This window comes from Cupressus sempervirens, chromosome 9, assembly GCF_028749045.1.
Source record: "Cupressus sempervirens isolate cs-2001-9-10 chromosome 9, ASM2874904v1, whole genome shotgun sequence".
In the NCBI taxonomy this organism is placed as follows: Eukaryota; Viridiplantae; Streptophyta; class Pinopsida; order Cupressales; family Cupressaceae; genus Cupressus; species Cupressus sempervirens.
The window spans coordinates 62,032,647-62,176,825 of NC_143126.1; the positions used below are offsets into that span (position 1 = coordinate 62,032,647).

Below are 144,179 nucleotides of genomic sequence, written 5' to 3' on the forward strand. Positions count from 1 at the left end.
GGTGATGCAAGATTTCCCTTACACCCAAGATGCTCCTGCATTAGACACCCAGGGTAATTTGTGAAGTGATGCCATCATGTCTCAAGTGTTCAAAGGAAAGCCATGATGGCTAACCTCCTCCTTTGCTAGCCATGATGAATCCTCAACTAGTATCCCTTTCCATTTGACCAGATATTTCTCATAAGTTTTGTTTTTGGTACTTTTTCCAGTATGACTGTCTAGTATCTCCTCAATCTCCTTGGTAGCCGAACAAGCTATTGGAATGCTCTATTGCACTTTTGCAACTTCATCTCCATCACCTCCTTCATAATACATTGTCAAATCCAAACTATAAAATACTGGTGAAATATTCAATTCAACAGGAAACTCCACTTCATATGCATTTCCAGAATCATGCCTCTTCATCTTTAGCTTATTATATGTACCTACTAGAAAATGCTCCTTTCTCAAATGAACCATGACTTTATCTCCAATATGAAATTCCTTATATCTCATTTTCACATTTTCCTTAGCCTTGTACTATGTATTCATCTTTATGATGTGCTTCCTCACCTCCTCATGGATTTTCTTCAAATGTTCAACAAAATTCTCTGCTTTAGCACTACTTATCTCTCCCTTATCCAACTTCCTCAAATCAGAAACATTTTTGGGACTAATCCCATATACAATCTGGAATGGTGATTTACTAGTACTCCTATTGATAGAATTATTATATGTAAATTCTGCCTATGGTAAAATCATATCCCATCCTTTTGGTTTATCTCCAACAAAGCATTTCAGCAAGTTTCCCAAATTGTGATTCACAACTTCTATCTGTCCATCAGTTTGTGGATGATGTGATGAATTGATCTTCAAATATGTCTTCAACTTCTTCCATTATGTACGCTAGAAATACCCAACAAATTTAGTATGTTGATCTGAAACTATACTCTTTGGTAGACCATGTAATCTCACCACTTCTCTAAAAAAACTCTACTACATGAACAACATCACTAGTCTTCTTGCAAGAAACAAAATGTGCCATCTTTGAAAACCTATCAACCACCATAGAAATAGAATCATGCTTGCACTGTGTCGTCAATAATCCAAGAAAAAAATCCATACCGACATCCTCCCATGACTTCTCTGGTATAGGTAATGGTAGATACAACCCTATATTCTACTTCACTCCTTTTTCCATCTGACACACTTGGTAGCTTTGTATAAAATTCATCACATATTTTTTTAATTGTGGCCAGTAATAATTTTCAGCAACCAACACTATAGTTTTATCTTTGCCAAAATGTCAAGCCAATCCTCTACTATGCTTCTCCTTGATGAGGCTCTCTCTCATTGAACTTCTTGGAATGCACAATTGGCTTCGTTTGAACAACATATTATCTTGGATCATAAAATCCAACCACTTTTCCCTATCAAGCATAACAAGTTTTGTACAAACCTTCCATGCTTTACCAAAATCAAGATCATCTAGATACAATGTACTAAGTTCCTTTAACCCAACCACCTGTATCTACATTTTTGTCAAAAAAAGTTGTCTTCTACTAAGAGCATCTACAACTTTCTTAGACTTCCCACTTTTGTGTTTCAAAAAAAATGTATAACTTTGTAAAAACTCAAACCACTTTAAATGCCTTTAGTTCAATTTTCCTTGACTATTCAAATATTGCAAAGCTTGATAATTAGTATACAAAACAAGCTCCTTAGGAAGAAGATAGTGTCTCCACTTCTTCAATGCTTAAACTATAGTATAAAATTCTTGATCATAAACAAAATATTTTCTCTTTGCATCATTCAACTTCTCATTGAAATAAGAAATTGGTCTACCCTTATGGATCAAAATAGCTCCTATTGTAGTACCACTAGCATTACAGTCTACTTGAAACACCTTGTTAAAATCATGAAGTGCTAAAACAAGTTGCTTCTGTAACTTTCTACTTCAATAGATTTAAACTCTTATATACTCCTACAGTCTACTTAAACTCTTTCTTATCTCCTCTCATTTCTTTAGTCAAGGGTCCACAAATACTACTAAAACTTCTTATGAACTTTCTGTAAAATGTAGCTAGTCCATGAAAAGATCTTACCTTCTCCTAAGACTACAAATCCTAAGTAGACCAACTCATTTACAAAACTGCACTTCTTTAGGTTTATGAATAACTTTTCTTCCCTTAACTTTTCAAACACCTTGTGAATATGAATCAAATGCTCCTCCAATGTCTTACTAAAGATCAATATATCATCTAGATAAACAATGAAAAACTTACCTAGAAATTCCTTTATTACCTCATTCATGAGCCTCATGAAAGTGCTTGCTCCATTGGTTAGTCCAAAAAGTATGACTAACCACTCATATAGTTCTTCCCTTGTCTTGAAAGCAGTCTTCCACTCATCACCTTCCCTAATATGAATTTGATCGTACCCACTCTTCAGATCTATCTTTGTGAAATACTGAGCTCTAGTCAAACAGTCCATAATACCATCCATCCTTGGAAAAGGAAATCTATACTTGATGGTGATCTTGTTGATAGCAGGAGAATCTGTGCACATCCTCCATTCTCCATTCTTCTTTGGTGCTAATACTACTAGTACAACACATGGACTCATACTCTCTCAAATCAACCCCTTTAGCAACAAATCATGGACTTGGCTCTTCACTTTTTGTTGGTGTCATTCTTTGCACTACCTTGTTTGGAAAACTAGCTCCTAGAGCCAAATCCATCTGGTGACTGATCTTCCTCACTGGGGGCAATCCATTAGGTACATTATCTAATAAAATATTAGAAAAATCTTCCAACATATATGCAACTTCTATGGGTACCTCTTCTATTTCTTCTTTGCTATCTTTAGGAATTATAGCAAAACACATATGCTCATTTTCCATACCTTTAAGAAACTCTTTCCCACCAACGAAACATATTTTGGTAAGACTACATACCTGTTCTTCTTTATCCTTCAATGGCTTCAACTTATGTTTCACTCCATCCTTAGTTAGAGTGTAGTTATTTGCTTTCCCATCATGTACAACATGACTATCAAACTACCACGGCCTACCCAACAACATATGACATATGTCCATAAGTATGATATCACATACTACCTATTCCTGGTAGTTCCCAATCTTAAACTTCACTAAGCACTGTGCATTGACCATAACCTTGTGGTCACCTTTCACCCAAGCAATATAGTATGGATGCGGGTGTTTTTGCCTCTTCAGTTTCAACTTAGTGACCATTGTTTCTAACACTAGATTGTCAGTACTTCTACCATCAATGATCACATCACAACACTTGTCTTCACATTTGCACCATGTATGAAAAAAGCTCCTTCTTTGTTCAGGTTCATTTCACCACTCAACAAGAATCTTTGATTAACTAGGACTTCACCACTTTTAGCATCTTTAGAATGTGAGGATCTAGCATCTTCACCAACATGTGCAACTCTCACCTACCCTTCTATTCTTCAATCTTCCCTTCCTTGGTGGTGGGTACATTTAAATTCTCTACGCCCTTCTTCTCCATAGTAGAAACATTTTCCATGGAAGCCTCCTCTTCTAGATCCTTTTCCTCTACTTCTTCCTCTCTGATCTCTATTGTTTTGATCATGTAAATGATTGTAATTGATTCCCCTTTGATTTTGGTTGCTACTTCCAGCCTCATCCTTATTCTTCTGATCATCATTATGGCCTCCATAAGATCGTCCACCATGGCCTCTTCCACTATTCTTATTGTCAAACTTCTTGCTTAATTTCTCCTCAACTCTTAGGGAGAACTGGTATGCCTCCTAAATACTACTCATTTGAACCAGACTTAGCACATCCTGAATGCTTGGCCTTAACCTATTAAGATAACAAGCAACTTTCTCCTTATCAGCTTCTATGTGGCCAGTTCTAATGAGAACTCAGTAGAACTCTTTGGTATACTCTTGAATAGATTTTCTTGCTTGCTTCATTCTTTGCATCTTCTTTTACAAATCAAGCTCATAATCCCTAGGAATGAATTGTCACTTCATTCTAGTTATCATTTGATCCCATTTTGGTGATTTTGTCTTTTCCCTTTCTATTTCACTCCAACTGAACCTCTTACCACTAGATCTTTGCATGTCCCTTCAGTTTTGCCTTCTCAAACTTGACCCAATCTGGATCCTCAATATCTTCATAATCAAAGTACTCCTCTAGTTCATTGGATCTAATCAATCAACTTTTTTGGGTTAAGATTTCTTAAAAATGTGGGAGCCTCAAACTTAGGTCTCTTTCCAATCTTGGAGATGGCCCTAAAAAGCCTCTCTTCCTCTAGATTTAGAACTACCTCTTCTTCAACATTTTCTTCTACTTTATCCTCATCCTTGCTTTCATCTCTTATAGGAAGATTTATTCATCTTCACATTTTCTCTTCCAATGCTTGCATTTTCCTTTGGAGGGCTCAAAAACCCTTAGGTGTAACACCTACACCTCTTCTACAATGCTTTCTTCGTGGAGACATTTTCGTGCTTCTGCTGAAACCTTACTACAAACTACCTCACAATTGGCAATCTATCTACATGCTCAGCCAAAACCATGGTCCTGGTGCAAACTGCCTCACAATCAGTGATTTGTTCACACACTCAAGAACTCTAGCTCTAATACCACTTGATGTAGGGGACTCCCCTTAATACCATAAACTCATAACAGATACAAAGAAACAAGAAAAAATAGAAGAACATAATATGAACTTCTTCTTATTGGTGCAAATGTGAAATTATAGAGTTCTCAATTACAATATGCTAACCAAAATTGGCACTTTCATTATAGTAATTTGCAAGACAGTGTTGTGAACTATCACCCAAAGCTATCCTAGACAATGTTCAGGCCTTTCTTAAATAGGTAGTTTTATGCTACCTAGGAAGGTTCTAGATGCTCAATCTTAATACCTAGGGCTGACAAACCCTAACGATACATATAGAGTTGGCCTAATATATCTTTGACAAATTATTTTTGAAATTTTGGTAGCCCAACTTCCAAAGGCTATAACTCACGAACCATTGCTCTGATTGGCTATTATAACCACATTTTGGAAATGCTAGCTCCTAATTTATAGGCTTTAGATCGAGCTAGCTCCCTTCCATCAAGTTTTTGCACCTCATCTAGGCACTCTAAGGCCTCCAACGGTGAGCCTAAAGATCTTTCTATAAATATTTCCACCGAAAATCTACAATAACTTCTCTAATACGTAAGTTGGAGCAATGTGATTTTTATAGTAGGCTTATACGTCTAAAATGAACCTTTCTATAAAAAATGAGAACATTTTGAGCTCATATGTCAAACTTACTAAAAATAGCAAGTTCCCATAAATAGTAACCACCCTGTCTACTAGTCCTTATTAAAATAGAAAAGACTGAAAATAAAATATTTTTGGGTGATGCAAGATTGCCCTTACACCCAGGATGCTCCTTCATCAAATTCTTTCTTAAATTATGCATTCTAATAGAGGATTTGAATTTCATAATGTGCATATTTAGCATATCATTTTCACTAGCCTATTACTACTTCTCCAATCAACAATACTACTCTAGTAAACTCTACCAAGAAAGTGTGTTAATTTTTAAGGGTCATCTTGTCCCTTTAGTTTCAATAAAAATTATTGATCCTTAGTCTCAAAGTGATTGGTATAGCTCGTATATTTTAAATTAGGATATGTGAAACCACACTAATCATTTGTTTGTGTGTGTTTTTCTTTGGTTGGGGGGGGAGCGCATGAGATTGTCCATAGGGATCCTACCATATCATGGAATGCACTATAGAGAAAGCTCATTAAGAACAAGAAAACACATGTAATAATCTAATACCAAGGTGAATCTTGTCCACTAGGTCATACACCTTTGAATCTTTGTTAACACTACAAGTGAAAGTGCAGAACTTGAAAGAAGGAAAAAAATGCATACAATATAGATCTCTTAAGAGTTCCAAATACATAACATGCTTGAATAATGTATCACTTTAGCTGTAACTAGAAACTAGGATTAATACATTAGAAATGAATAAACTTCATTATTGATTAGCAATTACGTCATAAATTTTAACAAAAGATCATTAGTATTAACGATTTTTTCTTCAAGGTCATTATCGAAATGAATCACAATAGAATATTTAATTTGCAAAAAATGGAAACACATTTTACATCAATATTTAACTTCTCAGCTTGCTGATCAAGATGATATTCGTCCTTTCTGCAATGTAAGGATTGGTCAAATAGTATCAAGTCAACCGAAACTTTTTTATCTCATACGGTTAAAAAGACGTTTCAATAACAATATCGTGAGGCTTGACATGCTACCTGTTCTCTCGTTTTTGTCATCTATATAATTGTGATTTATCATCATGGATAATGGCTCATTAATAATATAAGCATTTATTGTCGGTATTGTTTTTTTTATAGCCTGTAAAATCACTCTACCCTATAAAGTGACATACTAATGCAGCCATTGCCGTTTAAACTTGCCATAAGAAGTAGTGAAATTTAATTGTAAGTATTAGTAATATTTTAAATGGCCGCTACAGAGTACGATGCCGGTTAAGATTGATCAAAGGAACCTTTCAAGCGATATGAGCCTTTTGAAGCTTACTGATTCCCCAGTCTGGCAAGCTGGAAATATGAGAAACAAACTTGTAAGAAAATATACGATTCATGGAGATTTGTATTGTTATCAAAGGAATATACCTTTGGAGTACCTTGGATTGAAGAAAATGGTTGTCTGCAGCTAAAATTTGCTCCTGAACAACATTCGAATCAAAAGATTGTGTGAGAAGAAAATAATTCTTGTCCAACATAAGAATCTTAGTAGTCCAAGCGGCCACCATCATAAAGCATAGAAAATACGAAAGCATTCCAACCAGTAACACTATGCCAACCGCAACCATCCACATCACAAATTGTTAATGTTTCAATGTTTCACATGACAAATTGTAGAAATCAATAATTTTTTTCAAGAGTTTATGGTTTAATGTGTAAACGTGCACATACCCGTTGTTGGAGGCTATCAATCTCATGAATAAGCAATTCTTCCTTCAGAAACAAAATTCAGATTAGTACAGTAATGAAAAGAAAACAAACAAAAATTCACCAAAATTAGGTATGTGCCAAGATTAAATATAAAAGCCTTCACTTTCTGTTTTACCTTCTTTGACCGCACCATAGCGACGGTTCGTTCTAGAAATATCTCAAGTTGTTTGAGTTCCTTTATCTCTAAACCTGAGATGTTTTCGCCTTCCAACATTCTATTTAAATTTATCATTCAGTATGTTTTACTAAATTAGAAAGCTATTCAACAAAGTATAAGCTGTAACTACTCTAAGAGCCTGTTTCATTTAAAAATATTACACAGCGTAGCATACCTCCTTTCATTCGTCAAACTCTCAACTTGTTGCTTCAATCTTTTAACTTCTTGTTTCCAATACTGAATAAATTGAAATGGAAAATAATCAAATCCAGCTCAGAAACATACCAAATACAAGCATTTTCACATTGCTGTGTTCATTTCGACAACGGACATGCATTCTTTGTAAGAAAAAGAATGACATAGATGCATTGAACGTATTGAAGGACAATTGTTTACAATGTGCTTTACTATTTTGTCACATCAGAGCTTGAAATTACTTTACCTCTTTGTTTGAATATGGGGATACTTCAGATACTAATTCCTTCCCACGCATCCTCCTATATCTCTCAATTGATCTCATGACGCTACTCGCTCATCAACAATATTACCAAAATTAGGTTGAATATTAGTACAGTTATATATATATTTTTATACAAATATAACTGAATATTAAATTTTGTACAAATAGAAGGGGCACGTCTAAGTATTAAAACAAAACGAATCGGGAAGAACAGATGGTACCAGCGATTAATAATTAGTAAAAGAATGGATAAATTATTTCAAACAAAAGTTTTGAATGACGTCTGAAAACATAAAAATAATATTTTAAAGTATTGAAATTATATTGTAAAATTTTAGTGATACTAAATAAAGTATTTCATATGTTAAATTGACTGACATATATCTAATGTATGGGTGCATGTAAATTTCTATAATTAGTTTTTTAATGTGTATGGTCAGAAGTATTTAACAATGAAAATAAGAAATGAAGTCTCATAATGGTCTATATAAGAACTAATATATTTTAACCATATATTTGAAATTACAAAATTTAAGTATAACAAACATAATTTATTGTTTTATTATTTCTAGGCAAATTGTGTGACAATTTTTTGTATCAACGTTTTGGATCACACTCTGTGATCCATCATCAATTCTCCTTTAGCTCTTTCGTCTTAAAGATGGATCACAAAGTGTGATCTGAAACGTTGATACAAAAATTAGCACCAATCTGACCAGAAATAATACGTCAAAGATTTCTAATGGATTGTGAAAAACTAATATCTACAAACATAATTTAATTGAAATATAAATCATTTATATGCATATGCATATGTAAATACATACATGCACACATACGCGTATACCATACATCATACACATACACATACACATACACATACACATACACATACACATATACATATATAGATAGTCTCCACCATTTTAAAAATCCATTATATTTGTTCAATTTTTCATTTAGTATAATTGCCAACTACACACATCAAAATTGCAAATGGCTAATAGCAAAGCCATCCCTTTTAAACATACATTTATAAGACAACCTAAGTTAAAATGATTATTAATCAAGACATACATTCCTAAGGTGATTTATTTGTTGACTTAACCAAGAACTCAAACACAACTCCAAAGAAAATTAATGTTGTGGGTAACAAAAAGATGAGCTTGAAATAGAATACAACATACACATGGTATTGTAATAAGGGTATTTGTATATAGAGCATCATCCCCTACATCAAAATCTTTAAGATGTTATCCCAAATATTGATAATAAGAAGTACAAATATTGATAATGTTGACTACATATAAATTCTTGAACTAAAATAAACCTAAAAGAATTACAATACTCACATGATTCATACAAATGATCTCATAACTCCACAAGTTTGGAACTTAGAACAACTATAAAGTTAATTTTGTGAAAAATATCTCATCTCATTATTGTCAAATTTAAACTATATTTTCCTTCAAAATACACTAAATGAAAATAATATAAATAACTTCTCATAATATTAGAAAGAAAGAAAAAATCTAACTCACAACTTTCATTACACATAACTTGATTTAATATGTATCCAAAATCTTCCATGATCTCCATCTAACCACAATACATACTCAAAATCATTATCTTTCAAAGAAAATTAGATTATATGCATACTTAAATAATTATCTTTGAAATAATAATATCTTTATAAACTAAAAAAAAAATTGTTGGAGATCATATAGTATTTCATTTTTTACATAGAAAGAAATCATCCCATCAATTTTTTTTTAACAAAGGGGATTTGTAGACTACCCATCTAGTATCCCATTATGGGGCTAACCTAGAAAAGCTAGCCCCTCCAGGGGCACAAGTGCACGTTTGTAGCATATGTGTATCATTCTATCCAAATGTCTTTTCCAAACAAAAACCAAAAGGGTAACCTAAAACCTCAAACTCAAGCACAATGCTAATAATCCCATCAATATAAAAAACACTCGAATTTCTTGAGGAGGTGCATCACCATTGGTGTCCTATTATAGCGTGTAAAGCTCAATAGTAATGTCTATAGTAGAATTCATATTGTACCACTTTGATTTGGGAGATTCAATTATACAATGTATCTATAGTTATGCTTAGGAATTTACATATCCATATTTAGTACAACCTAGCTTAAAGAGTAGTGTGAGCCCCTTCAATCTGTCCATTAGCCATTTCTTATTTTAAAAGAAATTTCTTCACCCATAGTATTAGTACATAAACAAATAGATTTCAAATGCAAGTAAATTTATTTGTATTGTATTATAAAATGGGACTTTTGGAACATACTATGGAAATCCCTAAGAGAGTAGAGGCATGCAAAATTTTATAGAATACACATTAAACCTGCACTATTAGATAGTATGCCTACAAATGACGTCTCATTGTATTTCTATAAATAAAGTCTCATCTCTATTTTTTTTTCTATGTATAATTTTACACTTAGTATCTTTTAAGATTCATATTAATCATGTATAGATGTGTAGATATATTTTCTTCTTTTTAATAGTAATAGTATTAAAAATGGGGTGTCTGGTCCAATAGAAACAACCATAGTGAAAGAAGCAATATAAACTAATAGAGAACTCATTGAATAGGATCATAAACAATACACTATCCACCCATTAACATAAAAAAATAAGTGTAATTATTTGAACAAACATAATTTGCAATTTTTTATCTAGATCCTCTACAACTTTCTGTCTCTACCACTTGTAACTGTGATGCCATCTCCTGTTCCGCTTCCATGCCCTCTCTATCTTGGAAGGGATGGATCCCCCCACCACCCCCCTTGTGAATCTAGCCCCTGAGTGTCTAGATTTGGAACTAGTGGTGAGATCTGTAAATAGTCATTATCCTCTATAGGAGGGTATTGCTATTTGGCAGATTCAAGCTCCATCCCTGACAATTGCACTTGCTTGGGTCCCAAAACCTTGACTATCCCCTTGAATGAGGCCACTTCATTAGAATTCCCTAAAACAAATGGCTTGGGCCTATTTTTGGTTCAAATATGCCTATGTAATCTAACATAAAACCCACATTCTCCTTGGGTCCCACTAGACCCCAGATTTCACTCCCAAATTTAGTGGAGGATTTGGTCTCATTGAGTTTTACCCTTAGCCTAGTTGGAAAGTTTTTCTTTTTCTCACCAACAATGGACATGGTTCAAAAATGGTGCTCTACTAAATAGAAACTAATGGGTTCTATTTCCATCTTTGTGATGGTGAGTGCCCTTTTCCTATTTAGGTTCATGGCTAAGTTGGATTGGGATTTGATCTTGGCTAGGTCCTGGAACTTTGGTAAACACCATCTGATGATGTCTAAGTGGAAAGTAGGATTCAACCCATAATGCAATCTATTCTAGATCCACCCTAGTCTGGGTACACCTCCCTGGGCTTCCCTTGGAGTATTCAGATGACTATATTTTTAGGTGGATTGGTAACTCCTTTAGGTAGATCATAAAAGATGACTTGATGACTTACTCAAAGATTAAGCTTAGATTTGTTAGGATTTGTGTTAGTTTGGGAATGAATAAAATCATTCCCACCATAGTGGGAATAAGATCTAAGTGGGGTACTTGGTTGCAATCTATAGCTTATGAGAATGTTTCCCCCTTCTATTGGAAGTGTAGTAGCATTGGACATATTTTTGTTCACTACCCAATAGGTGAGAAAATAGAAAAATGAGGTCTCAACCCTAGGTGTTGAGGTGGTTGAAATATCAAAAACTACTAAGGAAAAAAGCTATCCTCAAAACCCTAAAAAGCACAGAATGACTTGTTTATAGGGATGCCTAGATAAATGAAACTTCCAATATTGAGAAGAAAACTAGTACTCTTGTGAAAGCCTAGGTTGAGAGGCAAGGGGAGGATAATATAGGTAAGTTGTTCAACTCTTTGGAGATGATTATGCACAAAGAGAGGGAAATTTTTGATATCTAGACCCTGGAGATTTTGTAACCAAATTAGGGATTGTTGGGCAAGGATATGGCTTCAAGAGGAAATGGGAATTCTTTCAACCCAATCCTAGATGTGGGAGCTAGGTCACTATTCAAAAATGGAACCCTTGTGGTTTCTCTACTATGCATTATTGAAGTTCTTTCACCCACTTCAAGAGACCCAAAGCTTTCTAACAAGGATTTTGAATGAACAGTCTCAAAGAGGAAGAATAGATGAGGGAATAAAGTCGATGTTAGATCTGATGAAAGGGTTGGTTAATCTCTAACCAAGATCATTTTTCAAAAGGATACCAAAAAGGAGATTGCTCAAGAAAAATAGAGAACCCTAAAGGAAACCCATTGCAGTAAAAAATGAAGGTCATATCCTGGGATGTTAGAGGGTTAAATAGCCCTAAGAAAAAGTATGAAATCAAGAAAAAGATCATTGAACATATGGCTGATTTGATTCTTTTGTAGGAAGTTTTAAAATGACTATGCAGGTCTTTTCAAGAGTAGATAGTTATGTCTGGTCAGGTGCTAGCTACACTTATTGTGAGGCTAATGGTTCTTCTAGAGGGATTTCCACAATGTGGAATCTTGATAAACTATTGGAAGTGGATAGTTCTACCAGCACCCATTATTTTTCCCCCAAATTCACCAATCAATCTAGATGTTGGTATGTTTTCAATTTTTATGCCCCTGATATCCATAATGGTAGGCTTGCTATTTGGAATGAGGTGACCTCTATAGTTAATTCCATAAGACTAGGAAATATCTCATGTATGGGGGAATTCAACAGCCCTTTGTTCCCCTCAAAAAGGATGGGGGGAATTAAGGAGTTTTTGGATAGTATGTAGGATATGGAGGATTTCCTAAGAAGAAATAATTTGATTGATATTGACTTCTAGGGCTTAGCCTTCACCTAGTATAACAATAGACTTGGGGAAAATATGATCTAGGTAAGGCTTGATAGGGTTGTCATCTCTACTAGATAGAACACTCTTCAATATACTAATCTAAAGGCTTACCCTAGGACCATCTTTGATCATTCTATTCTTTTGTTCTCCTAGACACAAAGTCTATCCAGATGGCAATCTTCTAAATATGAGATTATGTGGCACTTGCATAAGGATTTTAGGAACAATATTTCTCACTAGTGGAAGGGCCTAGTGCAAGGTATGGCCATGTTTTGAATTGCCTAAAAGCTAGAGAGAAACCATAAGGAGGTTAAGGTTTGGTGCAAATCATCATTTGAGAGTTTAGCCAAAGAAAATAAGGACACTGAAAAAGAAATTTGTTGACTTTCAAAATCAAATCACCCAAAGTGGAGCCCAGGTGGTACAACACTATGAGGAGAGGGAGTGCCAACATAAATGGAACTCCCTCCTTAATCAGGAGGAAGTCTTTTCGAAATAGAGTTCTAGTGTCCAATGGTTGGAGGAGGGGGACAAAGCACAACATTCTTCTATAGATTGGCCTCAAGGAGAAAAAAGAAAAATAGTATAAGTTTGTTAGAGAATGATAATAAATAGGAGGTAACTAATTTAGACCAAATAAAAGAAAGAGTCAACACCTATTTCTAGAAAATATATAATACCCCACTAGCCTAGATTAATAGTAATTTAAAGAGTGATATCCTACGAACTTTCCAACCTATGATTGATGACCAAATGAATGAGGGGATCATGTATAAGGTTAAAGGGGAAGAAATCAGAGTGGCCATTTTCAATATGAATCAGTATAAAACACCAAACCTTGATGGGTTGCCCCTTTCCTTCTTCTAGGTTTTCTAGGACATTGTTAAGTATGATGTCATTCATGCTATAGGGGACTTCTTTAAAATTGGGAAGCTACTAAGGGAACTCAATGAAACCTTCATTTTTCTCATTCTTAAGTCTAAGGACACCCAAGGGATGGAAGACTTTAGACCCATCAAACTTTGTAATACTATCTACACGATCTTTTCTCAAGTTATGGTGAATCGCCTCAAGCCCATCTTGGAAAAATTTATTAGCCCTCATTAGAATGGCTTTGTGCCTAGAAGATAGATTCTTAATGTAGTCATAAGTACTCATGACATGATAAACTCAATGGAAAAATTTAAAAACCAAGGTATGGCCCTTAAATTTGATATTTCTAAAGCTTATGATAAGGTCAAGCATGGATTTTTGTTTGCCATTCTTGCCAAACGTGGCTTGAATTAGAGGTTTCTAAGAATAATTAAGAATGATATGGCTTCTATTACCTTTTTAGATTATTAATGGTTCCCTAAGTAACTCCTTCTCTTCCTCTCAAGGTCTTCATAAAGGTGACCCCCTATCCCCTTATCTCTTTATTTTTATTGTGAAAGTTTTAAGAAAAAATCTTCTCTCTTTATCTAACTCTGGCATAATTATGGATATCAAGCCTACTTCATAATTCCTCCCCAAAGTCTTATAATAGCTATTGGATGATACTTTTATATTTGGCATCTCCTTCATCCATGAAGCTAGAGAGTGGAAAGACACCCTGACTCTATATGCTCTAGTCTCTAGCCAATGCACAAACCACCACAAAAGTAAAAGTTTATTTTTTCAACACTTATACTAGTCTACAAGAAAAGGTTATTGGTATCCTTGGGTGCTACAAGGTGATGCTTGCTAACACCTATCTTGGTCTTCTACTCACTACTAAGGAGATCTCAAACCATTTCTAGAATGGCCATGTGGAATGTTTTCAAAGAAAGCTAGTGGGTTGGAAAGGGAAAATGTTAAGTAATGCTAGAAAACTTCAACTCCTCTCAACCTCCCTCCAAGGCATCCCAATGTATTTCCTATCTATTTTCAAACTCTTAGGTAGATTTAGACATATTATTGATAAAATTTAGCATAATTTCCAATGATTCAAAATTGATGAAATTGCAAGAAAGAGCTTGGTTAGATAGGAGAAAGTTTGCAAACCTAAAGCTCAAGGAGATTTGAGTGTAAGAAGAATTGGACAATGGAATAAAGCTCTATTAACCAAAATTGGTAAGGAGTTGGTGAATTCCCAAGATAGCTAAAGTAGCATCATGATGACCAAATACTTTTGGGGATTGTTTTTCGAATAATTTATAGGGGCATAGACTCTTCCTCAAGGCTCTAAGGTGTGGAATAATATTGTTAACACTTGAAAGATGCTAAGAAAGGGTTGTCACTAGATTATGGGGAATGGTAGTTCAATAGAGTTCTGGGAAAATTGGTGGATTCACGAGGACCCCCTTAAGAAAACTAAGTTTTCCCCTCTGTGTAGGATGTGCACTAGAATGTATGGACCTTGAACTTGGGAATTTATCACCCCTAAAAAGAAATGGATCATTTTTTTGAATCTCTAGACAAGATAATTGAGTTTAGCTTGGTAACTATAGGATCTCTTGAACACCTATAGGATTCCCCTCATTCTGATTGAGGACTCCTTGGTTTGGAATATCAAACCCTCGAGGGAGTTTACTATTAAGTTTTCTTATCATAGGAGGTTGGCAGGGGAAGGGACACATGACAATTGGTGAAAATTTTGGCACCCTTGGATACTAACTTAAATAAACTTCTTTTGGTGGTTGGCTCTACATGGGTCGATCCTCACTATTAACAACCTTTGGCAGCATGGTTACCAATGTGGTAACTCTTTCATTTTATGCCTCAAAGATGATGAATCCATTTCACACCTGCTTATCCACTATCCCTTTCCCATGGATTTCTAAAGGGGGGTTCACACTTTATGGGGAGTTAGTTGGTGTATGGGTAATGAGTTGAAGTAATTTTTCCACTAGAAGGGCCCAAATACTCACCCTTATCTGAAAAAACATTAGTCAATTCTCCCACCTTATGTCTCATGGAAAATATGGAGGGAAAGAAATGATAGGATTTTCAAGTGGCCTTGAAACTTATCAGGCTCCTAAAGGAAAGCAGGGAGATTTGGAAATAGAACACCCACACCCCCCCAACCCCCCCCCCACACTACCTCATCCCCCAAGTGAAACTAATAGAAACTGGGCTTTGGCTTGGGACATAGGACCAATGGTGACACAGTTTGACAATTCCAAAATCTAGGTGAGAAAGGAGATGGTTTGGTATCCACCCCCCCCTCTCCCCCTAAAGTCCTAGATAAAGTTAAATTTTAATGGGTTGGCCATGATGGGAAGCACTTTTTTGAGGGGTATCCATTGAAACAACATGGGGAAATTGGTGGCTGCTTATTCAAGTAACTATGGTGAAGGTTCTAATAATAAAGCTAAGGTGATTGCAATTCTCTAGGGTGTGAGAATGGTGGGAACTTGGGGAGTTAGTAACCTAATCATAGAGGGGGACTCTATGCTTATCATCAAAGCCACTAAGGGAGAGGGAGAATGTAATTGGTTGATTAAAATCATTATTGATGAAATATGAAGGATGATGAAAGATTATCAAAATATTTGTGTGGAAAATATATATCAGGAAGAAAATATTGTGGTGCATGACCTTGCCAAAGTAGGCCATGGTATCATGTGGTTAGTGGAATAGGATGAGGCCAGTTTATTGCCATTATCAACTCAAATGGTGATGGAAAGGGAGCATACCTCCAATCATGACACATGAAATATTGAATTAGGTGGCAGGTCTCCTTGTATATACGTGGCCATAGGAATGTGGTGCTCAAATTTTTTTTTTTTGCATGTTTAGATGTTGATTAATATTTATGTTTTGATTACTATGAACAGTGATGACTATAATAAAAGAACATCAAGGGGAGATTCTGAAAGATTTAAAGATTGATTTTGTAATTATTATAAAGGAAGGTTTCTTAATTCCCATAATTGGTACAACTAGTGATGACTATTTGTGGATGGAAACAATCTACCGACACATATTGTTTTAGGAGATTTTTGGATTTTTAGGAAACCTTTTGGATTCATGATGACTATGCAATTCCATTTCATTTTCTCCATTATGGCTTGGCATTTTGTATTTTGAAACTCCAAAACCTGGTGTAAGGCTATATCCTTGGGAGAGTTTGTTGTAGACTTGGGCAACGATATAGGCACTAGCGACCATATTGAACTAGTGGGTGTGGAGGAATGTATTAGTATTAGTGAGGTGACAATGGTCTACCTATAGGAGGGGGGCCTTATACCTTATATGGAGGGCATGATTAAATACAATGAGATCATCTTGATGCAGTTCTATCAAACTTGGAAGGATAGAAATGTTATAGTTAATGGGATGAGCTTTAAGATTTCTAAAAAACCATTGTGAGCGATGGGGCTTTTCTACTAGATGACACTAAATGGTGAGTTTGTAGAATTTCTTCAAATCCAAGGAGGATCCAACAAGATTGCATGGTGGGTTTGCACAAGTTTCCCTCGTTAATCCTTGGGATACCATTTGCTATGTGATTATCAAATGCATTACCTTGGAGGACCACCATCAAGTAATATATTATTATAATTTTCCTATCTTGAATGATTTTAGAAATCTTGACCTTATCTCCTTTCTATTTTTGTTATTGCATTTGCTAGACGATAGTATCTTTAAGGCTAGAAGGAAATATGAGGAGGGGAAACTCTTCTACCTTATCCACCAAGGCCTAATTAATAAAAATTTCATCCAACACCTAGCTTAGAATCCACTTCTCCTACCCAACCCCCTAGCTTCTATCATCCCTTAGACCTCCTTGGACCCTAGTCCTAGGTCTTCTCTTAAGAGGCCCAAGAAAGGTCATGCCATTGAGGTCAAAATTAACCCTGAGCTTAAACTTAGCATTATTGAGTTAGTCACACTCAAATTCCAAGAATGGAAGGTAGTGTGCTAGGAGAACCAATAATTGTCTCTAGATGGAGAAATTCAAGACCCACTTGAAGTATGAATCTAGCTCTAGCTCCTCCAATATTGAGGAGAAACCTACTAAAAAAAAGACACCACTAGGGTATCAAAACTAGCCCCATATCTATCATCCCTTCCCATGTCTTTGAGACCTTGCAAGCTACCCTGGGTTGTATTGGGGGGGGGAGACATCACTTCTCCTAGGAAAGCTAACCCTAAAGTTATTCGGAAGGAAGGAAAACATAGTCACACCAAGATGAGGTTGGAGAGGATTAAGATGGCTATGAGGGACCTGACAGATAACCATACCACTATATGCCAATGATTTGAAACCATAGTGGAATTCTCCACCAAGCTGATGCACTGTACAACCACAACCCTCTACTTCCTATAGGCTAAGAAAAATGAATAGGATTTTGGTAAGACTATTGAGACAACCCAATCCATTTATGAGTTCTCAGGAGAGGATTAGTTGAAAACTATCCTAGACAAACTAGTGAAAGTGGGAGAGCAGGATTCAACAAGGGAAGCTTTTGAGGAAAAGAAGAATGGTAACTATGAGAAGGAGGAGGGCATATAACCTAGGTTCTATTATGTTTTGCTTTTGTTTTTATGATTATGGCTCTAAACCTTACAACCTGCAAATTTTTTTCAACAATGTCAATTAAGTGGACCAATATAAATGATGTTTTTAAATGTTGGTGGTTTATTATTCACTTTCTTATGCATAGTAGTTTAAGGATTGTGGTTAATGACAATTCGACTCTTAAAGTTTTATGGTTTTTGATGTTTAAAGTTTGTATAGGATAGACTTCTGGGAGGTAACCTCTAGCTGGTCCTCAACCTTATTTGTACTTCAGGGTCAACCCCCCATCTTATTGGCTACTATCACCTACTTCAAAAACATTAAAAAAAGTAGCTAAGAGTGCTTTCCAAACTACTATCAAAATTATTAAAATTGATAGCAACATAGTAATAATAAGTAAAAAAAAATTTAAAAACAAACTAAAACTACTAGAGTCCATAAAATAAGTTTTCATGTAGTGCTCACATAGTCCCAAAGCTTAACCATCATAAACAAAATAAAGAAATTAACACAAAGTAAGAATAAGACATCATTCGTTGTTTTCATCACAGGGAGTTGGTTTTCAAAGAAAAAATGTCCAACCAATCATTTGAAAGAAACCTATAAAGTCTTTTGGCACTCTCATCATCCTTCTCCATCTTTTGAGCCATCTTCTCTTAATGAAGAATCTTGAGTGATTGTTATAGAATACATGAGCTTTATAGAAAACATGGGCCAAGTGGTGAACCTTAGGTTCAAATCTATCAACAAGTTCCTATATTTTTTTGGATCATAAAATAGATTCTTTAGGTGATCTTTAACCTCTTTGAAAGTTTTTTTATTAAAATTGATTCGTGCGAGGGGGTACATGGGAGGAGAAAAAGGCCTGGGATATAAACACATCATTTCTCTAGGGGAGGGAAAATAAGGGGATATGGAATAGTTATCATTGGTACCAACATTATCATCCTTAGATATGAGATCAGTCATGCCCATCTACAAAAGTAAGCCAAAAAGTGGGTGTCTTTTTCCTATGAGGCTTCTTTAGTTTCTTGGGGCTTATCATCCTAATCTTCACTGTAAAGATTACTCCTAGCTTTCAGCATTTTCCTAGCATGGGTTATTTTTTCTTAACTCCTCTTTGATTAATAATGTGAATCAATATCTTCTAGGCTATCTTGTATTTCTATTTTTTTTTTTGTCTTCATTTGGTTATTGCAAATTCTAGGAGATCTTTGAATCCCCCTAGTAGACTCACTTCTTATCTCATCAAGACCAATAAAAAGCTCCACCATAGTTTTTTGTTGGGATAAAGATACTATGTGGGGTTATTATGTTTCTTACCACTAGATGAAGAGGAAACTTGGGAATCAATAGGGGAAGTAGGAATTTAGGTAGCAATATCCATGCATGTGAGGTATCGGGGGCCAAGAGATGTAGTAGGACAATATTTTGGGGATGAGGGGTTGGGGGAGCACATAGCACAATTCAAATTATAAAGCCCTAACTCAAGCCATTAATCTAGAATGGTATAGTTTTTCCTTCTTTCATAAAATTTCTAACATCTATTATAGAAAATTCTAAATCATGTTGTAAAAAGTACAAAAAAAATATTTCTTCATAATAGCGAAAGTGGTTCAAAGGTGAAAAGTAATAATAGTAACTCACTTTGTATTGGCCTTGTAGGGTGAAGTATTTCATTATTAAGTAGAAAATTTAATTCCATAAGCCCAGAAGCTTCTCCCTATTAAAGTCACTTCTCAACTAAACTAAATTTTCAATCATCTTGCATAAGTGACTCATATTTCTCTTGTCAAAAACTTTGGTTGCCACTTTCTAAATTTTTCCCTCCAATGAGAGTCTAGTAGCTTGAGCAATAACTTACTCATTAATCTTTATGGTAATAACTTTTTTGGTCAATGCTTGGACCTTCCATGAGTTAATAAGTATGTAAACACAAGTTTAGTGTAGCCTTCCATGGAATTCAAGAATTTAAGAAAAGCACCCTTAGTGATATACATCTATGTGCATTATTTCTTTTGCCATTCATTTTCAATTTGTCCAAGTTTGATTCTATCTCTATTTGCACCTATATCAACAAGAAATATCGGTTCTTGTATTTCTAGAATGAAAACCTTTAGGGGACTATAGAACTTAATTTTATCTTTATAAAATAGAACTTTTTAAAAGTTCAATTTGAGTAAATGGGTTAAAATGGTAATCCTTATAAATATGTATGTCACCATAATTATTATTTTGAGTGCCTTCATCTAAAATATCCTATGACCACTTCCTTGGAATATAAGGAATGTCATTTTAAAAGCTCCTTCATCAAAGTTATGAATTTGGGGATTGTAAATATAATAAAAATGAGGCCTTTTAGGAATATCAATAATGCTCTATCCCTAGGTATACTTGATAATATAACCCAAAATGTTACCAAAATCTACCATAAAATAATTTCATAGTGAAGTGTGGATGGTTTTTCTTTTTTTAGCATGATAACATAACACTCAATGTCATCACCCTTAAAGTAGATTCCAAAGGTCTAATAAAAAGATCTATGCCACATTTCTAGTTTTCTACATGTTACTAATGAATTGTACCTTCACTCTTGAATAGTGTTTGAATCTCATGTGGGAAGTGTACCAGTTTTTACCAATATCATAGTCTAGTAACCTCAAATTTCAAACTTGCTACTCTATCATCCACTTTGTTCTTCTCCTAGAATGTCTATTGAACTTCTATCTCATTATTTTTTTCTAGGAACAACCAAACCTTTAAATACACACTTACCAATGTTGATCCAAATTTTGACTATTTATTGATAGAATAATCAATCAACTTAGAGTCTTATTTAACTAAAATATTATGATTTCCCATATGGGTCATAAATTTAATGCCCCATAGCAACACCAAAGCTTCTACCATATTTGAAGAGTTAGCTTCAAAATTACCAATATAGGCCAATATGAATTCCCCTCCCTAATCTTTGATAATTCCACTACCTACAGCTAAACCATTTTTCTTAGCCCCATTGAATTTGAGCTTCAGTCAACCACATACGGGGTGAGGAAGGGGGTTCCAATGAGTGTTGTACTAGGTCATCCTCCTCAAGCTATCAAAGGAATTAAAATTTGTAGGTAGATGTCATCTAATATCCATCTAATAATCCCTAGAAGAGGTGTCTCTCAGGCATCTTCCATTTAGCCATAGTGATTTTTCATATAGTTGTTGAATGGTTATTATTGTAATTCCCTTTTCAGTCATCTCAACCTCCCTAAATATCCTATTATTCTTTTAATTTAAGTAATTACCCATTATTAGCAAATTGATGAATGATTTTATTGAAGACCCAATTGATGTTGAACGTGTTCAATAAGGAATCCCAAATCCACAAAAAAGGGCAAGAGAACAAGAGGTGGAAAATGTCCTTCTCTACCTATCAATGGAGAATAGATATGTTGCAAAACTAAAGTTTAGATCATTTTAGATTTTTGATAGTCAATAAGATTTTGTGGATAGAGGCCCACTTGACAAAAATTAATTTTGGGGTGAGATGTTTAAAAATAGTCCACTAAGATGGTTGAGAGGGCTGGGGTGAATTGGTTATTCAATTAAAACAACTCTCAATATCTTTATTAATTCCAAAACATGTAAATAGTAGAGACAAAAACTATATAAAGATAATGATACACAATAATGCCATATTTTTTAACTAGGGAAACCCTTGATTAGAGAGAAAACCTAGACGGGAATGTTACCCACAAAATGATGTATTAATATATAAGTTTCTTGGAAGATGATGGAACTTATTAGGATTCAATGAAATACATTCAATATATCAGTCCCTATTATGAGACTTTAAATCCCTGTTAGGAGTCTTTGAATCCATATTAGAAATTGTGGAAGGATAAAGGATTGACTACCCATAGAGCTTCAAGGAAAGACCACTAAACTTACTATCCAACTAATCTTGGTACTATCCTTTTTATAATAATACAAGTATACAAGTTCTATCCATAATTGTTATAATATATAGTCCACCAATATAATTGAGAGGGGGGGGGGGCATTGGGGTCAATCAATTATCCAACCAATATCACAATTATCAAGCATATTAAACCTTAATCATATGAGTAATATAATCAACAACCATAACAACATGTGCATACATAATAACACTAGATATGTTAACTAGGAAAACCCTTCATCAGAGGGAAAACCTTGGTGGGGATCATACCAACAAGATGATGCACTAATATAAATATTTTATGCTAGAGGATGGACCCTGTTAGGAGTCTATGAAAACATTTAGTACATCGTAGTCACCATTAGGAGACTTTAAATTCCTATTAGGAGATTCCAAACTTGTTATGAGTTGTGCTAACACTATTAGGAGTTGTAGAAGGTAGATGGACCAATTATAAACACCTTCAGGGGTAAGACCAATGAACCCACTATCCAAATGATCTCTGTGCTATTCCTTGTTGAATTGTACTTCTCCTTCCTCTTCCTTTTTCCTATCAACTAGACTTCTTCTCCTCTTGATCTTGATACCAGATCACAAAAAATACTTCTAATAATCCCTTGGATTGCTTACTTGCATTTACCAAAAACTCTACTTATTGTTCACACACTTCACACTTGATTCAAATAATAATCACACTTTACAATCAAGAAATGTTATTTCCTTTATAGTAAGTCCTCAAAAAAAATCGTTGAGTTTCCCTTGAGCCTTTTCCAATTAATTATAATAGGACCATATTAAGATAATTAAATATTTCACAATCTCATAACACTATCGACTTGTAGTCTATACAACTTCTCACATGCGTGACTCCAAGACTTGTGAACCCACAAAAATCATCATCAAGGTATCCTCTATCTTTGAGTAACTTTAAATATCTTCATTTTATCACTATTCGGAGATACACTGGACTCATCAGAAACTACTTCTTAGGTACTCTCTTTGCATTGCCTCTATAAATCTCACATATCTTTAGTATTTATTTGACTTATGTTACTCACACTTAACATCATCATTAGGGCATAGTATGGAAAATTTCCTTACAAACATGTCACCTAAAAATAAAAACTTTGTCAATACAACCATCATCTATGTCTGTTACTCTATCAATCTTCATAGAAACTATACTATATCGTTATCAATGACAAACACAATTATTAATGTAACATTTTAATTATGCCTAATGCTCTCTAATGCTTAGGATACTCCCCCAAATTTATAACATCAAAATTCATGCTAATAATATCCCCCTTTAGAATGTATGGGAACATAAGTGAAATACATATAGGTTCCAAAAATACCAAACAAAGCTCTATTGCTACTACTATTGTTCTCATCTTTTCAAATTATCCTCATCAGTCAAATCTAGAATCTTCTAGAACATTACTCTATTTTACATGTTTTAGGATTGGTATTAGTTGTCCCATACATGATAACTCTTCATGCTATATATCTCTTCCATAGAGATATTCCTTCTCCTTACTTGCATAAATAATTTTAAATCCCGTTGATAAGTAGAGATGTTTTTCATGTACACATCACCCCATTGACATCAATGAAAAAAGCCTCATTATTTCAATCATTTGCTTCATCTCTTGAATCAACTCAACTATCCAAAGACACTTTTCAAGAGAAATTACCAACGTTCCTTAATGAATCTACTCATCATAGATACTCCCCCATATAGGAAGCATTAGCATTCAGTCCAGCGAAATAATAGTTGTATGTACCACTAGACTAATGAAATCTCTACATCATCTACTCTTAAGTAGGTAGGGGCATAAGCCCAAGCATACCTCCCATATACTCAAATGTATTTTTGAAAATGGGTTTCGTAAAGATATTTGCAATCTGATATTTAGTAATGACATACTCCAATATGATTTCTTTTTCTTTAACCTTTTCTCTCAAAATATGATACTTAATAGATATATGCTTAGTCTAAGGATGCACTATAGGATTAGAGATACTTACAATACTTGTATTATCATAATATATGATAACAAGTTCTAAAAATACTATACTAATGTCCTTTAGAATCTGCTTCTTCCAAACAACCTAATTACAAAAAATTAATGTTGCTACATACTCTGCTTCAGGAGTACTCTATGAAATACAATCTTGTTTCTAGCTTAGCCAAGAAACTAATCTTCCCTTAAGAAAAAATTCTCCACAACTGTTTCCTTTTTTTTCATCTATACTGTCAGCCCCAATTAACATCACTATAAGCACATAAAGTGAAATCACTTGATCTATCATACCATATACCATAATTAGATGTTCCCTTCAAATATTTAAATATCCTCTTTATTGCTGCATAATTATACTCCTTATGATCAGCTTGATGTCTAACTATAATTCCAATTTCATTTTCTATATCTGATCTAAATAGATTCAAATAATACAAACCTCCAATCATGGATCTATATTTATTCTTCTGAATCATAGGTGTCTCATGCTTGCTAGATAACTTATGAACAATTATCATTGGTTTACCAATAGGTTAAAACTTTCCCAACCAAATATTTTTAACAATTCTTTCAAATACTTAGCTTGTTAAACAAAAAATCCATCACTGTTTTGCACAATCTACAAATGTAAAAAGAACTTCATCTCTCCTATAATACCCATTTCGAACTTATTCTTCATTTCTTCAGCAAACTTATGACTTGCTTCATTATTGCCTCTAAAAATTATGTCATCAAAAAAGATCACTATTATCAGCAAATAATCCCAATTCCTTTCAAGTATAAGTTACTATTTGACATACCTTAAGCAAATCCAATCTTTTCCAAATACTAGTCCAACATTGCATACTAGGTTGTAGGTGCTTGTTTTAGACAATATAGAGATTTCTTCAATCTGCATAGCATATCCTTGTCCTCTATCAAAGGAAATACTTTAGGCTACTCAATGTGTACCTCTTCTTCATGTTATCTATTTAGAAAGGCTTATTTGACATTCATCTAATACACTTTGAACTTATTATTTTCTCCATAAGTAAAAAAAATTCTCATTACTTCCATTATGGATACAAGGGCATATGTTTCCTCATAATTTATTCATTCTTAATGTGAATAACCTTTCATACATATCTATCTTTGTTTCTTACAACTTCACCTTATTAATTCATCTTGTTTCTAACAACCCATTTAGTTCCTATAACATTTTTTTGTTTGGGCCTATGAATTGATTCCCATGTATCATTCTTTATGTTCTAATCTAGTAGTTCCTTCTTACCTTGAATCCAATGATCATCTTTTTAGGCCTCATCTTCACTTTTAGGTTATACTTGAGAAATCAAATAAAAGTCCTCATTCACTTTGTTTCTTGTCATTAGTCCTTTGTTTTTGCTTCCAATTATCTACTCTGGAGGGTGATTCTTTGTTAGGTTCTTGTTTGAGGCAATAATTGCCAACTCAACTCTGATCTCATCTCTTGGTTTAGATGTATGTTCTCCTCTTTTCTCAATAATTTGCACATAATTCTTAGTCTCAAAGTGAACTTTCCACATTCTCATGGTTAGCCTTTGGATCAACAATAGTCACCAAAGCTATATCTTCTATTACTTTATTTCTTAACCAAATTAAGCTCACTGTCTCTATCCTCTTAGTCATTGAGGAATTTTTCCATACTTGATTTAAATTCTTCAACTTATAGAAAATTCTTTCTAGATTTTCTTGTTCTCTTAGGATATCTACATGAAAAATGACCAAACTCTTTACAAGTCAAGAAAATTGATTTTTTCATACCTTTTGGCTCTCTTTTCATAAGAAAATTAATACCTTCTTTGATCCTCTTATCTTCTTCAGATTTGAATTTATCTTTACTAGTACTTCTATTCCTTTGTATTCAATATAAATATTATTGATTGAGAAACTCAATATTCTTTTCTTTACACAATTGTGATAACTCACTAAGAAGATCTATCTTCTAAGTGCCAAAATTTCATCTATCTGAATAAGGACTTTCTTTTAAAGTGACTTTCCATAGAGCTCCCAAATCTGCTAAGCTTTCTCTTCAAGGACATGAAGCTCTAATACAAATTATTAGAATATATACCCACCAATGTAACTAAGAGAGGAGGCGGTGAATCAGTTGTCCAACTATTATCACATTTATCAACCTTATTAAACCTTAACCATATGAGCAATATAATTAGAAACCACAACAACATAATTATACACAATAAGACCTTACATGTTAGCTTGGGAAATTCTTGATTAGAGGGAAAACCCTGGTGGGGATGACACCACAAGATGATGTCCTAATATAAATATTTCTTTTTAGACAATGGACCCTATTAGGATTGTATGAAAACATTTAGTAAATTTTAGTCCATGTTAGTTGACTTTGAATCCCTATTAGGATATTCCAACCATGTTAGAATTTGTGCAAACCAGATTAGGAGTTGTGCCAACCCTGCTAGGAATTATAGAAGGTAGATGGACCCACTATCTAAATAGGTTCAAGGGAAAGACCAATAAACCCACTGTCCAAATGATCTCTGTATTATTCCTTATAGAATAATAGAATTCAACTATACTTTTCCTTCCTCTTCCCTTGTCCTATCAACTAGACTTTTTCTCCTTATCTTTTTACTAGATCACAAAGTTCAGATCCAATAATCCCTCGTATTGGTTACTCACATTTTCTAAATAGTCTACTTCGTTTTCACACACTTTCACTTTATTCACATCACAATCACACTTTCTAATCAAGGAAAATAATTCCCTTTATACCAAGTTCTCAAAAGAATTCCTTGAGTTGGCCTTAAGGATTTCCCAACTAATTATAATAGGACCATATTAAGATAATTAAATATTTTGAAATCTCATAACACTTTTGGCTCATAGTGTATACAACTTCTCACATGTGTGACTGTAGGACTTGTGCACTCAAAGACATCATCATCAAACTGTCCTCTATCTCTATGTAACTTTGCATATCATGATTGTATCTTTGTTAGGAGATACAATCCACTCATTAGAAACTACTTCTTAGGTACTTTGTCTCTATACTACTCTCTATAAATCTTAGGTATCTTTTGTATTTCTTTGCTTTATGTTACTTGTACTTAACCATATTATCAGGACATAGTGTAAAATATGTCTTTAACCACACATCACCCAAAGATAAAAACTCTATCCATATGACCATGATCTTTGTCTGCTACTATGTTTTTGTTAATGAAAAACATAGTCATGAATAGAACATGTCAATTATGCTACATGCTCTCCAATTCTTAGGATACTCACCCAAAGGAACACCATGAACATTCATGGCAACAACAATAACTTCTTTTCCAAATATAGTCACTTTATGTAGTCACCATGTCTAAACTACACAAAAGACTTCTATGATAAAAAAAATTCAACATCAAGTTAAGTGGATCTTACATACAAGTTCACATGCTCACATTACACTAAAAGAACATTCTACAACATGTAAAACATCTTTCCTTTATACCGATTCCTAGAATAAGTTATTGATTAGTCCTTGGGGCTTTATCAATTTAGAATAATAATATAGTAATATCTTAAGATATTACATTTACATGTTACAACTTTTCAGAATTACTAACAAACTACCAACACACTGTGTTAAAAAATAAATTCACAAATATAACATTGGACTTCTCTCTCTTAACCACATAATCTTCAATATTTCTTCTACCTTTTTAAAAGCTTGCATAAGTAGATTCGATCATTCCTAGGAGTATAATCAACATATCAATGATAACATAATCGATAACTCTATTTGAATGATGTCTTCAATAAATCTCAAATAAATTTGACTATCTTCAAGTTTCTACACATCCACATAACCATAACATCAAAAGCCTCTTTAGAACACATCCTTAATCATGCATAAAATAATAATCAATTATCTCACCATACAAATCCAACCTATGTATGTTGCTCTATTAGTCCCATAAAATAATCACTAGAGTGAAATCAATGTCACACTCTATCATAATACAAAACCCAAGCTCCAAATCTTGTCTCTAGCAATGCTAGGATACTCCCCTATAGGAATACCATCACTCTTCATGTTAACAAGTTGATGCACACATACCATATTCTAACAAAGGCTAGGGACCTTTGAGTGCATTAGTTAATCAAAAGAAAATCTAACCAAGAAGTATACTCATTAATTTTTTTCTAAAATTATTTTGTCATGGGAGGGAGTATAAGGGACCATTATGTGGTTGGCTATCTCCTTTAATTCCTTAACAATCAATTGAGGTTGGAAAGTTTCTATTTGTGAGTGGTAGAGATGTAATTTGAATCTAAAAGGTCACTAAATTTATTTTCAATCTATTGTCACTTAGCATAAATTAGTTTATATTAGAGCCTTACATCCTATGTTATTGTCCTTGAAAAATATAATTTTATCTCCATAAGTTACCTGCCAAAGTAGGACATATTAGAGGCATTATGTGATTCCTAATCACATTATTCTAGATCGTGGCATCATATAGAGGATTTGTGTCAAATGTTCAGAAGGTTAAAGATGAGCCATTTAGATAATTTTATTTCATTATTTGTTTCCAACCTCCTAATTATTTTTCTACCTTTTAACCAACCTTAGTTAGAAGAGATTATTGAGATCACTAGCTTTTTGTACTTCTTATCCATCCATAGCTTTAGATTTACAAATAAAATCCCTTTTAAGTAGGTTGATCTTTTCTTTTTCCTCCAATATAGTCGATAAGAAGTTTCTTTGAATCATTTCTAGGATGTATACCATAGAACTAGATATTTTCAAAATGCATAGGAGGTAAATAGGAACTCCTTGCAAAGAAGCTAAGAGTAGTTGTATTTTTCATGCACTACTAAGAATCTTCATGTTTTTACTAGCTAATTTTTTTGAATCCATTTGAATATCTTTTTCCAAAATTGTTGACTAGCCTCATGGACTCTAAGAGAGAGTCCTAGGTAGGTAACTACAAGGGAGGGTGCCTAACAATCTAGAATAAAGGTTGCCCTATTATGCAAGGAAACCTCTATATTGAAGAAATGCACTTTTGTTTTATTAAATTTGATGTGTTTTCCAAAAAACATGGGCATATTGGTCCAAAAAGTTCCTCTATTATCTAACTTGGAGAATAGAAAAGAGACCAAAAGGGAATGTATCATCAACAAATTGTTGTATAGCCTCAAGGGGTCAAGTAACAACAAGTTTTATTCCTTAAAGGGACCCTTCCTCCATTTTGGTGATGAAGTTTCTTCCCAAAATATCTTCTACAATAATAAATGGAAATGGTGAGAGTGGGTTGTCTTGTTGTAAGCTCCTCCCAGAGGAAAAAGAGTGGTAAAATATTCTGTTAATAATACGTAGGAAATTTATTGAATAAATCATCACCTAAGTTAAATTAATAATCCTTTTGCTGATGCCAATCTTAGATGTGATGGAAAACAAAAAGTCCCAATTTACCTAATCATAAGCCTTAGAAATATCCATCTTAAGAACTATTCCTATATTTTTTCTTTTGTCCATAGAGTGCAATATCTCATGAGTTGAGATCATAGTGTTAAGGATTTGATAACTTAGGACAAATAGTTTCTCAATTGAATGTATAAAATTATCCAGTATAGGCTTGATTTGGTTAGTGATTACCATAGAGAATAATTTGAAGGCTATGTTACATAGATTCATGGGTGTAAAGTCAACAAGATATTTTTGGTCCTAAATTTTGGGCACCAAGAAAATAAACGTCTTGTTTAGGGTTACATAAATTTACCCATTGTGAGAAAATATTTCATAACTATGGTAAGGTGACCTTTAACAAGATTCCAAAAGAATTGGAAGAATACAAGCGGGAAGGCATTAGATCTTAGGGCCCTTTAAGAGTTCATGGAGAACACTACCACCTTGATTTCTTCCTTTCTCACTAAACAAAAAAAGTTGCTCATTGTTATTATTTTTCAATAGAGTTTGTATTGACCTAATAAAATTATCTATAATCCTTGGGTCAATGTTGACATTCTTGCTAGTCAGAGTATCCTTAATGTATTGGGCCACCCATCTACCCATTTCTTTAGGATTTGATAGGGGGTTGTTATCTCCATCTAGGAGAGAACTAATAGTATTTCTCTTTTTATGGGTGGAATTCAACCTATAGAAGAATGAAGTGTTCATGTCACCATCCATAAGCCATTTAATTCTACACCACTCTTTACAAAAATTTTCCTCTATTATAATATTATGCATACATTTATTCTACTAATTTTTATTTTTCAAATGATCTTTGGTAGATGCAGCTTGTGTTTTCATACTCCCCTATAGTGAATTTAGATTAATGTCAATAACCTAATTTTGTTTGAAGATATTCCCAAAGGACATATTAATCCATCATATTACCTTGTTTTAACATCATTTAGTTTCTTAGTTAGCGTGAACATGGTTTTTCTTGTCACCTTCATGTTCTACTACACATGAATCTTCTCATGTAATTCTAGATGAGAGTGCCATATTATTCCATAACAAAAAGATTGAGGTCCTTATCACGTACTTTCCTTCTAGATAGGAGAATATAAAAATGGTTGAAACCATTTCTAGGGATAACATGAACATTTAAGGAAGAGAAAATGTCCCAACTAGCATAGAAAATAAATATATCCAATCTAACTAAAATGAGGTCTTGTCCCTTTATTTTATATGATGAAGTGAACTTGGAGCCCAAGAGTTCAAGGTCCATTAAATTATTTCCAAATTAATGAATTTAGATAGGTCCAACATACTATCATTAATGTATATTGAAAGTTCCAAATTCTCTAAGGGGAAGAGGGATGTATTGAAATATCCCATACAAAGAGCCTTTGTGTTACCATTGGAGGTCAAAACCTTAGTGCTATCCTCCCAATTTGACAACCTACTAGGCTATGACTTATGAGAACAAACATTATAAACAAGCCAAGAACAATCTAGTTATGAAACATTATATCCAAAAGTATATGAGGGACGGAAATGATCTTTCATTCAAATTTTCTTGGATTACATAGTGTTTTTGTTCCTCTAAAAGAACCATCAGAGTCAACAAAGTGAAACTCAATGCCTATTGAGAGAATATTTACAATGTGAGAAAAGTTTTCATACTTCATCATAATTCTGTGAAGAAGTAGGAGATCAACTTTATTTGTAAGAAGAAATTATTTACCCATGAACAATTTTTCCTAACTATTCAAGGCCCTTATATTCATGGAGAGGGTCTTCCTTTATTCCATTTCCTTTGGGATATTTCCCATGCTTTTTGCATTTATCAAATACACTTCCAATTTAGCCTAGGTCCTCCTTTTCATCTCTTCTCACTTACATTTTTCACTCTCAATCTACTCCTTCAAAAGTCCTTCTATCAAAGTGTTTGTGTCTCTACACTTGATCAAGTCCTTTGAGTGGCTAGGCAAGTTAGAACATGGGCTATCGTAGAGTTGTTTAATGGATAAAATTGTGATGGAAAAGTTAGATGATATTTTCCTTCTCTATCATCAATGTCTAAAATGACTCCTAGGGTGTTTTAAGGATTTCCTCTTCTTCCAACCCTATTTCACATAGCTCTTGTCAGGTGGAGGTTTTAGGGAACATGGATATCATTAATATCTTTAGTGAAGCAGTAGCATTTTTATTTACTCCATAATGGTCTCAATAACATGTTAGCCACCACTTGGGAGTAGATGGGTGGGTTTCATGCTTCTCTTTTGACAATGATTTAGTCAAGGTGGTAGCCACCCCATTACCTCCAACCTTAGAGATATCAAGGGATAAAATTGTCACCTTGTCTTTTTGAGAGAGGGCTATGGAATAAAGATGAAGGTAAATTATTTTAGCACTATGGATAGAAGAGGGTAGAATTATTGTATATTTTCATCTAGATATTATTTGCCCATTTGGACGTGAGGGATATGGAGGTGGGTAGGATTTTATTAATGTCAATGTTGACTGAAACCCTATGAAAAATAAGCCTATACTGAAATCTTTTAATTTTTTCAAGAGTGATGAAGGGCCAAATGAGTTGGCAATCCCCTTTAGGACTTTTTCATTCAAGAATTCCAAGGGTATGAAGCTCAAGAATTTAGCAGTAAGATTTGTATGCTATTAGAACCCAAAACCACCTTTAGGAGGTCCCCAAATGTAAGGTTAGCCTTGGATCTTCTTACTCACAAATTACATATGAATATTAGCTTATATTTGTTTATAAAAATAATTATGCTTTTACTTGGACTGAAAAAAATTAATTGGTGTTAATTACTGAAATATGTATGCAAACTTTTCTAATTCAAGTTAAAAAACAATGTCCATACATGGTTGCATTATGTACATCATTGTTTAAAAGAATGACACTCAAAGAAAAATAACAAAAAATAATAATAATCTTATTCTATAAATATATTACTAACATTTTTACTAACCTAATTTAGAGTGAAGATTATTATTAGGCAATGCTTCAACTATTCCTGTAGTTTTTGAGTAAAAATATTAGTAATATGTTTCCTTTGTGGTTATTGTTTACTATGAGTAGTTCTTTATTAAACCAATATTAGTAACATTTTCATGCGTATTTGAGTAAATATCAACAATTAATTTTGTAAATAAATCTAAGCTAATATTCACATGTAATGTGCAAGTAAGAAGATCCAAGGCTATCCCTACATCTGGGGACCTCCCAAAGGTGGTTTTGGGTTCTGAAATATTACTAACATTTTGTACTAACATTTTAGAATGAATATTATTATTAGGAAATGCTTCAAGCATTCTAGTAGTTTTCAAGTATAAAATGTTAGTAATATATTTCCTTTGTAGGTATTTATTAGTGTGAGTAGTTCTTAAACTATAATAAGAATGACACTAAATAATACCCACAAAAGAAATATATTACTAACATTTTGTACTTGAAAACTGCTAGAATACTTGAAACATCACCTAATAATAATCTTTGCTCTAAATTTATCTCAGATGAAATGTTGTGCTCTCCGATAATTTTTAAAATCTAATACAAGTTGATGATTTTCAATATCTTTTATCAGAAAAAGGAGAAGGTATGCTATAAGGACTAAGGCCTATAGAATAAACAATTCTTTAATAGAAACTCATGGTTCATTAACCCTTTCAAAGAGCTCATGTACCCACATAAATACTCTTTCATTGCATGGAAGCAAACATTCATAAAAACCCAATAAAACAAGAAACTAAACAAAAAAGCTCTCTCAAGTAGAGTGCACATCTACTTTCCCCACATACTGCATACAATTTTACTTTAACCAACCAAAAAGAGTAGAAGAAAAATAAATTACAATATAGAAAACAACAAGACCAATTTTATTAGCAAGTAATGACCAACCCAAAACTAAATATGTGGAAATACATAGAAGTGAAACTTCATTACTAATTATTAAACACCTCTCCACAAAGAATTCACACACATGAAAGTAAGAAGAGCAATTGAAAAATGATATTGATCAATATTTATAGTAACCAAAAAATTAAGTGTCTATATGTGGCTTCTCATTTTATCCCATTTTGTGTATGTATGTATCCTCATATATAGAAAATGAATGTAAGAACTAGGTCAAAGAAACCTTGAGAACTAGAATTTAATAAGAGGCCCACTAGATGTAATGTTTTGGCAAAAAATATCAAACCTAACTTTATGATAAGTTTTCAAGCAGGAGTGAGAAACTATATGAACTTATTTGATTGATTATTATTGACTATTTTTTGATTAATCATATCAATTTTGAACAAGATTGTCCTTGTATTGGTCAAGAATGCATCCATCTTATATATAATTTTGAAAACCCATTTATATACTATGGGTTTCCTTTCTTTGGTAAGATACACAAGATTTCATGAATAATTTTTCATCCGAGACTTCATATTCTAAATTCATGAGTTTCATTTATTCAAGCTATATGAGAATGTCAAAAGGTTTATAAAGTTTAGTATTATATTCAAGTAAGAATATCAATGCTAGAATTACTTTATTTTTTAAATTTGTATTTTTTTAATTTCTTTTATTAATATGAGCAAAGAAAAAAGGGAAATGGCCCTTAGTAAATTACCATAGAATTTCCATTAACAACACATTAACAACCAAAACTTACCTATAACCTATTATAACATACCCATAAAAAGAAATAGCCTAAAAAGTAATGCCAGCCTAGATAATAACCACAAAAACATCTAGTCCTATAGCTAGGATCACCAATGAAACACATACACCACTCATAATTGATATAGCAATTAAGGAAAATTATACTGATAAACCACATCAAAAATCTAACAACCTATGTAATGTCATTCCTACTATAGAACTTAAAGGTTAAAATTAAAATGTTACTAAGGCCTACCAAGTTAAAATTAAAAGTTAATCTATAAGTCAGATAAGATGATAAGTATAGTTTCAAAAGAATAAAATATAAAAAAATACATACCTAAACATTGGCCTTCTCTTTTCCTTTCTTAGCCAACAAGATTTTGTTCGAGTCATCTACCAAGAAGCCTTAGACCTTGGTAGAGTCCTTCACTTCGAGGCTATTCCCTTCATTCTCATGTTGTAGCAACTACAAGGTAACAAAGGCAACATGAGTTACCTTGAGTGAGAACTTAGAGAGGGTAGTGAAACTCTCATCTAGGGAATCAAACCAATATTTAAGGGTCACCAACTCCTCCTTGATGTCTTTGAGATTACCAATCTAGTCTTTGCCACCAATATGATTTCCCTTCTCCTCATTCAAAAAATGAATTTGCATGAACATGGTGCTATTAGAAAAATTTTTAGTAATGTTTTTGTCTAGGTGAATAGGAGTGGTCATCATCATTACTGAATCATCTTTCCATTTCCCTAAGGAAGGGACCACTCTAGAGCTAAAATTTGGCATGCACATGGTAAAGCTATCCAAGAGATGGCTACTTTCTTGAATAGATTTCTTGTTCTTCTCTCTACTCCTAACCTCCTCTAACATTGAGCTAGTTTCTTTGATCCACATATCTTCTATCTCTTCCCTTTTCCCCATTCTCTTCTTCAAATTTTTCTCTTCCTTCTCACTAGTTTCATACTCTATTTCCTCAATATTTTTTTAGTTCCTAACAACTTTTTTCTTCATCCTAGGACAACTTTTGGAAATTCTCCTAGACCTCCTTCTCCTTGGTTCATTTTTTTCCTCTGAATCAATGAAATAAATTTCGTCACTCTTTTCAACTTTTAGTTTTTTTGGGTGTCTATCTTTTGAGGGTTTCTCAAGGGTGTATATTATGAAGAGGGTTTTGGAGTGGGAGTCGTAGAGAAACCCCCACTATTTCCAAGTGTAAAATGCGGGTTGTAATTTTTAATAACATAAAGGTGGAGCAAAAGAAAGGTAAAAATTGTGGAGACAAAAAATTAGGCTTTGATGCAGGATGGTACAACTCTTTCTTTTTATTTTTCTAACCTTCAATTTCTTCATATTGCCTAATGTGATTAAAAAATAATAAGTGATAAAAATAGCCAACTCAAAACCTACTCAAAAGAGTTCTATATTTAATTAGAATAAATCATACCAAATTCCATGGGGAATGAAAGTCTTTGTTACTAAATCCACCACAAAATCTCATAGGATTTTTGTTGTTCTTCAAAAATTTAGTTCAAACTCAACTTATCCTTGGCCTTAGTAAATTACTACTATTTTCGATCTATCTATAGAGAGACTGATCACCATGGAAATAATTTCATCATTAATATGGAAAAATTTATTTGTTAATGGTAACTCTCACGTCCACCCAAGAATTGACAAGTTAAGCTTAAATGTTGTCGTCATCCCAATCTGTAGCCTCCATGAAAGGAATAATCCCACCATCCCTTAAAGCCATCCAAGTGTAAGGTTTCCTAGCATAATCCTCAATTTTTTATTACTTAATATGAATCATCCCACCTGCCACCCCCATTTTTTATACTTGCTCAAAATTCACATAACTCTCCAAATTGCTAAATTTAGATTACCTTGAATTTTTCTTAATAGCCTTAAAGAAATTATGGCCTTAAAATTATTTTCTAGATAACTTGAAGTCTATCTATGATAATAATTATAAGATATGTCTTTAAAAAGCCCATCTCTTTATTATTTGAGAGTCACATTTGTACCTTTATCCTTTCCTTTCTTGAACAACCACCAAAGCTACTAACTATCATATTTCCAAAGGTAGTTAGAACATTTCATTACTACGAAATAAATAATCATGATTTTGTTTAAATATAACATAATTTTGCAATATCTTTGTTAGGCTACATCTAGTTCTCTTGAGAATGAACCCATCATACTCTTCCAGATTTCCATAATTGCTAATAAAATAATAGTAATTTTTTATTTATTCATGTGAATTCCAAGGGTTCATGTCCCACCCATATAAAGTTGTCACCAACCAAGATTAATATAAATATATTAATTCGAACTTACTAATCATGCACCAGGTATATAAGTTTGTTCCTTCCCATTTAGACTATGAATCTCACCCAAGATTCCTTAAATTTTCCTCTAGCATTGTAAGCCTTTAACATGTAAATACATGGTAGCCATAACATCTTCCACTTAGTTCCCCTCCCTGACATGCTTCCATCCAATATTGACCACCAACTTGAGACCCTAAAAAAGAGCCATAACTTTAGCCACACCATTCAATGTATTGCCCATGTTCTTGACATAGGGTAAGATTCATCTACTAGCAGAATCCCTAATGACACCCCAACCCACTACATTCCCATTTGTTATTGTTCCATCAAAAGTGAGCTTCACTTTAGGGTAGTCCAACAGTTTCCCTTTATCTTTTCTTCATTTTATTTTCTATGAATTATCAAACTTCTTAACAACCTCCTAGAGGTAGCACTAGATAGCTATATTCCTCTTAGCCAACCCTGGGGGTTCCTCTAGAATTTTCTACTTGTTGGTCTCCACATTCTCCCTCAATAATCTGATAATATTGTCCTTCATAATCTCATAATTCTTCTCCTCCCCCCTAAAGATCAAAATTTTCATTTCCCTCTAGATCCCACACTAGATGTGGGGAGGAACCATATATTCAATATGAGTCTAAGAAAGAGATCCATATAGGGCATTCCAAACTCAAGATGAACTATTGCATATCAAAATCAAAGATCCACTTGACTTGGAAATTATTTAAAATATGGTGGCATACACTCTTATGAAAGGGACAATTGATAAAGATATGATGTATGCTCTCTTCCTCAACTTTACATAAGTGGAATCTATTAGGGATTTGAAATCCTCATTCTCATGCTATCAATAGTTAGGATCTTCCAATGTAAAGTATTCCAACAAAAAATATTGGTTTTGGGTATCAATTGATCGTTTCACACTTTTTTCTAGATTGGTGGGGTGTTGTCATGATCAAATAAGGTGTTATAGGTCAATTTCCCTAATAAGGACCTATCCAAGGTTCAATCACAAATAAAGATATCCTTTTCAGGCCTTAAAATGATACCATTCAAATTTCTTTAGATACTATTCAAAATGTTCTTCTAGTTCCTTTGTGTTGAAAGACAGTCACTAAATATTTCCCGTATGTTTCATTTCAATACTCCCTTTAGCTAGTGGAATTTTCTATAGAAGAGAGGTTTTCCTTGTATCCACTTATCATCTGAAAATATAACTCTGTTACTCTTTCCTATAATCCATGTTCACCACTGCTTTAGTATTTTACTATTTTTCATCACATTATTTCAAATCCTAAAACCTTGTTGTCTACTAGTCTCCAGAACACAATAAACATATGGGGTACTGGCCAAGTACATGGCCTTGTTGATATTACTCTAGCTAGGACTATTTTTAGTGAGCCTTAAAACCATCTTAATAAGGAGAGCTTTTTTTAGGTCCATTATCTTTCTTACCCCTAACCCTCCTTTAGCCTTAGGTTTACAAATAGTTTTCTAGTTCAATGGACCAGGTTAGTTCAATTATTCAAACCCTATCAATCAAAAATTTCTTTGAAGTTTATTTAATTTCTCTACTATCATATGTGTCATTTTAAAAGGATTAAAAAAATATGCTATGACCCCTTTTAGAGAGGTAGTGAGTAGTTGAAGATTTCATGCACTTCTTAAAATCTTGCCCTTCTAGCTTGCGAGTTTTTAATACATTATTTATATGGTTGAGTTCTAGAATTGGTTACATACATCCTTCATCATCAACATGAGACCAAGGTAAGTACCTAGGACACTAGCTCATGGATAGCCTAAAATATTTTGTATCCACTACTGTAAATTTTGATCATTATTAAAGAAATAATACTACTTTTGTAAAAGTTTATATGTTCTCCTAGAACTTCATCATAATCATCCAACAAGTTCCTCAATATTTTGGCACAATAGAAGCATATCAAAATAAGGTCTCATCAACAAATTTCTAGATAACCTCTAGAGGAATGGTAGTGGCATCTTTAACACCAATGAGGGTTCCTAAAACTATAGGCTTATAGAATGATCTTCCTAAGATCTTAACATCCATGATAAATAGACAAGGGGAGACAATGGCACCTTGTCTAAGACCCCTCCTAGCCCTAAAAGACCCCAAAAAAGTACCATTAATGATAACTTCATAGATAATTGTTTCCACCATGACCTTTATCAAGTCTACTACTTTATGGTTAAAGCCAAATTTCCTCAAAATGATGTACATGAATTCTCAATCCACCTTATCATTGTCATTTTAGATATCTAGTTTAAGAGTCATACTAGGAGTTCTATATTTTTCCATAGAATGGATAACATCATGAGTAGTCACAAAAACATTTATATTATTCCTCCCTAGGACAAACCACTTATGGGGGGTGCCAATAAAACTCTCCATTAACTTAGCTTTTATTCTATTAACCAATATCTTATAGAAAATTTAATAGATCATATTAAATAGACTAATAGGTTTGAAACCTAAAATCCGTTTAGGACCTTGAATCTTAGGGACAAGAACAATAAAAGTTTTATTGAGTCTGCCAAGCATATTACTAGTTATGAAGAAGTCTCTAGTAGCCCTAGTAAGATCAACCTTGAAAACATCCCAGAAGTGCTGAAAGAATTTTGGGGACAACTCAACTAATCCTAGGGCTTTATAGCCTTTCATAGAGAAGACAACCTCTTTTACTTCATTTCCAAGCACTTAACCACTGATGACATCAATATCCTCCACACTCAATATGCTTGGGAGATTCTCTATGGGCTTATTCCTTGTGTTTGTGTCTACATTGCTATTTATCATCCTCTAAGTAGTAGTAAAATAAGTAATTTCCTATTTTCCCTTATCCTACTAATCTTCTAGATTATTTTTTGTTGTCATCTTGTAAGGAGTTGATAGATTTTCTTATTTTTTTGTGTTTAGAAGTAGATCTATAGAAAAAGTGGTATTTCTATCTCCATCCATTAACCATTGAATTTTTCATCTTTGCTTCCAATGTTTTTCCTCCTTTATAGTGATATCCTTCCATTAACTCCTACAAATTTCTTCTTCCTTAGTTGTTTCTTCACACAACACCACCCCCCCACCCCCCCACCCTACCCAACCATGGCCTTCTAAGGTTCCTTCACTTTTGATTCAACATTTTCCTCCTTCTTGAAGATATTCCCAAATTAAGATTTCCTCAATTGGTTCCTTTTCACCTAGGCTTCCTTACTTTAGCATAAATATTTTGAAGAGATCTTAGGAGGGAATCCATAATGATAATTTTAACCTATTTTAGACATTATTTTTGTTGCTTTTATAAATCAAAATTGTCCCAAATTCTCATATTAACAAATAATTCACCTTCTAAGTCACTCTCAACTTTTTCCTCACAATAACATTCAAGGGTGTCAATAAATTGTTAATGATATTTATGGGATGAAAGTTTATCACTTAATGCAATAAGGATTCATAATATGACTTGTTCAAAGTCATACCTTTCTTTACAAAAATCTTAAGTGTCTCAAGAACCACACAAAAAAAAAAAACATAGGGCGGAGCATAGCTCAATATAATAATATAAAGTGTCATTAAATTTATATTACTTCCATTCTAATATAGGGCATGTTTAGATGAGACATTAATGATTTGTGACCATTCCATAACTCTTCTAGTGTCATATTCTTGCAAAATTAGTAGGATCTCTACCTAGAAGATACATGGTAGCTATATTACTTCTTCCCAAAATATGTTCATCCAACATTTTTTTAGTAAGGATCTATTGATCTTTGTGCATGATAGTTTGATTTTTCTAAAATTCAATATCTTTCTGTTAATGTGCACAGAGGGTATTCAACTAATTTTTAGTACCATGGTCTTCTAAATGTCCAAGATCTCTATGAATGTAAATTCCCCTTCGATTTATGTACAAGTGATAAAAATAGAAGAAATCCTTGATCATTTATTTACATAAAATACAACTAATCCTTCTAAGAGAAGTCATCCCCCCAAAAAATTGAATTATTGAAAATATTTAAGTGAAGGTCCATAGAGACTATAATGTAGAATTGTAAAATTCTTTTAACCATGGGAAATTCTTCACTTGAAAGAATTCCTTTATTTATTTCCTACAAGATAGTTTGGTCAAACAAGAAACAAAGAAGAAAGACAAGGGATACATTTTCTAACATGCAGAAAACTAGTTGATATGAAAAGATACTAGGAAAAGACATGTAAATATATATAACACTAGACAAAATTATATTCAACTATAGAACCAAAGAGATAAACTCTATACAAGACAATATCAAGAGAAGAAAATGATGCTTACTGAAACCTCTCATAATGGTTAGTCTATTTTGGGAGATAAGGAATTATTTGACACTATCTATGACATAAAATTCTAACTTATTTTGGTTATTTAAAAGATGTCTAACTGACAAAATATTGGTAGTCAAACATGTAACACAAGGAATAAATAGTGAGAGAGTAAATTTGTATGGTAAGAGAGTTCTGGCTTCTACATTACACTAATTATTATCTGCAATATAGATCATATCATTACTAAGTGGACTAATTACACAAGAAGAAAATTCTTAAAGTATATCTTTAATTGAAGATCTATTCAAATAATTACAAATGGTTGAATATAAATAATTGATACCCACAAGGAATACCAAAAAAACCTAGAAACATGTATTCTAAACAAGTCTTATTTTCTAAAGAATAAAACTAAAAAAATTAGACTAAATCTTAAATATAAATATGCATATTTCAGCACATACTTTATTTTCATACAAAATTTTTAAAAAACTGAAATCTTCCTTAAAGTTTTTTTTTTTCAGCAACATCAATTATTCACATACTCCCCTTAATGTTGAGTGGGCTCACAATCTCTTATGTTCTTCTAATAGTATTACTCTTCATCAATAAAGTCTTATAGATTCACATGGTACTTCTAATTTAAGTCCAATTACTATTTATGAGTTTCTCTCTTTCATTCGACATCACAAGCCTCATTCTTCCCCTCCTTTTCCCGATTAAGAGAAGACTCATGAGACTTGTATGTGCTAATCAGAATAAGAAGTCATCAACTACTTTACTCAAACATCAAAACCTTGATCCACTATTGTAACTTTTTTACATTTTGAGGTTTGTATAATATTTTCAACATCTTTGTCACCCTCTACAAATATGATCCATCAATCCATTCATAATCAACTTGCATGCAATTTTTTGTAGGTTGTCTATTGCAATCTCTATTCAAACATGTCATTTCACTATGACTCTTCAACCCACAAATTGTACAAGAGTGGAGACCCCCAACATTTATCTACTTTATGTCCTCTATGAAAATGAGCACATGTAATGCATTCATTACTTTGAATTGATTTATTTGAACTTGCCACACTAGAAACATCAAATCTCACCATCTTACAAAATCTTATACCTTTAAATTTTGGAATCAAAATAGGCTAGACATGCTCTTTAATGCCTTTCTTAGGTTTTCCTAATTCAATGCCTTGAAATCCCATTTTTTGTGCAATCTTAAAAGCAATGTTATTTCTAAAAAAAATTGTTATCATCATGATGAAGTCCATCAATACCTACAAATACTTCTTTACCTTCATTTATGTACTCTTTCCCTCAAGAAACTTTGATATCTGTCACATTAAATTCACATGGAGCACTTGTATCATATGCATAATCATAAATTGATTTTGTCCACTTAAATTTTTCTCTATTCTTCTAATGTTTTTTCCATCTCTTCTAAATCTTCATTTATCTTCTTAACTTTATCCAATTCCTATTCAAGATTATCATTTTTATAAACTTTCTCATAATCATTTTCTTTCTCAACTCCTGGATAGTTTCCAGCAACTTTGGATTTGTTTTTTTCAATTCCACCAATTCATCTTTTAGACAATCCTTCTTGGAAATCAAAATTTCATCTTCTTTCTTTATGTGTTTGTTTTTCTTCCCTATTGAATTAACTAAAAAATTTACACAAACAAATAACCTCTATTGGTGGGCACAATTCTTGACCTGCATTAAAAGATCTCTTTCAATAGCTATTAATTTTTAGTCTTTCTTAGTCAAATAAAAAATAGTAATCTTCAACCTCAATGTTTTCCAAACTATCCATGATCTTTTGTCCTCCAAAACTTTTTTTAAAATTGTGAATCATTTTCAGCGCACTTATTTCTCTCATGATTTAAATTAGAACCTCACTTTTTCATTCTTTGATCCTTTCAAAAAAAAATAGTCCAAACAATTTCATCAGCACTCTTCACATTGAAGTGTCTTCATCTTCTCTGATACCAAATGTACATTTTACACAAGAACAAAATTCTGAAATATCTCTTATCATATATTTAGCTTAGAGACACCATGATCAATCAACCAAATATCTATTGAAGATTGAGAGGTTTACCAAATGAGAACAATTTTTTTTTGAAACCAGATTTTCTAATAGAAGCTATATCCTCACTTGAGACCTCATAAGAAGTCTCATCTTTATGTGAATTAAAATGCATTCTTTGTTGGTGTGTGATGTGGATGTCTGCATAATACAATGAGGATGAGTAGATGAGTTTTCTTGAATAGAAATGCCTTATGTGTTGGAATTTACAGAGATCATTTTAGTATATTATGCCTTACTATGTAAGACCTAGTGCAATTAGTTAGTAGTTAGAGGATTTTTTCCATTATAGTTGTTGTAGAAAGATCCGAAGAGTAACAATAGTACTCAAAAAAATACACTAATGCACAATAAAACAAAGGTATTTCAATCACACAAGAAATCTAAGAAAGAAAAGAATGATTCTAGTTTTTTTCATAGCAGAGAACTAAATTTGTATTGCACCTTTTTCCTTACTACATAAACATATTACAACATTCTATATTTATTAGTAAAAACTAGACATGCAAAGAGAATATCTCTTGGTGAAACCTACGATGGCTATCCTAGGCATAATTGCTTGTTACTATAGTTAGATGGCATATAATCTACACTTTATCAAATGCAAAAATCCTATTTAAAACCTATGCTAGAGATAGAATGTTTGTAACAAAACATTTGATTATATCTAACTTAAAGAAACACATGATCATAGGAAATTTATAATTTTTTTTCATGCCAAGGATCATGCATTGAACTTAATAGAAAAACTATATGCAATCTCAAAAAAATGGTGAAACTGGAGTGGATGAAAATGGCGAAGTTGAAGTTAATATCTTGAGAAGTCATGCATGCATCAATCTTTATACTTCCCCTTGATGTTGTGAGGACTCACAATCTGATCTCTGAGTGTGAGAAACTGATCCTTTGCAACTTCCTTTGTGAAGATGTTTGCGATTTTCTCCTTTCTGTTGATGTACTTCAACTCAACCACTTTATTTTGTACCAAATCTCTGATGAAATATTGTTTTAGATCAAAGTGTTTGGTCTTGTTGTGATGAACTAGATTCTTGGCCAATTTAATGGCACTTATATTGTCACAAAAAATTAAAAGGGGTTACATCTATATTTCTCCAATTTCTTCATGAAGTTTTCTGTGCCATAAAGCCTGTGTGCCAGCTGAAGTGACCACAACATATTCTACTTCTATATAAGAGAGAGAAACCATAATTTTCTTCTTTGTCCATGTAATTAAACTGAACCCAAAAGAAAAACAATTACCAGATATAGATTTTAGGTCATCCAAACTACCTCCCCAATCTGAATCACTAAAGCCAACAAGCTCAAACTTATTAGAAGAATAGTGAATGCCAAAATCTATTGTGCTTTTCACATACCTTAAAATTCTCTTGGCTGCCTTCATATGTTCTTCTGATGGATTTTTCATATACCTTGAAACTAATAAAACTAAATAAGCAATATCAAGCCTTGTGTGAGTTAAAAACATCAAACTCCCCACAATGCTCATGTATAATGTCTCATCAACAATTTCAACACCATCATCTTTACATAATGTAACTCCATTAGCAATTGGAGTGGAAAGAGGTTTACGATCAGCGATATCAAATTTGTTCAACATATCTTTTGCATACTTTTCTTGACAAATAAAAATTTCATCTTTACCTTGATAAACCTCCATGCCAAGAAAATACTTCATGAGACCTAAATCTTTCATCTCAAACTCATTCATCATAGCAACTTTAAATTCATCTTTCATCTTTGAAGTACTACCCATATATAACAAATCATCAACATATAAACTCACAATGAGAATATCATTACCTTCTTGTTTGTAGGAAAGGGTAGGTTCACTCTTACTTCTTTGAATGCCATTCTACTAAAAATATCCATCAATTCCTCCATACCATGCACATGGTGCTTTCTTGAGGCCATACAAAATCTTCTTCAACTTGTAGATATGATCTTCTTTGCCTTGAATCTGAAAAACTTGTGGCTGTCCCACATATATCTCTTCTTCTAAGTACCCATTCAAGAAGGCACTTTTAACATCCATGTGATGAATACTCCATTTCTTTTGAGCTGCAATAGAGATTAGCATCCTAATAGTTTCTTATCTTGCTACTAGTGCAAAAGTTTCTTCATAATCAATTCCATACCTTTGAGTGAAAGCTTTATCAACCAATCTTACCTTGTGTCTTTCAACACTCCCATCACTATTATACTCAGTCTTATAGACCCATTTTGTGTCAATCTTCTTCCTCTCATGTGGAAGATCTACAAGCTCCCATGTGTCATACCTATGAAGGGAATCCATCTCTTTATTCATTTCTTGCATCCAAACCTCATTAGCACATGCATCTTCCAAACATGATGGCTCAAAAATAGCTTTAGCAATTAATACAAAATTTATTGTCTCACCTATTGGATCTTCTTCATGTTCTTGATTTTGATACCTCTCATAGATATCACTCAATATTCTTACCTTTCTTGGAGGACTTCAGGATGGACTTGCTCTTGGGATTTGTGAGGAGTTTCTTGGTGGGCTTGGTCATCTTGAAATAGAATCATTAGCTAGCTGCTCATTATCATTATCAGCAATATCATCATCATGCAAAATTGATTCTATTGTTTCAACATGATTTTTTTGATTACCATAAACTCCCCCTTCATCAAAAAACACATCTCTTGAAACAAAAATCTTATTAGTAAGGATTGAATAATCTATAAGCCTTTCTTTCCTCACTATAACCCACAAAAATACATGACTCACTTTTAGCATCTAGCTTTTGCCTATTCTGATTAGGGATGCGAACATAAGCCAAAAAATCCAAAACTTTAAAATGATATACATTAGGCCTTTTCTCATACCATGCTTCATATGGGGTCATCTTGTGCAAGGCACTCGTAGGACTCCTATTGAGAATATATACGGTTGTAGCAACTGAATCAACCCAATTAGAATTGTTCAAACCCTTGGTTTGTAAAATGCTCGTTGCCATTTCTACCACAGTACGGTTCTTCCTTTCAACCACTCCATTCTATTAGGGTGTGTATGCAATTGTGAGGTTTCTTTTGATCCCATTCATCTCACAAAATTTTTGAAAATCTTTTGAACAAAACTCTCCTCCACAATCTGTTCTCAAACATCTGATAGTGTTCCCTTTCTCATTCTCTACATGAACTTTAAACCTCTTGAATGTATCAAAGGCTTCATCCTTAGTTTTCAAAAAATATACCCAATACATGTGTAAGGAATCATCAATAAAAATAATGAAATATGATGACTTACCCAAGCTTTGTGTCTACATTGGACCACAAATATCTAAATGAATAAGCTGAAGTGGTATTGGGCCCTCCATGCATTTCCTTTTGGAAATGATTCCCTTGCATGTTTATGTTTTGCACACCCTTCACAAATCTATTTATGCTCTTCAACCTTAGGCAATCCAAGAACCAATGCATTTGATGTTAGATTCTTCAAACTATTGAAATTCAATTGGCCATACTTGACATGCCATAGGAGCAACTATAATCACTTTATTTTTCTGATTCTTATCATAGATAGTACATTGCATGTTCTCAAATACCACTCTATAATTCTTCTCAAATAGCTGTCCAACACTCAATAAATTATGCTTCAACTTAGAAGTATAATAAATATCTTGAACACTTTTCATACCTTCCTTTATCTAAACATCCATGGCTCCTTTGGCTGCAACATCCACTGTATTGTTATTACCAAGGGTAATATTGGATCTGTAACTATTGTCAAGCTTTGAAAATATTTCTTTGTTACCAAACATATGGTTAGAGCATCCAGAATCCAAATACCAAACATCATTCACATTACTCTCATCTTTCCCATAACACAAAAAAAAATTACATGAGGAAGGATCCTCATCTTGTTGGACATAATTTGCATTATTGTTACCTGATTTCAGTCTACACTCTCTCTCAAAATTTCCATACTTATTGCAATGATATCATTGGATGTTTCTTTTATCAAATCTACCTCTACCTCTTCCCTCTTGAAATTTTTTGATTTTGGCCTCTTCCCAAGCCTTTGTTGTTGTTACTACTACTACTAGCACCATCATTCTTTGAAATTTGCAATTGGGAAGCCAAAGCTTTCTCATTAACACTAGTAGATGTGTCCCTTATTCTATCCTCATGTGATATGAGAGATCCAACCAATTCATCATAATACATGGTAGCTAAATTTTTTCTTTCTTCTATGACAATTGCTATAGTATTCCATCTTGGGGTTAGAGATTTTAATACCTTCTGTATTATTTTCTCTTGAGATATATATTCACCCAAAGTGGCCATTCTATTAGTCACATATTTCACTCTCACACAAAAATCTCCCACACTTTCTGTCTCCTTCATCTTCAAGTTCTCATATTCTCTTTTCAAGGATTGTAGCTTCACAACCTTGATCTGATCATTGCCACGCTAAGCATCTTTTAGAGTCTTCCAGGCCTCTTTTGTTGTCTGTGTATCAGCAATTAAAGGAAACAAGCTCTTATCAAGAGCCATATGAATGTGAAACAATGCCATTGCATTCTTCTTCTTACCTTCTTTCTTCAATGTCCTATCATTAGGTTGGAGACTATTCCAATCTACAAGCTCTTCATATCCAGATTCAACGATCTCCCAAAAATCTTTCCCAATCAAAAAAGTCATCATCTTGATTGACCAATATTGAAAATTGACTCCATCAAACTCTAGAATTTGCAAATTATTTGCCATGCTGCTATCTTCCAAACATCTTCAGCTGTGATACCAAATGTAGAAAGATCTGAAGAGTAACAGCAGTACTCAATCAAATACACTAATGCACAATAAAACAAAGATAGTTCAATCACACAAGAAATATAAAAAAAAAAAAAGAATAATTCTGGTTTTTTTCACAGTAGTGAACTAAATTTTTATTGCACTTTTTTCCTTATTACATAAACGTATTACAGCATTCTGTATTTATTAGTAAAAAATAGACATGCAAAGAGAATATCTCTTGGTGAAACCTACGATGGCTATCCTAGGCATAACTGCTTGTTACTGCAGTTAGATGGCACATAATCTGCACTTTATTAAATGCAAAAAATCTATTTAAAACCTATGCTAAAACCTATGCTAGAGATGAACTGTTTGTAACAGAACGTTTGATTATATCTAACTTAAAGAAACGCATGATCATAGGAAATTTATAATGTTTTTTCATGCCAAGGATCATGCATTGAACTTAATAGAAAAACTATATGCAATCTCAAAAAACGGTGAAACTAGACTGGAGGAAAACGGTGAAGTTGAAGTTAATATCTTGAGAAGTCGTGTATGCATCAATCTTCAGTTGTTACTATGGTTTCTACGATAGTTGTTGTGGTTGGTTTTATGAGGATCCTTTATACACCTTTTATCAATGTAGCTGCTTGGATACTCAAGCATTTCTGTCGAATTTATTCCTGTAAAGACAGGACGACCTGTTTTTGAAATAGACAAATCAACTCTTCAAATAACACTTCCTTTTTTGTGTATTTCGAAGTGATGAAAAATATCCAGAGCTTGGCCGTTACAATGTAAATAAATAATTATTTTTTCAATGTCCTACCGAGTGCAAGAAGTTCTTCAGTGAAGGACAAACATGCTATACAACAAAGCTTCAATTTTCTCACCAGTTTGTATATTAAGGGTACGCAGTAGATTGGAGATGAAGAATATTTTTCTACTTCTTTAGCTCGATAATGGCCAGGATTGGCTCTTTAGATGCCTCTAGTGTCTCAACATCTCAAACATGAGACTAAACGTCATCAAAGATGTTTAGAGTGGTTAATCTTCTTTTCCTTACCAGAATCTATAGGACATTGTATGAAACTAGTTACAATCTCCATAAGTCTTTAAAATAAATAATTATTCACATCTTTGTTTCAATAATGGCCGGGATTGGCTCTTTAGATGCCTCTAATGTCTCAACATCTCAAACATGAGACTAAACGTCATCAAAGATGTTGAGAGTGGTTAAACTTCTTTTCCTTACCAGAATCTATAGGACATTGTATGAAACTTGTTACAATCCCGCATAAGTCTTATAAATAAAAAATAATTATTCACATTGTTTCCCATGTGTATAATTGACGACTTTACAATTTGGCCAACTGATGAAACTGCTATGGGCGGAATATGATCGTTTAGTAAGACGAGGACACTTATTCGGGAATTTGACCTTGTCTTCATCATCAATACCATAGTTTGGTTCAAGCTACACGCAAATCTTCTTCGCCTGGTAGCGAACGCAAAAAATGAAAAATTCTAGGCTCCCTTCAAACTCTACATTCTTTATATTTCATAGAGCATTGACGAAAGAAAATAGAAGCTAGTGCTCTCGTTCGCTACACATTGTGCTCCATGATTTATCTCCACACTATAAGTATCATTAGGAGAAGCCGACATTTTCAGCAAATGCCTCCTTGAACGATGGAATCAAAAACAAAAAAGAAACTGGCCGTAAAACAAACTCAAAATTATTCTATTCCAAGAAAGAGATTATGTTCATAGGAGTGACCATACACTACGCACGTATCCTAATCAAATTAGACAGCATTGGTTTTTCTCACAGGATGTATTTTTTCAGTACTCAAACCAGACAATAGTAATTTTCCTTACAGGCTGTGTTAGCGGTATTCAAAAACAGAATGAATAATAGCACATTTAATCAACCATGTCTCCATAAGCAATGGCCAGCAGTAAACTCCAAGCTGAAACATCATATCTCACAGACAGGGGAATGAAATCTGCTCTGATAAAAAATGCTGGAACGAACCGTGAGAAGAAAGTGGTATTAGTGAGTTCATCAAAGCAGGAATAATAAGAACAGAAAATGTAGTTGTGACAAGATGGTTAACGCTAATTGTTAAATCTACAAAAACTAAAAATAAAACTTAGAAAGAGTATTATGATAAGTATTACACTAACAGAAGGTATACTTCTAGATTTAAAAGGTCATAGAGAGTTTCTAGTAACTTCCTTCCTTAATCTCCAGATCTGGCGTGAAGAGAGACGAGAAAAACTATTTGGATCATCATAAAAGAAAACGATACTGTAAACGTTATTAATGATAGGAAAGAGCACGAGCAAGATGTGTTTAAGATTAGTTGAAAACAAAAGGGAAGGAACGCACAATATAGAAAAGCAAAGAATATTCCTTTGCAATTAGAAGTAAAAAATGATTAAGATGTTATAAATATATGCACTACAACACTTAATCACTAACTATATATATATAGTGGTAAGCTCATTTGTGTGTGTATATATATATATATATATATACAAAAATGCACTATAACAGTTAATCATAGTAATTTGTAACATTTGATTTTAAAGTATATCTATTGTTGTTAATTAAATATGAACATAATTTATCCAACTAAAAAAGTTATTATTATGTACTTCTTTAATTAAAAGAGGGGTAAAAAATTTATTGAATACCAAAGAGAACGAAACAATAGAAGAAACAGACAGAACTACAGAGGTTTATCTTGGTCAAAAAGTTGATCCAGCATATGAGATAAATCAAGGGGAAGCATCTTATGATTAGTAATGTTCCAATCCAGCACATGCTCAGAGGTCCATTTAGCCAAACATTCAGCCAAACTGTTTCACTCACAAGGGATCTGCACAAAAGACACAGAATCCAGGGAATTGCATAATTGAGTGATTTGCTGAATAACCAGAGCCAACTGCCAGTCCACATCCACAAGGTTTTGTCTATTCAATAAATTCACAGCCACCTACAAGTGAGTCTCACAAATAATTCTTCTCCAGTCATGTTGACAACACTGTTCCACTACAACCAAGATAGCAAGGGCTTCCATGTGGTTATTTTTATGGTAACCCTTGTATATAGAAAACAAAAAATGACTATCACCAAAGCTATCACACCCAACTCCCCAATACCATCCGGTCCAGGATTTCCCCTACAAGAACCATCAATGTTGATTTTAAGGACTCTAGCCTTGGGAGGAGTCAAATGCCCCTCACAATTAACATGCTAAGAATGCTGCCTAGCTCTATTCCCAAAGAATTTGTGGGGCAATGAGGAATGCCTCCCTGAAGAGGAAATCAAAGGCATGAGTAAATACCAGCATCGCTAGGATCCAAACCTCCACGAATGTCACATTTAGCCAGGAGTGTTTCATGAAGAAACTTAGTAATTTTTCCCCATGGGCGCTTGATCTCAAACTGCACATCATGAAAGATCCTCATATTTCTCTCAAGCCAAACATGCCATAAAATAAGGGAAGGGCCAATAGTCCAAGCAACCTAAAGAAAAGAGGTCTTGGAAGGGGTATGGCCCAACTAGTCCCAGAACTCAAACAAGGAGGAGACATGCAAACATGAACATCCCCACAAACTCCAGTAGAAGTGCCAAATCTATTTGACAAAGGGGCACTAATAGAAAAGGTGAGAAATACTCTCTTCACTATTGCAGTATAAGAAACAAATGGAAGGCCCTTGAAGGTGTCTCTTGCAGAGATTCTACCAAGTAAGACAATGATTGTAAACAAAAATCTAGAGGAAAAAGTTACACTTAGGCCAAGAAAAGCTATTATAAACTTTATTCCACCAAGAGACCTCCACCTCACCAAAAATTTGCCTAGTTAGCATAAGGTATCCTAAAAAAATATAATACTTTCTAGAAGAAGCACCTACCCAAGCCAAAACATTAGGTTCCCGTAGAGAGCTACACTCCCTAAAAGCTAATATCTAATAAAGTTCCAACTGATCCTCAAAAGAACCACCTGGTAGCTAATCAGAAGAATTCTTCCATCTGTAACCAACAACAAGGCCCAATTATAAACCTCCTTATAATGAGCCACCTTATTCCATCCAACGGAAAGGAAAAAATCATAGAGGCCATGAGTTTGGATGAGAGCACAAGAGAGGAGGATGCCCATTCTAGGAATCACTCCAAAATAGAGCCCCAGTGCTTTCATTACAGATGCAAAAAAGACTTCTCTTCACCAGGTGAGCACCAATCTTGAGGGCATTCCACACCATAGAGCCTCTTCCCTCAATAGAAATGCTAGAAATATCTAAAGGTTCAACACTAGGTAAATACTTGTTTGATAGGATATGGGCCCAAAGCTGAGATTGATTGGAACACCAGAGCCAATAGAGGTTGGTAGCAAGAGCTTGACTACACAAGATACTAGAATGAGGGCCAAGGCCTCCTTCCTATTTTGGCCTATAGACAGTATCCCAATCGATGAGGCTCCATTTGATATTTTGCAAGAGAGAGCATCAAATTCCTTAAGAAAATACATGGTGGTAGTCTAAACCATGCTTATGTATATGGGAAGGGCCTGAGTCAAAGATTGTAGGAGAGTCACCTTGCTAGCAGTAGAGAGCCACCTATGAGTCCAATGATTAACTTTTTATCAAAGTGTCTATGCTATCTTCCAACCACAATAGGGACCCCTAAGTAAGTCAAAGGGGGACACTCAACTAGAAATCTAAAGATATTAGAAATCCTCCACTAGATAGGCTTAGGAGAGTTGAAGAAAAAAATAGAGGACTTGTGGTTGTTAATTTTCTGCCTAGAAGTAGCCAAATAAGTATCCAAGGTGAGTCGAAAGGCTTTAGCTTCCCGAATCCAAGATCTCCTAGCAAGGGTTGTATCATCAACTAACTAGAGGTCGGAAAGAGTGGGCAGACCATTTCCCCATTGCCATCCTTGAATCATAATTTGGGAAACATGATAATTATTATGTACTTATATATATATATATATATATATATATATATATATATATATATATATATATATATATATATATATATATATATATATATATATATATATATATATATATATATATATATATATATATATATATATATATATATATATATATATATATATATATATATATATATATATATATATATATATATATATATATATAATTTTCTTTTTCAAACCTATGTATTTGAAATTAAAAGTAGCCAAAAAATAGGGGCTGACTTGGAAGAACAAAATCTTACTAAATAGCTACCAGTAAGAAGAGACTAACCTTTGCCTACCTTTTTTCTAATTCTTAAAACTTCTACATTAAAGTATCCCAAGATCTAGCAAGAAAAATGTAGATAGTATGCAACATAAGATATACAAAAACTATAATATTTGAAAGTCAATAAAAGCTAAACATCACTCACAAACACCCAGTGCTAAAGTAGTTAATATAATTTTTAAATAAATTTTTAAAAAAAAGCTTTAAAAAAAAGGCGAACTAATTATCCTTATTCTCCTCCTTTCCCTCCAATGTATCCAACAATAGTTGCACCTAATCATCCACTAGGAACTTGTAGAGTGAGTCTATGGTGTCCACTCTTGTCCCTAAGGTGAGACCTTCTTTTCCCATATACAAAAGGTGGAGGGTAGATGCAATTATATGCATCACCCTAACCAAAAACTTGGTAACCTTATCAAACCTTTGCTATAAAATCTCCTATCTTTGTTCAAGCTTTTTATGGTTCTCATTAATGACCCCAACCCTTCATGTTTGTTTTGATTATCAGTAGGAAGGAGTTATGGGGTATCCTTGTCAAGTATTTGTTCACCTATTTTAGTTAGCCATGGGGGAAGGTGAGAGTTTCACCCCATCTTTTCAGGTGTATCACTCTTCTTACTATTTGAGACATGGGAGGGAGGGGACTCAAATGACTACTACCCTCACCCTTTCCCTCACTAATAGTTTACTCTTGATCTATAACATATTTTTCTTGAGAACTCTTACTCTGGAGGTATTTGTGTTTACCACATCCTATGCTACTAATAGCATGTTATTTATTTTTTACAACTTCAACTCATGTGATATAGTTCTTAATAAATAATCGTGTAGTTGTTTAAACATGATTATCAATTTTAATTAAACTTTTACATAAGATTGTCTCTCAGGGAACCACCTTTCTCTTACCTTTTTTTTTTTCAATGCAAGTGCGAAGTACAAATATTTAAGAAATAATTATTAAGCCAATAAATTAATTCTTGGTAGTTAAAGTGGTAGATTATGAGTGACAAGTGATTTTAATTATAGACGTGCTTTCTGGGTCTCTTGGATTATTTTTCTCCTAAATTTTGAATTTTTGTAGAGCCACTTAGTTTTTAAGAATGAGAAATTCAAAGTTAGAATCATGGGTGGTGAGCCAAATAGGTGTGTGTGTGTGTGTGTGTGTGTGTGTGTGTGTGTGTCTATACACACACACACACACACACACACACACACACACACACACACACACACGTACATAATATAAGATGTTTTTTCATATAGTATGGCTACAAAGAAAGTTATCAATGAATACAATGAATTAGAATGCTGAATTTGTTTTATAGTGCATACATAGAGACCTATAGTAACTATTGGAAGGTGTGCATTCTCTATTATAATTCATCAAATACATTTTCTACTAATGTTAGAATATTGTATCTCTATGTAATAATGGATCATCTATCAACAAATCTTTACAATAGGCCCTTCTATAGTGCATGAATCAAGACCCAACAATCCCCTTAGCTAAAAACCTAATACTAAAATTTTTAACACCTTGGGTTTCCCACAAAAATACTTATGTGTCTTGTGTGTTGTATATTATTGTTGCATACACAAATAGAAGAAGAGAGGTGTTATAATTACACAATATCAATAACATTATTCAAAACATATTTGAAAGATCCTAATGAAATAAAATAGTTAAAGGAGACAATATTTAGAATGCATAATCAAGAGAGGAATATTGTACCCATATATATGTCATAGATGAAATATAATACTTTCCAATACCCTTAAGTATTGTGCACACGCGCGCGTGCGTGTGTGTGTGTGTGTGTGTGTGTGTGTGTGTGTGTGTGTGTGTGTGTGTGTGTGTGTGTGTGTGTGTGTCTGTGTGTGTGTGTGTGCTTGCGTGCCAAGCATCCTCTTTTTTCCAAAGAAAAATACTCTAAGTTATCTCTTTGTAGTGATGACAATAAGATGTATTGCTTATATTGAATTATCTATGAAAAAGAAGCTACCTTAAGATGATGGCTCCAAACTCTGATATGATTCACATTATATTATATACATCCTACTCTTTAATGATGAGAGCTTTGTTTTTGTACACATATTCCTAATGTATTCTGCAAGAGAACCTCAAAAGCCAAAACAATATTTGACATTTGTATTAAGATATGAAAATTTTCCAAAATGAATGGTGTTTATTAAACCAATAATAGACCGAATTGCTCAAAGAAAAAAAAGAAAAAAAATACATGAATACCAATTCATATGAAAGTTAGTAATTTCAACCAAATCAAGCACACCAAAACTCCTAGCTTCAAACAAGATCCAAGTCAAATTACCAATTTTTCCAAAATTGATCATATTTGAAATGATATATACAAATTCATATCAATTACATAGAAACTGAAAAAATTGTTTAATGTTTTTGACTCCATTTGTTATATTCTCATTCTCCATGTCTAAAAACTAGTCATTGTACAACTACATTCCAAATAGGAGAGAGATCAATGTAGTTTTGTTTTTGCATACATCTTATTTAACTATTCATGGCATTCATGATCTTCATCTATCAAAAAAAGAAATGCCAATAGATAATCCTATTGCAATTTTTGGAGCCTCCTTTTTGAAGTTGAACACATGTTAGCACAACAAGCAAAGATTCTAATCTCCATTTTATATCCTAAAAAAAGAAATCATCCCCTACTACATTTTTTTGGACTTAAAATGGTAATAAACCTATGGTCAATCATATTCCCTCTTGAACTAATCATATTTACCAAAGGAATAGAATTGTGTCAATTCAATTAAACACTATTTGCTAAAATACTTGTACCAGCATGTTAAAAGTAAAAGTCAACTATAAAAATTCATGAGCCTCCATTTAAGGCTTATCCAATTGGAGAGCTAAAGAAAAAATTCAACCATACTATTGAATTAGGAAACTTCTATATTAGCATATTAGGAAAAAAGAAACAAAATTTTTAAGCTCATGGTGTCTATTTAAAAACTATATGATCAGTTTGGGAAATAAATGAACAATTTGATTTCCCAGCACAATTTGATTGAGGCCAAAATTGAGGACATAAGTAGTTCAAAGGCCTAACAAGAGGAAATATTAGTGAAGAGGAAGCACAACAAGTACACTCCAGAAAGGTAATCTAGAGGCCTCCCTATTAGTTTTCCTTGTTGAATCAGATCAAGAAGCTGCAAAAGTAATGGGCCAGTCCATGTTCTGATGCCTTTAGGTGGTTTCTACTAGGATCCTTTTTTTTGTATGCTAGTTATAGAGGGTGCTAGATTTTTTCTATTGAATGGTAGTTGATGGGTCATTTCAGTGCAATGGTGACCTAGAGTTTCATTGTTTGGCTTGTAAGTGTGGTAGTATTGTGCTACTTCATAGTGTTTTTTTTATAGTGGACTTCTTGGTCTATTTGTTTTGGTGGTGGTCAGGTTTTTTTTTTGTCTTGCAATATGGCTTGGTGATTCTTCTTTATAGTGACTTTTATTCATTCTATTAGGTGTCATTTCTCATGAATTTATTTTTATTGTCTTTGGACATGATGTTACTTTTGATGTAATGGGTTTAGGTCCTTCCAACTTTATTTAATTATATATTTTATATTAGCATAGAAGAATTTGATGCACTACACTCTTAAGTATTCATAGTCCTCTAATTTTCAATAACAAACCTATGCACACTACAATAGGAACTATTTGTAATTGCCTTGCTCCAAATATTAGGGCAGGGATTGTGAATAATTATCAAAATATGTCAATCATTGGTAGCTAGACACCAAATATCCTTGGGTAACATGCTGTGACATTCACAATATTTGACATGTGACATCATGTACCAATAAAAGTCCCTTAAACTCTAAACTTTCAAACTTCAAATTCTTATTAATGTAGTGCAAGGCAGGAGAATCCCCAAAGGAGATGTCCTAGCCTCCATCAAGATAACCATGTAGTAGAAGCACAACAACAAGAAGCAATAACACAAGATCTAATACCAAATCATAACTCTTTATTCATAAAATAAATGTTACATGCAATGTGTGGGCTATAAGGCCTTCCCAGTTACGGCCAAATACAATAGCAATTACTGTAACAGTTCTACAAGATCCCTCAAGATCCAATCCAAACCCAAGCTAGTCCAGATCCACACTTTGGTATGAACCTCCAAGATCTCAACTTGTGCTCACAAGCCACTAAGCAACCTTCTTGTCTCTAAACCATAGCCACTAGCTCTTCTCCTACTTTATCCAAGATCCAAGTGTAAACTACCTCACATTCGGTGTTCCACACACTCACAACTCCACCACAATCATGTTGTAAATTGCCTCACATTTGGTGCTCTGTCCATAGACTCAGGAAAACTCACCCTTTAGCTTCCTCCTCCTCTCCAAGCTTCTACTAAGAAGAGATCACACCTTGAAGCCTTCACACCTTCCATCTTGATTATAAATGCTCATATGCATTGCTTAAATAGGAACTTTCCACCCAAGATGTTAGAAAAACAACCAATGTGGGATAAGAGGTAAATACAACTACCTTCAATGAATATTTAATTCCCACCCAAATATAACCAAACACCCAACAAATATTAAGTGCATGATTTAATAAAATGTCCACAAAATATTTAATTCCTACCCAAATACAACTAAGCACCACCATGTGACCCAAAAAATATTAAATACATGATTTAATAAAATATCCACAACCTTCTAGAATTCCACCTACACACCCCGATAAATGGAATGACAACCATTTTAATTTATTTTTCTATTTAAGCCACCTCTGCACCTTGAAATAGAAATTCCTCTTTTCTTTTCTCCTTTTTCCCTTTTTAAATTTTTTTTCATTTTTTTCTTCTAGTTTTCATCACTTTCTTTCTCCTCCAATTTTTTATTTTTTTATTTTTTATTTTTAAAATTTTCCCATGCAAGATGCTCTTACATTAGACTCCCCAAGTAGATAGAAAAGTGTGCCCCACACTTTGAAACCAAAAGAAAGATCTCCAACCATCTTCATCTTCACCAAAGGTTTCCTCCTCAATAGGGACAAGAAAACTAGTCTTCACATCATCCACATCTGCATCACCCTATCAAATACTAGAATCTCAACCATCCAATCAGCATGCTCACTCCTAAGAATAAACTGAACATAATACATCATCAACAAACCCTCATCCACATCAGGAACTAGTGAATCCAAACTAGCAGCAACAAACCCCATATCAACAACAATATGTAACTCCTCAACACCATATGCCAAACTCACAACACTAGTGGTCTCATTGCTTACAACAAGATTCTCTACAACATACAAGTCAAAACCAACAACAACTAGATCATCCATGACCAAGTGCTCCACAATCTCCATGTCAGACTCAACCAACTAATCATGAAAACCAATCTTCATCACAACATCAACAAGGTAAGGAACATCTTTAGCAACAACCTCTAGCTACTCTTCAAGTTCTATATTAGACTCCACAATCTGATTAAAAAAACCAACTTCTTCCACCTCAACCTTGTGATTCCATCTTCTTTCACAAACAAGTCTCTTAATTGGCCAAACAACTCTCTTCCAGATTAGTAGACTCTACCTCCAAAAACATCTACAAAATGCCTTCCTTATCCTTTCCTTCACCGAACTAGTTTCAAACTAATCAACCTCCTTATCTCAATCAGCAAGGCTAGCTTCAAAATGAGCAGTCATCTTAGAAAAATTCCTCCCCACCATGTCATGGAGATTTGCAATCATCTTAGGGTTCAATCCTATTAGGGCCATCTCCCAAGATCTTTGTAAATCCACAACAAAAAATCCTTCCCACACTCCTTGTGAAAAATTGAATTGTTTGTAAGTTAGATCATAGCCTGCCACCTCATATGAACAATTGGGAAAAACATCACAAGTTGAGGACCACAGATCTGCAATCCAGAACTCTCTACGATCATGCCTCCACAAGATCAACTTTCCATCTTCGCATCCATCAATCAATCTGCATGTCCTCCCAAGGTCCTAGTGCAAATTGCCATAACTTCAATGATCTATCTCCGTGCTCAAGAACAACTATGCTCTAATAACATTTGATGCAGTGCAAGGCAGGAGAATCCCCAAAGCAGATGTCCTGGCCCATAGCAATATAACCATGCAATAGAAAAACAATAGCAAGAAAAAATAACACAAGATCTAATACCAAATCATAACTCTATATTCATAAATTAACTATTACATGCAATGTGCCAGGCTATAAGGCCATCCTAGTTATGGCCAAATACAATAGCACTTAGAATAATAGTTCTACAAGATCCCTTAAGATCCAATCCAAACCTAAGCTAGTCTACGTCCACACTCTGGAAAAAACTTCCAAGATCTCAACTTGTACTCACAAGCCACCAAGTAACCTCCTTGTTTCTAAACCATAGCTACTAGCTCTTCTCCAACTTTATCCAAGATCCAAGTGTAAATTGCCTCACATTCAGTGCTCTATCCACACACTCACAAGTCCACCACAATCATGCTGTAAACTACCTCACATTTGGTGCTCTATCCATAGACTTAGGAAAACTTTCCCTTTAGCTTCCTCCTTCTCTCCAAGCTTCTACTATGAAGATATCACACTTTGAAGCTTTCACACCTTGAAGCCTTCACACCTTCCAGCTTGATTAGAAATGCTCATATGCCTTGCTTAAATAGGGACCTTCCACCCAATATGTTACAAACACAACCAATGTGGGATAAAAGGTTAATATAACTACCTTCAACAAATATTTAATTCCCACCCAAATACAACTAAGCACCCAACAAATATTAAATGCATGATTTAATAAAATGTCCACAAAATATTTAATTTCCACCCAAATAAAACTAAGCACCACCATGTGACAAAACAAATATTAAATACATGATTTAATAGAATATCCACAACCTTCTAGAATCCCACCTAAGCCACCTTTGCACCTTGAAAATATAAATTCCTCTTTTCTTTTCCCCTTTTTCCCTTTTCTTTTCATTTTTTTCCTCTAATTTTCGTCACTTTCCCTCCTCCATTTCTTTTTAAAAAAAAAAAAAAAATTCCCATGCAAGATGCTCCTACATCACTTATGCTGATATAGATTTTCAGTTTCAATATCAATCATCTTACTATTTTAAAAATTACTTCACAAGCATAAACATAATCAATGTTGTGAGACCAAATGAAAATGTTTGATTCTTGGTACATTTGTTTACATTAGATATATAAAGAATTTATTCTAATAGCAACCTTTTAAGATTAAGTAACTTTTCAACCTACCACTCCAATATAACATATATTTATTAGTCTAAAGATTAATTTAAATTAATACATATTTTTTAAGTTATTGTAGAAATATGCCAAGATATCTATGAACAATTATCATGTCTCTACATAAACTGATATTAGGAACTTCATCTATTTTTTCACATAGTAAATAAATACAAGTATACTATTTATCAAGCTATCATTGAAATAGTCACATTTAGCTGAAATATTCATACAAGAATTTATATAGAATACATTCTAATCATTTTGATACTAAATCTCTAATGTAGTTTTACATTAATGAAATGACTTACTATTCACCTAGGCCATAGACACATATTGAGTAAAAGACGAAAAAATATTGAGCTTAACATTTAACTTTACCTTATATCCAAAACTATAAATCATAGGAAACAATTGGGAGTATAAACATTTTAAACCACCATTCAACATGATATGATTCACTAAAACTAGTGCCACATTCTTTCGTTACACTACAAGATTATCCACATCCATGACAAGCTAAAAAAAGAAATATTATCCTTACACATTGAAAATACATTGATTTTATTTAATCACTTTCAATCCTAGAACCACCCTACTTGTAGGTATAATAGAAAATACTTATGTGGTGAAGAAAAATTCAACAAAAAATGCTTATACTATTTTTAAGTCATGGCATTTTTTTTTGAAAAGGATATAAGATACATATAACCACAATATAAATAGAGATGTTCTTCTTACCCAAAAACTGCTAATTTGTTATTTTTTCTTGGCTACCTAATTAGTCAGTTGAAATATGAGTCAATGAGTTTGACTCAAAAAACTAGATAGATAAATCATGATCACAAATGTAGAACTATACTATCATATTTTCTAGATTACCAAAATTTGAAGAAAGCTAACAAACACTAAAAACCATTTTTCATGCAAAATATTCTTGACATAAAAAATAAAGATATAATATAGAAGATAAGAACTAATTATGGGAAAAAAAAATTCATTCCTAAAAAATAGACGACATAGAATAAATAAGATAAAAAGAAATGACGGGAAAAAACATAAGAAAAATAGAGGTCTACTGTTAGAAATATTTTAGAATAACTGAAGGGGGGGTGAATCAGTTATTCAAGGTCCAAATGTCCTATTAAAACTTTTTCATCAAGTAAAGTGTGCCCATCAAACTTATTTATTCATCCAATGCTTAACCTTCCTATTCAACAAGTTACTATAAATTAACACACAAGCATAACAAATAAAAAGATCAACATATAACACAGTGATTTATGTGAAAACCCAATTTGGTAAAAACAACTAGTAACATGCTACTCAATTCTCACTCTTCTAAAGTGATTCCCTATTAAAGGCTACAACAGTCTATTAAATGTGACCTGGTTAAAGGATTTAATCATCCTATTAGAAGTGAACCCGGTTAGAGGACTTTAGAACATTCACTTGGAATGTCACCCTGTTGAAGGATTTACAAATGGTTGTTAGACCAACCTAAGTCCATAGGATTTTCTTTTACCCTAATTGATACAATTGCTAGAGAATAACAATAAGGGGTTTTGACGTGATTACAAAATACAACTTAACTTGCAGATTCCAGATCACTTCTCAGCTGATAACATTGCATGGATTTGAATCTCTATAACTCTATCAACTTGCCTTCCTTTCAAGCTTAGTATCCTTGAGTCTCCATGCTCAATGTACTAGTACAATTCCCTCTTTTTGACCACTTGTTGAAGTAGAGTCTCTATACTATGTTCTTTCTTCTCCTAGATGTCTTCTCCTTGACACCGTTCAACAATGTCACAATTTTGCACTACAGTAGCTCTTGCTTCTTGGTTTGTGACTCCTTAAATAGAAATCTAGAATTTATTTTCCTGCTCAATTCTTCCCTCCTTTAATTTCAATTTGTATGGATTAGGTAGGATTCATTGAATCTAACCCATATTTTGTTTCTTTTGGAAACATCATGAAGAATCCTCTTGATTTCACTAAAAAATGGTGTACATAAAATTCTATACCACCAGCTCATCATCCTTATCCTCCAACTAGTTCACAAAATTCAAGTTAACAACTTTTTTGGCTCAAATTTTGTGAATCTTTTTCATTTCCAATAATGTAGTAGCTTGACATTATTAAAATTCTAGCGCTCGACACATACAATGTTACTCAGCATCAACTATGTTTTATTAATGCTCATCACCCGAAGTTTAGTTAACACCTACTAAGATTTTCTGACACTCAGCTCCTTCTATATCCCTTAGCACTTGAACTTCACTTGGAACCTATAGTTCACTTGGCACACACTAGATTTTGGTTTTGCTCTGCTCCAACTTAAAATTTTCTTGGCTTAAACAAGCATGCTTGGCACTCACTAATTATAAATTTAGTTTAAGCTTTGTAATCCACCTTGTTCTAACTTATACTTCTAATGTTTCTAAGTGTGACCATCCTCTATGTCTTTGAATATGTTATTAATACATCATTTAACCATTGTCTTAGTTGATCCTTGCACTTCATTTCAAAACCATAACTCAACCTTCTCCCTTAGGTACTCGTGTTACATCTTGTTGATTAAATCCTCTTCATCAATCAACTAAGTGATAGTACTTGGATGTCATAAGAAATTGTCATTCCTACAAATAGTAGGTTTAACATCAATGACAAAACAATGACTGAAAATATTCTTTTAACAAAAATCTCCCTCTTTCAATCAATCTTTTTTCCACAATGATCTTTTCAATCAGATTTCCAACAATCTCCCTCTTTGGCATTGATGGCAAACCAAACTGATCAACCATCAGACCAAACTATTCAACCATGTTATCAATGTGCTAACTAGGTTAGAATAGTAAGTTAAATGGCAAAACAAAAATTGTGTTACCATCAATTGTCTCATCTCCTTCTCTTGATCTACTCTCCTATTTGTTTTACTTATATTTCTCCCTCTCAGCTTCTGTATCCTTTCTTACATTCTCTCCCTCTGTATGCATTCCTTATCTTATGTTACTCAACTTCTCCTATAGCTATTGATCATTTCTACTATTTCTCCCTGAATCTTCATTCTCTTTCATTCTTCTCCCTCAACTATTGATTAGTTGATTAGTTTCTCACTTCTCCCTCTTTGACAACAATGCCAAAAATGTATTAACATCTCAACATCTTATTATGCAAGTGTAGCATTTGTAGGTTCTTTTAATTTCTCCATTTCTCACCTTGCTTGTGACTAATTTGAAATTTCATCATTTCAATTATGTTAGACATGAATCTTAAAGTAAGTATCCTCTACATCAGTGTGTAATATTTTAACAATCAACTCATTTGATGTAGTGGAGTCTTTTCTTATTCAAGTAGCCTTGGCTAGGGGTATCACCCCTAACTTACCTCTAAGATACTCAAATACATCTTTAGGTTGTGCTTTTGTGAAGATATTAGCAATCTGTTCCTTTGAGCTAACATATTCCATCTTCACTTGTTTGTCTTCGACCAATTCTCTTACATAGTGATACTTGATTGCAATGTTCTTGGTTTTGGCATGCATTATAGGATTCTTTGATATGTTGATAGGACTTTTATTATCACAATAAAGTATCATAGGTTCATTTATCTCTTTCTTCATACCTTGGAACAAATGTTTAATCCATACAATATTAGTGCAGTTGATAGCAGCTGCAAAATATTTAGCTTCTCTAGTGGACTATGAGGTACAACTTTGCTTTTTGTTGGTCCATGTAATCAATCTTCTTCCCAAGAAAAGTGCTCCTCCACTGGTGCTTTTTCTATCATCAATATTACCTTCACAATTTGCATCAGTATATGCTCTTAGTTCAAACTTTTCACTTCTCTTGTAATATAAACCAAAGTCATCAGTTCCTTTTAGGTACCTCGGTATTCTCTTTACTGCCATCAGATGATTTTCTCCTGGATTTGCAAAAAAATTTGCCACTATTCCAATAGCTAATGCAATGTCTAGTCTACTATGTACAACATATTGCAACTTTCCAATCAATGATCTATACAATGTCTAATTCACTTCAAATAACTCATCATTCTTTGATAACTTATGTCCTATTACCATTGGTGTGCTAACTAATTTTGAGTCTTCTAATCCAAATGTTTAAATATCTCCTTGATGTATTTTGATTGGGTAAAAAATATGCCATGCTTCAATAGATGTACTTGTAATCCAACAAAGACCTTGATTTTTCCAAACATTAACATTTTAAACTCATGTTTCATTTGATCAGTAAAATCTTTGCATAAAATATCTCTTCCTCCAAATATTATATCATCAACAAAGATTTTAGATATCAAAATGTATTTACCTTTTTCTACCTTGATATGTAGGTTGTTGTTGTCATCTGTTCTCTCAAATCCTATCTTCACAAGATTTTTGTGTAGTCTCTTATACCATGCTCTAGGTCCTTCAAACCATAAAGTGCTTTATGTAGTTTATGAACCATATCTTTGTTGTTATCATCAACAAATCCCTCTAATTGTTCTATGTAGACTTTCTCTTCTAGTATACCATTTAGAAAGGCAGACTTCACATCCATTTGATAGACTTTGAAACCTTTATAAGAAGCATATGCAAGTAATATTATTACTCCTTCCATTCTTGCAATAGAGGAAAATGTTTCCCCATAATCCAGTCCTTATTCTTGTGCATAGCCTTTGCAAACTAGTCTGGCTTTGTTTGTTGTAATCTCACCATTCTCATCAAGTTTTTTCCTAAACACACATTTGGTACCAATTACATCCTTTTAGCTGGTCTAAGAACTAGGGTCAAGGTTTTGTTCTTCTCAGTCTGATCTATCTGTTCTTCCATAGCTTTATACTAGTCATCATCTTGTAGTGCATCTTTCATTATTTTGGGTTCAACTTTGCTCAGTAGACATGATTCATTCCTTACTCTATTCCTTTTCATTGGTCTGACATCCTTGTCACCAATGATTTGATCTGCAAAGTGATGTATCCTTACATACTTGGCTAATCTTAGTTCTGTCCTTCCTTCCATGTTTGATCCTTCAGCTTCAAAGTCATTTTTCTCTTCTTCATCTAGTACTTCATCATTTCTTTTGTGTATACTATTTTTAGGATATGAATATGCATTTTCTTCATTCTAAAACTCAACTTCTTAATGCAGGTTGACATTCACTGGTTGTGACTTAGCTAATACTGAGATTTGTTGTTGATTTTCAACTTGATTAGTAGTATTATCTCCAATAGTTATTCCTTCATAGAATTATATAAAAGATCTATAATCTTTTGATTGCTTGGACTCATCAACTTGGACTTCTACATGCTCATCAAAATTTACCTTTCCACTCTCCACAATCTTGTTAGTATTAGTATTCAAACACTTATATGTGTTGCTTCTAGTGGAGTATTCAAGGAATATTTCTTCACCACTTTTTGCATCAAATTTGTCATTTCTACTATCTTTAACAATATAGCATTTACAACGAAAGACTTTGAAATATTTTAGATTAGGTGAGTGACCATACCACAATTCAAATAGTGTTGCATTTGTACATTTCTTAACTTGAACTCTATTCAAGGTGTAAATAGCAGTACTTACAGCTTCTCTCAAATACTTTAGAGCAACATTTTTCTCCATCATCAAGGTTCTAGCATAGTCTATCACTGATCTATTCCTTCTTTCAACAATAACATTTTGTGGTGGAGTTCTTGGTCCTAATGTTTTCCTTTTGATACCTTTGTCATTGCAGAATATTTCAAATTCTTTTGATGTGAACTCTCCTCCTCTGTCTAGTCTTAAGCATGTTATACTCTTACCTATTTTTTTCCTCAACTTTGGCCAAATACCACTTGAACATTTGGAATGTATTTGATTTTTTCTTCAAAAACATAGTAGTCATCATCAAGGAATAGTCATCTAAAAATAGCATTATGTATCTATCTCCTAGGTAGCTTTACACTTCTATTGGACCACATAAGTCTCTATGGACTAACTCTAGTACTTCTTTGCAAGCATATGTTTTTCTTTTGAAACTATACTTAGTCATCTTCCCTAGTTGACATTGTTTGCACGTTCTATTTTCAAGCTTCTTCAGTTTAAGAGAACCTATGACATTCTTCTTTTTGTTGATGCTAATTATATTGTCAAAGTTAAGATGACACAATCTTTTATGCCATAACCAAACATCATCAAGTATAACAACAAGACAAGTTGCATCTTCCATATCTAGGTAAAATAGACTACTTCTTGTTTGTTCACCTTTTCTTGTTATTTCTCCATCGGTTTCATAGATTTTGACAATTTTGCTTCCAAATTCTACTTTGCAACCTACATTGCCTAACTATTGTACACTCAACAAGTTGTAGTTCAGTCCTTCAACATAGTATGCATTATCACATGAAATTTTCTCTATAAGTTTAATTGAACCTTTTCCTTTGATTTGACATGGAGCATCATTACCAAATCTAACACTATTTCCATCATACTAAGTAAAGGTAATAAACTTACTTTTATCTCTTGTCATGTCATGTGAACATCCACTATCTATAATCCACTTGTCATTCTTGTTCACACAAGTTACTAGTGATGTTACTTCTTCATCTTCATATGATTCAACCTTCATGGCCACATAGACTTTTTCATCAACATTTTCATTAGAATCTTCTTCAACAATGGAGCATCTTTTTCCTTTGTCCTCATAATCTCTGCTATCATCTTCTCTTTTGTTCTTGTACTTATTTCCTTCTTTTTAGTTCTTCTTCTGTGTACATCTTGCAACAATATGACCTACTTCATTGCAATTGAAACAAATGAAAGGTAGCTTATCTTTGAATTTACCTTTGCCTCTATGGAATCTTCTGGCCAATAGTGCCTCCGACTATTCTACATCTTCCTCATTTGTGTTATTGTCACTAGAAGCATGCTTTCCTTTTCTACTCTTCTTCTTTGATTTCACCTCCTCAATGTCCTTTAATGTCATCTTAGCCTTGAAAGTAGATTCAAAGTTCTCAGGTTTGTAGTTATAAAAGTTGGATAACTCAAATGCAATAAATCTTCCCACTATTCCTTCAAAGGTTAGTGTGTTTCCTTGTACACACCTTAGCTCTTGGATGGCTGAAACTCTAATAGCATAGATGGGGAGAAAGATCCTTAAGTATTTGCTATTGACAATCTCTTCTTCCAATTGACCACCTAGACTTCATATTGCACTTACCACTTCTTTCATTCTAGCAGCATATTAAGCAACATTTTCACCTTCCTCCATTTTCATTTCATCAAACTTTCCTTTGAGGCTTTCTCTCTTTTTTCTTTGAACAATTTGATCTCCTCCATAAATATCTAATAGGGCTTTCCACATCTTGAATGTAGTATCACATTCTTTGATGTCATCAAATTCAACATAATTGAGTGTAGAGGCAATCTTCAGTATTGCCTATTGTGCTCCTTCTATACAAATCATTTGTAAAGAGGGATCTAGTTGGGTCTACATCTTCTATTCCAATTGAGGTTTTTGCATAATCACCTATTGATCCAAGGTGCAGTTTCATCAAACTTTTCTATGCAGTGAAGTTATCTTTGTTGAGCTTGGGAACTTCTCTCTTGGACATCTTGATCTTCTTGCTTCTAGTACCTTAAAACTAAATTAGCATATGGCTCTGATATGAATTGTTAGAAATGCTTTAGAATAATTGAGGGGGGGCAGGGTGAATTAGTTATTCAAGGTCCAAATGTCCTATTCAAAAATCTTCATCAAGTAAAGTGTGCCCATCAAACTTATTTATTCATCCAAGCTTTCACCTTCCTATTCAACAAGTTATTGTAAATCAACATGCAAGCATAACACATAACATAGTGATTTATGTGGAAACCCCATTTGGAAAAAACTAGCAGTAACATGCTACTCAATTATCACTCTTCTAAAGTGATGCCCTATGAAAGGCCTGCCTTGATAAAGGCTACAACACACTATTAAATGTGATCTGGTTAAAGGATTTAACCACCCTATTACAAGTGGGCCTAGTTAGAGGACTTTAGAACATTCACTTGGAATGTCACCCTGTTAAAGGATTTACAAATGGTTGTTAGACCAACCTAAGTCCATAGGATTTTCTTTTACCCTAACTGATACAATTGCTAGAGAGTAATAATAAGGCATTTTGAACTGATTATAGAGTACAACTTAATTTGTATATTCTAGATCACTTCTCAACTCATAACATTGTTTGGCTTTCAATCTTTGCAATTCTATCAGCTTGCCCTCCTTTCAAGCTTAGTCTCCTTGAGTCTCCATGCTCAATGTACTAGTGCAATTCTCTCTTTCTGACCACTTGTTGAAATAGAGTCTCTGTACTATGTTCTTCCTTCTCCTAGATGTCTTCTCTTTGACACCGTTCAACAACTTCACAATTTGGCACTCCAGTCGCTTTTGCTTCTTGGTTTGTGACTCCTTAAATAGAAATCTAGAATTTTTTTTCCTGCTTGATTCTTCCCTCCTTTAATTTCAATTTGTATGAATTAGGTAGGATTCATTGAATCCAACCCATATTTTGTTTCTTCTAGAAGCATCATGAAGAATCCTCTTGATTTCACTCAAAAATGGTTTACATCAAATTTTGTGCCACCAAATCATCATCCTTATCCTCCAATTGGTTCACAAAATTCAAGGTAAAATCTTTATCAGCTCGAATTTGGAAAATCTTTGTCATTTCCAATAATGTAGCAACTCGGCATGATTAAAATTCTGGTGCTCGACACTTACAATATTACTGAACATCAACTATATTTTACTAATGCTTAGCACCTAAAGTTTACTCAGCACCTACTAAGATTTTCTGATGCTTGGCTCCTTCTATATCACTCGGCACTTGAACGATACTCGGCACCTAAAGTTCACTTGGCACACACTAGATTTTCCTTTTGCTCGGCTTAAACTAGCTTGCTCAGCACTCAATAAAAACTTAGTTTAAGCTTTGCAATCAACCTTGTTCTAACTTATACTTCTAATGTTTCTAAGTGTGATCATTCTATATGTCTTTAAATATGTTATCAATACATCATTTATCCATTTTCTTAGTTGATCCTTGCACTTCATTTCAAAACCATAACTCAACCTCTCCCTTAGGTAATCTTGTTACATCTTGTTGATTAAATCATCTTCATCAATCAACTAAGTGATAGTACTTGGATCTTATAAGCAATTGTCATTCCTACAAATTTTAGGTTTGAAATCAATGACAGAACAATGATTGAAAATATTCTTTTAAAAATAAATTTCCTCTTTCAATCAATCTTTTTTTCACAATGATCTTTTCAATCAGATTTCCAATAGTCCACAATTGTTTATTTTGAATGGATAATTTAGTCGTCCTTGATTGTGATAGCAAGACACCCTAGGAGATCACACAAGGAAACCCTTGTTTGTAAGGAAGTGGTCATGAAAGTTATCTTTGTAGTTTTTGTTCCAACTTTTTTGACCCAATAATGGTGTGACTGAGTTTGATATATTTTATAGATCATAAAATTCAAAGAGAATAAGAAATGAGATCTTTTAAAGCCTACCTGTGATGCTTCCTCACATCATAATCATATGATGAGGATTCCATTGAATGATGATATTCTGTAAACCGTTGTCTTTAGAAAGATATGTATGATTCAAAGTTCTTAATATGTGAAGGTTGATGGTCATACTTTTTCTCCCTCCAATTGTGTGTTTCTTGGCTTGACACGACCATTCATGTATAATGTAATTTGAGCATTTATTGATATTGCTCCCATTAATTTGTATTCAAGCTTTTACACATTAATATAATACTCTTCTTAGCCTAGACACAACCACATTTTTGGTGAACTAATATAAATATTATGTTATTTTTCTTCTCATCTATTTCACTTGCATCAACTATTATCATTTCTACTTCAATTCCTTTCAGTTGGTATCATAGCACAAGTTGTGTAAATTGGAAATCGGTGTTGAATTGAACTAGGAAAATTGAGGATAGAAAAGTGGATAAATTTAGAGGCAAGAACTTTAGCATGTGGAAAGTGTAGATGTGTTCTTTGCTAGTTAAGAAGGACCTATCAATTGCAATTGAGGGAAAAGCTAAGAAACTAGCTACAATGATAGATGAAGATTGATAAAAGATCTTTTTCTCTTTCTATCTCAAAATATCTTAATCAATGTATTGAATGAAAATACAACAAAATAAGTTTGGGATAAACTTCAAAGCATGTATGAGATGACATCGGCTATAAATAAAATCTTTATAATGAAGAAGCTCTACAAGTTGAAGATGAACGAAGAGATTGTGATGTCAAATCATATAAATCATTTGAATACATTATTATGTCAAGAATCCTCAATTAGTATGACTCAAAATTATGATGCTAAATCCATCATCTTGTTGTGCTCCTTACTTGATAGTTGCGATCCTGTAGTTACAATAGTTAGCACTTCAAATTCTATAAAGAAAAATTTGGTCTATGATGAAGTTCTTTCCACTTAGTGAAGATAAGAGAAGAATTTAAAAACTCTCCCCGTCTAGATATTCTCTTACCATGGTCAGAACCAAGCAAGGGGAAGAAGCCATCATCGAGTTAACCATTACAATCACAAGAAATCAAAATCACCCTATAGATCAAAGTTAAGAGGTAGGAAAGGAGAGTATTAATTTTGTTCTAAGCCTGGCCAATCAAAGTGAAATTATTGAGATTAAGGGAAGGCACAAGAAAAGGTGAAAAATATTGAAGCAAATAAATCCTATGAAAGGGATGAATGTTCTTTAATTCTTCCTACAAGCGACACAAAATAAGTTTCTTGGGCGATAGATTGCAGAGCATCCTTTTACACCATGTCATATATGGATTCCACTACAAATTATCATCAAGGGAAATTTGAAGAAGTATTTCTTGGAGACAATAAATATTGTGAGATAGTTGGAAAAGTTAACATTATGTTGCAGTTGGAAGATGGTGGCCATTGTTTCTTAAAGGATGTTCTCCATGTTTCCAAGTTGAGGCAAAATCTGATTTTAGTTCATTAGCTTTTTGCAAAAGGGTACAATCAATTCTTTTATCTAGATTCTTTAAAAGTCACCAAGGTTTCAAGGATTATGTCCAAGGAAAATAAAGGTGGTAGTCTATATCTCTTTGGTTGGCCTACTGGTGTGGGTATTGTTATGATAGTTTTAGGTAGTGATGCATCACTTTGGCATGAAAGATTAAGTCATTTGAGTAACAAAGGACTCGAGATAATTCTCAAAAGAGATCAACTATTGGTTCTATAATTAGAAAAATTAGGGTTTTGTGAACATTGTCTTTATGATAAACAAAAGTAGTTCAACTTGTTGAAAGAAGGGCATAACATGAAGGTAAAACCATTGGAACATGCATGCTCAAATGTCTTTTGTCCTACCAAGGTAAGATCCTTAGAAGGTGATAAATAATTTGTTACTTTTCTTGATGATTGTACAAGGAAAGCATGGATATATATGATGGCCAATAAATCTGATATATTTTCTAAATTCAACTTTTTTAAAAGCTCTTGTTGAAAACCAAAGAGGTCATAAGATTATATGCTTAAAATTGGATAATGGAGGAGAGTTTTGTGCTATGAGGTTTTATAATTATTGTGCAGATAATGGTATTCAAAGGGTGAAAGTTGTTCCCTACACCCCTTAACAAAATGGGCAAGCAGAAAGACTTAATAGAACTATACTTGAGAAAGCTCAGTCTAGTTTTTCCAATCCATGTTTGGGAAAAAAGATTTGGGCTAAAGCATGAAATACAACATTATATTTAATAAATTAAAGTCCTTCATCAAGGCTAACCTCTAGAATTTTAGAAGAGGAATGGAAAGGAAGAATATTTGCATTCTCTCATCTTCAAGTCTTTGGATGTTAGGGTTTTGTAATCCCTAAGGAGAAAAGAAGCAAGTTAGATCCTAAGTGACAACCCTACATATTCCTTAGTTATAGAGAAGATCAATTTGACTTTAGACTTTGGAGTTTAACTAATAAGAAAATAATTAAGAGAAAAGATGTATTTTTAAATGAGAAAGAATTTCCTCATTTCAAAGATAAGACTCCAATCAAAGAATACATCCCTCTATTTGATATGATGAACAACAGTACAAATTCTCATCATGAGCACTCTATTACTTCAACATAGTCTAGAAATTCATCACACTCATCTATGAGTAGTGAGTGACAATTTTGTCAATATAATAATTTAAATGATAGTTTTGAGATAAATGATCCCCTAAACCCATCCCATAGAAATAGAGAAAGTAAAGTTTCTTCCCAACCTCATATTCACTCTCTGACACGTCTACCTGACTCCAATGGAAAACTACACCTATGGGCCATAGACATCCTAACCCATCGCAGGACTATCATTCATTTGATGAGAATAGTGTTCTAAGTCTACGCAAGTCTGTGGAAGTCCTCAATCTTCAAATCTTTCCTAGCATTCAACTATTACCCACGATATTGGCAAGAGACAAGGGAGCATTAAAAAATTTGGGTAGAGACTTGACATTGTGAATCCCAATAAAAAAACATGACCCCAAGTCATGGCATCACCTACGTGGATAATACACCTATTGCGATTGATGAGTATTGGGAAACATGGGATATGGATAGTGTTGTGGCCTTTTCACACCATCTCCCCATTGCAAATGAGGGGGGCCCTTTTGTCTCTTGGTTTGCCCTTTTGGCTTTAGTTCTTGGTAGTATTGGGCTCAATCTCCTAAAGTTCCCTCTTTCAAATGAGAATTGGTAAAATTGGCCAGATCTAGAAAGCGTTGTGCATGTGGCTCTGGGAATGGAAATTGTTTGCTTGTTTGAGAATTGATTGTCTTGACTTACTATTTTTAGAAAGTCTATTTTTAGTAAATGTCACTGCCTCTTGGATTGACCTTATTTTTCCTTTGGGACAACTTACTATTTTCAGTAAGTCTATTTTTAGTAAATTTCACTGCCTCTCAAATTGGCCTTATTTTGACTTTGGGACAACTTACTATTTTTAGAATGTCTATTTTTGGCAGGTCTATTTCTGCAACAAGTGAGCTATGGTTGATAAAGAGCCAAAAGCATACATGTGTCTATATCCAAAAGAATGTGCAAGCATGATAGTCAATCAAGAAAAAAATGGTGAAGTCTTGAATTACCCATGAAATATCCAAAAGTAGAAAGGCATGAAAATAATAGGAAAAATAGTTGTTGCAAAATTCTTCCATCATGGATAAAATCCAAGATCACTCAAAAATCCTACCTTGGAGAAAAATGGTTGTTGCAAAATTCTTCCATCATGGACAAAATCCACAATCTCTCAAAAATCCTACCTTGGAGAAAAATGGTTGTTGCAAAATTCTTCCATCATGGAAAAAATCCAAGATCACTCAAAAATCGTATCATGGAGAAAAATGGTTGTTGCAGAATTCTTCCATCGTGGACAAAATCCAAGATCACTCAAAGATCCTGCCTTGGAGAAAAATGGTTGTTGTGGAATTCTTCTATCATGGAAAAAATCCACGACCTCTCAAAATATCCTACCATGGAGAAAAATGGTTGTTGTGGAATTCTTCCATCATGGACAAAATCCACGATCACTCAAAAAATCTAGCCTTGGAGAAAAATGGTTGTTGCGGAATTCTTCCATCATAGACAAAATCCATGACCACTCAAAATTTCCATGAGCAAGAGAATTAGAAATCATGCAAGCAAAAATGGCTAAGTGTTGGAAATTTCTCCTTCATAGAAGTAAAAATGGCTAAGTGTTGGAGATTTGCCCTTCATAGAAGCAAAAATGGCAAAGTGTTAGAAATTCCTCCTTTATGGAAGACAAAATGCTAGTGTTGGAAATTTCTCCTTCATGGAAAAATAAATGGCTAAATGTTGGAGATTTTTCCTTCATAGAAACAAAAATGGTAAAGTGTTAGAAATTCCTCCTTCATGGAAGAAAAAATGCTAGTGTTGGAAATTTCTCCTTCCTGGAAGAATAAATGGCTAAGTGTTGAAAAATTTCTCCTTCATCAAAAAATGAAAAAGGATTAAGTGCTGAAACTTCTCCTCCAGATCTTGAATTTCACCCTCTTCAAGTGTGTACCCAACACTAGAAAAATTATTGATGATGATTAAAAAAGGGGGAATTCTTCAAAATCTAAGAAAAGGCATAACACTGAATTGAAAGCATTTGAAGAAAAAGAAGGAGAAAGCTCTGGTTCTATAAATTCAAGAAAGATGCTCAAATCCAAAATTCTAGTACCAAGATGAAAGTACTAATTGATCTAGTCCTAGACATTCAAGGTTCAAAGACCAAAGTTCAAATCCAACAATCCAAGAACATGGTGAAGGAAGTTCAATATGAAGAAATCCTAGAGTAACATAATCATCAGCAAGGGATTCCAATCCATTTTAGGGAGATAAATTTCCAAGCAAGTACAAGAAGATGAGAATGTTTCAAGAGCAATTTTTAGAAAAGTCAGTCAAATTTGGATCTTATTTAAAATGATGTAGTTGGAAAATACTCAAGCTTACATGGCCTCCATCATCATTTCATGGCATCCAATTATCTTTGATGAAGAACTGAGGTCTCCAAGTCAAATCTCTATGCATTCAGAGAATGGAATCAAGAATAATTTATTCAAGGAAGACTGAGCATTTATTGAGTAATGGACATGCATGGTGGATATTTATTGCACCCCATTGCTTCCTAAATGAGCATGCATAGTGGGCATTTATTACCCACTACAGTAGTGGATTCTTTGTTGCATTAATGTAGATTCCTTACCTTTTCCCTAACCCTAATTAGGGCTGATGTGGCACAATCTTGGTCATCGATTATTGTGATTGTCTGGGCCACCCATTGTAATCGACGACCTATATAACGGCCTCATTTCTCATTTGTAAATGGAGACTTTTATGAGATTGTTGCTATGAGCTACTGAGATAATAAAGTTTTCATTGGAGTTTGGTGAATACTTGATGTGTCTTAGTGCTTGCTTTTTCTCCTAAATTTCTTCAATTAGATTAAGTTTAGCATAGTCAATGTGTGGTGATTACAATGAAGAATATGAAGTTGTATTGATGAGTTCCTTTAGTTAATACTTTTGACATTTTAGTGATTCTAACTCATTTTGTAAAGTTAGCCTGAATCCCTTTCATGCATATGCTCAACTTCTATCCTTCATATACATTGTTCTTTATGATGGTGTATGCAGTGATCTGAAAATCTTTAGCATAACCCTTGAAGATTGCACCAGTTCACGCTTAATTGTAGCATAACTTGGCGAAGAAAAAATTGGTAAATTGAGGAATTTGTCCCACTAGAGTACAATTTGTTTTTATCACTACCCTTAGGATTAGAATAGAATTCCTGAACCCCATCTTATTGAATTTCTACATATTTTGTGAAAACTCCAAAAAAAGCACTTCATTGCAAAACCTTAAGATAACTCCCACATCTAGTATGGCTTGAAATGAATCTAAATAAACACGTAAGGCCCCTTGTGATCATCAACAAATCACATCAACCATCGATCTTATCCATAGTCAAGACCTGGCATTAAAGGAACCTTGAAGTCATTGTATGATCTTCTAGCAATCTTAGCATACACAAGACTTTATTCAAGAGAGGAAAAGATATTTTGGTATTTTGTTCTACTTTTTGGTGAGTCATAAAACACACGTCAACATATAGTACACATCATCACAAACATAGACCTAATCTTTTCACATGGACCACAGTGGCAATTAATCCTCAACAACTTGCAATTACACCCAAAAATCATTTTGATCCTCCTGTCCATTTAGATTGAATCATGAACACACGGCCCCTTAATTCAGGGTTGGACCCCATAGACACTTCACACCAGTAGATTTCTCATATTGAAGTCATAGAATATCTCCAATCTACGCACTTCATTTGTGATCACTTGAAGACATGCAATTCACAAGACACAAGGCATGGGAAGGGAATTCCACATAATGGTCAAAGAATGCCCACTACAATCACTCCTCAACAAGGCACACTCTACAAATTGTCCTATGGATGCCAGTCACTTTACCGACACACACACTATGACTAATCAAAATCACCAGACTGATATGCCTATAGTTAATCAAGGGTGTAATGAAACAGATAAATAGGGGTCTCTGTCTTTTCAAAATACAATAAAGGGATAAATAGAATAACCAAAGTAACCAATTCTTCACTTGAACAAATTTCTTCCATTAATGATTCTGAGAAATTCGCATCTAAATTAAGAAGATCAACTAGAGAAAGGAGAATGCCATCCAAATTTTCAGATTATGCAATTCTCTTTGCTGAAGATGTAGATCCTTCAATATTGATTTCATAATTCTCATAATCATTAACCTATAAATTTTTACTCAAAGTTGTAAACACTAATAAATGGCAAGCAATAATGCATGATGAAATAGATTCTTAAATCAAGAATCAAACTTGGTATTTGGTCACTCTTCAAACACATCAAAGACCACTCAAAAATAAGTTTGTATACCCTCTAAAGAAAAAAAGTAAGGTAGAAAATGCTTCAAGGCTTAGTTAGTGCTAAAAGGATTTGATCAAGGAAAGGGGATAAACTTCAATGAGATCTTCTCATCGGTTGTGAAAATGAAAATTATACAAACTATTTTAAGATTAGCAGCTACATGGCATCTCGAATTAGAGAAGGTTGAAGTCAAGACTATATTCCTAGATCATGATATAGAAGAGGAGCTATATATGTAGCAGCCTGAAGGATTCTTCAAAAAGAGACAAGAGCATCTTTATTGCAAACTAAATCAGAGCTTGTATGGTGTCAAGAAAGCCCCAAGGCAATGGCATATAAAATTTGATTGCTTTGAGGCTGAACACAATTTCACAAGATGTGAATAAGATCCATGTGTTTACTTAAAGAAATATCCAAATGGTGAGTCCATCATTCCCCTTCTTTATGTTGATGACATGTTATTAGTTGGCACAACTAAGAAAATAGTTCATGAGCTAAATGATAAATTGGCAAGAAAGTTTGACATGAAAGACTTAGTGGCAGCTAAGAAGATTCATGGCATGATAATCACAAGAGATAGGAAAAAGAAAAAAATTACACAATCCCAAAAACAATATATTGATAAAGTTGTTCAAACGCTTGGTATAGCTAATGCAAAGGTTTGCCATATTCCACTTGCTGGACATTTCGATTCAAGTTCTAGATTGTGTCAAAAAACACAAGAAGAAAAAGGAATTCATGGAGAAAATTTCTTATAAATTTGCAATTTGTTGCATTATGTATGCCATGGTCTCTACCTACCCTAACATTGATCATGTGGTGGAAGTTTTGACTGAATTCATGAGAAATTGTAGAAAATCGCATTGCAAATCTGTCAAATGGATACTAAGATATCTAAAAGGCACTTCAAGTTATGCATTATGTTTTGGAGACGATCAGGTTCGACTACAAGGTTACATTGATTAATATCTTGTGAGAGACTTACATAAATAAAGGTCTACAACTGGTTTTTCCTTCATCTTTGTTGGAGTAGCTATTAGTTTGGCTTCAAGTTTGCAATCTTAAATTACTCTTTCTTCAGTTGAGGCTGAATATTTGGCACTTTTCAAATGTGCAAGGGACATTATTTGGCTTCATCAATTGTTTGGTGACTTGAAAGTTCAACATAGTGAATATAATTTGTTGTTTGATAGCCACAACTCTATTTTCATAGCTGATAATCATTCACCATATCATCACTCTAAGCACATTGACACACATGCTCACTTTGTTCATCATACAATTGAAGAAAGAAAGCTAAAAGTTTTAAAGATTGACACTAAGATCAATCCGATAGATATCTTCACGAAGGTTGTAGCGAAGAGAAGTTTGAATGTGCCATGACTTCTCTTGGGCTTATGAAGAAAAGGTAGGGCAACATTTAAGTAGGGTATTGGGTGATCACTTGCAATATTGGTTGCCCTTTAGGTGGGAATTTGTAAATATGTGAAGGCCAAAGATCATAAATTTTTTTCCCTCCAATTGTGTTTCTCTTAGTTTCACAAGAATTTTCATGTGTAATGTAATTGAAGCCTTTATATATGCTACCTCTTCTCATTTGTATTGAGATTTTACACATTAATACAATACTCTTTTTAGTCTAGACATAGCCACATTTATGGTGAATTTGATAAATATTGTGTTTCTTTTCTTCTCATCTATTAGACCTCCATCTACTATTTTATTTTCAATTTCAATTACTTTCAAAAATTTCTATCATGTCAACATTATTTTAGGTTTAAATTTTTAGGGTATCCATATAGGTCATCTTCAAAATACCTTTATGATGATCTTTGTTCAATAGTTTCAATAAAGACCCTATTGTTCAATAAAACAATGTGCATATTGCAATCATGTGTCATTTCATGTAAGAATTGGTTTAAAATGGTGATATCATAACCAAGTATTGTTGTTCAAAGGTGTAGCTTCCTAATATTATAGCATATTTATTATGTTTTTGGGTAGAGAATGTTTGGGATCACTTAGTAGGAAATTGTATTGTTGAATTTGACAAACATTGGAGACTTTTGATGCTAAGGATCAAGAGTAAGAATCCATTTTTTTATTGTCATGAGTTTTCTATTCCAACCTACTTCCTAGGAACAATAATTAGAGGTGAATAGTACAGAATACTAACATTTAGATTTCATCCTACTATTGCTTTTAATATGTATAGTAGACAAGTAAAATGATTTTCTATATAATTAATTGCTAATAGTTTGGTTTGAATTTCAAAATTGTCACAAGTTTTTTTAATAGCCACCCACAAGTAGCAACCTCAATGGATATCTATCTTGGTTAGTCAGATTTAATGTGAATTGTAGTTTTTGGTTGTGAAGAAAAGAATGAGGCATCATAACTATAACCTCTATAGTTTCAAATGTCAGTGTGAAGCTTTGCATGAGTAGGAAAAAATTGGTATGGAGGAGTTCCAAGCAGAGAAGAAATGAAAATATTTCTTTCAAAAAATGACCATATTACCCTTGTTGTTCCAACTACTATAGCATTTCATTCCTATGACATTAATATTCATTTTAATTATAGGCTGTAATGCATATATTTTAATTTAATATATTAGTTGTTCATTCTTTATTTTGACCTATAATAGTAGCCCTCTTCTCTACTAGTCATATTAGACTCTTTCAAACAACAATACAACTCTTCTTCCAGAGTTCCTCTCTCGCCATATGTTTAGCTAAGCTATGATACCACTTTTACATTAAGTATAAATAATTATTTTTTATATTAAAAATAGTTAGAATATTGGTGACTAGCCTATAATATACACACCTAGTGATACAATCACTAGTAGTAGAATCACAACTCGCAAACCCATGGTCAATAGACTCTACACCCATAATTAATATCAAAAGATCTAGTAGTGAATTGCAAACCCACTATCAAACCAATGTTGTAGGTAGCAAGAAAGAAAGCCATCCACACTATAAAATCATCTAGAATAATCATAGTATCAGGGATATTCATCATAACAACCATTATATATATATATATATACATATATATACATATATATACATATATATACATATATATATATAGACATATATATACATATATATATATATATATGTATATATATGTCTATATATATATATGTATATATATGTGTATATATATATATATATATATGTATATATATATATATACACACATATATATATATATAGATATATATATATACATGTGTATATATATATCTATATATATATATGTGTATATATGTATATATATATGTATATATATATGTATATGTATATATATATACATACATGTATATATGTATATATGTATATATACATATATATATATATATATTCAAAATTCATCCATGTGTGGGTTGAAAGATTAAAATAGAGAAAAATAAAATAACAAAATATAGTTAAAATTACAAATGAGAAAATTCCTCATTTCTTTTTGTCTTCCTATTTGGGCTTAGATAGTAGCACATACATCCAATCATTAGCCAGGAACCAATACAACTTCATCCGATCCTCATCCTATTTTCATTGCTCCTTGTTCACTTGTTACAAGAGATAGAGGTTGTTTCTATAGTATGCATGACCTTGATCCAAAAATTAACCAAAGTCATGAAACTTTAGTCCAACTTGATTAGTCTATTCTTTTTCTTCCACATCTTGTCCCACAACTTTCCGATGTCCACATCCACTTGCAAGAAAGCATTTTTGTCTCGAGTAGCAAGATCAGGGATCCTTGCTAGGGGGATAAGGTGGTGGAATAACTAGGGAATGGGTGGTCATCAACCAGGGAGGTAGGCAAGAGGTCAAGACTAATAGGGCAATATTTCTCTAAGTTTCTCAAAGGAGAAGCAATGGTCAAAGGGGAGTCTATAGTATCCTTCTTGGTAGTTAGGTCCATGGTACTCATTCTAAATGTAGAAGAGATATATGAGGGTTCATGAGAGTCTTCTTTAGTATTAGCATGGTACATAGCCAAATCATTGGCATCCTAGTCAATGTAGTTAATTTGCCTAGCCTTATGCTTAAGGTAGGGATGTTTCTCTTTTTTATCACTATCTTTGAACATAGTATATAAGTCGGTCTCCTAAGGCCTTTGTTTTTTTTCCATATTTTCCTTCTTACTAGGATTAGAAGCCTAGCATTGGGAACTCCTTCTATCCCTAGCCAATTGAGTACTAATATCCCCTAGGTCCACCTCCATCATAGGGTTATTCTTGGAGAAAAAGCACCATAGGAGGACCATTAGATTTCCTATTGCTACACAAAGAGGAAGCTTGAGACAAGACAAGTGAACTAAGTTTTTAAGTAGTGCCTGGGGTGGGGGTGGGGGGGGGGGGCGGGGGGCACAATAAGCATAATGTTCCTAAGAGGACACCTAGATTTATGGAAATTAAACAATCTAAAAATCAACTCTTGGTAGAGGATGTTAATTATTTTTCCTTCATCCATTTGATTTTTCGTATGTATCGGATTCTAAACCCATTAACAAGATGAAACTTAAATAGATATTGTCATGATAATGAAGATGATTTAGTAGAGATAAGAAGTAATAGTAACCTATTTTGTGTCTCCCTTTTAGAGTGAGTTATTTCATTTTTACGTAGTAGACATCACCCCATGGGCCTCACAAATTCTCTCTACTAAAACCACCACATAAATGGACCTCCTCCTCACCCCCTTTGAAGAGATTATTCATGTCAGTCTCATTTATTTCCTTGTGAATCGTCCCCATTTCTTTCCTTCCATGGAAAACCCATTAGGTTGACTAATTATTTTCTCAATTATCTCAAAAGTAATTCAACTAAATATGACATGTTGATCTTTATAAGTGTTAACAAGCTACATGAACATCACATCATCATGTACTTCCATATATCTTCCATGAAGGAATGTATACCACCTTTATATCCATGCACATACCTTATCATGTCACTTCCATTTGATATAGATTGGCTCAATTGTGTCTAAATAAACACCAATGTGATTAGGACCTCCAACTCCTCAATTTCTTCTAGCTTGAAATTCTTAGAAATATTCTATTAGTAGTGTTTTTGATTTTGCAAACTAAGCCAACTTGAAGTAGTAAAGTGATGCTAAGTTTATAGAAATAAGCCTTCAAGAAAGATTAGTTATCAAAATAAAAATAATTTATGTACCTTACTTAAGAGGATGATTGTATAGTGGTGTATAAAAATTTATGATTAAGGAGAATTTTTCATCATATGCCATGTTTTTGGGAGTCATTTTTTATCATGCAAAGAGATTCTTTTGTGACTTTAATTAAATTCCCAACCCATATTGTAATTATTGGTAGTCTTTAGGTGATATAAAGGTTTCTTATCATATTAATCAACCACTAAATTCATGACCCTCAAAGAAGGCAAAAAGGGTGGCATACCAATAGATGTCATATTTGATTATAGTCATGGTTTTTTTGTGGTGTCATGTCCTTCACTCCCAATGAGAGAGAAGATGTCAACACTAATTAACACAACTATCTCCAACACATAAGACCCGTCATTTCCAACACTAAGCCTCCAATCATATTTCTCGTGCAATTTCCTTTATGAGATGTGTAATGTGATTTCATTCTCCATACTCTTCCAATGTACAACTTGACATCTAATAGAGTGCCTTCCACTTACCAATTCACATTATATTGTTGATTGATAACTTCTAAAATAAGTTTGGAATCTTCTTCTACCAGCAACTTAGTAGTTCCCAAATAGGCTATGAATTTCACCCCCCACATTATGGCTAGGGACACTACCATCTTAGAGTAATTTTTACCAAAATTTCCTACATATTCTAAAATCATATTTCCTCTTGTATCCCTCACAATACCACCCCTCACTGTCACCCCTAGTATTGCCACACTATCAAAGTTGAGATTGATTTAGTGATATAAATGGGAGGGGGGGAGGGGGTTATCTAAATTCATCCATGTTGGAACCTCAAAGTTTTTATCTTAGCTACTTAACCACCATAGCACTAACACATTCCACATTCAACTTAGTTTCCTTGAAAATTGTATTGTTCCTTCTTGTCCAAATGCACCAATAGACATGTGGATGAATAAGTTTCTAAATAAAGAGGTTAGGGGGATGAGTAAATGAAGGTGAAGGGCTCCACTCCCTAAAATAATGTATGCCACCCTCCAAAACCCATGAGAGGTTAAACTTTTGCATGATAAAGTCACATATTTAAGTTCCAAAAGAAACACATCTATGGTCAATATCTTCCCATGCTTGTAGCTTGGAAGTATCTATTAGGCAATATAAATCCTCTTCTCCTAAGGTTATCAATTATTATTATTCATTCATGGATCATTTCCCATAAGAATTTTATCTTAGGTGTTAATTGGTGAACCCAAACCTTATTCCAACAAACTCTTAGGACCCTTGAATCAATTGGGTCAAGACCTAGCAAGACTAGAAAAAGAAGTTAACCAAGTACTTTTTATCCTAGATGATTATGTCATTAGAGGGTGCTATAGGGATCCTGAAAGTGTTGATAAACTCTTGCAACTCCTTAATTAAAACCAAATCCTTAGGGTTGCATCTCCAATTATTGTCAAATGTTATCCATTTCTATTTATAGGATTAGTAAAATCCTTAATATAATCTCCCAAGGAAATCTTTATAGCACTTTTGACATGGAAAGACTTACTAAATATTTAGAGACTTACTAAGACTTACTAAATATAGAACTAGGTTTGGTTCCCTTATTGGTTAGACATTGAAGACCCTCTTTCTAAGGGGTATGATACCTAATTATGTTATTCTAGATCCTCATAGAATAAGGGTCATTCATATTAAATAGATGAGAGGTGAAGGGGGAGTTAGCAAGTTATTTTCTATTAACCTCCCTCAACTTTAGCAAACTTCCATGTAGACTTAGTTATGAGGGCATTGTTAAGATCCTTAACCTTTCTAACTCCCATCCCTTCCATGTCCTTGGGTTTACAAAGACTATCCTAGTTGACCATGATAATATTTTTTTTCTTCCAAGCTCATCTAAAGGAAATATCTCTAGATTTTTCTATTAGAGAACCCATAGAGCTACAAATTTTTAAGATGGAGAGAAAGCACATCAGTATCTCTTAATGTGAGGTAGTAAGAAGTTGGATTTTTCCTACATGATGAAGTAAGTTTCCTTTTCACCATGCTAGCCTGTTTTGCAGCCTTTCAAGAATCATGTTCCAAAACTATTAGCTAACATCTTTAACCAGGAGTAGGAGACCTAGATAGGTTTCCAAGAGGGAGATATCCTAAAAACCCTAAATAGAGGTTACATGATTTTGAAAAATTACATAAATATTGAAGAAATAAGCTTTTCTTTTCTATGAATTGATATGTTGATCCCATGCTTGGTCATAGTAGTCAAGGATATTCTTCCATTATATAGATTTAATGATAGGAGAAATACCAACCAAGAAATTATCATCCACAAATTAATAGACAACCTCCAAATGGAGGTGGGGGGTCAGTTTAACTACCTTAAAAAGTTCCTTCTTCCACTTTGGAGGTTATATTTCTACCAAGAAGCTCTACACTCAAGATAATAAGGTAGGGTGATAAAGGGTCACATTTCCTTACACCCCTCACTATGGTAAAGGATCCCCAAGGAGTATGATTGAAAATAATTGACAACTAGACCATGTTGATCATCACACTAACAATATATAAGTTATTATTATTTGTTTTAATGACAATAGTAACTCAAATTGGTAAAGTTTCTCTTATCCTATCTATGATACCATATTAATAGTCTCCATAGATGATTATTATATATTTTACATAGAGATACTCATAACATAAACCATCAAAATAAATGATCAAGGTCTTATTCTAAAAGTACCCAACATTTGCTTATTCTAGTTGATGCTACTTTTATTAGGGACAAGGGAATAATAAAACCTTGTTTTGTGACTAACACAATAGTTATTTACTTTGTCAAATATTAATAAAAATCTCTCTATGTTCAAAAGACTAAAGATAAAGATTTTAAGTTCACAAGATTTAACACTAAACTAATTTTTCTCTTAATCGACAAAAAAATGCAAGACAAAAACATGATTTCATTCATTTGATAATCAATAAAATATATCACCTTACAATAAACTGAAGAAAAAATTAATAAATATTTTTTTATAGTGAGTGGGGAAAAAGTTAATAGCTAATTACATCTTAATCAATAAATATGGATAGAAGAAAAATTCACTCCCTACTAATCTAATCATATCAACCTAATCCCATAGAAATTAGGGCTAAAGCTCTAAGAAGAACAACACCAAAAATGCCAAATGAGCATAGCTTAGAAAAAGAAGAGCCCAAAAATAAATAATACCATAAAAAGAGGAGTCTGGGTGTCTTTCTTGTCCTTCCTTACCCAACAAGGCTCAATAGCAGTTTTAGGGTTTGGCAAAGTTCATCCATTTACATTATTTTACTTTCTCTCATTCTCTTCACATTAGGGAAAAATATCCATGGTTAGCGATGGATAGATTTTGGAAGTAGAAGGAAAAATAGTATTATTTTTAATAGGTGACCAACTTATAGTTGGAGGCAAAGTGCAAGTGGTATCGACACCTAGTTACCAACCTATGGGTAAATTGTGCCTACGTAGAGGGAAAAAAGAGCCATGGAACTACTAGTGGTGTTGGGGTGAGCAATGACATGAAGGATGAGAATGAGAATTATTGAAGTGGTATTAGGATGAGCTTTAACCTCAAAATTTCTTGTGATATGATGAACGACTACAAAAAAAATTCTTTGAAGGGACTCTTTCCACAAAACTTTATGTATTTCCACATTAGCGTAGAAGCTCTTACAAATAGACCACCACTATAGCCACCTTAACTATCTAAGCCCTAATATTGAAAAATATTGAATTTCTATCTTTATAAATGGTAAAGAGAGTTTCCAATCTAAAATTACACCAAACAAAAATAAATAGAAAGAAAGTCTATAATTATCTCATGAAAGAGCCATATACCAAGAAAAGAATTATAGATAGGATAAGGAGAAGATATCTTGAGTCCAAATCTAATATTTGTTATTCGTACAATATAAGAAAAATAAGTAACAAAAAATGAATCAAATTGCCTACAAAAAGGAAAATGAGGATTTTGAATACTCAAGTGGTGAAGACAACCTCCAAAAGGAAAGACTTGGAAAATAATGCGATGGGAAAAATGGGAAATTTTGGGTTGAGTAATAGAGGACTAGACTATAATCGAAGACAACTACTCTAGCAGTAATGTATGTAACATAAATGCATATTTTGTGGAGGGTATCAATCATTGATAGATTATGTGAAAGAAAAATATACTGCTGTCTAGAATTATAACACAAGAATGTAGTTATTTGGTACCATTTCCAATCCTTTCACCGATGAGTAAGACTAAAAACACTATTCACCTTGAGAAAGAGAACCTAGCAATTTAAAGGTATTTATGTAAGGAAAGATTTAGTCTATGGAGAGACATAGTTAATTTAAATAAAAAGATCTTTTGGGATTTGCATACCACATTTGTGAAACTAACAAACATGAATACATATAACATCATCTAGAGGGAGATGTTGCATTCAAATTAACAAAATTCTATAGTCTTTTCTATTTGCAAAATAGTCCATTTATAAAATATCTTATATGTCATCATAGTCATGGTTTAGTTTCTTCTCAAGGATATTAAATATTTATTATAACAAAATAACCTTGAGTTTCAACTGATTCTGACATGATCAATAGGATCTTGAGAATAATATATTTTTCTACTGGGTGGTGCAAAGGATATCCAAAGGTTATGAGGTGATGAATAAGAAGATTTAAGGCCTCAGTTCCTTTGATATTTTGTGTAACCCACTTAATTAACAAGGCTTGGCCAAGACTATGAGTAGAAAAGGCCAAGGTTACCTAAGTGATTTGGTAAAAAATAATAACCCCAATACAAAAACTAAAAGCATGTTTTCTTGTGTTTGATGCTCACAAAGATTTTTATAGCAACCTCTCAATTTTGTTGTAGGGTATTGTGGATGCAGGCCAACATGATGAGTATATAAATGTGTGACTAAAATAACTTTAAAAAGTATTTGCAAATTACCTATTAGAGAAAGAGGCCTAGTTAACTAGCATGCATATTTTGAATCAATTTGTGAGAAAAAAAAATTGTAAAGGTCAATAAATGACCCATTGATGGAAAATGGATGCCCTAGAAGAGAAAAAAAAATGGGCATCATTAATAGACAATTAATTATACTAAACAATCCAATACGGTGGGGGAAGAAAGGAATTTTTATTGTAATCAATTTTATGCCACTAAGATATAGTACTAGAAGCAACAAAATACATTTGAAGATAGTGAAGACTATTTGGGATTTTCACTATCCTCAATTAGAGAGAAGAACAAATTTGAATGTTACTAGTAATTTATTAATTATTTGAATCTAAGAGGGATAATACATACACACAATATGGAAAAATAGTAAAGTGAATAAAATAGACAAAGCAATCACCAAAAATAACATAAAAAGAATGTGCTAAATGATAAGCCCAATGAATTGACCTCTACAACCCATAAATAAGGGATTGGTGCCCTTTACTTATAATACAATAATTTCTCTCTTCAAAAATCATTTTAATTGAAACAAATATGTGTGGACCAGATCCAAGTCCTTTAATGTAGCAAAAAATGAAGGCTATTTTATGTCATAATAGGCTTTAGTAAAATCTATTTTAAAAAATAAATTTTTAAAAAATTGCAAATTACCTATTAGTGAAAGAGGCCTTGTTAACTAGTGTGCATATTTTGATTCAATTTGTGAGAAAAAAATATTGCAAACGTCAATAAATGACCCATTGATGGAAAATGCATGCCCTAGAAAAGAAAAAAATGGGCATGGTTAATACACAATTAGTCATACTAATGAGTCCAATATGGTGGGGGAAGAAATGGATTTTTATTGTAATCAATTTTATGCCACTAAGATACAGTACTAGAAGTAACAGAATAAATCTTAAGATGGATTTTCACTATGCTCAATTAGAGAGAAGAAGGAATTTGAATATTAGCTAGTAATTTACTAAGTATCTAAATCGAAGAGGGAAAATACATACACAAAATATGGATAAATAGTAAAGTGAAGAAAATAGCCAAAGAATTTACCAAAAATAAGATAAAAGGAATGTGGTAAATGATAATCGCAATGAATTGACCTCTAGAACCCATAGATAAGGGATTAGTGCCCTTTACTTATCATAAAAGAATTCTTCTCTTAAAAAAATCTTTTTTAATTGAAACAAATATATGTGGACCAAGTCCAAGCCCTTTAATGTAGCAAAAAAAGAAGGCTATTGTATGTGATAATAGGCTTTGGTAAAATCTATTTTTGAAAAAGGTATTCCTATTGGATTGTTGAGTCCATTTTATACTCTTCTAGGCATTAGAAATGTTATCAAAAATTGACTACACTCTTAGATACTATAAAATAAGGATATTGGTTACTCGTGGAAGTGGAATATTTTAAATTCCATGGTAAAAAATAGGGAGCTTGTGTTCATAAAGTAACATATTTGAGGTCTTTCCATAAATGCCAAACAGGGAGAGAGGCTACAATTGAAACAATTGTTGTGTTTTCATTGATGTCAAATTTACTAATGAGACATGTTTCTATCTAATCTAAATGTTATATCTATTTGACTTATGAAGAGCATTTGAGAAGGTTCTCATAACAAAACCACCTAGAGAAAGGTTGGGTTATGAAAAGGAAGTTACAATGGACACTTGATTAGTTAGACTTTTACAAGATAATTTGATTGTTTACATTAAGGAGACATAAGAAAAGACTAAAAAAATTCTTAAGCCTAGCCAAGGAGTACAATAGAAGACTAAGGAACTTGAAGTTCATGCCAAAGGATGCTAGTATCGACCAAGCCCCATAATAGAGCAAGCCAAGCACCAATACAAGCCAAGTGAAACTTAATATTGACCCAACCTCAATATTGACCAAGTAAATAGCATAAGTGCTAAGAAAGTGATCCAGTGATCACCAAGAGTTAGAATTTAGTAATGACCAAGTGATACTATTTTGACTGCGTATGAGAAATTCTAATTTCTAGTCAACTTAGTTTATTACTTGGGATATGAAAAGTGGGTTGAAGATAAGGATTAACATGTTGGATCATTTTATTCAAGGAAAGGATTAGGTAATATATCTCTTGAAAAAATTTCATGTGAAGTTTCTAGAAGAGGTGAAGATGAACAAATACAATGAATCTATTGTATTAGATTGTAAACACTAAGATGTATAGTGATTTTGAAAAATGGCAAAGGATTAGAGTTATCAATTTAAAGAAGCATAGAGGCAAAGCTTAAGAGATGATGTGAAGAAGAGAGAAAATAAAAGAAGTTGTACATGTTTTCAAAGATTTCTAGTGAAATAGAACAAAGCTGTTGAGGATTTTGTAGTGAAGAGAAGGGTGTTTTCTTGAAGGGTTTCTAAGAATATCAAGGAAAAATGTGGCAAAGAAGGATTATTAGGGAATCAAAACATGATTTGAGTAGATATCTGAAACTACAAACTGAGTTGTAATTATACATATCTAAGACTATTGTTTTCTTTCTAATCATTATAAAAAATGTTTATTTAAATCATTTCAATAAAAGGTTTTTGAAGAATTAGATAGCAGCCAAAAGGATGGGGGCTGACCTCGGAGTACAAAAAAGGATGAAAGTAAGCCAAAGGTTACCTCCTAGTCATCTAACCGATGCCAAATTTAAACTTCATAAACCAAAAAAAAGTCCTAAACATAACTAAAAATACCATCAATCTTGCTAGTAACAAATAGACAAAACAGAAAAGCGTTCTAGTAGAAAAGAAATAAATTGTTGCTCCATGTTAAGATAAACCACAGACAGAAATGAAAACTACATGCAAATATAACCAATAATAGAAGATAATAGAGCACATAGAAAATAAACACAAGGCACCAAGATTTAAAGTGGTTCACCCAATCCCTGGGCTACGTCCACCAAACAACAAGTCTGATCTTATTAAAATCCAATGATTACAACCTGATTACGATCCGTAATCCCTTACAGCTCAATACTGCCGCAAGAACCAATTTTGCATCACAACATAATGAGAATACCTAACCCTAAACCCTTTTATACAAGGATTTTATTCATTTTAGGGTTACAACATGTCGGCCATATGTCGGCCACGACCCAAAAAATGTTTTCAGGGCGATGCCCTAAACCCCACTATTTATGAAGTATGTACAGTACTTTCCTGATCAATCACCATAATCTAACACTCTAAGTCCCCCATATACACATATACATATTAAATAAAACCCCATATGGTATCTAGTTCAAAGTAATCAACAACATAATATCAAAAAGGAAAAAAACTAAACCGAGGGCTAGCTGCACTCCTATTTAGGATTCTCATCCTTCTTCTCCTTAGGCTTGTCCCTATTCACATCCACCCCTACTCTTTGACAAGTTTGTTCAAGAGCATCTTTGACTAGTCCTCTACCAAGAAGCTGTAAATGGAGCTAGTAGTCTTGCTCTCCTTGCCCAAGTTCTTCACATCCTTATTCACCTTGAAAAGGTAAAGGGTAGTGGCCATAGAACATATAACTTTTGTAGAGAATTCTGCCAGTGTGTCAAATATTTGGCAAATACCAATGTGGTTGTTTGTCATCTACCTCATCAACTACTCTAGCATATCTAATTGAGCCTTGCTATGGCTCTAGCCTTGGCTATGATTTCATTTTTTCCCCCACCTTTGCAAAAAAGGCTGACCTAAAAAACATTAAGGACTTAATAGTCTATGTAAATCCTTAAATATGGTGAAATCCTAAAGGAATGTTCTAAAGTCCTCTGAAAAGGCCACTCCTAATACAGTGATTAAATCCTCTAACTAGGTCACATTTAATAGTGTGTATTGTAACATTTAAGAAGGTTGGCTCCAAACAGGGATCACTTTAGAGAAGTGAAAAAGTGGTCACATGTTGCTAGTGATTTTATCCAATTTTGGTTTCCACATCAAATTCTCGTGTCAAACTTTTGTTGAATTTTTTTAATGGGGTTTTACATTTAAAATGTTTACATTCAGCAAGTCTATTATATTGGGATTGTAAAATATTAGTTAATATTGTTATTAAGATTACAGTAGAGACCGAGTAGAAGGATAAGTAAGACAAAAAAATATTAAGTGTTTGATTGTCCAATTGATACTAATGGACCTTAAGTAACTCACGCTAATTGAATATTTCATAATCAAGGATATTATTAAATATGTAATTCTTGATTTTATGACAAGGTTACATCATATCAAGTGTTATCCTGCATGGCTATGAGGGAGTGTTGATGTTTTTGTAACTTTTTTCAAATACATCATGCAAGACTATCTATTGGATGTGTGTGTGTGCATGTGTGTGTGTGTGTGTGTGTGTGTGTGTGTGCGCGCGCGCGCGCGTGTGCACGTGTGCATGTGCGTGTGCGTGTGTGTGTGCATGTGCGTGCGCATGCACATGCACATGCGTGCATGTGTGCATGCACATGCATGTGTGCGCATGTGTACATGCACACTCATGTGTGTTTGTGTTTGTGTATGTGTATATGTGTGTGGACACACACACACACACACACACACACACACACAACTATATACATATATGTATGTATGTGTATGTGTATTTTACAACATTCCATTTTTATTTATAATTATTATTTTTTGTTAAAAATACTAGATAAAGTGTTTGTACAAATTTATTTGTAGTTTCTTTTGAAAATATGATATCAATCTTAAATTTTGAAATGAGGAATAATGAAAAGTATGTGGTATATAAGCTAAATAACACTTTACAAATTTTTATTATTTTCATTTTATGAAGTCATTTATCCTTCCAAGACAAAGGTTGTTTTATTAATAAAATGACTAAAATTTTCAAATGTATTTGATATTCTTAAGGAGTACAAAGTGAACATAAAACTATAAGAAGATTGTCTTGGTTTCAATGAGGATAAAGGGGGACCATTGTTAAAATAATTATGTAGATATTTAATGGCATAATGATTTTTCAAGTTGTATAATAAACTTAATTTTTTGACACTTTTTTTAACTATTGTCTCTTCGGACTCTTTATGTAAATTTCTCTATGTCTATATTTGTATGCATACATTTAACACTAATTGAATAAACTTATTTTGTTATTTCTTACATAGAATTTTCTACAACTGATCAATGTCTCTATACTACTTCCTAATTGTAGTATGACTTTGAAAATACATTATTTTTTTTTATCCATACTAATTGTAAGATTAAATAGTGTTGACAAAGTAACAAATTGACGGGGATAGATATGCATTAGTGTTATTAAAATGTCATGTGCTAGCTATTAAAACTCTTTTTTAGTTTTTAAATAAAGAGACATAAAGGGAAAAAATTAAAATGTTAAAAATGAGTTTGCAAAAAAATATAAGCCATTTGTGGTTTTACTCGAGGTTGGTGCTACTATGTCACTAAGTTTGCTTTGCACTAATTGCTAGGATTTTTCTACTAGTCTAATAGTTTAGCTTTCTCAGTTCTCAAATGATTAGAGAAGTTTTACAATATGTTATAGTGTAAGACCTCTAATTTCTAAAATCCAAGATCATCTTTTTGTTAACATTTTAAATTAAAACTAAGTCAAAAATCTATTATAATTACATTATATTATAGGAAAATATACTATGTCAACTTTTCGATATTGAATACAACAAAATATATCATTTTGTACAATCTATTTGTTAAAATTAACTAATTATTGCTACTGGTATGGTGAGCTTCCATCTACCCATTTCCATAAAATAATAAATAAACTACGAAACTTTAGACTAGAGTACTTTCTCATTCTACATGTCCAACAAATTCTGACCACCCAAACTAAGATATTAAACAAACCACCAAACTTTGGTCTACAATAATTTGTACATTTATTATCATTTTCGTTATAAATACAATACATTACCCTAACCTTTCAACTCACATTTATGCAATGTTTAACTGTTATGTGTTTCTATATATTTTCATTGTATTTAATGATGATAAACCTTAGCATAAAATATTGAAAAATCTTAGACAATACTGCAAAATGGAGGACCAGATTGATGATCTCTTCACCAAAGCTTATGTGAAACTAAGTTTGTACATCTTAGACATCTTTTAGGTTTAAGAGAAGTGACATGACTATCTTGAGTGTCCTACAAGGGGGTCCTAGTGAATTTCAACCATTGTATTTAAGAAATAATTGATTGTAAATGGGCACCTAACAAGACTTTAGGCCCAGACCCATCATGTCCAGATTAGGGGACGATATTTAGACAATTAGTATAGATATTAAACATAGATGTTAAAGTAAACTAATTTATGCAACCAGTATACACAGCACAGACCAAAGAGACACAACGTAAGAAATTCTGGAAATTTCTTGAATCTCATTATGCAGCCGCCTACACCCACTCATCTGGAATGCTCTATAAATTGAATACAATTCTGATTATAAATACATGAGCCTGGCGTTTCAGCACTCATTTCTGTACTGTTAATCTGTTAATTGATTTTATATGTTATTTCGTTCGAGAAACTTTTATATCTCCATGTTTGACATTCTCTACACAATTTATTTGCAACTAGTGTTTCAAAGAACCGTAAAAATTGAGTGCAATCTCTAATAGTTTAATACCAATCTTAAAAATCTTGGCTATTAATCTGTCGTTGACATCTGACCTATAGTAATCTATTCATCCACCGCTAAGGTGTTTGTGCTAAGAAGATTTCATCATATGACAAATAGTAAGAGTAACGCCTTCTAATGCATGCTGATGAGGGAAGAAAACCATTTAAAGTCCTCATATACATTCGGTGTTTTTGTTTTGATTTAGCCTATATATTATGTGTTTCATATGAGTTAAAAATAACGTCATTCAATACTGACACAATGGACATACATGAAAGACAAATATGACCATATTAAAACCAATGACTGTTACTGGCTTCTACACAATCTAGATTTTATACTTCTACGGATAACCTTAATGTGAGATCCCATGTTTCTAATATTTTGTAGTTTTTCAAAGGAGAAACCTATAACAGTTATCACAACCGGTTTTGGTATATATGAGCCTCTTCAGTACTATACTACTAAGGAACAGTGGATTTCACGGAATCATTTATGACCATTAATTTGATGCAAGACATTGATTTCGAAAGAATAACAGAATGGCGACGGTGGTCTTCATTCTACGGCATAGTTTTAAGTAGCAATGGAAAAATTAAGTTCAACGTTTTAAAACATACCCATTTGATCCTTTTAAATTTGTTGGTCCAATTAGAGATGAGGTTTTCCAAATTTAACGGGTACATTTTGCTCTATTCTACTTAATAATTATTAACCTTTTGTCTGAAGAGGTTATAATATGCCGGCTAATATGAGTATCATTATTGTTTGTATGGTAAACTGTTGTGTCAATACTCGCCTAAGACACTTTTGTTCTCTACAGTACGGAGCAGATGGATCCACCAATGCCTTGTTACGTTGTTTCTACAAGACGGAGGAGATCATGCCAACAATGTATTGTTGGAACCACATTTGCGATCCTTACCAGGTTTTAGGGAATGCGTACATATATTAAGTTCTTGTGCTATAAGTTACATGTACATGTATTGTGCTTTTCGAAGGTCAACATTATGTATGTACCATTGGTAACTCTATCCCTCCTACTTCATTTATGATCTTCTTTCCTAGCCCACATCTCAAGTTTCCTTAGATGATTCACTCATTCCCCAATCTTCCAGAGAAATTGAGCCTTTCCTCAATCATATCTAAAACATTTTAATCTGTGTAATAAATCAGGATCAATTTAATCTCACAAACCAAACTCATATCATTCAATCCCTTCACTATTTTAAAGATCAAACGCTATTTTCAGTACTAGCAAAGTGAGCATCACATTTAATGTCTTGTATCGATGTTTAATGGTGGTATATGTGTACATACCTGTGACTGCCATATTCAAAGAGTTTCCCTCTGCTTGAAAATATGATGAGAGCAACTTCCGCCTCGCACAGCACAGATAATTCATGGGCCTTTTTCACCAGCCCTCCTCTACGCTTTGAGAATGTCACCTGCCGGTTTATGCTGTTCTCGATCCTCTTTAGCTGCACCTTTCCTCGCCCCATCAAACTCCTATTAAACAGCAGGCCTCCAAAACCATTAACCAGATCTGCAAATAAGCCTCTTTAATTTATAATGTGTAAGTGAAAAAAAATATTGGTACCTTGATCGGTTATCCCCCTTCTTAGATCTCGGATTAAGCCGAATCGCAGTGCTTGGCGTTGTTCTTGGAATCCTTAACTGTATAATACTTATTGTTGTCCTCTATCCGGGTACCTGGTTCAAGAAATGATAGAAAAGCCCACCTTCGATTGACTTGATTTGGGCAAACAACTGTGATACGGAATCAAATACGAGGTCCATATTGTTCTTCCCAAATGTAAATAGTATCCCTCAGTTTTCACTTAATGGTCACCGGCCCCATGGTCTACCGACGTCCCACGTGATAGAGTGTCCCCACTCTGGACAAAATATTAGTATTAGATTATACCGACATCCATGCTGCCTCCCACTATCTCTTCTTTTTTAAATATATACATGTCATTATTTAACTTAAAACGTTGCTAATTCAAGAGGCGTTCCAATGAGGTACAGTGCACATAAACAGACCAGAAATGGGAATTTATAAAGCCTGAGCTTTTCACCTCCGGATGATACAAGCAAAACCTTCGCATGCAAGAAAATTCACTATAGCTAAAAAAGCTTAAACATGTCGCCCTTTCAAATAGATGCTGACAACTCAATAATTAATACTAGTGCATATAATCCTCGGCAATGGGAAGGGTGTTTCCACCGAATAGAAATGTGTCCCAACGTTTGGCATTTTATGCAGATTAATTTATTGTCTCTATTATGTTCGTCCTGCCTTTTAAGGAGGAGCAAGTTATACCAAGTCAAAGGTCAGTGTTTCGTCACTTAAAATAAAGACGTTCTTTATAAAATTACTTTTTAAGCATTTAAGAAACCAATGCACAGATATATGATAATCACTGGATCTAATCGGTGAAAAAACATATGACTTTCCATGTACTTTTTGTTAACATTTCCTTTCAATTATTTCTTTCAATTTCCTAATGAAACACGGAAGGGGAAAAAGGAGCTTCCTATATAGGGTAATCTACAAAGGCAAGAGTTTTAAGAGTTTACAATACAATGGTAACTCATGGTAATTCATGAGCCTCTCAAGTCTACTACATACTTAGCACATAATAACAATAATAATATGTAATTTCAACAAATAATAAGAATAATCTTTTACAATAAAAGTGGTATAGCTACTAAAATTTTATTGTATAATAGAATGCTTAATAACTTGAAGAATATATCAACTTATATTATTAGATTCTACAAACAATTTGACCAATGATCATGAATCAACTAAGATGGTTGATAAGTTCTTCTATTCAAAGATTACTTTAAATTGGTGTACCTTTTATCGTCAATAAATATTAGCTCATTGAGATCAACCCAAATGTGTGTGTGTGTGTGTGCGCGCCCGCGCGCGCGCGTGTGTGTACATACATACATACATACATACATAGATAATATTGTAAAAGGTGTAGTTTTGGTGACAATGACTCAAACTGTTTTTCAACTCAGTCACAGTGTTAAAATATAAAATGATACGTGTCCTTCTGTAGGCAGAGGGCCATGATCCAATTATAATAGAACATATTTTAAGAAACAACAGTAGAGCCCCTACTTAGGGTAATAAAACTTAAGAGAAAGGAAAAAATTACCCGAAAACATAATTATTATGAGTGCATTTTTGAAAATAGTTGAAATAATTCCCGTAATTTCAAAAAGACCCTAATTGGCCTTAGACATGGAGACCAACTTTTTGGTGATTTTGGCATAAGGCAAGATGTCACTTTAGGTAAGTTTTGGTGTGATCATGTATGGATAGAGAGGATGGAAGTTTTAAATAATAATAGTACGATCACTACTGGCAAGCACATATGTGGTTCATATGGAAGGGAGTGTTCTCACACCCATTATGCTTTTTGGTGGTCTATGCTTGTGGTTTATGATTATTACTTGGGTATTTATTATTTGTGTGACTAACAATTGAACTAGTTAAATATCAAATTTGTCTCCACAATTTTTATTGCCATTTTTAGATTTCTTTGTGAGGAAGGAGGGGTAATATTAGTTTTTTTTCTAAGGATACCATTAAGGACTTGGGAGAGAATAAAGAAATGGGTGGGAATCCTATGCACATTTAACCAAATACTATTGAAGAGTATAATGAAGTTTCTTGGGCTTATCTGAAGGTGGTTAGGCTTCTACCCTATGTGTAGTGTACATAAGTCTTTGATGAGTCTATTTCCATGTAGTTAATCAACTCTTGGAGTAACAAGATGGTGATTGTTAATGGATTCTCATTTAAAATCAATGATGAGGTCATTTCAAAGATTGGGAGTCTCTCCTTAGATGACCAATAATGGAGAAAATAGAAAAGAGTTTTGAACAAAGCCAACCTCAACTAGTTCTCCCAACCTAGTAAGAGCACAAGATGTGGTCATCATGGGTTCTTGAGAATGGCCCTACTAGATTCCTTGAAAGAGGTATGTTAATGATTATGGTTTATATCACATTTGATTGTAGATTTCAGATCTTTTACTACTACCATTTCTCCATTTTGAACCATTTTAGGAACCATAGTCCCATTTCATCCCCTACCTTATTTTTCACTCTATGGAAATGAACATCCTCAAAGTTAAGAAGAAGATGAAGCATGAGAAATCTCACAACATCCTTCATCAAGGTTTTATATTTAAAATGTACAACTTCCACAAATCCTTTTGCCCACCCCATCCTATGAATTTCTAATTTGTTCTTCCTATACAAGCTATTTTGACCTCAACCCCTCAAGTTTTTGTTGAGTTTCTATCCACTATGGAAACTAAATGCCCTAAGGGTTCCCTGCCCTAAATTCTTAATCAAGTTAAAATGCAGAAGGATTTTAAAATTGTGAACTCTGATGTGGAGATAGAAGGGGGGAGAAGGAGGTCCTTTGGGAATAAGAAGAAATAAGTGAAAAAATATCCTAAGACCACACATGAAAGCCTTGCTAGTTTGGATTCCATTGTAAGTTGAAAGAAAAAACCCCATTAGAAAAGGTAGAAAAATAATGCTAATACAAACATATACATTGAGGATGATGATGAAGAAACAAGTAGTGATGAGAAAGATGTTATAATATTTGGAATAGTTGAGAAGGGCGGGGGAGGGGGTGAATTAGTTATCCTTAGGTCCAAATGTACCAATTCAACTTTCACTAACCTCAAATAACATAAAAAATCTCATTAAACCACTCGTTCCATATAGGATATCATCAACAACTTAACATATTATTCATTACTTAACTCTCTATTTAGTATATGTAGACCAATCATAAAATAAATAACAATAAATAGTAGACCCATATATATAAAATTTACACATATGTGACACTAGGATTTAATGTGGAAACCAAATTTGGGAAAAACATTAGGTAACATGCCATCACTTTTCATTCTTTGGAAGTTAGTTCACTTAAGAGCCAACCCTATTAAAGATTACAAAACACATTGTTAGCTTTCACCATGTTAAAGGATTTAAACAACCTATTACGAGTGGTCTACTTAAAGAGAACTTTGGATCATTCCATTAGAAGGTTACATTGATTAAATGATATACAAAATGACTTCTAGGGCAACCTTGATTGAAGGATTTTGACTACCATAATGGTTAGAAAGTAACAGTAGGTTTGTACTATCAAATACAAATAACTTGGAAAATTTAGGTCTCCATTTAGCTCATTTTTTGGTTTATTGACTAGACTTCATTGACATCTCCATCACTGATCATCTTGGAAACCCTTCAATCAACTACAGTTCACCAATTTCTCCACTCTTCCTCTGCTATTATGTTGTTCACAAGTTCTCCTTAAGATCACCAATCAACAAAAAAACCAACCTTAAAAAACATCTCATATGCCTCTCTAAATAGCTAATTTTGATCTTGTGTTCCTTAGACATCACCATATATCTTAGGGTTAGGTTAGATTCAACAAATCCATCCATCTTTTTTTCCTTCTTCTCCTTTATTGATACTTCTAGAAAATTTTCTCTAAATCCTTTCCTTTTATTTCATATTAACTTGATTCTTGCATTTAATATGCCAAATCATCAATCCATAGCATCTACGCATTTTTACTAGTCTAAAAATTCAAATATATCTGCATCAAACTCGTTCTTTTCACAAAAAAAATATTTTGGTCACTTTCAATCAACATTATTTAGCTTGGTCTCTACTATTATGTCTTGCTCAGGTTTCACTGGATCACTCGGTGTTCACTACACTCAGTTTTCATTAGATTCTTTCCTTCTTTCTTGTCCATATTTAATACTTCACTAATACTATTTTCTTAGCCAACTTTTAAGTTTTTTAATCTTTTATTTCAACTCCTTTATTTACTAACCACTATTTAGTAAGCTTTTCTTATGTTTAACTCAATACTTCTATACTCTATAGGATGATTGAACAATAAATCATCTTGTCGAATACTAACTAATCAAGTGTCCACTATAAGTCCATTATACTTGCTCCTCTTCACTCAATAACATCATTAGTTTCTCTAGTTATTTCTCTTTTCAAATCCTCCTCATCAATAAAAAAAATGGCACTCTATGGTGTTAGTAAATGTCTCTCAAGTAGGTTTGAGAAAAAAGCACAATTGGTCCAATTGTAGTTTCTAGCAATCAACCTCTTTTGAATTGATTGAAACACCTCTAGTTACCAAACAAATGCAAAAGACATTCTCATGATTTATCAACACCAACTCCTTCATATCTTTCCTAGTAATTTAATCTTCATTCATATCATTAGTTTTATTATGATTCTCATCTTGCACATCTCCCTCTATGACCAATTGCAAATTATGTGATGCTAACACCGATTATAATGTCGACTATATTGGAAACACCTCTAATCACATTCTTTATCTTTATATATATCTCTCTCTTTTGATAATAATAATTTTATATAGATTCTCCCTCTATCATTCAAATGTAGGATGCTATGATAGGAAGTCCTAACTAACTCTCAAGGGCCCTTCTATTGCTTCCTAAGACCTATTTCCTTGGTCTTACTAGGTTATTTATCCTTACCCTATTTGGAGATCATTTTTAGGATCCGTATCTCCTTTAGAACACTCCACCAATTTCTAAAGGAGTCCTAACTAATGGATGATGAGGACCCCTAACTCCTAATACTCTATTTTGACTCACTAAAGGAAGAATACCTAAACTTGGCTTCATTTAACCATTCACTAAACAATGTCCATATAAAGTAACCTAGTTGAATAAGGGAAAAGCATAATAGTTAGTGAGCAAGTGTGGGTTGAGTTAACCATAGGTAAGTATCAAGATAGAATACTTTGTTATGTGCTACCAATCTATGCATGCCATATGTTTCTTGGAAGACCATGGCAATATGATTGGGAGGCAATACACTATGGCAAGGAGAACAATTACACATTCTAGAAGAAAGGTGTAGCTTTCAAACTTCAATCTTTGATAGTGGAAGACATAGTGGAGAAGGAAGAATCCAATGCACTATTGATGAGTGGGAAGGAGTTCATAAAACATATGAAGAGGAAAGAAGGAGTTGGATATACCATACTAGTGAAATTAAGGGAGGAGGAGGCACCTAAACAATTGCCTATGATAGAAGAGGTGAAAAAAGTGCTAGATCAGTTCAAAGACATCATTTGTGAAGGTAAACCAACTACACTACCTTGAAAGAGAGCAATCAACCATCAAAGTGGTATCAAAGCAATCAAAAGGCTTGGGCAGTTCAATGTGCATATTAGAGGTAAGTGAATGTATAGGATAAATCATCATGGTGACCAATGTAGAGTTGGCAAGAGATTTGACAAAACAACAAGACAAGAATAAGCTTCTTGAGGAAGTTGTGGAAGAGATTAAAACTATAGGTTGGATGAAAGAACAGTTAGAAGTGTATAAGAAGCTCAAGAAAAAATCCATAAAAATGAATCAAAATGGATTGAAGAAAAGTTAGGGATAGCAGGAATACCTATTCCTAGCATTAGGAGCCATTTTGGATGAAAGATGGTTAAATTGAGCCCATGAGCACATAGTTGCATTTTTTGTATGGTTGATGTTTGAAATTGTTGGAGAGCTCTAAAGGAGAAAGAGATCTTAAAAGTGATCTCCAAATAGGGTAGGGATAAAAAACCTATCAGGACCAAGGAAATAGGTCTTAGGAAGAGATAGAAGGGCTCTTGAGAATTAGTTAGGACTCCTCATTTAGTTCTAAAGGAGATAGGTAGAAGTGATCTCCAAATAGGGTAAGTAGAAATACCCTAGCAAGACCAAGGAAATAGATTATAGGTCTTAGGAAGTGCTAGAAGGGCTCTTGAGAGTTGGTTAGGACTCCTATTACATCCCAATTTTTGACCTAGCTTGAAATATAACTGTTGAGGGTCGCATGAAGTCAATTGTCAGTTTAATTTGATATAATCTGGCAAAATGGTAAGATAGTTGGTCATTATGATTTCAAGTGAAGATGGCATGTTAGTTGATCATTAATCATGAATTCAAGGAATTAAGATGAAAGGTTAAATGTTATCATTATTTATGATTATATAATTTATAATTTAATTATGGAGAAATTCCTTGTAGGGAGCATGTTGAAGGGGTGAAAGCATTGTTAGAAAAGAATTAGGCAGGGCATCACCATCACTGGGTAGATGGGTAAACGACCTAGCAATTTGAAATAGATTACATCTGTGGGAGTAAATAAGTTATTTAAATAAATAATTTAATTTAAATAATTGAGGTAAAATATAAAACATATTTCAACGATTTTATTTTATCTTTCATTCATATCATTTTAATAAATATTTATAAAGGTGCATTTAAATATAAAAATGATTTGGCACTATTATCATTTAATAATTTATATGAGTGATGTTTAGTTGTACATTATAATAATGTTCGAATTATAATAATTGAATTATTATTATAATCTTCCAACTTTTTTTTTTTTCTTGTACTCTTTTCTTTCTTTATAGTAAATTTAATAGTTAGAATCTGAATAGTCATCTTGGGTAGTCGAATGGTTTTCATTATAACTATTGGAAGCCGATGAGCCAAGTTATTCTTTATATTAGAGTCTCTTGAGTTATTGACTCATACGCCTTTTCCTATTTGTTTTCGATGGTTTATGACACACATCTTTGAAGGTGAAAAACTCTGAAGTACTTCCAAATTTCTATTTTCTTTACACACTAATCTCACGTCCTCAAAGCTGTGAATCAAAGCTAGGTTCGAGTCTATATCTTTGCCATAGCAGAATTTAGGAACAGTCACAGTAGAGCTTGGATTGCCATAAAGTTTTGCATTCTAAAAATGCTCATGAGCCAAAATCAAGGAGTCCCCATTGCAAGTCAATAACATATTGATTATTCAAAACCCATAGTACACAAAAATCTGAAACTTATATCCGTTGTGATTTTGTTGATTAGAATGACGTCCATTATTTATAGCTTGTATTGGGTAAAAAATTCTTAGGTGGCTAAGCACTTAAAAGTCTGATGGATTTTATGCCAATAAATTAGACAAGGAGGTTGAGCATCACCATAACAAGATTTTCTCATTTGAAATATCAAGAAAGATAGTTTGAGGGTTTTGTTAGCTTGTTCACCTATTTGCAATAGTTAGTCTTTGTGTTTTTGTGAAACTAATATTTTGAAAAAGAGTTTAACTTTGTATTGCATGTCATGGTTGTGTGCACACATTAATGCCATATTATCTCCTTAAAAGAGAACATTAGTTATTTTAGTTTGATGCACTTTGGGATACCTATCCTTTTGTTTTGTTTTTCTTGTAGAAAACGTCTAGACGTGAACTTCTATAGCATCTAAATTGTTGTAAATTTGATATGAATTTATATCTCAAACAAGAATATCAAGTGGCTTTCTGACATTCACGTCTAATGCTTGATTATGTCTTCTTAATCTATTTTCATTATGGTTCTTGTTCCATGGATGACAATTTCAGTTGGTTTTGGAAGTGAAAAGTAGAATGGTTGGTAATTGGATTGCTATTAAATAGTCTAATTGAAGGGAAGTATTTTTGCTATTCAAGTGGAACTAGTGAGAAAGCAAGTTTTCAGAGGCCAACCTTAGTGTTATTCGATAATAATTCAGCACACTAGAGGTTTATTATGTTAATGTTAATGTAATGATGCATTCAAATTTTGAAATCTTTAATGAACATAATTTATATAAACATAGAATGTGAAATGATCATTGTATGTAATCTTCTTAAGTGATAGAGCCATTTTCTCTAAAATTTTGAATACTTGGGACTCACTTGACTATGTAGCCACAAAGATGGGTGATGAGGTGAGAGAAGGGAATCATCAATAAGTTGAATTAGTATCAAATTGACAAAACAAGGATTATCATTTTTACTGTGAATTAATAAATAGCTCTTGCACATTCTTGTTATCATGATCTCTTGTTGCCAAGTCATATGGTGAGTTAATTATCAGGAAGCCCAATAAATGACAAGATGACCCCTACCAATTCTGGATAGGGAGGGCCTTTCTTGTTAGAGATCATGTAGGGATATGTTGTGGTTCGAGGTTGGGTGGTTAAGCCCCTGATAATGTTTCACCACTCAAGATGTCAGACAGAGATAAGCTAGGCATTAAATTGTTTACTAGAAACAAGTATTATCATTTTTATTTATGAGGAGGTAAGATTGAATTGAGTTAACTTCATTGTTATCATTATTTTACACTTGGATTGATTTGTGAATTGTTTTCATTTATATGAATATTGAATATAAGTATTTTTCTATTCTTGAGAAATAATCATAGTTAAGCAATTTAGATGGAATGGGATCTGAAGCCCTAAATGATTGAGAGATGATTGGAAACCTAAATGATACAGTGATATTGGAAGCCCTAATTGAATCCATCTTCATGGAAGCCCTAAATTAAAATCGTGGTTGCGAAAGCCCTAAATGAACTGATGTTAAATGATGTCCTAATTGATATAGTGGTACGTGATGCCCTAATTTAAAATAATAGACTTGTATTTAATTCGATTTTAAGATAGCAGTTTTTAGGTGATAGTTGCCATATGAAATTGTTATAGTGTATTTGTGGACTAACCTAGGTGGTTGCAGAAGCATCCCTAGTTGAATCAAACTCAGGTTTCTGAGGTATGTGGTTTTCAATTTCTGTATTAATTTCATTGATGCTAATTCAAGTTTTTAGTTAAGAGATCTTGTATAACTATTTTTAATGATAAATCTTATTCACATGAACATGAATGATATAACTATCTTCCTATGAAATGAAGTAGCAACTGTATTTTCTTGAGTATGGTATTTGTTAAATTAGACCTTGGAAAATTGGATGTTATGTAAATCCCCATCAAAGTAGTATCAGAGCCATTAAAAGGTTTGGGAAAAGTAGAGTGCATGCCAAAGGTAAGTGAATCTATAGGTGAAACCACCATGGTACCAATGTAGAGTTGGCAATAGATTCGACACAAGAATAAGAGAATCTAACATGCTTCTTGAGGAAGCTGTGGAAGATATGAAGAAAAAGCTACAGGAAGTTGTTCAAACTATAGGAAAGATGAAAGAGTAGTCAAAAGTGGATAAGGACAAGGGAATGAATCAAGTAGAAGAGGATATAGATCTAGAGCCAGACCTACCATTAGCATAGGAACCTTTTCTTGAAGCATTCAAGGAATTAAGTGGAAAGACATTAGAAGGAATTCCCATCTTTAATAGAAGAATGGATGCATAATTAGTTATGGAATGGATTAAGGGTATGGAAAATCACTTTTAATGTGATGGGGAAACAAAGGTATTAAATGTGAACATAGCTAAATCAAGGTTAAGAGGACAAGAATTATCTTGGTGGAAGTTCTTGCAGGAAGAAAGAGAGAAGGAAGGCAAAAAGTCAATTATAAATTGGAAGACTATGGTGGCTAAGGTAAAAGAAAATTATATTCTAGAGTATTATGACATCTAGTTACACAAGAAAAGGAAAATTCTTAGACAAAGAGACCTAGAAGTGGCTACCTATACTGAGGAATTTCGAGAACTAAGCCTTAGGTCTAGAGTGCAAGAAAGTGAAATCATCAAGGTTTCTAGGTATCTAAATGGTCTTAGATGGAATATATAAGAAGAAATAAGTCTCAGTACACTAACTACCCTCCATAGTTGTTACTAGATGCTATCAAAGTGGAATAAATTTTGAGAAAGAAAAAAGATTCAATTACTAAGGGTAGAGGAAGAGGAAGATATTCTAGAGGTGGACATAGAGGAGGTTTTAGTGGAAAGATCAATGAGAATGAGGCCAAGAGGCTCCAAGTACATTCAACAAGAACATTAACCTAATAATAGAGGTTGTTATGGTAGAGGAAGGAGATTTCATAGTGGTGGAAGAAGTTCCCATTTTGCTTCCCTGAAGTGTTAAAATTGTGGGTGGGTAAAAGTACAAACCTATGTCATGCTTTTGTAAAGGGAAATGCTAACAAAAGTATACATGTTCACCTTCAGTGACATAACATTGGTATTATTATTTTAAATTTGAAAATTAAGTAAACTAATGAAATGTGTAGAAATGGATGAAGTTTACGCTTATAATTTTTAATAATTATTTGGAATAAGAATCAATATATTTTCCTAATTTTTACAGATAATTTTTTAGATGCTAAAAATTAGAGGTCCAGTTCCCACCACAAAACTATATGGAAATAAACTTATTTCTCTTTGATCTTAGACTATGTTATAGATAACATATATATATCTAGAAAAATTGAAAATAAAAATCAGCTTTAGACATATATTTTCTCTTTTATAGTGATTCAAACTTCAACTCACCTAAAACCGATAGTTTTCATCTCCCACCATATTTTTCAAAACAAATCTATTCTAACTAGAAGAAAAATTATACATTTTAGAAGAGGGCTTTCTCCTCTAGAACATCATATCATTTTTAAATAGTTCTTATATAATTTGATATATTTTTCTTTCTCAAAATCAACATCTTTTTTTAGTGTTAAAATACGTGTTTGTAGTTTTCAATTACAATATACTATATCTAATTAAAACACTATAAAATATATATGAGAATATTTTTGACTCTAAGCTCTATAAAATGGTATTTATATGTTATTAATAAATTATCATAAAAAATAGTAAGAGTTATTGAAACACCACTTTTCTGAAATGATTTTTTTTTAGTAATTGGATACAAACTAGCATAAAACATGCTTTTAATAGACAATTCCAATTGGAAAAGTGGGAGACCATATATAACTTATATAGAATGAGTTTATCTAGATCATTTATTTGAAAAAAATGATTTTTAGATATAAACACTCATATTTAGTTATTCTAAAAAGTTGGCTTGAAAGGTGACACAACGTTGTACTTTTATTGGGGTAGTTAGGTCACCCAAATTATAGGTTCCTTAACAAGCCATCATCTTTAGAAGAGAAGAAAAAGATAGCATATGTACAAGAGGAGCATTGTCCTAAACACTCATAGGTGATTTTAGATTCAGAGAATGTTGAAAATATGATGTTGACAAGGATATGAATTAAAAAACATACCAAGGATGTGCACAAGAAAAGAAGGGCTATTTTTAAAGTCAAGTGGAAGAGATTAGGCAAGATGTGCATGTTCATAATTGATTTAGGATCTACTAATAATTTCATTTTAGAGGAGGTAATCCAAAAGTTAAAAATCACCAAGATACCCCATTTTTGGTGTAAATAAGTATTCACTATTTATGCTTCACTTAAGTTTACTTAGGTTAATGCATTATTTTATTATTTATTTGGTGAGACACTTAGGAGTTTGCATACTCTCATGAGTGGTCATGTTGACAACACAGAAGTACACAACTCTAAGTTAGCACATGGTGTCTACAACACCAGAGTTTGCATCATTCACTAAGTTGTAATGTAGACAACATAGTTATTCGCACTCCCATTTTAGCAAATGTTGTTTACAACATTAATTTGTGTGCTACACCAATGTAGGCTTATCCTCACATCATCACACTTACTTCTATGCTTAATGGAGGTTAACCCAAATCTCGTGGACGTGTGCCTAGTTGTATGACTTATCATGTTGTTGACTTCTATGCACTGTAGAATCTTTCTAGAGGCCTTTATAGATAGGCACTCCTAGTGTACTTTCATATGGACTATTGAATAAATATATTGTCACTCTAATCATACTCTCTCTTTGGTCTACTAATGTGCTTGTGTTTGAGTTCCTTAGTCTTGGGTGAATTCTACCCTAAAGAAAATTCTTACATGGTATTAGAGCTTGAGGAAATTCTCTACACATAGTCATTCAAGACCATTCATGCTTTAGTACCTCAACCTAAATCTAGAGAATCTATAGAAATTGGGAGTGTCTAGGGCCAAATCTCACCTCACCATTGCGTCTAGAATGTCAATTAGGTGAAGATCAACTATAAATTGGCCTATTCTGTGCTAAAGTTGATTGTGAGGAAATTTTTGTTTGCAAACTGACTATGGTCATTTAATTGATCTATGCATTTATTTCTTAGATCTGCAATTTTATTCTATGTTATTTTTCTGTATTTTTCTTTGGAAATTCTTAGAATTTTTTTCACCCAATCGAGCTAGTAGAGAATTTTTTTTTGTAGAACTAGGTAGTGACATCCCAACCCTATAATTTGGAAGGAATATTCATTAATTGTAGGCATATTTATTAATTGGCAGGCTTCGACATAGTTAGGCAACCACATTTCTTAGCACAAGCCAACATTAATTTTTGATGATGATAATAAAATGAAGCCTCGAAATTCGACGGCTTCCCAAGCTCACCATCTAGTGGTCCACCTCACCATGGCCATTTGTTTGAATGCCAATGACCTTCACCTTTAAAACTCTACAAAGACCCTTCCCATGCAAATGTGGGATTAAAGCCTCTTTTTCTAGCATGAATAGCCCTAGTACGATAGGAAAATTTGGCAATGCGAAGTATCGTCTAGTGCACATGCAGTGACAATCTCTCACACACAACAAGCGTCTGACCACCATGCAGCCACAACCTAGGCCTACTCCTAATGCCACATAGTATTATAAAAGCTCATGATGATAGCCGCCACAAGACAAATCATTGCCAACTATCATACACGTTAGCATATACAACCACTACCTACATCAGACCCAATTAGTGTGTATGCAAGCCTACATAGTCAACTCTATATGCCATGATAGCTAGACATGTTATCCATGTCTTTACCATCCGTACAAGGTGATATCATCATGACATTAAGCTGACATCATCATAGGGCTTGGAGTAACTATTTTCATCAATTTTTCAAGCCTAAATTTGATCGTCATCTAACCATCATTCTAGGGAAAATTTGAACTTCTACAATAGATGTATGACTATCACATTTAACTGTATCTTTTTCTAATGCAACCCTTCTCTAGAATGATTTTTGATTTTGTACTCCGGCTTTGGGAGGCCATATCTCAGTCATCCAAACTCTAAATTAGGTGCAATTTGTTTTGAAATTGGGTATAATTTCCTTAAAAATTTAGCAGTTTAGCTCTTTTCTAGTTTTGGTGCACAAATTTTTAAGAATTTGTGTCTTTTGGCTGCTATACCTATCCAATCCTACATTTTGCAACTTCAAATACTCTATATGGACTCATCTGCACACAAAAATAGGTTCTATTCTTTTTGAAAGTGTGTTATTTTTCATCTACTTTCCAGATCTGCTATTAGATTATAGGGTTGTGGACAAAAGTGTCACTTTCAGAATTAGGTCCTTTTCTACATTGTAATACTTTGATATATCTTCAAAATTGTTGTACATCTGAGATACATTGTAATGTTCCAATTTTGAACTCCATAAGCAGGTTGTAAAAAGAAAAATTAGAAGTCTACTAAGGAAAAAATTGGCAAGTGACCATTGTAATCACACTACATATAAAGTGCACAAAGCATCCTCTTTTGCAGGGTTTATTGATTTAGTGAAAAGAGCAAATGTTCTTGGTGTTGTGTTCTCTTTTTTTTGCAATTTTCTTTCATTTTTTGCATCATGGGAGATTTTAAGTTTCCAATATTAACTCCTCATAACTATGCTACATGGTCCATTAAAATGTGGTACCATTTAATGCATAAAGGAGTTTCTCAATATGTAGATGGTACCCTTCCTAAACCAACAAGTGGTCAAGTATCTACTAGTGAAATTACTGATTGGCAAACAATAGATAGGAAAGCCCTAGGAGATATTTTTTTGTGGGTTGATGACAAGATCATGTATCAGATTGAGAAGTCTCGTACATCCAAGGAAGCTTGGGATACCCTCCAAAACTTATATGGTAAAGTGTCTAAAGAGGATGTTTTCAAAATTAAAGATGGGCTTGTCTCCTTAGATCCTAAGTCATTTGATTCTACATAGGATTTCATCATTAAGGTGAATGAACCAAGGACAAAGCTTACTAATTATGGGAGTCCTATTAAAGATGAGAAATTGATCTATCTTATTCATAATAAGCTACCATTTGAGTACTCTACATTTGTTTCTACTATAATACCTCAAAGACTACTTTAGGGTCTACCTATTAGAAAGTCTCTTTTGATGATTATGTTGATCTATTGGATAAAGAAGAAAAGAAGTTGAAATCAATGGGGATTCTCAATTCACCCAAGTCTAAGGCATTGGTGGCCAATAATGAGGGTTCTCAAAATTTAGCTAGTCAATCTTCAAATAAAGGAAAGGGCAAGAATAAGAAGTGGAAGAATAAATTAGAGGATGTAGAAAAGACAAGACCATAATCAAAACAACATGCAAGTCTTCCTTGAATTCAAATAAGAAGGGGGACAATAATGACAAGAAAAAGTGTGCTTATTGAAATAAATTTGGTCATGAAGAACATGAGTGTTATCATAAAAATATTGATGAGTTGACCAACATCATGAAGAAACATAAAGTTCTACTACCTTATGCTTACAAGGAGAAAGGGTCTTCTTCAAATTCAAAGGGCAAAGGGCAAGCACTCATGGAAAATTCAAATTCATCAAGGGAATGGATTCATGACTCAGGTGCCTCATATCATATGGGTTCTTCAAAGGAGGATTTTTCTTCATTGAAGCAATCAAAGGTACTATACGTCTTTGTGGGAGATGATACAAAAATGAAAGTTGAAGGGAAAGGAAATGTGGAAATGGAAAATGGAAAGTTTAAAGATGTTCTAAAGGTTCCTCACCTAAGTTCAAATCTTCTCTCAATTTATCAAATCACTCACCTTAGAGATGATCATAAAGTTGAGTTCCTTCCTGATTCAGTAAAAGTGTACAACCTAAAGATGATTCAGTGGTTGCAATGGGGAAAATGAACCATGACAAAAGGTTGTATTATTTCTCTCACTTTGTGCCCAAGTCTACTTCACAAGCCTTACTAATACAATCAAATTCACAAAACCAATTATGGCATGCACATTTTGGTCATCTTGTCTTCTACTATCTTTAGCAACTTTTCTCAAACAAAATGGTCAAAGGTCTACCTACAATCAACTTTTCCAAAGGTGAATGCTCAATAGATTCAGTGGATATGCATCTAGAGGAGAATTTGTTCTTCACCTATGTCTTCAAGAGCACCATTTGTTCTTCAATTGGTTCACATGGTATTAATAGGTCCTTTTGTTGTGACTTTAGTCACCCAAGGTTGCCACATACTTACTTTCATTAATGAATTTTCAAGGTATACTTGGGTCTACTTTCTTCATAACAAGAATGAAGTGTTGGACAAGTTTCTAGCCTTCAAGACTCATGTTGAAAAAAAATAAAAGAAAGCCATCAAAGTTCTAAGAATGGGCAATGAAAAAATATATGTAAATAAAAGACTTAAATACTTTTGCAAACTTGAGGGAATTGATCTTCAGAATCTAGCAGCATTTAGTCTACACAAGATAGATGTTGCAACATTGAGGATCTGAACTCTTAAGTCTATCACAAGTTGAATGATACAAGCCAAGTCTCTAGATCTGTCATTTGAAGTCAAAGAAATCAAGAGTGTTAATCACATACTTAATAGGTCTCCTCATCCTACCTTAGATAGAAAGACTCCTTTTGAGGTATGGTGTGGCAAAAAACTAGTTGTGACACACTTCAAAGTCTTCAGTTGTCCAACATGGGGAAAAAATTCATCTAGGGGATGCAAGGTACCATCACCTTGGCCTTGTACCTTCATCAAATATGAAGATGGTTTGAAGGCATACAGACTTATGGATCCTGGGAGACATCAATTTTTTGTGGAGGATGTACACTTTGAGGAAAGTTCACCCAACTTATCCACTAGTGCTCTCCACACATCATACATTGTGGAAATTGATAGTGACACCAACAATAATGCTTCAATTGATTCAAACGTGTGTGGTTTCTATCAATAGTTGCAATGAGATGTCATGACATTAGTATAGTCCACATGCATATATTGCCACAATTATATGTCCAAAAAAGTAGGGTACACCCAGTCTTTTAGCTCCAATAATAGAAGATGACTACATAATAGATATTTTAGGTTTGTTTATGGAGTCATACATAGCAGATATGCGTGACATCATTGATGACATAAATTTTCTCTTTGATGGAGAAGATCCTTCTACAGTTGTTATGAAGGCTCACTCTGACCCTCATGTCCACTATCTACATGATCGGTATTCATAGGTTGATGGGATTTTGGATACTTATGTATAGCAATTGTAGGAGGTCTCTTTATTAGTTGAGGAGATGGTACATTCTTTGTTACATGTTCTACATTCTTCCTTCACAGGGATAGTTGAGTGGGTTTCAGAGACATCAATGATCATTGGGATTCTTTCCACACAAAATGGAAGCATCTCATTTGTACCCATGGTATTGTTTCTTCTAAAGGGGAGGAATACTATTTTGCAGTCTTGGATCAGCTTCTACATCAAAGAAGTCACTAGTTGGCATTCTTCTTTTGGGAGGGGAGCCTATCATGTCTCTCTTCCTCTTCTCACATTTCTCTATTGTATATACTTGATGTATGTTGTGATGGGGGGGGGGGGGCAGCTAGTCTTGATTACTCCATCTATCCATGCATCTAGTTTTTTCATCTCTCTTTTTGGTGAATGATTTTTCTCATGAGGTTTTCCCTCTTTCTCCAATTTATGAGAGCTTGCATCTAATTATGTACATGGGTACCTAACATGGCCTAGTAACTGAGACCCATCCTGCATTTCATCCTAGATTTTGTGAGCTTAAGTACACTCCCCTAAGTTGCACTTAAGGGGGGGTGTTGGTGTAAATAAATATTTACTATTTACACTTTACTAAAGCTCACTTAGGCTAAGACATTATTTTATTATGTTACATTATTTAATTATTTATTTGAGTGAGACACTTAGGAGTTTACATACTCTCACAAGTTATCATTTTGACAAAATAGAAGTTTGAAACTCTAATTCAGCACATGGTGTCTATAACAAGAGAGTTTGCATCATTCACCAAGTTGTCATGTAGAAAACACAATTATTCACACTACCATTTTAGTACAAGTTTTCTACAACATTAATTTGCATGCTACACCATTGTAGGCTTATCCTCACATAATCACACTTACTTCTATGCTTAATGGAGGATAACACATATCTAGTGGACATGTGCCTAATTGTATGACTTATCATGTTGCTTACTTCTATGCACTCTAGAAGCTTTCCAGAGGCCTTTATATGCAGGCACTCCCAGTGTACTTTCATATGGAATATTGAATGAATATATCATCATTTTGATCATACTCTCTCTTTGGTCTATTATTGTGCTTGTGTTTGAGTTCTTTGGTCTTGGGTGTATTCTTCCCTAAAGAAAATTCTTACACCCATGAATGTCCATATAAAGTTATTTGGTTAAATATACTTGTTAATGAGCAAGTGTGGATTGAGTTCACCATAGATAGGTATCAAGATAGAATATTTTTTTATTTTCTACTAATGGATGCATGCCATATGTTTCTTGGTAGACCATGGCTATATAATAGGAAGGCAGCACACCATGACAAGGACAACAAGTACACATTAAAAAATAATGGAGTAACTTTCAAATTTTAGTCTTTGATAGAGGAAGACATAGTGTAGAAGGCATAATCCAATTCACTATTGATGAGTGGTAAGGAGTTCCTAAAAAATATAAAGAAGGAAGAATGATTTTCTTATGCCATAATAGTGAAATCAAGGGAGGACAAGGCACCTAAACAATCACCTATGCCAGAAGAGGTAAAACAACTATGCGGTCAATTCAAAGCCATCATTTGTGAAGGTACACTAGCTACACTACCCCAAAAGAGAGAAACAAGCTATCAAATTGATTTTTTGTCTGGGGCATCACTTCCTAATAAGGCTTCATACAAGATGACAGTAGAGTAGAACAAAGACATAGTTAGGAAAGTCTAAGAACTTTAGGATCAAGGTATAATCAGGAAGAGTATAAGCCCATGTGAATTCCTAGTGGTGTTGGTGTTGAAAGAAATTGTTCAATTTTATATTTTCTTTGATGAAACACAAAATATCAAGTCTTTACCATTCAGTGTTTAACAAGCTCACTCAGCCAATGATGATAGTTTTTAGTGTGTTCCAAGTGTTGTAGAGATAATCAAGTTTAGAGTCAGTATCTAGTGAGCTCACTTAGGCATGAAAGAAAGTTTCTAGGATGATAGTGTCTATTTAATTCACACAAGCACCAAAGAGAACTTGGCACATAACCAATTTTAATCGAGCCCACTCTACTACCAAAGGAAATTAAGTTTAGGATGGAATTTTAACTAAAATCATGTGGTTAGCAAAGAAAGTATGAAGAAATTCATTTCTGTGTTAGTGTTGAATGAGTTAGGTAGGCTAACAAAGGATTTTCTCGAGTTAGTATATTTAGTTTGATGAATTTATTTGTTAAGTCTAGCCAGCTTCAACGATGAATATTGAATATTTGAAAGTGTATTCAAGCTGACTTGACAAGGTAAATGATATAAGTATAAAGTCAGGGATTGAATGAGAAGCATGGGATTGAAAAGATAAATTGAGGAAGTGAATTGAAAGGATATTACAATATCATGAGTTGATCGAGCTACAATGTTTTATCCAATCAAGGAGGATCAAGTATTCAAGCCAAAATAGAGATATGGAATCAGCAATATAGTTGCATCCACAATTAGGTTGTACGATTGTTAATCTCTAATAAATGTAGTAGTGTATTAAATCTCTTAACAAAGTTAGCTTAATAGCTATTTGCGAAATCCTTTAACAAGGTGACACTTCTAGATTGAAGTGTCTAAAGAACTACACAAGGCCACTCCTAAAAGGGTGATTTAAATCCTTTAATAGTGTAACACCTAATAGTGTGTTTTGTAACCTTTTAGAGGGTTGGTTCCTAACAGGGTTGACATTAGAAGAGTGAAAAATAGTAATTAGTTACAATTGGTTTGTTTTCCAAAAAAGGGTTTCCACATTAAATCCTAGTGTCATATGTGTTCATGGTATTTTCTTTATTATTCTATAACTAAGTTAATTAATGTTAATAACACTAAACATATTAATAAGTAAATATTTCAATAATTGTTGAGTGTGAGATATTCTCAGTGTTTGTTGAGTGATTCAGTGCTAACTGAGTCACAACAATATTTCACTTTCAGTAGAGTTTTGATTTTGATTTGTATTGACATCTAAGGGATCTAGGATTTATTTTTGTGGTAACTAATTTACTCCTCCCCTCTTTTTTACTCCTTTTATATTTCAAAAAATTGGTATCATAGCTTTTGCTACTTGCATAGAAGGTTTCAAGAACCTAAGCTAAAGATAGTGATGCCTTACAGAAGGGAGATCCCTAAGCAAAACAAAGATAACTTAAAGGCATGGTAGGAACTCATGAGATTGCATTTGGAAACAATTGGAGACTTAGGCATAAATTATCTCAACATTAAGTATGTGGAACCTACTGGAACCGTGACTATTGAAGAAATTATAGAAAAGAAGAATCATAACTTTATGATCAGTGATATTGCCCCGAATCTCAACTATGTTGAATTTGATGAACTCAAAGACTATGGTACTTCTTATGAGATGTGGATCAAGCTAAAATATATCTATATAGGTGATGAAAATGTAAGGAGAACTAAGGAAGAAATTCTTAGAGGTCAATTTGAATAAATAAGGATGAGAGAAGATGAGACTGTTTGAAAATACAATGAAAGGATCAAAGCTAGTGCGTGTGCAATCAGAGCCTAAAGAGGAAAGATAGATGATCAAACATTGGTAAGAAAGGTACTCAAAACACTTCTTCCTATATATGTAATTAGATTTTCAAAAATTCAAGAGATGAGATGCAATCCCAAAATTAACATAACTTTTGATGTAGCAGTGGGAAGGTTCACAACATTTGAGTTAGATAACTATGATAACTATGTTCCTAACTCTAGAAATATTGAGTCTACATTTCAAGCCAAGCTATCACTCAAAATGAAAGCTGCGAAATTCATTGAAGCATTACTTGCAAGAAGATTTCCCAAGTGCAAAGGGAAGTACAAAGGCTAAATTCCTTTGATATACTTTTCTTGTGAAGAAGTTGGTTACATTGTTCCAAGGTGTCCAAATGGAGAAGAGAAAGAAGGAACTCACAAGCTGGAAGGACTACAAGGAAAAATGTAAGAAATCTTGTTACATTGCTAAATATTCTAATCGTAGTGAAAAATATGATGAAATGGTCTACATTTTTGTTAAGGATGAATCAAATGATGAGAATGATAAAATGGAACGTATATCACAAATTAGTAATAATGATACATGGATTATTAATAGTGGTTGTTCTCACCATATAACTGGTGATAAATCAAAATTTGAAAACATGGTACACTATGATGGTGGAAGTGTTAGATATGGAAATGATGAACCATGTTATGTGAAAGGTAACAGTTGTACTGCACTAAACAATGATCTTAGATGTGATAATTCTTATAGGGTTGAAGGACTAAACCATAATTTTCTTACTGTGGCTCAACTGAATAACATTTGATTCAAAGTTGAATTTGTGAATGGAAACACCAATCTTATAGATTGAAAAGAAAATTTGGTTGAGCTTGGCAAGAAAACTAAAGCGAATATATTCTACCTAGATCTAAATTAAAGTTTATATTTCATTGCTAAAGTAGAAGAAAGTTCATTATGGCATAAGACATGTATTGGTTTAAAATGGAAAAAAAATCAAGTGAAGAGTATTTAGTCCTTTTAGTAAATGGTTTGGGGTCATGTGAAATGCCTTGAATAGTATTTTAATTGGATCTAGATATTTTCCCCTTGTTCTACTTGTCTCTCTCTATTTCAACCCTATTTCTTATAAATTAGTAATAATGATACATGGATTATTGATAGTGGTTTTCCTCACCATATAACTAGTGATAAATCAAAATTTGAGAACATGGTACACTATGATGGTGGAAGTGTTAGATATGGAAATGATGAACCATGTTATGTGAAAGGTAACAATTGTATTTTGTAAGAATTTTCCTAAGGGAAAAGTTCACCCAAGAACTAAGAACTTATACACAAGCACAAATGTAGACAAAAAATGGAGAGAGTATGGTCAGAATAACAATGTATTCAATACTTGATGCTTACAAGTACACTAGGAGTGCCTGAATATAAAAGCTACAGGAGAGCTTCTAGAATGCATAGAAGTTAGAACCATAATGTGTCATACAACCAAGCACGTGTCCACCGAATATGGATTATCCTCCATTAAGCACGAAAGTAAGTGCGGTGATGAGAGGATAAGCCTAGTAGGGTGGGACACGCAAAACAGTGTTGCAGACACCATGTGCTCAAATAAAGGTGCGTACTCCTATGTTGTCAACATGAAAACTCACAAGGTTGCACAAAATCCTAAGTGTCTCATAAATAAAATAATAAAATAATAAAATATAATTAAATAATGCATTAACCTAAGTAAACTTAAGTAAGTGTAAATAGTAAAGTACTAATTTACACCAACATATTTCACTAAACAATGATCTTAGATTTGATAATGCTTATAGGGTTGAAGGACTAAACCATAATTCACTTAGTGTGGCTCAATTGAATAACATTTGATTCAAAGTCAAATTTGTGAATGGAAAAGCCAATCTATTAGATTGAAAAGAAAATTTGGTTGAGCCTAGCAAGAAAACTAAAGCGAATATATTCTACCTAGATCTAAATGAAAGTTCATATTTCATTGCTAAAGTAGAAGAAAGTTCATTATGGCATAAGACATGTATTGTCTTAAAATGGAAAAACTTTCATGTTAAGAGTATTTATTCCTTTGAGTAAATGGTTTGGGGTCATGTGAAGCACCTTGAATAGTATTTTAATTGGATCTAGCTATTTTCCCCTTGTTGTACTTGTCTCTCTCTATTTCAACCCTATTTTTTATAAATTTCTCTATGAAATAAAAGACTTTCGCTTCTAGTTCAAGGAAAACCTTTTTGGTCAAGGTAAGCTAGGATAAGATAACCTCAACCACAACCTAGGGTAGGATTGACCTTGTTCCTGACCCCATGTGCCATTTTTTAATTTCTAGAAGTTTTGGGATCTTGGGCTTTAGAAATTTTCTTTTCCTACTTCCCAGTCGGGTGTTTTAGGTTTTAGAATGGTAGACTCTTAAATTAAATTTTATCTAGGTCCATTCCAAGGGGTTAAGGTTAAATGGGATTTAATGCTCCTATGTCAACTTTCTCTAGGAGTTTGTACCCTAGATCTCTATATAAGGAAGTCTTCTTGCCTCATTTTGACATCTACAATTTTTGCACGAGTGATCCACTTTTTATGAATGACTATCTATAATCCATCTACCTAAATGAAGTGAAGATCTACTATCAATTTTTAGCCATTGAACGATTCAATCTCATCCAAGGCAACTTCTATTAAAGGATATATTCAATATTGGTGTTGAAGATCTAATGACATTAATTTGAGACATCCTACATACATTTATACATTCATTTGGAGCATCTGTACTTTTAGAATCAAGGATTCAAATCCTCCACAAGGATTTCCACATGAGCATGGTAAATAGTTCCATTTACTTTGTTTATACACAATACAATTACAATTATATTTCAAGGTTAATTCCCCCACTAGGTTTTGACTGAGGCAAACCCCCCATCCAAAAAAAAATCATTTTTCTTATAGATATAGGTGTGGGACAATGAATTGAAGAGAAGATTTGGATACCCTTTTTGTCAAACTTGTGAGATTCATGAACATAAACTTTGTTAGAGTAGTACAGGTCAAGGTCAACTTTTTGGTGTACAATTGTGCCTTAGGGTAAGATTTTTCCCTGCCAATAGGGTAAAAGTTGACCTCCCTTCAAATAGACAATTTTTTTTGGGTTTTCCCTGTCTTGACATTTCTAGCCTGGAAAAGGTTGCAAAATTCCTCAAAAACTATACACAAACATAAGAAATTAGCATTTTTTACATTTAACATTAGTATTTGTCTTTTCCCTATTTTAGGATTTAACCACATATCCCCCATAATAGAAAGATTATGTAGCCTCCTTTCTTACTATTTTCCATCACATGATCCATTTCTAGATTAATCACTCTGTTTTACTTAATCAATTTGGGTAATTCCTTTTGAAAATTAGGGTTGAGAAGAGGTTTCTATTTTCTTTCTATTCATTTTGGTTTCTATTATCTTGTGTGTATAACTTCACTTTTCATTTTGGTGAACCTAACTTGCTTACCCCTATCTTTTGTGGAATTAGATTCCCTTTATGCTTTGTGTTGTTCTATTTCCTTTCATTTGATTAGGTTTTTTCTTCAATTAAGATTAGATTTACTTTATGGTTATGTGGAAGATCATGGTCAACCAAACTATGCTCTTAAGTGATAATAAAAAATCAACAAATCAGGGTTATGTCAATTTGATGTGCAATTTTCTACTTGTTGTAAACTTTATATGTAGAGGTTGCAAGAAAATAATCTCTACCAAATTGAATTTAGTTTCAAAACTATTACGATTTATCTTAAAACTTTAAAAATTTATTGGTCAAAATTTTGACTTTCAATTCAATAGTACAAAAATTCTAGGACAACAATAAGAAGTAGAGTTATGTCTGACAACCTTAATTAAAATCAAATGATAATATTTTTTAATAATACTCTAGATATAAGAAGTAGACTTATGCCTAGATGTGACACTTATTTTTGTGTATTTTCATTCTAAATAAATAAATTATTATTATTTATCTACTATAATATTTTTAGAATTTAAAAAATGCTATGTCTAGCCACCTTAATGTTGGAATTACAATAGGAAATGTAAACTTTTGAGTGGGGGAATGTGAATCAGTAGTTTAAACTTTGACCCATTAAATTTTCACAATACTTCTTCCTCATGCATTCAATGAGAAAATTGAATTAACATGTAAAGAATATATATCTAAATCATATAACCATGTAATAATTCACACACATAACACTAGATATCACTACCTAAAAATCGTCCAAGTGAGAAGGTAAAGCTAGGGTGGGGATAACATGTACAAATCTTCACTACTTTAGTAATAAAGTGTAACCAATTGAGGTTACAATGACTATTAGGTCTCACCTTGTTAGAGGATTTCAACGCCCTATTAGAAGTGTGCCTTTTTAGAGGACTTTAACTTACAACTAAGTAAGCATCCTCTTAAAGGATTTCATATGGCCTATTAGGACTACTCTATTAAGAGATTTAACTGAAATCACCTATTAAAATGTCTCAGCATAGATCCTATGGTTGGTACTTGCTTTCCTGATAACATATCACCTCTAAACAATGTCTTCTTGATCATTCATGATTAGATGTCTCAATGTCATATCCTTTTCCTTATCCTCTATCCTTCTCTAATTGATTCTACAATTCACTCTTTCTTCATAACTTCTAAGTCACCTTGAATGCTCTACATGCAAACTACCTTGTTCACCCCTTAAATTCCTTACACACTCACTAAAGGGTTTAGGGCTTTGTCCTCCTTAAGAAGACATTGGTAGCTTAGGGTTAGGTATGAATATATAGCTAAGGTTCATCCAATTTGTCACTTAATCCTACCGATTTTCTGACTAGCTGCATGTAATTTCATAGGGAATCCAAAATAGAGATTCATCATAATATTCAAAATATCAAAATACAATCTTAAGTCAGCCCACAAATGGTTTACATATTTTTTTGTGCTATTACAAACAATTATATCAAAATTGTGTCACTTGACATATGAAGTTTTTGTTGCTCAGCATGCACTATTATGTATATTGTGACTCAACAGCTGCATTACTCGGTAGTCACTATTTACTTAGCTCCTAACTCACTCAGTATGGTCTATCTACTTGGCACTCGAGTGACTTAGCACATGAGTGACTTGACACTCACTATAGCTCAGCATGGTCTAATATTTACATGTCATCATTGACATTTATTACTAGTTTGACATGAGCTGAGTAAATGGCTTAAGTGTGTTGACACTCACTTGCCAAAATCAATCTATGATCAACAATCTCCCCCTTTGACATGATTGTCGAAAACAATTCAATATAGAATATTATTGTTAATCTTTTTAGCATAACATATCCATGGCTCAACTTATATAGAAAACTTCAAACTTTCAAAAAAATTCAATAACTTGTATACCTCAAAATTTGATAACTCCTCTTGAGTTAATATGTTTGTTTTGTATCCAAAATATGTGCTCCTTTCTAAGTGAATGTGTTTCTACTAATACACTTTGACTTTGATGCCCTGTGTTACTGATATTCTTTCATTTGATATGCTCTCCCTTAGCTGATACATATCCCTTTTTGCTACTTTCTTCCCCAAAAATATATATCTGCCTTATGATATATCTCTACTCTATTTTATTCTCCCTTCTACTATACTCCCCCTTTCTTATTTCTTTCCCTTTTGTTCATACTCACCCATATTATATTTCTCCCCCTTTTTGACACTTATGTCAAATGGGCTATACACCTATCATGTTTTTGTTTGAAAAAGATTTGTGGACATCCATTATGATCTTTAAGGCTGCATCCCAATTATCACATGCAACATCCAATGACTTAATTTGGATTGCAAGCTTGGCAACAAGGTGTAATAGACCATCCAAAGTAGAATGATTGCTATATTTCTTTAGTAGAGTTTTAGCATAGCCTAGTTCCTATTGCATTATCTACATGTGTGGGGTGAGGGTACCTTGTATGCTAGTCAGTTTGGCTCTAATGTTAACCTCATCTACTGTTAAGATAGCTAACTGACTCCGTGTCTAAAGCAATGTCCTAAAATGCTTCTCACCCTGAGCTAGATTTGTTGGTAGTCTTGCACCTGATGCAGATATTTGACTTTCCAAACTTAGAATGTTACTCTAGTCTCTTGGGTGAAGAATGCATGATTGCATAGTTTTGCGTACAATGAGAATATACTCTCAAGTACCTTCCTTGTATCCTCAACCTCGGTTGCCCACACAAATTGTTGTAGTGCTATCTCACTAGATGTTTTCTCATTTACCTTGCTTCGAAACTTCTTTTCGAACTATTCTAATAGTTTGCATTTGTATCAAGACCTTCATTACTAACCTTCTCCACTATATCTATTAGTTGTTATATTAGTGGCTTGGTTTCTTTAGGTGTTGGTAGACTAAATGCATCTAAAAATATGTCCTTGATTTCTTGAAGTGCTTACTTCTACCTATTTTCTCTCGCAAGCATTTCTTGATGCTTTTTCCTTTCTAAGGCTTGTTGTAAAGTGCTTATTTGTTCCAATGTCATATTATCATAATCATACTTTGGAATAACCATTTCTTCATCAAGGCTTATGTCTCCATAATGTGTTACCTTTTCATCCTTTGATGAGCTTGGGCTTGGCACTGAGATCTGCAATGAAGTAGTATCTGTGCTTGCCTTCAAAAGAATTTTCATAGGAGTATGAGATGTTGATAAAGCTAACAGTGCTTGGATGGCAAATTGCTCCTTCACTTTTGGTTCTATCTCTTCAGGCTTGCCTTGGTCTATTACTATGACTTGGCTTGCACCTTGCTCTTATGTTGTAGGTATAGATGAATCTATCTATCCTATTGTCCTAAGTGATGTTTTTCTCTTTTGTTTTTTCCTTCTCAATTTTATCAAACTTGGTAGATGTATCTACTATCATTTGGATTAATGGTTGTACATTAGTAACAAGAGGGATGATGGAAGGTGATTCTTGTGGATTCACCTTTTCCCTTGTGACATCAGTAACTACCTTTTGTAGTTCTTCTACACTAATCAAAATAGGATTGCCACATAGTTTGGCTTGCAAGGTAGATTGATCTAAAATCTTATTTAAATATTTTGTAGTGAGAGGATTGATTTTTTGAGTTGATGTATTAGAAGAATTGTTGATAGTTATAGTTTTAGTAGTTTTGGTTGTGTTATCGAGAGGACTAACACTTGACATTTGTGTGTTATGCACACTCTATTCTTCTTGTTGTTGCTCAACTATTGCCTTGAAATCTTCTTTCTTTTTTGTCTCTCCTCCAAATATGTTATCTTTTTCATCATCTTGCTTATCATCATCTTTATCTTCTGAAGGGTTAGCTTCTCCTTTCTTGACAATAGTTAACCCATAAATGAGTTTTCATATTTGTGTTGATTTCTTAACAACATCTTCAATATTATTTTGGAGAATGCTAAATGCTCTATATTAAGGTGTGAAACTAACTTCATATTTCTTTACTACCTTATAAAATTATACCTTAGTCAACATTGGCATTACTTGGGCTAGTGTTGTCTCCCTAATTTCTTAATGCCATTTTTGCTCAAAAATATCATATAGGCTTTTAGGTATTGAGTTGGAAAATTATAGTGGTGTGTTTTTGAACTTCGACATCATGGCATACAATGCCTCTTCCACTTGGATTTTTTCTTCTTTATCTAATTTATCAAATTAATATGACTAAAACCTAATAAATCAACATTGCTTTGGACATTTTCACATAGGTTTTAAAGAACTAAGAGAGGATTGTGACTCACCACCTTGAATTGGCTATTGTTGTTTGATTTTGTCTTCTCTTCATTAGAATTTGGTTGAGCCACATACGTCCTTCTCTATCTTTTATACTCATGTCCTCCTTGCTCTATTTTTTTGGTTTTTTCCTTGGCCTTTTAGGTATTTGCATGTGTGGTGGCCCTTGTAGTAGGTGTAGTGGGCTTTGGCTACCTTGGTTTTATGATTTTATTTTCCCTTGTCACGGGTTGTGCCTTGGCCCTCCTCTTCTTTAACTTGACAAGAGTAGGTGCTTCCTTGGCTTCTTCTCCCTTAGCACCTTTAGTCTCCTCTTCTTTGTCTTCTTCCATGCCTTGAGTTAAAGCTAGAGGTTATTGAGCTTGAGTTTTTTCTTCCTCTTTGTTCTTTTCTTCTTCTTTCTCTTCCTCCTCAACACCATCTCTAAATTTTTATTTTTATTTTGTTACCAGCTTTTCATTCCCCTTCATTGTAGAGTTAATCTTTAGTTCCATGACAATTTCTGATTTCACCATCGCATAATTTCCAAAAACTTTTGCAGTCTTATCTACATTTTTTACAAGTAGAGCTATTATTGTTTCTAAGGCTTCATCTACATTTACCTCATACCTTAAAGGTCTTAACCATCTTACCCTTGGTGTTGCAGCTTGCACAAATGTGTAGTCAACATCAACAAGAAAACATAGATCATTATAATGTTTCTCAACTAAGGAAACTGGTATTTTGAGTCTCTATTTCATTGACTTCTTGAAGTCTTCAAACTAACTAGTCACTAAGGATTCAAATTTTTCTCCTCGTTGCTCAATGTACTCATCAATCTATACTGCAATTATCTATAAGTCTTTCATCCTACTGTTCCAAATGAGGGGAGTGTGTTCCATACATAAAAGAATATAAAAACTAGTATAGAACCAAACTTGCATCATGCATTCTTGGTTTTCCTTATTTGTCCAAGGTTCTCCATAAGTTGTTGCAATTGAAGTTCTATTAGATCATATGTATGATCTTTCTTAACAATTTTATAACCGACATCCATAGCTATCTAGGGTAAACTATTCAATCTACTAGATTGATAGAATTTATGTGAGATTACCCTCAAAAAAAAATTGATAAGAGGATCTATGACTGTATCTATAGTCATACCTCTCTTATTCCAAACTACTCCAGTATTCTTCTTAGTCATTCCCTTGGAATCACTTCTGAGTGTCTTGGGCCGATCTAGGGTTGGGTAGCTAGTAACCCTATGAATTATTTTCTTAGTTTTTCTGATTGGTCCTCCTTCTAGCCACAATGAACCATAATGAATTTGACTTAGCAAAATTTGTAACCACTATATCTTAAATAGATTGGGAAAATCTAGGGCTCATGTTAAACCCTTTTTCTCAACAATTTTGTATTCTTCCTTCAAAACACCATTTTCACACCACTTGTTGTATGCACCTCCTATTTCCATGTCACCAATACTTCCTATCTTGAAATTCTAGCATTTCCTCACATATTGCACCATTATCACATTTGGTGGGATCATTGACAATGCACTAGATGGGTCTTGTTTATAGGCAATGTCAGTAATGGCTTTAAACATAGGCTACTTGAATTCTTTAATAACTAGCTAAACATTTTAAACTTCTTTCCATTCAAGATTTTTCAAACTTTTTGCCATCGTGAAAAGCTAGGGTTTATAAAAATAAAAATGTGTAGCTTAGGTCTTAATAAATACCTTAGAAAATCAGACGAACTGGAAATGAATCGCTACAAAAATATTCTACAATCACTTTTGACAAATTTCCAGGTCACTTCTAGTTTTTCTTTCTCTTTATTGATTTTGAAATGTTGAAAAATGATCTCAAATCAATCATATACCCTTTGAAAACCTTGCATTTAATGCTAGGTTCTGACACGGTTGTATACTTGACAATGACCAATCTTGTGTTCACTCAACATCCATTGATAATTTCCATTACTCGATAGCTACTATGAACTCAACATCAACTAACATTCCACTCGACATATATATGAGACTTTTTCATACTCGGTAACAACATAAAAAACTTAAATATTTGTCTTGAATTTGTAATAACATCTTGCATCTTTATTCATGCTAATGTATTCTTTTTAATACTATCTCTTTTTGGAACTGATGCATGGTATAACCTATACAATATTAGTCCCACATACCTCTTGTTTTCCTAATTTGATAAGGTGTGATCACCTAACCCATTCGGTGAAGTTATCCCTTCTCCATTTGATGTGCTACAAAAATCTTTCTTTTTCCATGTCTTGTTCATCTCATCTTTGATGTTCTCAACATCTACCTTGCCTTTGCCTTTATCAATTTCACAACTTGTTGCCTTTGTCTTAGTTGGGCAATATTAACTGATGTGACCAATCTTCAAATAGCTAAAACATGTAGTTTGACTTAACCATCTTTTGTAATTTCCACTGAAGTGTCTCCTAATACAATTCTAAGGAACATTTCCATATTCTTGACAATAATGACAGGTATATCTTGTAGTATAATCCCAATTGTAAGATTTGTTATTATTTCTTAGCTTTTTTGGCTTGTTTGATGACCACATGGATTTGGATCCACTTTCAAAAGCTCTATGTCCATACTTCTGATAATTGTAGCAACATCATTGAATTCTTTGTGTATGCATGGTCTTGGTTCTGCATTAATGTGCCTGATGACCTTGTTTGTTGCACTTATGACAATGAGTCATGTTCTTAGGCTTGACATTCTAATTTTTAATCTTGCTCCTACACACATTAGCAATATGTCGTTTCTTACCACAATTATGACAAGTAGGTTTGGAGTTCTTACCTTTGGTGTTCCTTTCTCCTACAACTTTGAATGATTATCCCTTAGTGCTTGAGTAGCCCAGTCCTAATGTATCATTGTTGGATCTAGGGGATTTCAATAATTTCTCAAGGTATTTGATGGGTTCATTTGGCTTGTTGAAACTTTTCGCAAATTCCTTTTCTGTCTTTAGGTCACTTTGCAATTTTTCATTCTACAACTTCAATATATTTATCTCAATGTCCTTGACATTTAGTTCATAGTTGGAATTCATCATTTGAATTAGGGTACCCAATTGCATGTTGGAAATCTTGGTTAGCTCTATTGACTTCTTCCAATCTATTGGTTAGAATTCTTTTATCTTCATCAATCATGGCTTTGTCTTCCATAGATTTCTTCTTTTGTTTAGTCACCTCACATAGAAATGTAGCTTGTGATTCTTCTTCCAACTTGAAATTTATGATTTCCTCAGCTTAGACCCTATTCTTTTCCATTAGATTTGTGACTATTGCATTAAATTCATTGGAGTCACCATCTGCAAATACCTTAATAGTGTCTATCTCTTTGTATAGTGTGTCATTCTCCACAATAACATTCTCTATCCTTCTCTTCAAGGATTCCTTTAGTTCCTCTCTTGCTTCATTCAGTTGATGTAGTATAAGATGTATTTCAATCCCCTAGTTTTCAATAGTCTTTCCCAACTTGTAGAATTCAATTTCAAGATCTTTCCTCAAAGTTTCAAAGTTTCTCTTTTATAAAACAAGGCTCTGATAATAATTTTTGGAGTTACATTAGGAAAGGTAAACTTTTTGAGGGGGTGAATTACAAGTTTAAATTTGGACCCATAAAACTTTCGCCATACTTCTACCTCATCCATTCAATGAAAAAACTTAATTAACATGTAAAGCATATACATCTAAACCATATAACCATGTAATCATTCACACCCATAACACCAAATATGATTTCCCAGAAACTCTTCAAGTGAGAAGGTAAAACTAGGGTGGGGATGACACCCACGAATCTTAACTACTGCAATAATAAAGTGTATCCAATGAAAGTTACAATGTTTTGACCATGAAATATGATATACCCTATGAAAGATCTGCCTTGTTAAAGACTTACAAAGACTATCAAGTCTCACCTTATTAGAGGATTTCAACACCCTATTAGAAGTGTGCCTTGTTAGAGGACTTCAACTTACAAGTAAGTAAGAACCCTATTAAAGGATTTCATACAGTATATTAGGGCTACTGTGTTGAGAGATTTAACAAAAATCACCTATTAAAATGTCTCAACATACATCCTATGTTTGACACTTGCTTGCCTAGTAATAGATCACCTCTGAAAAATGTCTTCTTGATTCTCCATGATCAAATGCCTCAATGTTGCATCCTTTTCTTTATCCTCTATTCTTCTCTAACTAATTCTACAATTCACTCTTTCTTTAGAACTTCTAGGTCAGCTTGAATGTTCTACATGAAAACTATATTATTTTTTCATTTAATTCCTTAAGAAGACTTTGGTGGGTTAGGGTTAGGTATGAATCTATGACTGAGGTTCATCCATTTTATCTCTTAGTCCTTCCCTTTTTCTAATTGGTTGCATGTAATTGCATAGGAAATCCAAAATAGAGATTTTTCCTTATCTTCAAAATATCAAAATATAATCTTAAGTCAGCTAAAAATCTATTTACATAGTTATTTGTGCCATTGGAAAACATTATGTCAAAACTGCATTTCTTGGCATATGAATTCTTTGATGCTCAACACCTACATTACTCAGCATCCACTACTTACTCAGTTCTTATATCACTCGTCATGGTCTATTTTCTTGGAAGTTGAGTGACTTTACACATGAGTGACTTGGCACTCATTGCAACTTGGCATGGTCTAATATTTTCATGTTGTGCTTGGGATGTATTACTAGTTTGGCATTAACTAATTAAATTTCTTAAGTGTATTGACACTCACTTGTCAAAACCAATCTAAGATAAACACTTAACCAATTCAAAACTCTACAAAATTTAATTTTTCTTTCTTTTTTTTTTCTTATAGTAGAAGCATAGAATGTGATGCATCTTTTGGATTTCAAAACTTTTGTACCATTTGAAAGTTATAGTTATTTTTCAAGTAGTGTGTCAATCAAGACTTTATGCATAATTCCATTAGAAAATAAGTAATAATTACTTACTGAACTCATAAATTGACAAACCTTACATTTACGAAAAGCTAAGAACATTCTTAAGAAACCCTTTTGATTTCATCAAATTTTGGTGGAAAAAAGTTGTCAGCTACATGTTTGAGGTAAAAACCACACAAGAATAGGCCAAAAAATATTTTTGTGATACTTTTAAAGTTAGGCATATAGGGTTGGTATCAAACAATATAGTAGGCCTTATAAATGTATTAATTTTATTTGTTTAGTAACAGGATGGATGGAAAAAAAGTTGGAATAGATTTTGAAATGCTTTGAGGCATTCTAGGAATACATTTTTTTAGATCACCACTTTTTGGCACCCCATGATCCTACACATACACTTATGCTCTTCCATTTTTAAGTTTAAAAATAGAAAAAAAAATGTAAAATCTATTTCAAAATTAAAAAAATTATGTTTTTTATGCTTTCTTAGTTTAGTTTATTTGCCTTGCATTGGTTTATGAGCTTTATTACTTCTAATCTTAGGGTTAGATGTAGTTGTCGACTTATGGGTACCTTTGAGCTTGAGTCTTCTTTTCCTTTCCTTAGGATTCTAGATGAAACGTTGATTCTTCTTGATCCTAATCCTCTTATGGAGCAAAATTCTTCTCCCTCATCTCATGATGAGGTTGATGCTCTAAGAGTTTCTCCTAAACAAGTCCAAAAACATTCAAACAAAATTGATAAAATGTATAATTGGCTTCTTCAAGAAAACCATAATCAAGATTCTATTCAAGTTATAGAGGGTCTTAAGAAATTTATTCATCATAGTGAACAAGGTATTAATCTCTTGCATGATATTACTCATCTTGTGCATTCAAATGTTATACCTTTAGCTCAAGAAGCTCAAGATTTAGGGTTGACTCCTCATGTCACTAGTGTAGGACCTTCTTTTGTTCCTCTTTGTAGTGTTATTATCTATTTCCCTTCTTTGGTGTCTATGATGGTTCCCTTTATTCCTATGTGTGTCCCTCTTGTGTCCCTTCCTACCTCACAAACATCTTATCATAATGTTACTTTTACTTATTCCACTCATATGCCAACTATAGTTCCTATTGTTCCTCCACTTGTGTCATCTATTCCTATATCTTTGCACACTTTACCTAGTGTTTCTAATGTTGTTGGTTCTCCTATTTCTTCTCATGATTCAACAATTGTCAGTTTAGCTGAAACTATATCATCTTTACAACAAGAACTTCCACCCTTGACTCAAAACAAGTTTAGTATCCCTACTTGTGAAATGTGAAGTCCTTTGTTTAAAGATATTATTCATACTCTCATTCCTCAGTAAGTTTTTATGCCTCATCTTGAGAATTAAGTGGTAAGAGAGACCTTGTTCATCATGTTAAAATATTTCAAATCCTTTGTAGTGATTATTCTCATGATCATGGGATTTTAGTGAAGTTATTTTCTCTAACTTTTTGTGACTAGGTCTTACAATGGTTTTATTTTTTGACTCCTTATTCTATTCATTCATTTCCTCAACTTGTTAATGATTTCATCCAAAAATTTCAAAACAATATTGGCCCGCAAGTATCTTTGATCAATTTGATGCCTTGTAAAAAAAATTCTAAAAAATTGACTAAATTTATTGGTAGATTTAAGCTTTTGCATGCTCATATTTCCTATCTTGTTCTTGATATTGATATTCAATGTATGTTTATTTCAAATTTTCAATAGGACATTAGAGATAAGATTTTTCTTACTAAATTTAGTTCTTCTCAACAACGTTGTGCATCACTTCATCATTATCAATCACAAGTGAGTGAATTTGAGAGAAACATTCTAATTGATCCTTTTTCTATTGATAAAAATAATGTTGCTTGTAATCCAAATAAAATTCAAAAATTCAATAACTATGGCAAGATAAATAAACAAGCAAATGAAGTTGTGGATCAAGTTGCTATTGCATCTCACAATGCCACTTTGAATCATAAGTTTACTCCTCTCTTTGAATCTTTATGTTCTATTATGAATATGTTGTTAACTCCTAATATTATTACTTTACCTCCTATTCATCCTCTTTTACCTCCTACAATAGTGGCTAAATTGTTTGATCCAAAATCTTTTTGTCAATATAGTCCCCAGAGTGGTCATAATATTGAGAATTGTTATTCTTTAAAACATAAGGTTCATGGATTAATTGATTCTAATGCTTTATGTATCACTAGTTTTGATGTTAGTGGGAATAAATATATTTTTCCTCCTAATCAAAATTTTCAAATCTATACAAATACTTTATCTACACATGATACTAATACTATTGCTTAGCCATCTTTTATGGATATTTTGTATGATTTTAAGATGGATGATCTTAATCATGTGGTTAGTCAAGTGGAGCATATGGTTCCATTTGTATCTCCACCTCAGTCTCGACCTCCTCTTCAATCTCAAGTTTTAGCTCCACCTTAACTAAAACTTAAGCCTAAATTGAAGCCTCAACCTAAACATCGACAACAACCTAAGAAAAATTGAACTCGAGAACTTTTGATTACATTTGATGATTTTGAGACTATTAAAGGTCTTTATGGTTGCCTTTATATTTATGCTAAAGTTGCTAAGATAGCTACTCACGGTTATCTTGATGATCCTTCCTCCTTAATCAATGTTGTTATAGAAGAAAACCTTTCTGTGAAAATTTTGCAACGTGTTTTTAATGATAAATCAAATGTATGAATTCAAACTTGTAATGGTTTTCTTTATCCATCATTTGCTTCTATTGATTTACCAGTTGAAGTTTGTTGAAAGATTATGAAACCATCTTTGTTGTTGTTCCTACTTTTGATCAATTTTAAGCTAAGCTTGGTTTACCATGGTTAAATTCCATGCATGTTGTTGTTTCACCTATTAATAAATGTCTTAAGATTATTTTTAATCATAAAGTAAAGATGGTTAATCATAGCTTATATCATACTTCTAGGCCTAGGGATGCTACTAACATTGACTTCTTTTGGCTTTCATTACCTAATTCATGTCTTGCTTGACCTACTCATCCTTTTTGTTTAGATCAAGTCTATAAATAATAGAAGATTCTTGAGTTAAGCTTACCTCCTATGGATTTTATTAATGATCTTTTGCCTACACCTTCCATACCTCCTTCATATACAACTTCTAAAATTATTAATCAATCTCATCTTGTAGCTTGTCAGTCTCCTAATAATCCTAATAATCCTCCTATAAAACCTCTTAAGGGTTGCATAATTGTTCATCCTAGTTGTCAACACATTTCAAGTAAGGAAAAATGTAATTGATCTACTAATGAATGTAGTAAGAAGCATCATGCTCAAACTAAAACTCATAATTCTATTCTTAAAAAATCTTTACTTTCTTTGGATACAACTTGGCATGATGTGTTAGAAGAAATTCTTGCTAATAATTATGTTAAGTTGCATGATTCTGATGATTCTATTCATATCTTAGATGCTATTTTGATTAATTTAAATGAAGAAGATACTCTTGATGATGTTAATGATGAATATATAACTATTGACAATGACATTGATTTACCTAAAAGGCTTTCCTCACAATTGATGGTTACACCTAGTATTAAACATTGTGACTCTCAAGAGGATTCTTGTTTGGAATTGGCTATCATTCCTACTATGTTGCATATAGTCCCTCTTGCGAGTTACCCACCTTCCCTAATGACATAAAATGAGATGGGGAGAGTAGGAAGCATGCTTGATTAGCTAGTCCTTGATGGTAGCCTCTTTTTTATGTTTTTTTGTTTTGTTGTACGTCTCCAGTAATATGTTTGTTTAATGTTGTTATATTATTGTAAATGATCTTTGTTTCTTTGTTGGTGCAAGGTGATAAAAGAATCAAACCTGTTGGATTATTCATCTATATGTATCTCTATTCTTCTATATGTTGTTTCATGTTATGTTATACTTGTGCTATTGTTCATACATGTCTTCTTGTGTAATCTACTTGGATTTGTGACTTGCTAGCATTGATTTTTTTAGACTCTAGTTCATTGTCTAGAAAGATTCTTCTTTGTATTTCTTACATGATCTTTCCTTCTTTGTGATTTGTAGTTTTACTTTATTTGGGGAATGATGTCAATTCATGTGTGTGTGTGTGTACATTTATAATCTTATGATCATACTAACCCTATAGTAAGTAGATCCTTTCTATATTTTCTATATGTTTATGTCGTACTTCCACTGATTTGTCTTCATCTTGAGACATCTCATAGTGGAAATGTAATCAATGGATTTTTTTTATGTTTCTATCAAAGACATTGCTCTTGTTAAAATGTTAGCAACAACTTTAATGTGGGGGCATACATTCTACTCACTTATTGCACGCACTCACTTTTCAATACATATATATTATTTTTCAAGATAACTTTTCTCCCTCTTCAGATTAGTGACTTATACTTAAAGCATGGATTTATATTTTAGGATGTCTTGATCCCTCTAGTTTCAAATATTGTTGATCCCTTAAGGTTGAAAATTTCCTTAAGATTTAAACTCTTTTTGTTTTACTCTTATAGAATGGAATGTTCTTAAGATTGAATCCTTGATGGGTTAACTAGTGAGTAGCCACATTCACTAGGCATTTCAATTCCATCTTTCCAGTTGTGTAGTTTCCCTGTGTGGTTCACAATGGGACATAAGTTCTCATTGGGTTATAATGATACTCTTTTTCTTGTTCTCTTTTTTCTAGAGATGGCTCTCTTATTATGATCTTTGAATTGATGAAGACTTGGGACTCTAGAGGCTTAATGATTTTTTTATGTCTATGATTTTAATAAGATTAACTTTTCATTATGATCTACTTTACCAAGAGTGTACATCAAATCCATACTCTTGCTAAAGTGGGGGCTTAATGTGTTGTCTGAAAATGGATGCACTTTCATGTTAAGAGCATTTAGCCCTCTGAGTAAGTGTTTTGGAGTCATGTCAAACCCCACGAATGGGTTTTTGCATGGATCTATCTATTTTACCCTTGCTCGCTCTCTCTCTCTCTCTCTCTCTCTCTCTCTCTCTCTCTCTCTCTCTCTCTCTCTCTAGCCTATTTCTAATAAATTGCTCTATAAAATTGAGGACTTTGGACTCTAGGTCAAGGACAACCTTCTAGGTCAAGGTTGACCTTAATCCTAACCTAGGTCAAGGATGACCTTGACCCTAACCTAGGGTAGGATTGACCACATTGTAGATCCTAGATCCCATTTTCAATTTTCTCAAGTTTTAGGATATTGGGATTCATAAATTTTCTTTTCTCACTTCCCAGTCAACTGTTTAAGGTTTCAGAATGGTATACTCTTAAATTAAATTTAATCTAGGTGCATTCCTAAGGGTTAAGGCTAAATGGATTTAATTCTCCTATGTTAGCCTTCTGTAGGAGTTTTTGTCCAAGATCTCTATGTAAGGAAGCCTTCTTCCCTCATTTTGAAATCTACAATTTATGGACAATCGGTCCACTTTCTATGAATGGCTATCTATAATCTATCTACCTACATGAAGTAAAGATCTATATCCACCAAGTATTCAAGAATTCAAGCATTCAAATATTCAAGCATCCAATTCATCAACGAGGTCATTGTTAGCCATTGAAGGATTCAATCTTCATGGAGCCTTATTGTTGAAGATCTCTCTATACATATTCATCCAAGCCTTCTTCTATGAAAAGTTACATTTTAGAATGGTGTTGATGATCTAATGACATTGATTTTAGACATCCTACATACATTTCTTCATTCATTTGGAGTTCTCATTCAAGTACCACATAATCACCCACATAAAGAAAATCTCCCTCTAAACCTCCAACACAAAGGGACAATGTATAAGGAGGTTTTGTATGGATTATGCTACATTGCAATGTAAAACACAACAATTAGCTAGTTGGAATCCTTTCCTTTGCAAGTTATCAATGGTGAGTATTTCCTCATGTAGAGTTGTTGACCTAAAGTTGTTTGTCTTTGGTAGCATCTAGGGGTGCAAAACATTCTTCCATTCCCTTGCAGATTCATCTCCCTCAATATATAAAGTATAAGAAAATTTCAACGTGAAGTCCCTAGAGGGGGTTAGTCTTCATATTAAAGAATACTCCAATAGGGTGGAGGGGATACAAATTTTTTGCAACATCTCTTGAAGCTCGATAAGTAGCCTTGTATGTGGATTGTCCTAGTTGTAAATTTCTTGCCATTCTCTATCAAGAGTGATGTAGTTATGAATTAGGGTAGCAAATTGCCTTGTACAAGAATCTCTTAGAGGTTTGAACCTAGTATATGTGAGGGGTCCATCCTAGAATCATTGGTCATCCCAGAAGTCAACATTGTGCAAAAGCTAGTGAGTACCCTTCTTTAGAATTCTACGGTAGTGCAAAACATTGTTCTAAAAATTTTTTATCCCAGGAGAACTACATTGGTTCAAAGGTGTCAATGAAGTAAGTCACCATTTAGATACTTATCCCCAAAAATGCTACCAATTTCTTAAAGAGTTCATCAGTCTCCATCCAACCTTACAAAGGAGGGCCTTATTCAAATGCCCAATCCTTCTAATGTTTAGTCCCCCAAAGTACATAGGTGCACAAACTTTCTCCTAGCTTACTAAACTTATTTTTGTCTTATCCTCTATTCCTGACCATAAAAAATTTCTTTTGATTTTTTCAATAATATCTTTATATCTTCCTAGGAATTGAGAGAGAGAGAGAGTACATAGGAATGCCCTCTAAGGAATCCAAAAGAAGCTAAAGTTTCCCTGTACTGCTAAGGATTCTGACTTTCTAGACAAAAAGCTTCCCTTGTATGCATTCCACCAGTCCATTCTAGTAGTTAGGGGAAACTTCCTTTTTTGTGAAAGGGAGGCCAATATAGGTATCAAGTAAGCTCACCTCTTGGCATTCCAAATTTTTGATAACCTTCTTCCTCTGGTCATTGTCCATATTAGAAAAATACACATTTCTTTCCTTATAATTTATACATTGTCCCAAAACCTTCTCATAATGGTTAAGAAGGGTATTCCAAGCTTTCACTTCATTGTCAGAAGATAGACCAAATAGGAAGGTGTCATTGATAAATTGTTTGAGCACATGTAAGGGCCTCAAGAAAGTAGGGCTTATGCCTTCTATCTTGGCATTATTTACTAGGGCCTTTAAGTTTCTTCCAAACATCTCCACCACAATGGTGAATAAGTAAGAAGAGAGGGGGTTTGCTTGTCTAAGACCTTGAGAAGAGTTAAAAGAATTTTTTGGGGCCCTATTCAATAGGACCAAGAACTAGATGATGTTAACTACAACCATGATAATTCTAAAAAGCTTCTCTTTGAATCCTAACTTGGTTAGAGTAGAAAACCAAAATTCCCTCCTTAACTTATCACATGCCTTAGAAATATCAAATTTTAGAGCTTTGCATAGGTTCCGAGACTTCTCCATGGAATGTATTACCTCATTGGTGGTAATGACTGTATCCAGAATCTATTTGCCAGAGACAAATCCAATCTGGTAGGAACCTATAATTTTATTGAGCATTATCTTAATGAAGTTCACCATGACCTTAGTGAGGATCTTATAAATAATGTTGCAGAGGCTAAAGGGTATGAATTCCTCAAGACATCTTGGTCCATCCGTCTTTGGTATTAAAACAATAAATGTCTACATAAGTTCCTTCAACAACTTTCCCATTCTTAGAAAGTCACTAGAAGCATGAGAAATATCCCAAAGCTCCTAAAAAACTATAGGTGGAAACCCTACTAGCCCTGGGTCTTTTAAATAGTTCATGCTAAACACATATTTTTTCACTTCCTCCCCAAGAACCTTGTCAATCAAGGTATTTTTCATTTGATCATCAACAAATGGGTTCATGATCCTTAAAATATCCTTGTGAGTGTTAATACTAATTTTTTTTGTGGGGGGTTGTAGATCTCCTTAAAGTATCTAGAGGCTCAACCCTTTATCCTATCCTCCTCTAGTGTTTCCTAACCATTACTAACCACAAATAGGCTAATAGTGTTCCTCTTTTTTCTCTTTCTTACCTATCTATGGAAGAAAATCATGCTCCTATCTCCCTCCTCTTGCCACTACACTCTAGATTGTTGTTTCTAGAATATTTCCTCCCATTCTAACAAAAATTTCCACTTGGCCCCATAATCCTTGTCCACATTTTTATGTTCTAGAGAGGAATTACACAAGCTTGATTGACATGGAGGAGCTCTAACTTCTTCTTAGTCATCTTCTTTCCCTTAAAGATGTTTCCTTGAATGATGACTTACTATATCCTCTGACATCTTTGTTGATCCTTTCAATTTTTCTAGAAATGTGGAATATAGAAGATCCTTAAACTAGAATGTACCATGATAAGGAAATATGCTCTTTAAACTCTAGGTGTGAGTGATACATTATCCCATACCTGAAGGGGCTTCACCTAATTCTTTGGTTATGCTTCCATGTGAATAACAACATCATGTGGTTAGAGATAGTCCTCGGGTAAGCCATTAATGATGTATGTGGGAGAATGTCCTAGCCCATTAAGATAAAAACAAGTTCAAGCCAATCCTCAATCAGGTTAATCCCTAGTTTTTCACTAGACTAGGTCAAAGGGGTTACTTGAAGATCAATATCTATTAAATCATTCCTACCCAACAAGCTCACTAAGTCATACATACTCTTAGAGAAGTCCTCTAGGACACCCATTTTCTTTGAGGGAAATAGGGGGGTGGTAAAGTCCACCATACACAAAATGTTCTTATGGCTCATGGATTGAAAAAAAGTTCATTGCCTCTTCCCAGATTGAAAGACACCCATTATGCGTATTGGAGGCATAAAAGTTAAAAATGTTCATGTTAAAATTTTTGGAGGTGAAGCTCACTGTTGCAAGGGTAAAAGCACAAAGTTGTTTCACCTTTCAAGCTGACTTATTGGAATTACTCAATTTGATTATTTTTATCTAAAAATAAATTTTGTTCAAACATAAGATCTAGATAAGTTCATATTAGCTAAGTTATATATGGTATCACACTTTTCCAATTTGAAATGTCTATTAAATGCATATTTTATAGTACTTTGTATCCAATTACTAAAGAAATAAAATTATTTTAGAAAATAGACATTTCAATGGCTCATACTATTTTTTATGATATTATTTTAATAACATATAAACACCATTTTATATAGCTCAAAGTCAATAATATTCTCATATAGAGTTTATAGTGTTTTAAATAGATATAGTATATTGTAATAAAAAAATTCTAAAAGCACTTATTTTAATACTCGAAAAGATATCAATTTTGAGAAATTAAAACATATTAAACCATATAGAAAATTAAAAATCTATATGATGTTTTAGAGGAGAGAGTCCTCTTCTAGACTGTATAGTTTTTCTTCTAGTTAGAATAGACTTATTTTGAAAAATGTGGTGGGAGATGAAAACTATTGATTTCAGCTAAGTTGAAATTTGAAACATTATACAAGAGAAAATATAGATCTGAAGTCAATTTTTATTTTTGATTGTTCTAGCTATATAAGCTATATATAACACAGTCTGAGATAAGAGGTTAATAACTTTATTTCCATACAATTTTGTGGTAGGAACTAGACCCCTAATTTTCAACATTCTTTAGCAACTAAAAAATTAACTATAAAAATTAGGAAAATATATGTTCCAAATAATTATTAAAAATTACTATTCTAAACTTCATCCACTTCCACAAATTTCATTAGTTTACTTAATTTACAAATTCTAAACAATAATACCAATTTTTATATCATTCGAGGTTAATAGTTATAATTTTCTTAGAGTTTTTTTGACAAAAGGGTGACATAAGTTTGTGATTTTACATAGAAATGAAAGGTAGGCTAAGTTACTGAGAGGGGATGGGTGAATAAGGAATCAATAAAGCTTTATCTCACTTCACCAATTATTCCTTCATATATTATTATGATCTAAATGAATGTATGAAAGAATGAGAAAAATAAAATATTCATAACACTTTGACACAAGATATAGTGACCTAGAAACATTTCAAATAAAAAGTAAAGTCAGGGTAGGGATGATATCCACAAGAATTTGTAATTTAGTATAAAGTTGGCCTATTAAGGCTTACAATTGATCATTTCTAGTAATCTACCCTATTAGGAGTAATAAGGATCATTAGGTCCACCTTGTTAAAGAATTTACAAACATACAATGAAGTATGCACTCTATTAGGAGATTTAGCAAAAGACTATTAAGTCCACCTAGTCAAGGGATTTGTCTGATGCACTTGGTAGGATGAATTAGTGGCCAATCTCTAATTTACAACTTTGATTTTTTGAGTGAGACTCTTTGAATTGCAATGATCACCTAACTATGATAGATAAGTCTTTGCTATACCATATACTACTTGTAGCCTTTTTCAAGTCACAGTCATGTGCTTCTTACTTCTTCACATACATTCTTATAATTAATTTCTTCATTAGATATGACATAATACATTGCATATATATACCAATCCACTTAATTACCTTCTTGAGTTCACTACAATACAAAATGCATCATAATTCACAAAGTCAGCATGTTATTGTAACTCATTTTCTGAAGACAACTCGATGATGTTGTAATACTTGAAAAACATTATCAACACTCAAAAAACTCTGTGACTTAGTTGAAGTTAAAGCTCAATCCATACTGATCACTTCAAGTAGCTAGGAATTAGTTAGCTTTGTATGACTTGGTGAACACTGAAACACTCAGTTCACACTACATGACTCAATCAATACTAGATTCTCTTCATTAACACTATGAGCTCGATAGATACTATAGAACTTGGTTATCACTATAATACTCGGTTGACACTAGGATCTTCATCACTTCTACTATATAGCTCAGCAGACTCTGCTACACTTGGGCAATACTATAAATTTTCTCAGATGCTCAATAGATTATTTGATGCTCGACATGAACTACATTTTGACTGTTTAGCTCAGTAGCAACTAAAACAATTGGTTAAAATTGCTAGATGAATGATAAGCTTGGTAGAAATGTAGAGCTTAGTAGCAATGAAACCAATTGACTAAGTGTTATGTCATGAATAAACAAATTGACCTTAATGTCAATAGCCCACAACCATGAAATGAGGGCTTAGGAGAATCTCTCTACCCAAATCCTTGTCTGGATTCCAAAGAGTCACAATGCTTCCCAAAGCACTTGTCACACCACTATAAGATAACTAAGCTCCTAACCATAAATAGTTAGGAACTCTAGAGAATGTCTCCTCCATAATTTTAATTTCATACAAAAGAATCATATCAAAATTTGGTTCCATTATCATATGTTTAACTTCATATTGTCTTCATCTTCTTTATGTTTGGATCTCAATCAAGGTCTTTTATGTCCCTTGTGATATATCCTTTGTTGTCTCCTTTTGTCAGAGGTTCTTAGTTGGGGGTCTACCCACTTTCACTACCATCCCAAGATTATTTGAACCCCTTAACTTCCTCTTTGAGACAGTCCATTCAACATCATTGTCTAGGATACCACTATTAGGTCTAGTTTGGATGGGGGAATATATTTCAATAAAACCTACGAGTGAAACCACTAGGGTTCCATCATAAAGGGTAAGTCATTACCTTTCACTAGGGAAATGTTGTAGGATTCTATGGCCTGGGACCTCCCATCCTCATTCACAAGGTTAAAAAATGAATTCTCTCTCTCCTCAACAAGTTGAGTGACCCACTAGATCTACAATGCATTAACCTCCCCTTCCTTGAGTTCAAATTTTACATTTCCATCTTTCATAGAGGTACTTCTAGCAATCTACCTCTATTATGTGTTAGTAGTATCTCACATCGCCAAGGCCATCAACATCTCCTTTTCCTTGGTTCATCCTTCATCCTTCTCCAAGAGTCCCTCATTCTCGCATAAAGAATGACTCTCTATCAACTTTATGATCACTGGGGGTTATGAGTTAATGTTGTCTTTTGTGACTATAGTCTTTGAGCATTCGATCAGAACCACTCTTGGTGAGGAGAATTTCTCTTCAAGGTTCTCACTCTACCTGTAGTCCACAACTAAATGACCAATCATATTGCAGTTTTGGCAAAAGGATGCAAAACTCTCATATTGAATTGGTTGTGGCCATGTACCACATTTCAATTTCAAAGCCACTATAATTAGCACTATTTTATTTATCTGTATATTTACACATAATCTTGCCAAACCTAGTTTAGCCTTGAAACTGGTTGTTAAGTCAACCTTAATAAAGTGTCTAGAGCAGTCTCCAATCCATCTGAATACTCTCTCATCCAATACTCAAGAGGAAGACTGGGTAATCTAACCCAAATAGGTGCCAAACTAAATAGGCCCTAGATATGGGAGAAACCCTATTTCCATCTAGTGAGCATCAAAAAATGCTTACCAAAGTACCAAGTGCCTAGTAGGATAGTGTTATGGTTTGTTTTGGCAATGAATTTGAAGACAAAGAGGGAGTCTACCATTGCAAAGACAGTTACCTATCTACACAACCTCCATCTAGAACATAATTTCTTAATCATTTCCACATTAGGTCAAAAAGAAATAAATTTTCCAATTAGGCTAAAGGATTGTCTAGAGGAAATTGAATAATTTATAGAATTTGGGAGAGAAATATCTAACCCTGTAACACCTGAAACTACAATAAATTTCATCTTAGATTCCACAAGAATCTTGGATCCAATGACTACCTCTAGTCGGTTTGATTTTATGGAATTGGTCCTCTTATGAACCATAATATGAATGGGGCCCCTTGGTGGGCAAGAAACCATATAGGACAAATTATTAGGGACATCTAGTGCCTCAACTGGGCTAAGATGCTAAGCAGAACTTGACATTTTGTGGGCATCCCTTGTTTTAGTAGAGCACCAAGAGGTCTATACAAGAATGCACTAGTTCTGGTGGAGGTTTATTGGAGGAGGGACTCCATTCCCATGAGGATAGTGAAGTCATGCACCAAATTTTTAGGCAAGCGCAAAGGTGGGAAGTTGTAGAGCAATTTTTTTAGTTGCTCAATATGTTTTACAAAAAGTGGATTTTTTTGATATATCCTTAATTTTTTTGCTGATTCAATATAACTATTTATTCAATTTATCATATAATCCATATAAAATTAACTAATATTATATTATTTTTGAAGATATTTTATAATACATCTATATTTATTATAATGATTATAAAATTTAGTAGCTATTTTTATTACAATACATTTTACATTAAGTACATGCCACTATGTGGCCTTGTTTACAATGTAGAAGTCCTTAAAAATAATTATTTATTATTTGTTAAACTATATGAATTCTTAATATAAGAGTTCAATCATTTATTGATACACTTAGTATTAATTGGAGATATTATTTGAGACACATTTAATTATTGATTTAATAGTAATGAATCATTATTTAAATATATAGAAATTATTGATTTATGTTTTATTTAGTATTATAATACATTCTATCATTATTTCAATAATTTATATTCATTATATATTGATTAATTTTGATGGAACCTATTTAAGGTCATGATTATATCAATTATACGTACACATTAGAGAGAAAGAATATTACGTACACAAAAGTATTTAGATAATAATGACACCGCAAGAATTTTTTCAATTCTTAATCCCCCTAAAGGCTCTGTGATTTGGGATTTTATGATCTCTTCCAGAGACTTTGTTCTTAAATATATTTCTTGGGAGTTGAATAAGGGATATAGAGTCAACTTTTGGAGGGACTCATGGAATGGATTTCCACCTCTTCATTTGCAGTTTTCTCAGAACATAATGAACATTTCAGAATCAGTTTGGGGTAACAGAGTCATTGATTTTATAGATAAAATTTGTCCCTATTCTAGGAAAGTCACTTGGAAAAATATAGATCACCTGCCTTTTTCTAATCAAGAGAAACAAATGTTTAGGGACTATTTAGACAAGAGACTTGATTACATTTCAAATTGAGAAGATAGATTGTTTTGGGCTCCAGCTAAAGATGGTTGCTATTCAATCAAAGAGGGGTATAAGTTGTTACAGAGAATGGCTGCACAAAAGAATCCATCTAGAGCTTTAAAAAATTTTTGGAACCATGTTGTTCTTCCAAAAGTTGGATGTTTTGCATGGCTTGCACTTAAACATAGAATTCTTACAAGTGACAGATTGACTAAGTTCAATATTGCTCCTCCATTTAAATGTGTCTTGTGTAATGAAGAATATGAATCAGTGGGTTCGCATATGATTGTTGAGTTTTTGTTCTCAGGAAACTTCATTATTATACTCCTCTTCAAAATAACCTTTGGGAGATTTTTCAATCTTGGCCGCTTCTTTTTTCGAAAGCTTTATTTGCAAGAATTTGGATATGTACTCCAGCTTTGGCTATTTGGGCTATTTGGCGGGAGAGGAACAAGAGGATATTTAGACATGAGTTTGCAGAGAAAGAAATAGTGTTACAAGGCATGGAAAAGTCTATATCAGAGGTCACTAATGCAGGCCTTTTTAGATGCAAAATCAATCCTACAATCTTAGTTTGGGACAATTTCATCATTCGAGAGTGGAAATCTCTTTTTATTCCATGGGGGATTGGAACTAGCAACTATCAACATTCCAAGATAGATAGAGCAGTTGTGCAATGGCTACCTCCTAAGTCGGGTATAGTGAAACTTAATTTTGATGGCATTTCAAAGGGAAATCTAGGTAAATTAGGTCTCAGGGCATGTGTCAGAGATAGTAAAGGTATAGTTCTAGCAATTTCATCCTCCTCACTACCAGATGGGACTAAAAATTCAACAGAAACACAAGCTCTTTTGGCAAGCCTTGTACTACTTAAAACAGGTAATTTTCACAAAGTCCATATTGAAGGTGATTCTCAAATGGTTATTAACAGTTGCATTAAATGACAATCCTATTCATGGCATTTGCAATATATCTTCAAGCAAATTTGGTACTTGATTGATCAATTTTCAGAAGTTACCATATCACATACCCTGCGAGAAGGAAATAAAGTGGTCGATTTCATATCTAATCTCGGGTGTGATGGTGTCATTGTTAACACACATCAACCCAACTCATTTATTGAACAATTCAAACAATTACATTCATTGATTGCATTTGAAAGTTGTTTATCATGCTCATAAAATTTATATGTAAAGCTTGACTCAAGACAGAGTTCTCAATGGTATAGTTTTATGAGCCTCGATTTTGTCGATATAATATCTATTGTAAATATTGACAAATATCTTTATGTAGATTTGTATATAAGCAATGATTCCAGTTTTTCTTTCTAGTTCTTTCCTGGTTGAACTTTTGAACAAGTTTTATTAATAAATATATTCAATGGCTAGCCCACTTTTGCCTTAAAAAAAAAAAAAAAAAACCATTATTATTAAAAACCATTACGGTCGATATCATATAATTATATTTTAGAGTCATTGCCATCATTCGACAGAGTGAAATCATTTTATTTATCATTATAAATGATACCAAATTTTAATTGTCTTTGTGAAAACTTTAATCTTTACTCTCCCCTATTTTATGTTTTTCTTGTGTTCTAGTTTATGATTAACTGTGTTATGGCTGACCTTCATGCTCTTGAAACTTCTTGAAAGTCCAGTTTGGTTGTTTTAGTTTCAGAAGCAACTCCAAGTTCCTCAAACATAATTTCTCTTGTATTTCCATCTTAAACAAAACACTTGCCTTGTTTTTTTATTTTTATGAATAGTCCTTTTCAATTAATAAAATTTACTAAGATTACAATTCACAAAAAAGGGGTCGGGGGATACAAGATCACCCTGTGAATGAGTTCAAATGGCTGAAGCCAGAATAAAAAACATGGCCTCAGCCATAAACTATAAACTATTCATAAAAAAAAAACACTTTTAACAACCTTAAGCTGCCAAGGCAGTACCAGCAGAGGGAGGAGGATCATCTTTATCAGGAAATCCCCATGCATCAATGGGATTGTGAGGTGGAATGGGAACAGTCCAACCGTCAGTAGCATCAGCAAGATCTAGGGTAGTCGCAGTCTCTGCATCTTTCTTGTCTGGCTACGGAGGAGAAATTGCCAAGGCCAGCCGAGGAAACTTGCCAGAGTGCACCCATCCAGGGGGAGGAGCCGGAGACTAGCCAGAAGCCCGCCCAGGGGGGAAGTCGGGGACTAGCCAGAACCACCACGCAGTGGAGAAGCAGAGTGGCGCCTCCAACCGCCATGACC

General features: G+C 33.3%; 1 protein-coding gene across 1 annotated transcript; it reads right to left on the bottom strand.

Annotated features, from left to right (window-relative positions):
* Positions 1 to 6,593: 6,593 nt before the first annotated feature.
* Positions 6,594 to 94,982, bottom strand: LOC149537641 (agamous-like MADS-box protein AGL11). Its single transcript, XM_089802357.1, has 7 exons — positions 94,801 to 94,982; positions 7,634 to 7,715; positions 7,367 to 7,428; positions 7,150 to 7,249; positions 6,996 to 7,037; positions 6,704 to 6,745; positions 6,594 to 6,617 (listed from the first exon to the last, which is right to left on the bottom strand). Exons 1-7 carry the CDS (start codon positions 94,980 to 94,982, stop codon positions 6,594 to 6,596), a joined length of 534 nt encoding a protein of 177 aa, XP_089658483.1.
* Between the last annotated feature and the right edge of the window lie 49,197 nt (positions 94,983 to 144,179).

Bases quoted from the DNA above. Each gene is read 5' to 3' on its own strand.
- LOC149537641 (XM_089802357.1), bottom strand. From the start codon at position 94,982: ATGGGGCGAGGAAAGGTGCAGCTAAAGAGGATCGAGAACAGCATAAAC. The intron at 7,716-94,800 runs GTATGTACACAT...ATGAGCGAGTAG, and splicing joins TTTGAATATGGCAGTCACAG to CGTCATGAGATCAATTGAGA. The intron at 6,746-6,995 runs GTATGTGCACGT...AATGTTGTTCAG, and splicing joins TTGATAGCCTCCAACAACGG to GAGCAAATTTTAGCTGCAGA.